Genomic DNA, 144,179 nt, shown 5'->3' with positions numbered 1-144,179 from the left:
CTAATTGTTGTCATACATGGTACTGACAAACCATTTATTATGTTGAAGAACAGTTTTACAGAACAAAAAGTCAAAAGACCCATTTGACAATTCCAAATACAATACCACAATTAATGATTGTATGTAAGTGTGATGTATCTTGTTACAGAATGTTTGGTTCATAATAACACAAGCTCCTTGTAAACAATAGCCATTTGTTATCTGAATGTGGCCTAATAACCCGAAAACTATTTCATATAAATAAAAATCAGCAGAACAAAAAACTGCCTAAGTGTTATTCAACCCTCAGCTGTCCTAATCATCATCATTTTATACCCATTGACGAGCAAGTCGCCGAAGTGGCATCAAATTGAAAGACTTGCACCCGGCGAACGGTCAACCCGACGGGAGGCCCTGGTCACATGACATTTATATTTTAATATGGAAATGTTCTATCAAGAAGGGATGGAAGATTCCATAAATAACCTGCATACATTAAGACCTAGAAGATTCATTTACAATTGACGAAAAAAATACATACTGATTTAAAGTTACATAATGTATTGGGAAACCAATCCCCCTTCTTGAAAAATCATATATTTATATGAAATAACTGTCTTTGGCAGTCTTGGCTGACAATTTACAAATCTCAGTCATAACACTGATGGCCGGCCGAAGTGGCCGTGCGGTTAAAGGCGCTGCAGTCTGGAACCGCAAGACCGCTACGGTCGCAGGTTCGAATCCTGCCTCGGGCATGGATGTTTGTGATGTCCTTAGGTTAGTTAGGTTTAACTAGTTCTAAGTTCTAGGGGACTAATGACCTCAGCAGTTGAGTCCCATAGCGCTCAGAGCCATAACACTGATGTAGTTTACAGATGCTTGAGTACATTACCCAGCATCTATGATCTCTTGTAAGTTGACTGATCCAGCAGAGTACAACCATACAGTGGGAAATGGATCCACCCACATCTCTCAGTTTCATCACACAGTCCAATGTACAAGTAACTTCCTGTGAAGCATTCACACCAAATCCTGAAACATTGTTTTGTGCACTAAATATACTGACAAATACCTCCTTCACATCACATGGTATATGCTCTCCCTATTTATATTGCAAAAACAATTATGTAGGATTTATGTCAGATAAGATTAATAAGTGTGCAACGAAAAAAATGAACTAACAAGATGGTACACACAGATATCCTAAGATACTATTCCTAATTTTTATAGTACAAATAATGAACATTGTCCCATTTGAAAATTTCAAAAGGATCTACTCATTTAGTCTCATGGCTTACATGTATCAAATTCTAAAGCACAAATCTATTACAAAACATAATTATATAGTGTATCATAGATTTTAACTCAGTCAATAGATAAGACAGAACTTTGGGAATCATATCATCTTACATACTGCAGTCATGAAAATGGAAAAAAAATAATAACAATAATAATAATAATTTTAGATACTTATGGATCATGTCTATACTCTTTCAGTTCAGTCATTTTGCATAATCCAAACAACTTCTTAGATTTAGGATACGCAAGCCTGTATGAATTTGGGTGTGGATTTTTGAGAATTTTGAATGGTCCAATATAAATATCGCAAAATTTCTTTATTCAGATGTCAACACTTTAGATTTCTTTTTTGCTTTAACCATTGGTAAATTATGCTGCCACAAAAGTCTTTGGTCACCTACCAAACAGCATCAAAAGACTGACAGATAGCCAACCAACATTTAAAAATAAATTAAAATAATTTCTAGATGGCAACTCCTTCTACTAATTGGCTGAATTTTTAGATATAAATTAAGGGAGGGGAAAAAAACCAACTTAAACATTAGTGTCATCCAATATTTTGTGTAATGTAATATCGTGTACAGACATCTTTTATTAACCTGACACGTTCCACATCATTAAAAAGTGTCATATTCATGATCTATGGAACAAGTATTAATCTAATCTAATTTAATCCAACACAAGATCTACTACTGAAACTTAGAAAATCTGCCTTTACCATCATGTCTCTGCTTTCTCCTATCCCCGTGTTTTTACATCATCTCCCTAACACACTCTTCCCTCTCTTGTGGTGATAGAATTTTACGTGGTGGAAGCTCAACATTCTCAGAAATAGGGTTAGCTAGTTTGCAATTAAACGTAATTTCAAATGGTGAAAAACCTGTTGAAGAATGTTGTAAGCTGCTCATAATATCCTCAAAGTCACTGATATAATTTATCCAACCGGTATGATTCTTACTACAATATGTTCTAAAGAGTCTTCCAATCTCTCTCATACATCTCCCTGCAGGGTTACTCGAAGAATGGTACAATGAGGTTAGAATATGCCTTATTTTTGCATGATCAACAAAATCTTTCCAAGCTTGTGATGTAAATTGAGAACCATTATCATGTAAAATTGTTTTAGGAAAATGAAAATATGTTTTTTTGAACTTAGAGATGATTTGCTTACTGCAAGCTTTCTTAAGAGGAAACTGCTTTATGAACTTCAAAAATACATCAACCACCACAAAAACGAAACAAAATCAATTCTTAGACTTAGGCAAAAGTCCATAAACATCCACAGACATGAGATCTAGGTTACTATTAGGCAGTACGTTTTGTGTGTGGCCTCTACTTGTTTGGTTACTTACCTTCACTCTTTGACATCTGTCACAGCTGACACTCTTCTTCTTGACTCTCCTTTCTATGTTATAAAAATAGATGTCTTCCTGAATCTTTTGTGTGCATTTGGTTGATCCACAATGACCAAAATTCTCATGTGTGTAAGTAATTAAAGTATCAACACATTGTTCTGACAAACATAGTTTCCAATCCCCTGAGTCAGTCTTATGTTCTGACAAACATAGTTTCCAATCCCCTGAGTCAGTCTTATGTCTCCTGAATAAAATACCCTTGTGTACTTTATAATGCTGTTCTGTCTCTTCTCCTCCTTGTTTATCCAGCATGCTTTCAACCAATATCCAATTCTTATCACGATTTTGATACCTGTGGAGGTCTTTGCAAATTTTCAACATCTCTTTTTCCTCTTTCACACCCCTCATGTACATTATTTTAAGCTCTTTCTCTCCTTCTCCAAAGCTGTTAGATGATTCGCTCCCTAAAGGTAGCCTAGACAAAGCATCAGCAACAACATTATCTGTGCCCTTAATGTATCTGATTTCATAATTGAACTGCTGTAAAAATAAGGCCCAACGAGTAATTCTGTTATGGTACAGCTTACACACCTGAAGATAACATAATGCTTTGTGATCAGTATAGATGATGACTTTGTGATCTAGTAGATAATTTTTAAACTTGTTGAATGCCCAGTGTAGACCCAAAAGTTCTTTCTCAGTTACAGTGTGTGTCTTTTCACATTTCTGCAATACTTTTCTAGCAAATGCAAGAGATCTGTGTTCAATAATGCCATCAACTTCAACCTCCTGAAATAAATGAGCATCCAAACCAACGTCACTGCTGTCTGTCATAATACAAAAAGGAAGAGACAAATCTGGTCTGAACAACATCTGAATTTGACACAACTGTCCTTTGATTGTTGTGAGAAGTAGGAAAATTAGAAATAGCATCAAGTTTCTCTATATCAGGTGCAATTCCTTTCTTTGATATAATGTGTCCTAAAACTTTAACTTCTTCCACACCAAATTTACACTTACCTATTTTCAAAGTCATACTTCTTGATCCTAACTTTGAAAACACATCTCTTAACAGATCCAAATGTTGTTTACAAGTCTTTTCAGTGACCAGAATGCCATCAACATATACTATTTATTTTAGACTCCCTTCACTTCCCAAGACAGAATCCAGAACTCTTATGAATTCAGCTACAGATACATTTAGCCCAAATGGCACCACACTTACCTCCATACAAAAATGCTGTATACTTTCTAGAATTAATTTCAAGTTGGATCTGTTGAAATCCAGAGGTCAAGTCCAAACTAGTCATGTATTTTACATAACTGAATTTGTGTAACAGCTCATCCATGTTCTCAGGATGGTCATTTTCTCTGATAAGATATTTATTAAGATGTCTAGAGTCCAGAACATTTCTCATTCCACCATTTCTCTTACTTACCACAACTAAAGGATTATTGTAAGCACTCCTGCTTCTCTCAATAACACCCCATGTTTCCATTTTCTGAGTTTCTTTCTATAGATCTTTCCTTTTTGAAAATAGTATATTATATGGCTTGAGAAAAAAGGTTGATGATCTCTAAAATAAAGCAAGCACTGATAGCCTTTCACTTTCCCTGGTTTTTCTCTAAACACATTTCCAAAATCCAATAACAAATTCCTAAGTTGTTCCTTTTGTAGGTCATTAAGAGTTGTAGCTTCCCTTACTTTAGAATCTACTACACTTTCAGAATCTTGATCCTCAGTCTCATCCAAATCTATATCATTATCAAATGCCTGGTACTCACTTTGGTTCACTATGTTTTGGAAATACTTACAACTTTTCCCACAGTTTAAAATACAGAAATTAGTTTTCACATAAGTATTACTTTTAGGTTCCAAAATAAACAATTATTTAGCACTCCATCCAAAACAAGCCTCAACTTTCACTGTCCAATCCATACCGAGAATTATATTTTCTTCCAGACTAGGGCTCACTAAGCATTCATGTTCAAAGGTTTTGTCTTCTATGCAAAATGTTAAAAGTACCTGAGATTTTACTAATTTGCTTTGCTTACCTGTAGCTCCTCTTATCTTTACACCTGCAATGGGCATTTCCACAAAATTCTTACTGTTCTTAATCTTGTCTCTAAATTGTTCAGATATACCACAAACTGGGCTGCCTGTATCAATCAAACAGTTCCCATCCCACTGATCAGTCTTTATCTTAATGTAAGAACACCCAGAATCTGAAACATCATCTCTGTTATTAGACACTTCATGTAAAAGATCACTTTCCATTTCATCAAATGCTACATCCACAGTTTCTTTACAGGGTTTTATCAACTTTACTGGTGTTATAGCACTACTTTGGTTACTCTTGTTGTAAGGTAAAGATTGAACAAAATGAATGGAATCCATAGCACAACTGACATCACTTATTACAGAAGGAACCCAAAATATATTACCTTCAAAATTACACTTCCTACTTAGATCTTCTTCCACTTCATTCCACCAATTTGGATACAAATTTTGACTAACCACAACTAACTTATTACAGAATGCACATTTATCTATGTCATCATCAATATGGTCCCAAACAAGTTTTGAAAAGTTTTAATGTTTTCCTCTAGGCTTACAGATAACTCACCTCTACTGTTGGATCATTACTCTGCATGACATTAATGAAAAACTGCTTTGGCTGGACTGCTATTCCATGACTCTCACTTAATCATCTCATACATCACTTACCTTATATGTATTGTCAATGTCATTCCTTACATGTATTGTCAATATCATTCGCAAATAACTCTGAAACTTCATTATTATTAAATTCCACAAATACCTGATACTCATCATCATCATATTATTCCAGAATTACTTCATCAACAACATCATTAACAACACAAGTCTCCATCAAAGTCATTTACCTCACCTACATACATCTGCAATAAGTTACCAGTCTCAGACTTACCAACCTCAGTTATTTCACAGCTCTTACTCACATCTCCATCAAAAATATCACCTAATTCAGATCCATTACAGTCATCACCTGATTTACATACATCAATAGCACTGTTTTCTGACTAAGAGATGAAATCATTAGTACATACTACCTCAAAATTCTCATTACTCTCACATTCTGGTTTACAATTAGCACCTAACTCATTATACTTAAACATAGTATCTCAAAACTTTTGATCAATACATATATGAGAAATCTGATACTCCTGTTCAATTTCATATCCCTGTGCCATACTATTACCACTGTTATTATTGTCAAATTGGAAGTGTAAATTGGGGGTCCTGTGCTTGTTGTGTTTCCTCATCCCAAAACTGTAGATCTTCATTGAGGTGGACTGCCATTTTCTGAGTAGTTACCTCTATGATTGCTTCTCTTATTTAATTGCCCATGGTTATCCCCATTACTCCTTTCCTGTTGATGTTCAAAATTTCCGTCTCTATTAACATTTTGATCGTGATTGAAGTTACCATTATCTCTGTTTCTGTAGTTATTTCCATTGTGGTTTCTATCATTTTGATTTTTATGTTACTCCTTTTCTGCTGATGTTCAAAATTTCTGTCTCTATTAACGTTTTGATCATGATAGAAGTTACCATTATCTCTGTTTCTGTAGTTATTCCCATTTTGATTTCTATCATTTTTATTATTATGGTACATACTTCTTTCTACTGCCCTATCCAGCCTGTCAAGATGTCATAAAAATTGTTCAAGACAATTGTCAGGTCCAGGTACTAAATCCCACTGCAATTGTTCTGGTAATCTCCTTTTAAGTGCATCAATAAATGTCATTTCATCAAATGGTTTATCAAGATGTGTTAATTTCTTAAGTTGGTTCTTACAAAACTCTATTCCTATAATCAGAACCATTCAGAAATTCACTTTTAATTCTTCCCTGTTCTGCTTCCAAACAAAATTTATTTAAAAAACTTTTTTTGAAACTTTGATATGTTTCCCACTGACTAAAATTTAAATTTACCCAAGATAGAGCTTTGCCTTCAAGACATCTTTTAACAAATTTAATTTTTTGATTGTCAGTCATACCTTACACAAACCTATCTTTACAATGGTGCAGAAAATCCACTGGATGTAAATAGTCTGATGGAAAACTTTTGATACAAATGTTGGACCAAGCAATACCATTGTTTGAATACAGATTTTTGTGAATGCAATTTTCCTGAATTGCTGAAATTTTTTTATCTAAAACATTTACATTAGTTTGCATATTATTTTCAACAATTAAAATTTTTTGATCTAAACTACTGAAGTTTTGTTCCATTGTTTTCCACCATGGCCTTCCGTTCAACTCTGACATCATTAATACTCTTTGACTGTCTGGCAGATTTGACAATGAACTCATTTTCCAAAACAATAAATTTATTTTCTAAGACATCAACTTTTTCATTCATACTTTTTAACCCTCCTAACAACCCACTTTTTAGCTCTGAAATCTGATTACTAAGTTAGTATATTTGATGTTGTACCGTATCCATTTTATTATTTTTTCAGTTTTCAGGTCATTTAATTGACCTTATGATGAAGTAAATTTTTTAGTTAACTGATCATTAAGTGCACTAAATTTTCTATTGATATCTGTCTTCATTTCCTCTACTTTTGCCAAAATCAATTGCAAAATATCAGTTTTTAGTGTTTCTTTGCTGACTATGCTTTCACTCGGTTCAAACAAGTACTGGCTAGGTTCTGCAGCTTGCACTTCTACATCACACCTGCCATCGTCTCTATTCATTTTATTAAGAAGCACATGAGTCCACAAGCAAATTAATTTCACAAGTAGTTTGTACGTATCTTTTCTTTTTGATGTCGCTCATCATAGCTGTAAAGTCCTCTTTTATTTGATCCAATCTGTCATTGTTGGTAGTACCTCGTCACTGTTGATACAGCTTTGTTGGGCAGTCCTCGGTCTTCTATCTTCACATGATCAGAAATTCATTTATATATAAACTGCAAATGACACAAATCACTGTCCCTTCTTCTGCAACAGACAAAACTTCATTATCAGTCAAGTGATCCTGGATGATGCCCACACTTGTAATCTTCCTCTCCCTCACATCATTTGTTGATTTTCACTCACTTCAAAATTAACTCTTTCAATAAGCTTCGAGAGGTGTAAGATTTACAATAACCTTTTTTACTTATCTTCTTTTCTCATAGTTGGCTTCAGTTCTTCATGTCTAGGGGTTGATTCTTGAGGCTGAAATTTTTGACATTGTAGGTTCCAAATGGCATGATAATGCTAAAGTAAGCCTGCTCCATAACTTCTGTTTCTGTAATATTTTTATTCAATCAAATTTTTCTATATCATACTGTCTTCACAATTTCCACTTCATTATCAAAATTTCCATTGTTATTGCCAAAAATAGAAATACATCCGATCACAACAGAAGCATGCCCACTACTACTTCACTCCGTGGCACCAACAATATTACAAAGATTCTACAAATTTTGTTGACAAATGACTTTCTATTAATTTCTATTATTATTTTATAAGCGAATCCAGAAAAGATTGTGCAATTAATACTAGGAATTTTAAATGTATTGAATATTTCGTAATTTTGAATGTTTCTGAAAAAAAGGCAATTTTGTAATTTTAGCTGTACATACAGAGTCAGTACATATTGACTGTAACAAAGAAAATAAAGTAATTTCTTTTTAGCCTGAAATATAATACATCATATACAAAATTATATGAAATTCGTTTAGTTAAACGACCGAAATAATGTCATAAAAGTATTTATGGTATTGATAACTTCTGTTGAAGAAGGGTAGTGTTAGAGAAGGGTGTCCCTTTACAGAGTGCAGAAAATATAGTACCAGATACAGATACCTCTAGGTGTGAATAACATAACAAGAACTGAAGGACCAGGAGTAATATCAGTATTAACTTCTTGACAGTAACTTATACAAATGATTAGGTAAGAAAGTTAGCATTAAGAACAGCACAGAATATAAGAACAGATGTATATTTTAAGGAAAAGTTACAAAAATGTGAATAAACACCAATGTTGGTAGAAAATAAATGTATTTGGAAAATGAGAGGGGGGACATTATTTTGAAAGTTACATAATAATAATGCACAGTGGAAGCTATGTATTCCAAAAACCATAGAGAATGAATTAATACAATTCACATATAAAGGATACAGACATTGTGGAATGCTCATATCTACTGAGCAAATTTTATTATTTTAAGGACTTAAGTCAAAAAATAAGAAAAATAATTAGAACTTGTGAGAGATGCCAATTAGTTAAAGACCATAGCAACGATATATCGTACAAGATGTATCCTATAATACTGAAAGATCTACATGATCATATGGCAGAAGATTTTTTTGGACAACTATTGATAGGAAGAGGAGAAGTAACATACACTCCTGGAAATTGAAATAAGAACACCGTGAATTCATTGTCCCAGGAAGAGGAAACTTTATTGACACATTCCTGGGGTCAGATACATCACATGATCACACTGACAGAACCACAGGCACACAGACACAGGCAACAGAGCATGCACAATGTCGGCACTAGTACAGTGTATATCCACCTTTCGCAGCAATGCAGGCTGCTATTCTCCCATGGAGACGATCGTAGAGATGCTGGATGTAGTCCTGTGGAACGGCTTGACATGCCATTTCCACCTGGCGCCTCAGTTGGACCAGCGTTCGTGCTGGACGTGCAGACCGCGTGAGACGACGCTTCATCCAGTCCCAAACATGCTCAATGGGGGACAGATCCAGAGATCTTGCTGGCCAGGGTAGTTGACTTACACCTTCTAGAGCACGTTGGGTGGCACGGGATACATGCGGACATGCATTGTCCTGTTGGAACAGCAAGTTCCCATGCCGGTCTAGGAATGGTAGAACGATGGGTTCGATGATGGTATGGATGTACCATGCACTATTCAGTGTCCCCTCGACGATCACCAGTGGTGTACGGCCAGTGTAGGAGATCGCTCCCTACACCATGATGCCGGGTGTTGGCCCTGTGTGCCTCGGTCGTATGCAGTCCTGATTGTGGCGCTCACCTGCACGGCGCCAAACACGCATACGACCATCATTGGCACCAAGGCAGAAGCGACTCTCATCGCTGAAGACGACACGTCTCCATTCATCCCTCCATTCACACCTGTCGCGACACCACTGGAGGCGGGCTGCACGTTGTTGGGGCGTGAGCGGAAGACGGCCTAACGGTGTGCGGGACCGTAGCCCAGCTTCATGGAGACGGTTGCGAATGGTCCTCGCCGATACCCCAGGAGCAACAGTGTCCCTAATTTGCTGGGAAGTGGCGGTGCGGTCCCCTACGGCACTGTGTAGGATCCTACGGTCTTGGCGTGCATCTGTGCGTCGCTGCGGCCCAGTCCCAGGTCGACGGGCACGTGCACCTTCCGCCGACCACTGGCGACAACATCGATGTACTGTGGAGACCTCACACCCCACGTGTTGAGCAATTCGGCGGTACGTCCACCCGGCCTCCCGCATGCCCACTATACGCCCTCGCTCAAAGTCCGTCAACTGCACATACGGTTCACGTCCACACTGTCGCGGCATGCTACCAGTGTTAAAGACTGCGATGGAGCTCCGTATGCCACGGCAAACTGGCTGACACTGATGGCGGCGGTGCACAAATGCTGCGCAGCTAGCGCCATTCGACGGCCAACACCGCGGTTCCTGGTGTGTCCGCTGTGCCGTGCGTGTGATCATTGCTTGTACAGCCCTCTCGCAGTGTCCGGAGCAAGTATGGTGGGTCTGACACAACGGTGTCATTGTGTTCTTTTTTCCATTTCCAGGAGTGTATATTTTTGCCTTAATGGAATGTTGGCCAAAATATGTAAAATTATATCCTATAAAGAACGCAACCATGGACACTCTAAGAAACATAGGACATTCAGTTTTCTCCAGCAGGTTGAATGGTTGTAGCTTATATTAGTAATTTCATCTGAACAGGGGAGGAGGGGGGGAAGCAGGAGGGAGGATAGGACAGAATGAAGTACAAGTTAATAAATTACAAAGTCACATACTAATATCAGTTAAGTTATTCAGAGCACTTATATAACACATAAATAATAACAAGTTGAGAACTAGGAGTGATAAGAGAAAAGAAGGAAGTAAGAAACTGATATTTTATATGGATTTTGGGTAAGATCACCATGCTGAAGAGAAATCTTCAATATTAGAAATGGTCATAGACTAGGTCATAGACTAGGCATATGATTGTAAACATGAAGGTGGGGTGTATCCAGATTTGTAGAGAGGTAGGAGGATGAGAGGGTAAGTTTACCTAGGAAAAAGGAAACCTATACTTAAGATCAGGTGGATCCAAGGAAAGACTTGAACCATCTTTTTAAAAGCATGTCATTAAAATAATGATCATAAACAAGTATAATGTGAAATTTGGAGAAAGAGAAACTGCCTCTTGTTTTGTTAACTTTAATTTTACAATACTAACTATCTTTCTGAAATACAAAGACTGAAATCTTGACATGATGAGGAAGCAACTGGGTCTTCAGCCATGGTGACTAATGTAAGGAAATTGTTGACCACTGTATGTATTAGTTTGATGTTGAAAGGGGTACACTGAATGTAGGTCACATGAGACCTCAATTTAAAAATGAAATTAATTTATGAATTGCTTATAAAATACGCCAAACTGTCTTTAGTTGAGTAAGCTATTCCACAGGACATTTTTCACCTTAGTGGGAGAATCTGTAGTGGTAACTGTTGCTATAAAGTATGCCAGCACATCTCACTTTCCTTTTTCTAGACCAATGAAAGACATGAGTGTGAAAAAGATGGCTTTAATTAGTAGAAGTGTAAAGAGCATCTACTTTGCCCAGATTTGATGAAACATACATGCAGATATGAGAAAGAAAAATGTGGACACACCACAGAAAGTGATAACAGGTGTGTAATTGGGACCAGCCAGTGAGAGGTCACTTGCACTTTGCAGTCACACTTCAGGGGGTGCCGTAGACTCTGAAGAAGAAAGGGGACTGATGACAATGGTCGAGCATCAAAGAAAAATGAATGTTATTACATAGACTCTAAGCTACACTATCTCAGGTTAAGTACAAACTTATGGTTTTGGTCAATAACTGAAGCGTCATGTATGACCACATTGTCTGAAAAGCTCTATTAATTATTATATGTTGCGAGTTGAGAATTTGGTGAGTTGTTTGAATGTAGAAGCTCTCTGACAGCCCTCGCCTCTCTGCTATCAGAAAAGAAGTCAGTGGTCAAATACATAGCACTGCATAGCAGAACCACAATATCGAGAGAAAACACTAGGGCAAGTGCAAAATTTGGAAAGGAGGCAACTGTTATTATAAGGAATGATGGCTTGGCATCTTGCAATATACCGACCACTTAAAATCAACCCACAACAAGAAAAACACCAAAACTAGGGGCTAGCTGTCCAGACAAATGGGAAATTGAGATCATGTATACATAGTTGAGTTATTTTCTGTTTATTAAATGACAAGTTATTTGCAGTTGTTAAGAGTAGCTTTCATGTAAATTAAATACTATAAATAATGGTTGAGAAGTGTATAATTTGTAAATGTGACGTTCTCAGTGACCTTTGCTGTGTTGGGGGAAATCAATTGGACTGTTAAATATGGTAACTTGAAACTGTCTATGTCTGACGGCATATTGTGAAGTTATGAATTGTTTTGGAGTCACTTGCTGGTGAATTTGCTAATGACCAAAATGTTAATTGGGTTACTAGTAGACTGCATAAATCTCTTCTGTTCAGGAACTGCTGACACTTGAGAAGTGGCTGCACCGAGTGATCAACAGTGTATCTTCCAAGGTAGGTGTTTATATGTCAGGTGGAATTGAACCGATCACATTCAATTCTAGAACAACTCTGTTGCAGAGGGAGACAATTAAGCCTTTGGGTCTCTTCAGATGTTGGGAGAGCTGAGACTGGGGTACTGCGTTTGATATCCCTCATTCTGTGAAAAGTATTCCAGCCAGTGATAATGGAGACAATGAGACTGACATGATTTAATACGTTCTGACAGCATGTTATATGAGAGATGAGATTGGGGTGATGCATTTGACACCCCTCATTCAGTGAAAAATATCCCAGTCAGTGATTATGGAGACAATGAAACTGACATTATTGAATACATTCTGACAGCATGTTAAACTTGGGGCAGGCTCTTCAGTGTGGAAGACAGCTGACAGTTCCAGCTGTTGAACTTTTTTACATAATAGCCCACTTAAGAACTGCAAGTAACTATTCATTTAAAAAACTGAAAATAGCTCCACTATATAAACATGAGCTGAATGAAGTTATGTATCTGCTTACATAAGGTAACTAGACAGGAGATACTGGGTAGGAATAGCCTTTCTGCAAATAGGAAAGCAAGTAGTATTCATGGTGGAGGCAGTTTCTTTCGCCAGTAGAATACTATACCTGCCGTAAAGGATGACCAAGAATCAGTTTCCCCTCTTGCCGTGTGAAACAGTATGCAGAGATTTACATGAACAGCAATTCATAAGGTGCACTGGTGATGATTGGTATAGCTTTGTGACTACACAATTTTTTTTTATCTATTCAACCTTTTTGGTCTTAGTTCATGAAGGAGGAACGTGTGGAATGAGTCTGGTTCCACATTATTTGCCAGAAATTCCCTCAATACTTTTTAGGGTATGCTGATCTCTATAATGACTGGAGCTAAGCTACTCACATATGCCATAGAATGTAGTCTCTGGGACATCACATTAGTTATATTCCAAGGAAAGTAGTCTCTTGGGTGAGTGAAGAACTCAAAGATGTACATTTATTTTATTTTATTTCAGAAATGGAAAGTAACACTACATTACTGTTTTACAATGCTAATTCTGACTAAATTAATGTAAAACAGTATATTTAAGTGTTTCTGTTACAATAGTCTTCAACGGAGTAGAAAGAGTTGTCTATGGCCAAGTTGTCTATATGGAATTTAATGTACATACTCTAATTGTTTGTGGTGCTAGTGTTATAACCAGTAAATAATCTTGATCATGTTGAGCTCCACAGCCGACACTAATGTCAATAATTAATGAAAACCACCTCAGCTGTCTATTACACACTTATTAGGTTATGACTGTCATCATTTGTTGAACATCTTCTGGTTACTAACTAGTGCTAAAGTTATGTCACAAATGGTCTGGTTGTCGAATGTAATGTGAAAGACCAAATCTAAAGACACTGATTATAAACATTCTGCTGGCTGCCTGGCAGAAGTATGGTAAGCACGCACTGCATACATTAAAAGTGTACCATACACAGCATGCTGTATCTGCCTGCCATACTTTTGCCAGGTGGTTGGCACAATGTTTATAATCAGTGTTTTTGGATTTGATCTTTAACATTACATACCGTACAACAACAGGACCATCTTGGCAACCTGAATGTGTTCGACAAACACAACCAGTTGTAATACAATAAATATGTAATAATACAGCTAAGATGATTTTCCTAACTTTTACTGTTATAATAAGTCTCTTAAGTACCAAAAGTTTTTGCAAAAAGAGATCAGCACAACAAAAAGACATTAATGAATTTGTGTATTTTGAGGTAATTTTCAAAATGTCCATTTTTTTTAAAGAGGTCTCTATAGGATGTTGTTGAATTAACACTGGATATAGGCTTTATAACAGGCCTACACTTTAGTACTCTAAAAATACTATCCATGTAACTTGAATTTCCCAAGAAAATAATTCCACAAGTTATTAGTGACTGGAAATACACTCCTGGAAATGGAAAAAAGAACACATTGACACCGGTGTGTCAGACCCACCATACTTCCTCCGGACACTGCGAGAGGGCTGTACAAGCAATGATCACACGCATGGCACAGCAGACACACCAGGAACCGCGGTGTTGGCCGTCGAATGGCGCTAGCTGCGCAGCATTTGTGCACCGCCGTCGTCAGTGTCAGCCAGTTTGTCGAGGCATACGGAGCTCCATCGCAGTCTTTAACACTGGTAGCATGCCGCGACAGCGTGGACGTGAACCATATGTGCAGTTGACGGACTTTGAGCGAGGGCGTATAGTGGGCATGCGGGAGGCCGGGTGGACGTACCGCCGAATTGCTCAACACGTGGGGCATGAGGTCTCCACAGTACATCAATGTTGTCGCCAGTGGTCGGCGGAAGGTGCACGTGCCCGTCGACCTGGGACCGGACCGCAGCGACGCACGGATGCACGCCAAGACCGTAGGATCCTACACAGTGCCGTAGGGGACCGCACCGCCACTTCCCAGCAAATTAGGGACACTGTTGCTCCTGGGGTATCGGCGAGGACCATTAGCAACCGTCTCCATGAAGCTGGGCTACGGTCCCGCACACCGTTAGGCCGTCTTCCGCTCACGCCCCAACATCGTGCAGCCCGCCTCCAGTGGTGTCGCGACAGGCGTGAATGGAGGGACGAATGGAGACGTGTCGTCTTCAGCGATGAGAGTCGCTTCTGCCTTGGTGCCAATGATGGTCGTATGCGTGTTTGGCGCCGTGCAGGTGAGCGCCACAATCAGGACTGCATATGACCGAGGCACACAGGGCCAACACCCGGCATCATGGTGTGGGGAGCGATCTCCTACACTGGCCGTACACCACTGGTGATCGTCGAGGGGACACTGAATAGTGCACGGTACATCCAAACCGTCATCGAACCCATCGTTCTACCATTCCTAGACCGGCAAGGGAACTTGCTGTTCCAACAGGACAATGCACGTCCGCATGTATCCCGTGCCACCCAACGTGCTCTAGAAGGTGTAAGTCAACTACCCTGGCCAGCAAGATCTCCGGATCTGTCCCCCATTGAGCATGTTTGGGACTGGATGAAGCGTCGTCTCACGCGGTCTGCACGTCCAGCACGAACGCTGGTCCAACTGAGGCGCCAGGTGGAAATGGCATGGCAAGCCGTTCCACAGGACTACATCCAGCATCTCTACGATCGTCTCCATGGGAGAATAGCAGCCTGCATTGCTGCGAAAGGTGGATATACACTGTACTAGTGCCGACATTGTGCATGCTCTGTTGCCCGTGTCTATGTGCCTGTGGTTCTGTCAGTGTGATCATGTGATGTATCTGACCCCAGGAATGTGTCAATAAAGTTTCCCCTTCCTGGGACAATGAGTTCACGGTGTTCTTATTTCAATTTCCAGGAGTGTATGTAGAATAAAATATTTTTTCTCCATTTTTTAAGTCATTTGTAGCAGTACATCAATAATCTATTTTGCAAACATAGCTGAATCAAGGCACTCCATTGCTTCATTAATTAAACACTAATCCATTTGGCACATCTGCCAATGCTTGAGAATTTTTCATTAGCTGCCCTATTAGTAATAGGACTGATACTACTTCTTATCTCTGTATTCATCTAAATTGCAAAATGTACAAAATTTTCATCTTCTGAAACTGCAAGTGGGTCATTTATGTATAACAGAAATAGCTGAGAATCCAAAATCAAAATTAGTCATGGATTTGTTTGCTTCAAATTATGAGTACCCATCATTGTGTATTTGGCATGGAGCTGATACAAATTGTTTTCTCTCATATAGGTACCGGTTTGATAAAAACTGTGAACCTCCGTGCCTACCATTCTGTAACATTCTAACTTTCACACTGGACCATCTTGGTTCACACTATCAAAAATGCAGCAAGTCACAAAATATTCACCAAGGCAGCAATTTCTGCTTTATTGATTCTAGTGTATCATCCCTCAAGGTAGCTATAGCCTGTTCAGTTGTCACCACTTTTTGAAATATAAACTGTTTGCTACCGAATACGTTTTCCTGTAATAAATGTGTATAGAGTTTAGTGCACATTATCTTCTTGAAAATTTTTGAAAATATTGGCAGCAAAGAGATGGATTTGAAATTCTCTGCTAATGTTTTGTCTCCTTTTCTCTGAAATGGCTTGACAGCAGTATGTTTAAGTCTCTCTTGGAAAATGTGTTGTTGTTGTTGTTGTTGTGGTCTTCAGTCCTGAGACTGGTTTGATGCAGCTCTCCATGCTACTCTATCCTGCGCAAGCTTCTTCATCTCCCAGTACTTACTGCAACCTACATCTTTCTGAATCTGCTTAGTGTATTCATCTCTTGGTCTCCCTCCACGATTTTTACCCTCCACGCTGCCCTCCAATACTAAATTGGTGATCCCTTGATGCCTCAGAACATGTCCTACCAACCGATCCCTTCTTCTGGTCAAGTTGTGCCACAAACTTCTCTTCTCCCCAATCCTATTCAATACTTCCTCATTAGTTATGTGGTCTACCCATCTAATCTTCAGCATTCTTCTGTAGCACCACATTTCGAAAGCTTCTATTCTCTTCTTGTCCAAACTATTTATCGTCCATGTTTCACTTCCATACATGGCTACACCCCATACAAATACTGTCAGAAATGACTTCCTGACACTTAAATCTATACTCGATGTTAACAAATTTCTCTTCTTCAGAAACACTTTCCTTGCCATTGCCAGTCTACATTTTATACCCTCTCTACTTTGACCATCATCAGTTATTTTGCTCCCCAAATAGTAAAACTCCTTTACTACTTTAAGTGTCTCATTTCCTAATCTAATTCCCTCAGCATCACCCGACTTAATTCGACTGCATTCCATTATCCTCACTTTGCTTTTGTTGATGTTCATCTTATATCCTCCTTTCAAGACACTGTCCATTCCATTCAACTGCTCTTCCAAGTCCTTTGCTGTCTCTGACAGAATTACAATGTCATCGACGAACCTCAAAGTTTTTATTTCTTCTCCATGGATTTTAATACCTACTCCAAATTTTTGTTTTGTTTCCTTTACTGCTTGCTCAATATACAGATTGAATAACATCGGGGAGAGGCTACAACCCTGTCTTACTCCCTTCCCAACCACTGCTTCCCTTTCATGTCCCTCGACTCTTATAACTGCCATCTGGTTTCTGTACAAATTGTAAATAGCCTTTCGCTCCCTGTATTTTACCCCTGCCACCTTTAGAATTTGAAAGAGAGTATTCCAGTCAACATTGTCAAAAGCTTTCTCTAAGTCTACAAATGCTAGAAATGTAGGTTTGCCTTTCCTTAATTTTTCTTCTAAGATAAGTCATAAGGTCAGTATTGCGTCACGTGTTCCAGTGTTTCTACGGAATCCAGACAGATCTTCCTCGATGTTGGCTTCTACTAGTTTTTCCATTCGTCTGTAAAGAATTCGTGTTAGTATTTCGCAGCTGTGACTTATTAAACTGATAGTTCGGTAATTTTCACATCTGTCAACACCTGCTTTCTTTGGGATTGGAATTATTATATTCTTCTTGAAGTCTGAGGGTATTTCGCCTGTTTCATACATCTTGCTCACCAGATGGTAGAGTTTTGTCAGGACTGGCTCTCCCAAGGTTATCAGTAGTTCTAGTGGAATGTTGTCTACTCCGGGGGCCTTGTTTCGACTCAGGTCTTTTAGTACTCTGTGAAACTCTTCACGCAGTATCGTATCTCCCACTTCATTTTCATCTACATCCTCTTCCATTTCCATAATATTGTCCTCAAGTACATCGCCCTTGTATAAACCCTCTATATACTCCTTCCACCTTTCTGCTTTCCCTTTTTTGCTTAGAACTGGGTTTCCATCTGAGCTCTTGATATTCATACAAGTCGTTCTCTTATCTCCAAAGGTCTCTTTGATTTTCCTGTAGGCAGTATCTATCTTACCCCTAGTGAGATAAGCCTCTACATCCTTACATTTGTCCTCTAGCCATCCCTGCTTAGCCATTTTGCACTTCCTGTTGATCTCATTTTTTGAGATGTTTGTATTCCTTTTTGCCTGCTTCATTTACTGCATTTTTATATTTTCTCCTTTCATCAATTAAATTCAATATTTCTTCTGTTACCCAAGGATTTCTACTAGCCCTCGTCTTTTTACCTACTTGATCCTCTGCTGCCTTCACTACTTCATCCCTCAAAGCTACCCATTCTTCTTCTACTGTATTTCTTTCCCCCATTCCTGTCAATTGTTCCCTTATGCTCTCCCTGAAACTCTGTACAACCTCTGGTCTAGTCAGTTTATCCAGGTCCCATCTCCTTAAATTCCCACCTTTTTGCAGTTTCTTCAGTTTTAATCTACAGGTCATAACCAATAGATTGTGGTCAGAGTCCACATCTGCCCCTGGAAATGCCTTACAGTTTAAAACCTGGTTCCTAAATCTCTGTCTTACCATTATATAATCTATCTGATACCTTTTAGTATCTCCAGGGTTCTTCCATGTGTACAACCTTCTTTCATGATTCTTAAACCAAGTGTTAGCTATGATTATGTTGTGCTCTGTGCAAGATTCTACCAGGCGGCTTCCTCTTTCATTTCTTAGCCCCAATCCATATTCACCTACTACGTTTCCTTCTCTCCCTTTTCCTACACTCGAATTCCAGTCACCCATGACTATTAAATTTTCGTCACCCTTCACTATCTGAATAATTTCTTTTATTTCATCATGCATTCCTTCAATTTCTTCGTCATCTGCAGAGCTAGTTGGCATATAAACTTGTACTACTGTAGTAGGTGTGGGTTTCGTATCTATCTTGGCCACAATAATGCGTTCACTATGCTGTTTGTAGTAGCTTACCCGCATTCCTATTTTCCTATTCATTATTAAACCTACTCCTGCTTTATCCCTACTTGATTTTGTGTTTATAACCCTGTAGTCACCTGACCAGAAGTCTTGTTCCTCCTGCCACTGAACTTCACTAATTCCCACTATATCTAACTTTAACCTATCCATTTCCCTTTTTAAATTTTCTAACCTACCTGCCCGATTAAGAGATCTGACATTCCATGCTCCGATCCGTAGAACACCAGTTTTCTTTCTGCTGATAACGACATCCTCTTGAGTAGTGCCCGCCCGGAGATCCGAATGGGGGACTATTTTACCTCCGGAATATTTTACCCAAGAGGACGCCATCGTCATTTAATCATACAGTAAAGCTGCATGCCCTCGGGAAAAATTACGGCTGTAGTTTCCCCTTGCTTTCAGCCGTTCGCAGTACCAGCACAGCAAGGCCGTTTTGGTTATTGTTGCAAGGCCAGATCAGTCAATCATCCAGACTGTTGCCCTTGCAACTACTGAAAAGGCTGCTGCCCCACTTCAGGAACCACACGTTTGTCTGGCCTCTCAACAGATACCTCTCCATTGTGGTTGCACCTACGGTACGGCTATCTGTACCGCTGAGGCAAGCAAGCCTCCCCACCAACGGCAAGGTCCATGGTTCATGGAAAATAACAGTACAAAAAGATTTGTTACACAATTAACTCAATATATTACTAAGTTAACATTTCTTTTGTCATAACCACTTGAACATTTATGTTTAAGAGTGTCAATAACATTGAAAACCTCCTTTGGATATGATGGAAGAAGTCAAATTTTGTTAGACTTGTTTTGGATGTCTTTTCACAGGCACTATAGGCTATAAAGTAGCTCTTCTTTTTTCCTGCCTCATTTTTTACTATCTTCCAAATACTATTTACTTTTTTGCTGGCTAAGATGATTTCTTCTTGAAAGTGTATACAATTTGAGGCCCTCATGACATTGCTTAGAATTTTATTGTACAATTTGTAACATAATTGAATGCTATCATCATTTGTGTCTGTCAATCGCTAGTACGAGACTTCCCTTAGTTTTAATAACAATGTGGAAAGAATTTAATGTGGTTAGATTTAATGTGGTAGGGGGTGAATGTGACAAAGAGTAGGTGGTGGTACGAGGATGTATGGGACAGGTCTTGCATTTACGTCTTATTACAGTGATATGGGCCATGAGGCAAGGGATAAGGAGCAGGGATAGAGCGGGATGGACAGATATTGCAAAGGTTCTGTGGATGGCAGAATACCATTGCAGGACGGGTGAAGAGGATATTTTTCATTTCAGGGTAAATGGGGGATGGTAGGCGACTGGAGAGACAATGCCCTCACACCAATGACTACAGGGATCTGTCTCCAAGTGTCAGTGCCTTTCTCCAGTATACAGCTAGCAAGCCATCAAATTTCCATATGCTTCCCATTTTAATGTGGGTAATGCTTTGTAAAATCCCATCTGTCAAACACATAAACAGAAAACAAACCTAAGTTTGACTAAGTGCCTGACAGAAGCAGTTGATCTAACTCCATGTTGACCTGATTCGCAGAGCTGTTCAAGTGGGACCAATCATATGTCTCAAAACAGGAACAAACTCCAAATTTGTGTGGCCCTTTGCTGAAGCTCCCCTTACCAGGTCACTCTAAACAGTGTAGCTATGGTCCCAGTCAATACTGTTACCTGCTGTGAGCCGTGCTCTCTCACAGCTATGCGTTTTCGTGAACTTTGCTGTCCATCTGTGTTTGGTTTCCCGCCCTTGTCGTGGTTACATTGTGGTTCTTCTTCCTTCTACGTGTGGCAGCAGTGATGTGTATCGATATATGCACCGTGTAGCATCTTTGGTTTGGTACATACAGTTTCCGGCAAGGGGGTCTGGAGTCACTGTGTGCAGTGCAGTTGGCTGGGGCCGCTGGCAGCCCCTGTGCAGGGTCAGAGCATGTGTGGACCTATCCAATCGCTATGAGCTTCATGGTTCACTGACCCAGGATGTCAAAGTTGAGTATTGGTTTCAACCACCCAAGCCACATCTATTCATGTTGTGGTGGTTCGCTTCAGTGGTTTGCTGTTGGGGAGGTTCTACTGTTGAGATTTAGCCGGCATGTGGTGCAATTAACTATTTTGGTCGACTACAATTTGAGTGCACCAGTGGAATTTTTGTCTTGTGGCCATTAGTGTTCTGGTTACTTTACCTGGGCACTGACGTAAATTCAGGCAGTGCTCTTCGAACGAAGTTAACTATTACCATGTTTCAAATTCAAGTGTACCAGCGGAATTTTCTGCCTAGTGGCCGTTAGTGTTCCAGTTACCTGCCCTGGCCACTAACATAATTTCAGCCAGCGTCCTTTCCTCACCTGTTGCCGCTGTCCAACATGGTGTGTAATTTTGACAGCTAATACATATTCCATTGTGGATTATCATGTTTGTAACACTGCTGGTTTGAGTTCTCATGTACTGATTGACAGGAAGCAAGTCGTTGTGTCGGTCAGTCCATGGCTGTCCCCTAGTTGGGTTCTGGCAGATCAAGTATAGTTGGACTCACCACCTGTCTCACCTAAGTGAACGAGGGCAGACCGACCTCCCTGGAGGCCTTCTGAGTGCCACCGGTGTTTTATTATCTGTTGTCAGCTATTTTAAATTTTAGGCTTATGGTTATTTGTTTCTTAAAATTTTGCAAAATTAATTTTTAAATTTATTTTTCAAGCTTAAACACTGTGGCCTTCTTAAAGATTATGGTAATATATTTTAAAATTTTGAAGTTTAATTGTGGCCCTCAGCCACTGGTATTGCACCTTGCATATGTTGCTTGTTTAAATTATTTTATTGCTATCTGAATTGGATTTTTGTCTTGTTGATTTTTAAGATTTCTTGTTGTTAAACATGCTGGCCTTCTGCCTTTAAAGGTCTATGGTAATATATTCTGAAGTTTTGAAATTTATTTGTGGCCCTCAGCCATTGGTATTGCACCTTGCATTTGCTGCTTCTTTAAATTATTTTATAGCTATCTTAATTGGATTTTTATCTTCCTGATTTTTAAGATTTCTTGTTGTTAAACATGCTGGCCTTCTGCCTTTAAGGGTCTATGGTAATATATTCTAAAATTTTGGAATTTAATTGTGGCCCTCAGCCATTTGTATTGCACTTTGCATATGTTGTTTTTGAACTATTTTATTGCTATCTTAATTGGATTTTTATGTTCTTAATATTTCTTGTTGGAGGCCTTCAGCTGTGAAAGAGTTGCATTCAGTAAAGATTCGGCTATGTGCCGCTTTGGTTGTAAAGGTTATTAAATTACAATAAATGACAATTAGAAGCAGAAACTAACCTCAACCCTTGACCCTTTCCACAATCTTATTACCTGTTCTGCCCAGTGGGTTTAGCGGGCGTATTATACTGTATCCACTATTACAACATGATCCTCCTTTCCAAAATCCTTGCACGAGGAACAGATACCCTGAACAAATGAGCTAGCACATTCTTATGGATTGAAAAAAATTGAGACCTACTACTTCTTTCCCAGTTCTTCCTGGAACAGCCAGCCTCTGAATTTCCACAACTACTACCTAACAGCAGGACTTCCTACTTTTTCTACTACTCAATACAATAACATTCCGCCCAATAAAATCATATACCACAACAGCTGCACTGCACCCCGGAACTAATTTTCCTATGACAACTCAAACACCTTGTGTTCCTGTTGTTTACAGACAAAACTGAACCTTGGCCAACTAATTGAAGTAAAGTGTTAACATTACAGTTATTCAGGTAAGTTATACAATACACATTGTTGGTATATTAATCAAGCCACAGGAGAAATAAAGCACAATTATATGGAAGTATATCAATCTCTGGCCAGTAAAAATTTAGGTCTAAAAATTTAGGTTGGAGCTGTGTAAGGGTAACACAAAATTTAAATGATATTTTGACAATTACAAGTTAGAAAAAGAAATTTTCAATTACACAGCTGAACAAGCCGATAATGTGTGTATAAAAAACAAAATATCTCTAATTATTTCTTTTAACATTTATCAAAAATGACTGCTCATTCACACAAAATCAAAGCCCTATCAGTCAGAGGTACCATGTCACCAACAGCTTTCTATCAATTGAAAGTTAAACTCTCTCTAATATGAACCAGTGGTGATGGTCTTCTGCCCCCATACCATTAATATACTAATACAGACAGAACATTCCTCATGTGTATCATTGAAACATACCCTATCAAAGATATTTTATTTACAACTTCAAGTTGATGTATATCCCTTGGAACACATCTCATGCATACGCCATATGACCTTTTTTGCTCTGTATCATCTCAAGGATCATTCCCTGCTGTTTGTCCCCATTAATTAAAATTACCCTGTACTCAAGAAATGTACAACAGCTTCCACTGTAATCTTAAATTCCATCTGCAGCATGCTCAGAAAATCAGTGATGAAACTCTTCTTGATTCCAGTAATGAGTTCATCATAGACATACAAAATAGTTATAACTTTATTATCATTAGAAATATGATAACATCAGCATGGAACAGTAATACTTTCAGATAATCCAAAATTGAGTAGCACACTTTTGAATCAATCATTTCAACACCTTGAAGATTGTTTTAAACCATAAAGGCTTTAAAAAGTTCACATATGCCGCAGATAAAGTCATAACAACATTCAGGTTGTTACATGTACATTTCCTTTTTCATCATACCATTTAGAAATGCCAATTTCACATCAAACATTCTTTATCAGCAGCACTGAACACTTCCCTAACTGTGTCATACTGAGGAACTGAACCAAATGTTTCACGCTGGTCAGTGTCGTCGCATTGACTATAATGCAAAATGACATATCGGGCTGGGCAATGGTAAGTTTCACCATTTACATCTTGTTTGACACAAAAAAAGCAGTGTTTAAAAATTGTCTTGTGCCATGTTGGTAATTCTGTCAAAGTACATGGAAAATTTTTTCCAACAATGCAATTTCACCTCTCACTGTTGATTCCCAACTAATGCATTCTGGTGACTTGATTACTTTAGAATAGTTGCTTGAGCCATTTACTTCTGCTAACATACATTCAATCACACACTAATGTTTACAAATTTCTTCCCTGTTTTGAAGCTCATCCTGTGCTCATCCACAGCCTTTCAGTTCAGATGTATCTTCCACTAAAGAAATTGTTGGTTCACTTCCATTTCCTAACTCATCTCTGATAAAGGCATCTGCCATAGAAGCTTTCTTATTTGATGTTAACCTCTTATCTTCACAGCGCTTTTTCACATTACATTTACTTGCAGAGTACATGAAGAGTGATTCATTAAAACCCTCTGGGCACACTGCAGTTAGTCCAATTTAGTGTCGGCGTCCCCTGTGGGTACAATACGAGGCCTTTTCAGAAAATTCTGGAACTTTGTCCACTCTACAGTTATCTTTTACTTATTGAGCATGGTTTCCTCCGAAATACTCTCCTCCACAATTAACACTCCACTCCCAATGCTGTTTCCACTTCTGCAAGTAGTCTTGATATGCCCTTTGCTGCATCATGCAAAGCACTGTCTGTGAATTTTCTTTATCTCATCTATCAGCACAAATCTTTGTCCTTTCAGCAGGGTTTTAAACTTTGGAAATAAAAAAAAAAAAGTCCACAGGGGCCAGGTCTGGAAGTTACAGAAGATGAGGCAGTACAGAGATTTCATTTTTTGTGCAATAGTCATGCACCAACAGGGAAGAATGAGCAGGTGTGTTAGCGTGATGCAAGACTCATGTTTGTCTCAACACATTTCAGGCCATTTTCTTCCCACATTTCCTCACAGGCAGGCAATGCATCAATTAACAGTTTGTCCCTGTGTTGTGAGTTCATGATGAACTAATCCTTCAAAATCAAAGAAAACTATTATTACAACTTTGACATTTGACCTGACCTGACAAGCTTTTCTGGTCTTAGAGAACCTTTCCCGATCCATTCTGAAGATTGGCCTTTGGTCTCAACACCACAACCACAGACCCATGACTCATCACAATTAAGGAACATCCGCAGCCTGTGGTCTCGCAGTCACATTCTCGCTTCCTGAGCACAGGGTCCTGGGTTCGATTCCTTGTGGGGTCAGGGATTTTCACCTGCCTTGAGATGACTGGGTGTTTGTGTTGTCCTCATCATTTCATCACCATTCATGAAAGTGGCAAGATTGGACTGAGCAAAGGTTGGGAATTTGTATGGGCACTGATAACCACACAGTGAGTGCCCCACAAACCAAACATCATCATCATCATCTTAAGAAATGTCTCGTTCTCATTTGTGTGATCCAAAAGCTCTTCACAGATTGTGAGGCAAAGGTCTTTCTGGTCTTGACTCACAAGCCGTGGGACAAAATTAGCAACAACATGATACATCCCAAGATGCTGTGTCAGGATTTCATGATATGATCCAACTGAAATGTTACATTCTTCTGCAATCTCTCAGATAGTCAGTCTTCAATTGGCTTGCACAATTTCATTGTCATTCCTGACATGAATAAGGTTAGTTGACATCATAGAGTGTCCTGAATGAGGGTCATCCTTAACTTCCGTCCAGTCATTTTTAAACCATATGAACACCAAGTACAGCTTCAGCATTCGTCACCATAGGCTTCCTACATCGTTTGGTGTGTCTCTGTGAAGGTTTTCTTGAATTTCATACAAAATTTAATGCAGACTCATTGCTCCTTAAACTTTGACATCTCAAAAGTCACAAACTGTTTGACACAACATTCTACTCAATACTACAATCAATAATAACTAACAGACATACAACAATGAAACTTATGGCAGTTACACATTAAACACAAGTGTGTGCAGCGATGCCAACCATATTTCAGTCTAACACAACATTGGTGTGAATGTACGAATGTTTCAGAATTTTTTTGAACAGACCTCGTATGTCAGGGCTGCAGTACATTCATAGATGCCACTCTTAATACTGTTTCCTGAAACAGTGTAAGTAGGCTTTCACAGGATATCTGACATCTATTTTCGAACATCTGCCAGTACACATTTGACAGTACACTTGAGCAATATTCTAGGATGTATTGCATGAGTGTTTTGTAAGCAATAACTTAGAGTGGTTGCATTTTCCTAGTATCCTAGCAGTGGACTGAAGTCAGCACCTGCTTTACCTACAACCGAGCCTATGAAATCATTCCATTTCATATCCCTAAACATTTGTTACACCCAGAGAGTTGTATCAGTTGATCCATACTAATTGTAACTCATTGTACCATTTTCCAGTGGCTTTGGTTTTATGGCACTATTCTCATAAATTTTGTAATCTCCTTCCGAACTAAGCAGTAAATTGCAAACTCTGAACTTCCACCCATTCCAGTTCTTGATGACACAATTTCTCCTGACCATAGAACCTTATGATTAACCAATTGTAGAAAATCATCAAGCATTTCAGACACACTATCAAACACACCAAGAGTGCTACAGAGAGGAAATGGTTTATCAATTTTTTTTCTTGTAACCACAAAACAACTCTCTCAGCTTACACAGAACCACATCTGCTGCTGTGTTCATAGTTTGTGATAAAACATGCAGCATTAAAGTGCTTCTAACAAGCTTATAGGATAAACAAGAATATATGAAATAAGACATGTTTGCAACAGCAACAAAGTAAATTAATTTTCTACAATAAAAGCAAAGAGCTTTCTCTCTCTCTCTCTCTCTCTCTCTCTCTGACACACCCGCCCACCCACACACACTTACACAACAAAGGTAATGGAATAAACACCTCAGAGTTCAAAGACATTATCCTGGCCAGTGTATGTGAAAAGCTGGTGATGAAAGGATTTTAGAGCTAATTATACAAGTGAGTATTTTGTTTCTTTTTCTCAATTCACTTCATTTTGTTGCTATGAATTTCAGACTGTTATCTGAAAACACTAGACAGGTCATAAATATTCTTTAATCGTGGTGACTTACGATGTTTTATATTATGTATGTAGTAGTAAATCACATTAACAGCAACCATTGCTAATATTAATGCAGGAACAAAATAGAACATTTCAAAAATAAGAATCAATTCAAAAAATAAATAAAACGATTAACTCAAGTTCCAAGTAAGTAATTTCCATCCTACATTACTAGATATGCTACTGGCAGTCTCAGAAGATCTTGAGGTTTGCCGGTTGGCTCAACTATACCTGTTTCTGAACCTATCGTTGCTATTTTATTCTACATCACACACAGCGGTATTTGTGTGCCTCGGCAATTCTTGAGACTGTGCATACCCGTGTGCGTGGCCATAGCATTCTTTCTTTTATTTTTATTTTTTTTTCATTTTTTTATTTTTTATATATACATACACAGATTCAAAGTTTCTCTTAATTAAATTTATATGTGCCTATCATAATCTATAACTGTGGAAATGTTTCTCGTGACCTGTTATTATTTTAATATTCAGAGTGCCCACTTGATCTCATAGACTGAAAGATAAGCAGTTGCCTTTTAGATACCTGATGTGCTATGATACTGACTTCAGTCCACAAGTTTTGGTCACTTTCAACTGTTTGCAGATAACAGTGTAATTGTCTAGAGTATCTCTGTTTGAAAAAAAGGGGTCACGGGCATCTGAGAATGACATAATCATCAGAACCTTCCTCTCCACACTCACAGACTGGTGTGTAACACCTCTCAATGCAGATGTTTGGGATATGGAGTATGTTAATATGTGCACCATACCTCAAGTAGGGGCAATATTCCAAAGTTTGAACCTGTTCCTGATGCTTAGGAATATGCTGTAAATGCACCTTGCAGTGCGCCTAGTGCCCCAGTCAGACTGCCACTCATCTAACTTCCAGGCTCATAAATGTCTTTTATCAGTAAATATGCATTCCTGTAATATCATGCATATGATAATATTGCTCACACCCTAACCAATACAGTGCTGACCTATGACATATCACGATATCCGTTGGACATATCCAGAGGATCACCAGTAAACCATCTACAGGTTTAGAGTGAAAGGCACCAGTTAGCTCCAGAAGTATGCTCCACTGAATTCGTCACAGTAGTCTTGTAGTGGCCTAGTCAAAGGTGATGCACCCAGATGCTGGCAGTGAAGCCCACAATAGCATTGAAGATAGCTTCGTGGTATGACTATAAATTACTGTTGTAATTTATAGTCAGCAGTGTCAGTTCGGGCAATATTATGCATAATTTTGGCCACTTTCTGAGTAAGAGATTTTACATGTTCTAGAAAGTTTCTTTTCTCTTCTAGAAGAATGCCTACATATCTGCAAACAGTGTGGGGTGTCATAGGTAATTTGGCAAGCTTTGTGTACAGATTTATGGCAAGAGAAAGTCTTCCCTTCAGAAGTATATATGTGGTTTTATGAACACCCATAGTCAATTTGTTGCCCTTGCACCAGTGCTGCATATGAGCATGCATATCATTTGCCTTTTCCTCAACTCTTGCACTGGAGTCTGCAGACACAACTACTACGATGTCATCTGCATATGCAACAACTCCTTCAGTATCATCTGTCCCATATAACAGATGTAATAGAGGCACAGTACTAAGATTCCAGAACAGTGGACCACTTATGGAGCTCTGAGGACAGCACTTGGTAACATTTTTGATTACCTTGCTCCATCCCACAAGCCACTGGATGCTATGTCCATTACAATAATCTACAAAATTATTATACAGAAATTTGTGGAGCCTGAGATCTCCAAGGCGTGCGAACACTGCCGGTCACCAAAGATTGTCGAATGCACCTGCGATGTCAATCGTGAGTGCGACTGCACATTTGTCGAATTTTCTACAATCTGAATTAACCGCATCATCTGTAGACTTCCCTTTTCTGAATTTGTATTGACACTGGTGTAGACCTGAGAGCCCCCTGTGCACCTGGAGAGCAGATGTTCCTTAACTTTGGCCAAGACTCTTAATAAATGAATAGGTCTATAGCTTTTCAGTAATGCCGGGCGTTTATCCTTTCCCTTTTAATCATTACTGCTCTAGTTGTTTTCCACATCACAGGGATCCTGTCTATTCACAATGCCTCACCTCATTTAATAATGCTATCAAATATGGCACTTTCGGTGGACCTACCATTCACATGACCTCAGGGTGGACGCCATCCAAACCAGGTGCCTTTCCAGTTTTGAGCTTGGAAACAGCGACAGCAACTTCTTCTTGAGCAAACAGAGTCACCGATATCTGATTGTCATATTCGTTATCTAATTCACTACTAAGTTGTGCACGTATTTCAGTATATGTGTGTGTGTTGTCATCAGGAAGTAGGGTGCTTAGCAGATATTCTGCTTGCTCCCTCCGTCCAATGGTTACTGAGCCATCCTCTTGATGAACTGTGGACATGACAGTAGGTCCCTTCACCTTTACAGTCAAATTTATATATTCTCCCCCATATGTCCAATTGTCATTCCCTTCATAGAAAATTCTCCCAGTGTTTTCTTTGCCATGGTGAATTTCGTACTTGTAATGTAAGTGGAAGACATTCTCTTATCGTGGCCAGTAACTATTACCACATTCACAAAAAAATGTGGAAACTTATTGTTTCTACAATATGGTGCTTGCAAACAGACTATACCTACACTCAGCTCTTAAATTAGTTTTCATATTTCAGTCACTGCCAATTTACTTCGAACAGCTTTTATCTGTGGTGTCTTTATCCTTTTACATGTTTCAAGTGTGATCAAATCACTTTGGAGAGGGGGTGCCAGGTCAAAGAAACGGCATCCATGCACTTTTACAAAATCCACGTATAAATGCTCAGTGTCTCATGAAAAACTGCCAAAGGAGGTCACACAATGGTTTATACTCTGTTGCCATATTATTTACTCTAAAAAGAATCCTGTCTAATGCCCCAGTGTAGAATACATAACAGATTTTCTTTTATGAACCCAACTCTGATAATGTATCTGAGAGCAACCTGCAGTACACGGGGACCTTCAAATGACTTAACTGGACATTAACTTCTAAATTATTACAGATTTTGCCTGTGTGCAATTGAAAGTCATTTTTGGTAGGGTTCAAAATGCTAGAAACATTTTTTGTGTTTGATAGAAGAACCTGCTTTTCACTGCACTTCACGTTTTGTGGTTTTGCACTCAGTATTATCACAGTCACCACACTCCACTTCACACGGAAATAAGAGAGGCTATGCAGATGACATTGAAGCTGCATAGACGTCTGCTGCTACTGCAGATGTGGTGTCGACACTATTGTTATCGTCAACATCTTCATCATACCCTCTGGCAGGACTTCCATGTAGACATAGTGTTGGGAAGCCTTCCGTTGCAGGCATTGATGCACAAGGAATGCCTCACATGTCAGCAACCTTTGCAGCTGGGTCGATGCAGATGTTCCCCACATGGTCTCTCCTCAAATGGAGTTCACAAACTTTACCCGATGTGGTTTTGAGTCTTCTTGTCTTGAGGACAGGTCTTCAACAAACTCTAAAAATCTGCTTTCGCTGCTACGAGACAATGTCTGTCACTGCTGTGAGACTGATTTATCCGAAGTCATCCTAATGTGGTACACTGTGTTGTGCACACGCATCTTGTTGCTGCCGCTTTCACCAGTTATCACCAAACTGTATGTATAGCTCATAGTCTGATTTTTTTTTTTCATCTTAGCATACCAGTGATTGCTTTTCCATTTTTTCTAATTTGTGCAGCATCGATATGTACCTTTATTCCTATCCAATACAAGAAACTGGCCCCAGTACGGCTTCTGCTACCTCCACTAGTGCAAAGCTCCATCAATAACTCTGCAAGAATCATAAATCTACCTCCATTTCACACTTTCTGTACGTCACTATTGGCGACATATTCAGTGCCACCATTTCACACTTTCTGTACGTTGCTATTGGCGACATATTCAGTGCCACGAGGTACATTTGTGAGATTGTGGCTGCAATTCTACCATCTCTGACAGGCAGTGCACCCCCTAAATCAGTGAGGTAGTAGTGTCCTGATCTCTGCTCTTTAACATGTACCATGTGTGACAGAATAAGCAAGCTTGACAAGTTACTCACCGTGCCGGTTTCCTCACTGTGCTCCCCTCCCTGCTGAAGGCATTCCTGTCGGTTTCCGTGCCTATTGCCGGCCACTGTCACTGTTTGGGTGCGTGTACGGTTTTGTGCATCTTGTTGCTCTGTTGCCTAACTGTTGGTGATACCAATGAATCTGTTCCTGTTGGCTGTTTCCAGAAGATCTGTTGTTGTTACTTGTTCCTCTATTTTGCAACAGCATTGAAACTTGCCTCTGTGGTGCATTAGATTGCTCTGTGAGCATGTGTGGTTGTTCAGTAATATCCACAACTGATCCTCCTGTATTGCAGTGTACTTTTGCTGTGCTGTGACCTTTGTCAAATGTTCGTGAATTCCTATGGGACCAAACTGCCAAGGTCATTGGTCCCTAGACCATTGGCACATTTGCTTTATGTGTACTGTCCAATGTTATGTAAAATTTGTCTATCAGTGTTACCAACATCTGGACATCGTAATTATCACAGGTCACTATTGCTGCTGCTGCTACAGGTCAGTTCAATGACACACAGGTTCCTGTTCTGATAAGAGGACTCTCCAGTGTGTGGGGCTTGGGCCATACAAATTTCAGTATGTCATATTTTAAATGAATATATTTTATATTCATATAAGAGGACAGAGTCTGGTTTACAGGCTTATCTGTTCCCTGTTTTAACAGATGATGAGATAAATGTGGTAAATTTTGTGAACTGTATCAAAAAAAAATTCAATCAAGAAAAATACTAAATAATGAGTCAGATCTTCTCACCAGTGTGAGAGTCGAACGTGTAGTACTGCTGATAGATACACATACACTGGTGTCCAAAATTAAAGTAACAAATGGAAATTTTTCTATGTTGGATTTATTTTGCCATGAAACAGTATAAACAGGTGATAGTAAAGGAGAAACAATGCAAAGAATAAAGAACATAATCAACTGCAACATGCGTAATGGTAAACAAAAATATTCTTCAATTTTTTTCCAACTTAACGGATTTGCACACACATTCTGACAACTGGTTAATGTGCTCAGTACAGGGTGTGACCACCACTGGCACCAATACAGGCTTGATAAGACATGGATGGAGGGGGTTGCATCAGAAAGAGCATGTCAAAGATGGTATATTGGTAAGCATTGTGCCAGCTTTTAACCAGAGATGATAAAAACAGTTGAGAAATACAGATAGATTATGGGCAAGAAAAATGAATGCTACAATAAAGTACAGAAAAATATAATCATAATATATATTTAATGAAAAGTATAATAAAAGAAAGAGGAAGGAATCTGATAACAAATATTAAGTCCAGGAGTGTGTCGGGATGCAAGGATGTTTTCGAGGGCAAGTGGCTGTCTCTGGAGGTCAGGAAAAGTAGTATCAGATGGTGTAGCAAGCATTCATGTCCCTTGAGTAGGTTCAGCAACTGGGTACTGGGTGTCACCAAGATAGGCAGTTATTCTACGCCCATTAACATGCTCAGACAGTTTAGTGGCAATCATACCTTTGTAAAACGCTGTTCAGTGGACTCAAGTTAGTCAATACACATAATTCGCAGTTTTTATAGTTGCTCTGCCTTTGATATAGTATGTTTTGCGAGTAGTGGGGCTAGAGCAGGTGGTAATGATTGGGCGCTTGAGCAGGGTTAACAGAGGGGATTATTGCATGAACATAAACCTTGGATAGGGATAATAATTTGAAAATGTCATCTAGTTTGAGTCAAATGTTATAGAGGCTAGAAAAGTGACAGTGGTCAGTCTGTGGAGGCTACCAAAGAGAGAGGACCTAGTTTCAGTGCTTGTCTTATGAAAATCATAGCCTTGATGGGGTAAAATTTTTAGTCATTTCAGGTTTGTGTAGTGCTAGGTGACAATGAGGGTGATTCTGATTTTTTTGAAGGCTGGAACTGTATTAGTCAGAGGATGAGAGGAGGATACTTCTCAGATTTGTTTATGAATAAAATCTGCAAGTAGTTGTGGCTGAAGAAAGCCTTGGAGAGATTGTCGGTGTAGGCGTTCGGTGATTTGGTGGTGGAGTACATATGTTCGCAGCGGTTGTTAGGCTGTAGAGAAGGGAGCATTTGGTGTGGAAAGTGTGGCTTCTGTCAGAGTGTAGATATTGATGTTTATTGGTTGGTTGTATATGGACTGAGGTTTGGATGTTCAGTGAAGGGGATTTGGAAAAGGACCAGGTAATTTCATGTTGGGAAAATGAGTTACTTGGTTGCAGGAAGCAGAAGAGTTCTTTTTCACGAAATTCATACATAATCCAGTTCCTAATACCAACAGTGCAAGAACCAACTTGCAAATGGAAAGGCGGAGAAAGCAAAGTACTGACCAATTCCTCATACGAGAGTTTCGTAGTTGATTCTTGGAATAGACTAAAGAAATGCATCCTGTATTTGTATGTTTGTCTGCAATGACTATAAATTTCTATGCTCATTCTTGCAAGTACTCAGTATCAATGTATATTATTTTCAAGTACTCAGGATCAGTGCAACTTATTTTAAGCATCAGATTTTTTTTCCAGTTAGATCTGAAGCAGATTTTCATTTGTGAGAGATGATAATCAGGCTCTTTGCGGTCCTTGTATAAAAGTGCATTTGTGATTTCCAGAGAGAATTTTCTAGTGACTGCTACATGGGTGCTCCAACTATGCAATTTATTAGTGTTTTCCATGTGGTCATCATCTGTTCAGGGTTCTTAAACTGTGTGGACATCAGATGAAGCTCACCAGTCTACATGTATTTGCTAGACATTGTCCATCAGTATTTGCCTTGTTGTGCGCTCATAAATTCCTGGTGATGTGTTTCTATTCACGTTGTCTGCCGGTTTCTGCACTGAAATCTTTAAGTTGGGTCTTAATGTGGTGCTAGAGGAACTTCAAGAGTTTTTGTTCAAGTTGTGGACAGAACTTCCTAGGTTTGTTAGGTCTAGTGTTCACTAGGGATGTGCATTCGCCAGCATAAAGGCCTTGTCTATGCAGTTAACTGCAAGAAGAGAGAGGCATTTTGAAGGTAATGTTAAATCTCTCACTGAGCATCGGACGCTTGTAACGTATCAGGAATGCACCACCCAACATACATAAATTACAATTTATGACTTTAATAGCGAATTTTGCTTTGTGTATGATATCCACTTGAATCAAAGTGATTGGAATCATGAAAATATGTTTCTGTGCTGTATGAGAATTCCAAAACTGCCACAAGTATCTGCAGTATCTTGAGTTTTCCTTTCTTGTTTAACATCTGTATGTTGAGGCTGCCACCAAATTTTGTTTTCTGTGGTTTTAGAAGTTCCAGTTCTTTCTTGTCCTGGTTCTCCAGAATCTAAATAATTAAGATGTGCCTTTGATTTTACAAATGAGGGGCCTGAATTAGTTGCTCTGTTGCTTGTGTTTCCACTGTGCTAAGTTCATGACTGATTTTAGATGGTGGGCATGAGCCTAGGATAATGACTCACTGGCAGTCAATCCACTGTCATCATATATTTGTTTGAAATCTACTCAACAAGTGGTGGCAGAACACACACACACACACGAGAAATAATTGGCAAGCTTTCAGAGTAAGTGGCTCCTTCTTCAGGCAGAAGGGTTGAAAGGGGAGGAAGAGGGGCGAAAAAAAAGCACTGAGAGGTTGGGAAAGTCACCCAGAATCGTGGATGAGGAGACACTGATTATTGGGGATTGCATCGGACAAGATCTCAGTTCTGGATGACTTTTCCAAAATCTACCCCTTTCCTAGACCTCTCCAGCCCTTTTCATTCACCACTCTTCCTCCTCAACCCTTCTGCCTGGAAAAGGAGCCACTGGCTCCGAAAGCTTGCCTGATTATTAACTTTCATTGGTATGTGTGTGTGTGTGTGTGTGTGTGTGTGTGTGTGTGTGTGTGTGTGTTTCCTGCTGCCGCTTGGTTAGTAGTTTTTGTATCTATCCAATTAAATTATTTTGTCAAATATTGATTGTTTTCATTGTTACATACACTTGAAAAGTTATGAGCCTTGTCAGATTAACAATTATGAAGCGTCCAAAACCTGTAATGTTTGCAGATGACACAAGCATACTAATCAAAGACCGGGTGAAACACAACTATATTGGACACAACTCAGACAATAGCTGAACTGGCCTAGATCAGGTTTACAGCAAACATTTTCTAAGTTAATTTACGTACATGAAGAATACGAGTGGATACAGTAATATTCCTAGTAAATCTCCATGTTTATGCTTTGATGCTCTAAGTTTTATTTTATTCCTGTGGCATAGTCGGTAAGTGTCAATCTATGGAATATGTTTACACAAGTAAGTCTCCATCTATGCACTAGTCATGCCATTAATGCATAGAATAGGACTGTCTATGGAGCCAGCATTCAGATATGCAGAACAGAATTTTTGTTGGCAGTTTACATTGCCTCTAATGTCACACGATTGTGGATGGCATAAGGCTCACCTATAAGAACTCTGCAGATTTTGAATGTCATTACATTGCCAGTATGTAGAAATCCCATTTGAGAGTGCCACATATTTTGTACAGGTCCTGAAAAACATCATTTTTGGAGCTATAGCATGCAGAAAATTAACAGTTTATCACAGTTTTTTTAGGGAAGAAATTCTTCAATTTTTATTTTGTGGTGTCACAGGTTTAAGCTTCATTCATCTTCACGGAAACTAGAACTAGTGCTGATGAGATGGAAAATGAGTATGTCCTACTAATATTTTAAATTTTTTAATGTGACTACTTTAAAACAAGCACAATAGTTTGGACATCTGTATAACCAGAGGTAGTGAATTGGATTGCCATCTTGCATCTTATTTGTTTCAGACAAAAACTGCTCAAATTATGTATAGTCTACAGATTGACTTGCACAACAGAATTTACAGAATCTGTCCCATAAATTCATGACCACACAGTCACATAAATTAGCCCTACTGTATTGAATTCCCTATTACACTGCCTCTCAATGTTTTTCAACACATAAAAAATACCTCTTACTAGAATACAACCACTGGGTGTTTCACAATTCTTGCTACACACTTCTAGGGAATGAAGAGGGAACTTAGTATAGTGGCTGTATAGAAAACTTAGTGGATAAAGTTTTGATAAGGAATCCATGTGTGACAATGTATCATTTGGATGTAAAATAAGTTTGAAGATAAGATCACTTTGAAATTTCCCATTTTACGACACACACACAGCAAAGACAATGAGTCCTGACCTGTGTCAGCTCTACAGGAGCTGCTCCACACTGCGACCACCTGCAAATTGCACAAGCTGTATCTGCAATGCATGCTTTTGTACACATGGTCCACAAACCTTGATGTGCATCCATGAAACACCAGTCACCCTTCCGAGTTATGAATGTACCAGTTCCTCTTACCAGAACTTCATCTGCTAACTCCCCTCTACAACACCTATAAGCCTGTGATACAAATTGCGAAACACCCTGTATAGTTACACATTTCCACTATTTACCTATGAAAAAAAACTTAAAAATGTAAATAGACCCTTTCCCCTAACAGCTGTTTCTTGGGGCTCCACAGGTGGGAACTCGGATTACAACATGTCCTCGGTTCTTGCACCCCCGTAGTCTTAATTTACGTTAGTTCCTTTGGTCTTAGCATTTCTTCTCAGTAATGTCCTTTCTTCACTCCTTTTTGACTTCCAATTTTTTTTTCTAACTTGTCTATTTTTCCCCAGTCTCAACCTCTAGCACATTTAACGCATTTAGCTTTCTGCTCTTATTTAAACTTGCACAATACTTTGTAAGTAATCTCTGACTTCAGAATGAGATTTTCACTCTGCGGCGGAGTGTGCGCTGATATGAAACATCTTGGCAGATTAAAACTGTGTGCCGGACCAAGACTCGAACCTTTGCAAAGGTCCCAAGTTCGAGTCTCAGTCCGGCACACAGTTTTAATCTGCCAAGAAGTTTCATATCAGTGCACACTCCGCCGCAGAGTGAAAATTTCATTCTGGAAACATCCCCCTGGCTGTGGCAAAGCCATGGCTCCACAATATCTTCTTCCAGGAGTGCTAGTTCTGCAAGTTTCGCAGGAGAGCTTCCGTGAAGTTTGAAAGGTAGAAGAGGAGGTATTGGCAGAAGTAAAGCTGTGAGCACGGGTTGTGAGTCATGCTTGGATAGCTCGGATGGTAGTGCACTTGGCCACTGGAAAGGAAAGGTCCCGAGTTCGAGTCTCAGTCTGACACACAGTCTTAATCTGTCACGAAGTTTCAATCTCTGTGCTGCTTCTTACCCTACCATACTCCTTTGAGCCCTAAGGTTTTCAAATCCTGTCTGGTGCAATTCCCAATAGTCTTCCCTCCTCATCACGTTCCATAAGTCTGCCCTGACCCAGAGTTCTGAGTGAACAGTTTGCCCCTTTTCCTAAACCTTGTTAGTCCTTTTCCTTCATCCTTCTTCCTTCCCCTTCAACCGTTCTGCACAAGAAGGAGACACTGGCTCTAAAAGCTTAATTTTGTTATATATTTTTCTCATGCCATCACTTGATGAGTAGACTCTTTATCTATCAGAAACTGATTATTTTTGTTGCGACATGAAGAGTATTAACATCTTCACAAACAAAGATGTTGAAAAAATCACAGTTATACCAACAAGATTGCTTTTGTTGTTTCATTTAGCCCCACTGAGAGTTTCATTTGCATCCTGTGCTGCAAGCCTATCAAAGTGACTACATTTTCCGTGCAAATAAGACAGAATAGGTACATGGGGTATTGGAAATATGATGTCTTATTTTCACAAATATAATTTTATAATTTTTATAATAAAAGATCTTGGAAACATGACTGGAAATACTGGTTAGGTAATTGGAATGATTTATGTAATACTGGTAACAAATGCATTAAAGGCCAAAAATTATTATTATTATTAATTTTTTTTTTTTTTTTTTTTTTTTTTTTGTTATTCACTTTATTGCAGCATTAAAACAACACCATCTTTTTTCAGTTCTTCTATTTACACGTAAATACACATAACAGCTGATCAACAAAAACTGATATTCTCTCTATTTACAGAAAACATACATAGGCAATATGCCTTTCTACATACTTTAAATATGTTCTATGAGATACTGCCTCTCACACAATATTTATTACTCATTTCAGTCACATGCAGTATTGTAATTAACACAAAGCACCACCAGTCAAGTTTAATAACCATGGAAGAAGGAAATAGTTTATAATCTGTGATCATGTTCCTGCTTACATACTATAATGTTAATCTGTCATACTATCAGTTCACAAATACTGAAACTTCATCAGCTCATTTATGTTAACAAGCCGAATAGTGAAATCTAACAGAATACGCTTACTCTGTACATAAAAGTCAAAACATTAAACATTCACCCTGTTCAGTAATTGTGCAATTTTTCTTCAGGCACTATAACTTCTACCCACTGCCAAAAATCAACAATTCAATCATAAGTAGCCAGTGTAAACACTGTACCATCTTTCCATTTTTCCAAATGAGGCTACAGTTTTATTTGCTTCACTCCTCTCAGCATAACACCAATTAACTCTTTACTAATGTTTCACAAAATTAAACATCATTCATTGGAGTTTCCTGGAACCATACAGCCAGAAAATAATGGCAGTGATAAAAAGTGGCAGTATATCTTACTTTAAAACAAGTATCTGATATTTTATGTTTTGGAGACATTTGCGAACCACAGAAATCAACACATCAACTAAAACGAACCAAGACTGCAGATAATATTATGAGGTTGAAGCAGTGGATGCTTAGTAGGGTAGAGAAGCACCAAACTCTTTCCCACAAAGTCTATCCAAACAGTTACAATAAAAAATTTAAACATTTCATGGAATGTACATTTGTTTTCCAGTGATCTAATTTTGATGCTTCCTAAATTACCATACAACAGTTAAGATGAGACAGCCAACAAGCTAATTTGGACCAGACAAATGGGTACTTCTCTCTCTTCCATGTAAACAATATGCTGCTAACTGTAACAATATATACTATACAAACAATAAATTTCAGCCACCGGAATGTATTTAAAGAGCATATCGCACTCATGGAACACGTGCTTCTCATCTTAGAAATAGCATGCAGCCTACAAAACTATTTAAAAATATTAGATATATACTAAACATCAATTTTTGGATCATCAATCAATAAGACACTAGACAGATGATTGCAACATCAAGAATATGTTGATCTTCACTTAGAACTCTTACGAGGGTCACTAGTTTTGTACCTCAACAACAAACATTTTTCAGTACATTAATATTGCTTCATTACATCAGTAACACATTTATTCTCAAAAATGCTCAGGGCGTAATTCGGGAACTTTATATTTCATAGTCACTTTCCACATATTTAAGTTTCAGTGTTAAGTCCAACACACCCAAATGAAACAATAAATAACAACAACACAAGCACCACACAAATGTGACATTGCAAACAATACCTGCTCAAATTCTGTCTTCTGCAGTACAAAAGGAAATTTAATAAATACATGACAAAATTTTAAACCACATGTTTAATAGCAAATCTTCATAATTAATTTTTTGGCAGTAAACATTAATTAATAAAAATGATACATAACTGCAATGATTATACAGCTCAATCTGATGAAATAGATTCATAGTGACATGGAAAGATAGCTTACATTTTGTAATACGGCAAGTACTTTTTTACAAAATAAATCATATACTTGTCAAATGGCTACTAATACTTTTTTTAATGAGACTGTCCTATGATAAACGCACATTCAAATTAAATTAATGTCACGCCAAAAAAACTTTGTACTTACCAGTGTGATAATCGGTTTACAATATTCATGCTAAATATATACACATATCTGCTATCTTATTAGCATTTGAATGGGCACATACTTGTCAACTTCCTCACATGATTGCAAATCTGATAAAGGTGAGGGAGTAGTGTGGTTGTCACTTATCATTTCTAGAAGTTCTTTTCCTCCATATGTTCTGTGACTATTTTACAGATAAGATACATTCAGAGTATAAGATTCAACCAAATTTAGCTTTCAGTGTAGACACATGTGTAGCTACACATAACTGTTCATAGATCTGGGCTCCAATCTTACTCTACGAAGCAGCTGACAATGTTTCAAATGCCATGTGCCACATGGAAATGTCACATGACAAATTTGTAAACTACAATCACCCATACATAAACAACAGAGAAACACATTTTAGTTTTTCTCTTGCTTGCATGAATAATCAATAACTAGTAGCAGCTGTGGTCATGATTTTCTGTTGTTATGAACTGACAGTAATCCAATGAAAAATAAAAGGCAACAGTTGATCCAGAGTTGTTGCATGACTAATTTAATATCCCAGAACATTTTTCTTTTAAATAGATCCTCTACAGACATTGAAACTGAATTGTCTGACAGCTTAAAATAAATCAGGAACATACCAAAGTCTTGCTAACTTCAACTTGGGACAAACGTTCTGTGAAGTTCTACATAATTACGACATATAACAACGTCCTAAGTGAAAGTATTTCTATATTCTCAAATGCAAGAACTACAAATATTTTTTCTCAAATAAAAAACACAGACATTACTCCTAACATGACAACTGCTGCATAAAAGAAAACCATCCAATCAAAATGGCAGCAAATACAAATCTCTCCAACAAAGGGGAATACTTTGATGTTAACTACAGAACAAGTATTTCAAAACAAATGACAATGAAAATGTTACCCTACACAAGTGTACAGAGGTCAGCTTATTATGTCAAGAGACACAGTGGTTCTAAGTGATCAACAATCACGAGCATGAATGCTTACTACAACAATCTTTAATGCCCCGACACCTTGCATAACCATTTATAACACTCACAAGCAATCTGACAGTTCTCAGTCAACCGTGCTCCAGTTCTTTCAGCTCTTTCTGAGCCAAAATTGTCTTAACAGAATGAACACAAAAACTGTGCAAAAGTTGTGCCACTGTTCATTGTGTATACTTAACTCCTTGCAAACATTCAGCACTGTTTAATTTTCTTCCTCGGTGCTAATGATGTTTCTCATGATATGATTGCATACTGAAGATTGTAGAAGCCCTGTTCCAGCACACACACTATATTTGGACGCACATGCGTGCCCGTGGCCCCCCCCCCCCCAACCCGCGCGCGCGCGCGTACACACACACGCACGCACACACACACACACACACACACACACACACACACACACACACGTATATTCATTATGTCCAGCACCTGTAGCCAGAATGGCCCACCTCCTTATAGTTTCTCAAAGCAGTAACCATCATTTCTGTGAAGAGTCACATCATTAACATGGGCACACTCAGTCTCACTTCTCTGTAACCTCCAATGTTACCCCACTCAAATCAACATCTGCTTCTTATGGCCACATGCAACAAGACTTGGGAAGATTCCACTACAGCACAAAGCTCCCTGCATAAAGTCCACCACCCTCTTCCAACACACAAAATACGAGTCTCTGCAGGGAACCAAAGTTTTGTATAGTATATCTGCACTGCAATCCCCATGCCTCTGGTAGACTTCCTCCTTAGATTGGATGTAATGTGAAGTAGCCACCAGTGTGTTGCATCGCGGCCAGTGGAGCTCACGAAGTTGTATGAGGGGGCGGCAGAGCACTCGCCTGGGACGGTGAGCTCACCACGACCACTGGCTTCACGAGTGCAGCAGCCGACAGGTACTGCGCATTAACGAGAGGCATAGGACCCACTGACTTCAACAAGGGAGCAGTCGTCATAACCTACAAATGAAAAGGCAAAATGACGTTAAGAAACTAATAGAATCTACAATAACAGGAAGAGCAATAACTCAATTGTGAAAACAGGAAAGGGAAACGTGTTGCAAAGCAACTAATGAACGTAAATGTGGACAAAGAATTTTAATAAATTCCAAAGAAAAATGTCTTTGTTGTGTATTGATACATTTTAGGGGTATAGTACATCTGAGGTACAAAGAATTAAGTCTTAAAGAGCTTGATATCTACGTCTGTAAAACGTAATACTTTTGTCTGCAAGGAGGGTGACTTTTTTCCCCAATTCAGTTTCAAATAGATCCTGCAGACTCTCAGTAAGTAACTCAATTAGATTGTAATTTAAAATCTAATTTCCAAAACACAATAATTGGAAAAAATAAGAGAAATTCAGTCTTTTTTGTGTGCAAACAATGCTATGTGGGAAAAAGTCTCTAAGCGCATATTGCTGTTCATTTCAAAAACACCACCATGTTAACTAAACTAGGACATCCTTTTGCAGCTGTTACAGTTTTTAATGTTGAAGGAAGGGTTTCCATTATGTTATGACACAAAGAAGGTAAAATTTGTCTTCATTCTTTATGAAGAGATGCTGTTGAACTTTTGGAACAATTTATCTGGCACACAATCTACTCTCTTCATCATTCCAAAGATATACAACACAGATGTCAGATCGGGGTGTGAAGGAAATCTCCCCCACTTTCCCTTTAAGCACAAAAAAAATCAAATATCCTTGGCGGGAAAGAGCATTCAGTCAGATACATAAAAAAGAAACTACTGTCGATGTGTGGAAAATATACTAATGTGCATGCATTCATTAAAAAAGTAATAGTCCAATTTTCTGCATCTTTGCCCTACAAGAGAAAGTGCTTCGTTAGCGAATGCGAATGTGAAAATTAGCGAATGCGAATGTGAAATAATCTGGGTTAAGTTAAGTATCAACAGTGGGTCAGATATGATAGTCGGATGCTTCTATAGACCACCTGCATCAGCAACCGTAGTAGTTGAGCGCCTCAGAGAGAACCTGCAGAACGTCGTGAAGAAGTTTCGTGATCATACTATTGTAATAGGGGGAGACTTCAATCTACCAGGTATAGAATGGGATAGTCACACAATCAGAACTGGAGCCAGGGACAGAGACTCTTGTGACATTATCCTGACTGCCTTGTCCGAGAATTACTTCGAGCAGATAGTTAGAGAACCAACTCGTGAAGCTAACGTTTTAGACCTCATAGCAACAAATAGACCGGAACTTTTCAACTCCGTGAATGTAGAAGAGGGTATCAGTGATCATAAGTCAGTGGTTGCATCAATGACTACAAGTGTAATAAGAAATGCTAAGAAAGGAAGGAAAATATATTTGCTTAACAAGAGTGATAGGGCACAAATCGCAGAATATCTGAGTGACCACCATCAAACGTTCATTTCTGAGGAAGAGGATGTGGAACAAAAATGGAAAAAATTCAGAAACATCGTCCAGTACGCCTTAGATAAGTTCGTACTGACTAAGGTCCAAAGCGAGGGGAAAGATCCACCGTGGTATAACAATCATGTACGAAAGGTACTACGGAAACAAAGAAAGCTTCATCATAGGTTTAAGAGTAGTCGAATCATAGCTGATAAGGAAAAGCTGAACGAAGCGAAAAAGAGCGTAAAGAGAGCAATGAGAGAAGCATTCAACGAATTCAAACATAAAACATTGGCAAACAATCTAAACAAGAACCCTAAAAAGTTTTGGTCATATGTAAAATCGGTAAGCAGATCTAAATCCCCTATTCAGTCACTCGTTGACCACGATGGCACCGAAACAGAGGACGACCGAAGAAAGGCAGAAATACTGAATTCAGTGTTCCGAAACTGTTTCACTGCGGAAAATCGTAACACGGTCCCTGACTTCAGCCGTCGCACGGACGCCAAAATGGAAAATATTGAAATAAACGATATCGGAATTGAAAAACAACTGCTATCACTTAGTAGCGGAAAAGCATCCGGACCAGACGAGATACCCTTAAGATTCTACAGTGATTATGCTAAAGAACTTGCCCCCTTTCTATCAGCAATTTATCGTAGATCGCTGGAAGAACGTAAAGTACCTAGCGACTGGAAGAAAGCGCAGGTCGTTCCCATTTTCAAGAAGGGTCATAAATCAGATGCGAATAATTATAGGCCTATTTCGCTTACGTCAATCTGTTGTAGAATAATGGAACATGTTTTGTGTTCTCGTATTATGACGTTCTTAGATAATACAAATCTCCTTCATCATAACCAACATGGATTCCGCAAACAGAGATCATGTGAAACTCAGCTCGCCCTATTTGCCCAAGAAATTCACAGTGCCGTAGACACTGGCGAGCAGATTGATGCCGTATTCCCGGACTTCAGGAAGGCATTTGATACGGTTCCGCACTTACGTTTAGTGAAAAAAATACGAGCTTACGGAATATCGGACCAGGTTTGTGATTGGATTCAGGATTTCCTAGAAGAAAGAACACAACATGTCATTCTTAACGGTTCAAAATCTGCAGATGTAGAGGTAATTTCGGGAGTACCGCAGGGAAGCGTGATAGGACCTTTATTGTTTACAATATACATAAATGACTTAGTTGACAACATCGGTAGCTCCGTGAGGCTATTTGCAGATGACACGGTTGTCTACAAGAAAGTAGCAACATCAGAAGACTCGTACGTACTCCAGGAGGACCTGCAGAGGATTAATGCATGGTGCGACAGCTGGCAGCTTTCCCTAAACGTAGATAAATGTAATATAATGCGCATACATAGGGGCAGAAATCCATTCCAGTACGATTATGCCATAGGTGGTAAATCATTGGAAGCGGTAACGACCGTAAAATACTTAGGAGTTATTATCCGGAGCGATCTGAAGTGGAATGATCACATAAAACAAATAGTGGGAAAAGCAGGCGCCAGGTTGAGATTCATAGGAAGAATTCTAAGAAAATGTGACTCATCGACGAAAGAAGTAGCTTACAAAACGCTTGTTCGTCCGATTCTTGAGTATTGCTCATCAGTATGGGACCCTTACCAGGTTGGATTAATAGAAGAGATAGACATGATCCAGCGAAAAGCAGCGCGATTCGTCATGGGGACATTTAGTCAGCGCGAGAGCGTTACGGAGATGCTGAACAAGCTCCAGTGGCGGACACTTCAAGAAAGGCGTTACGCAATACGGAGAGGTTTATTATCGAAATTACGAGAGAGCGCATTCTGGGAAGAGATGGGCAACATATTACTACCGCCCACATATATCTCGCGTAATGATCACAACGAAAAGATCCGAGAAATTAGAGCAAATACGGAGACTTACAAGCAGTCGTTCTTCCCACGCACAATTCGTGAATGGAACAGGGAAGGGGGGATCAGATAGTGGTACAATAAGTACCCTCCGCCACACACCGTAAGGTGGCTCGCGGAGTATAGATGTAGATGTAGATGTAGATGTTTCTAATCACCTCAAAAATTACGAGACACTGAACCTCATATCCCCTTGAACATTTTCCTTCCACACTACCACACACGTCCTATTGCAACTGCATTCCTTTTGGTATTGGTTAAAAAGCTTTGTGCTCAAAGCTCAACCATAAAAAGCCAACCACCATCACATCATCATCTTCAGCAAATTATGTTGTATGCTCAACACTTCTTTGCTGAACTCCAAATATGATCACCAGGTTATCACCAGAGTGGCCCATCATGTACCACGACATCACTCCAAAAAAATTTTCACTGTCCCACAAATTAAAGAATGCTTTGAATGTACAACTGTAACTTGTTTTAGACTGATACAGATGTGACCTGTTTAAACGCAAATCCGATATCCTCACTGACCCATTCTGACAGAAATATGTCAACAACACACACACTCTACTCACATTTATGTACCCCAAATCTGCAGATCAAGTTCTGATAGAGGGTGTTCAGAAGGGTGTCCAGAGATTTATTATCACACCGTGTACACCAAAGTCAAATCAGATCATCCACACGATGGAAAAAGATTAATGGGCAACAACGAAACGTTTTGTGAAATGTACATTTCACATACCTTCCCAGCCGCACCAATCGGCTGTGGAGTTGCAAGTATGTGGGCTACTTGCTGCGATCCCTGAGACACTACAGTGACAGGCGTGACGAGTGGCGTCAGCCCCGTGTGTGCAGGGTGGCTGCCGAGAGGGGCCACCACGTGGGTGATGCCTGCAGGCACCGACTTGGTCGCCAGCGTGACACCGGCATGATGGTGCGTAGTGTGCTGCGTGGCTGCGGCAGCGTGTTGCACTGGGTGATGGGGACCCAGCACACCATTTGGTAAGCTGATGCCTATGCAATAAAGTAAATAAAGCATAAGGCAAATTTACAAGGCTCATACATACTTCTTATTTAATTAAATGTAATACAATAAAAAGGCAAAACAATTTTGAACAAAGAAATGAGAACAAATGAAGGGGCGCACACACTATCACAAGAACCAAGAACGTTCGGATTTCTCCCCCCCCCCCCCCCCCCCCCCCCCCCGCCTCTCTCTCTCTCTCTCTCTTCTCACACACACACACACACACAATCAATCAATCCTCAGGTGAAGGAACCACAGATATTAGAAAATATGGCATATACTCCAGTATTTATTTAATTCATTGGGTCTTGAGAATCAGGACTCTTAAAATTTTAGAGATAAAACCTATGGCTCAAAGTTACTTTTAAACTGGTGTTAATATAAACCTGTTTCACTCTGCCACCTCTCACCTGTTTCTACTCCATTGTGTGTTCCACTTACATTCTATACACATCTTCCACTCAGTGTCTGGCCTCTGTTTATAATTTCATACTGTTTTAAGTTCCCCCCTCCTCCTCTCCTCTTTTCCATCCCCCACTCCCCCCTCCTCTCCTCTTTTCTATTAACTGTTTCCATTGTTTCCTTCCAGTATATATTACGCCAACTAAATTTCAAATGTTGGAAATGTTGTGGTTCATTAGTACACTTGGATCACTGGTTGTGTGGTATAGTCAATGCCCGCACCGTAGTGCCTGCAGCTGCGTGGCTGTGGTCTTTACGTCATACAGCCAACGGCCGGCACACCCCGCTTTTGCACAGCTCTGCACAGCTGTACAGCTCAGGCGCGGGCCTCACACACTGCCTCCGCACTGTCAAGGCAACCTCGGCCGGCGTCCTCCCGAGAGATAGTTACATGAGGCCACACTGCCAATCATAACAAGATTCGGTAAGCACTCGAGTATGGCGGGCATATTGCTCCGCCACTCGCCCTATATAGCCGCCAACACTGCCACGCCTGTCAGCCTCATGTTGGGCTACCTACGTGCTACTTTGACATTGCACCCTGGAACAACTCTACACTACCACTGTTTACTATACCGGACTTGGACTATCTGCAGTCCAGATGCTGCTCATGATCAAGCACCATGTTGTGTTGTTATTGTGGAACTGTTGGCAATAAACAGAATTTTGGAACTCACACCAATCGTTATTTGTTGTTTCTCCAATTACAGATACAACAGGTTGTATCTGGTATCTCTCTTGACACTGGATTCAGAGCAGTTTTTCACCATCCCTCCATCTGAAACTACTCCTGATCACACTCTTTGTCCTGAATGAGATACAGTTTTAAATGTTCTAAAAGTTAGAACTTTATTCTAAAGTTCTAAACAAAAGTTAGAATTTGAACATCACTTATTTACAATGTACCTGCCAGCCCAAATGTCATTGTTATCACTTCAGTAGTTGTCAGATGTGAAATCTGTTCCACATAATGCATATTATTTAGTAACAGCAAGTAATAATTTCAGTTTTGTTTTCTCAGTGGGAAACAAGATTTTTCCAGTTTAGTTCCATACCACAAAGCAGAATTAATGAAATGGATAAAGAAAAACTGTGAAGTAATACCTGTTAGTTTTGGGCAGCCTCCTCTTTTTTCAGTGTTACTTCTCCTTACAATAACATCAATTTATTTTTGCACTTCTGGTATTCCCTGACTATTCATACCCTACCCCTATGTTACCAGCACATGTTCTCTGATTTCCTGTCTGTTCTCTTCAAAAAGCTAATTACGAAAACATACTCTCGGACTCACATCGTCTAGCTCTCAACATCATCTCCTTTCTTACTTTTTCTAATTAGCCTTCACAAAAAGAAACATATCTTTGCTGAAGTTTAAATTCTTCCAAATTCTTGGTATAGTAATTATTTTCTATACATCCATTTGTTTGTTCTGGTAACCACAGCCATCTCACCGACTTTAAAGTGATTTGAACTTCCATTTTGTGGTAATTTTTGTATTTTATTATTGCTAATTAATATGACAAAATTATGTTACAAGCAGTATTATGTTCATGATTACGAAGTCTTTCGCGACAGAGTCCTTGCATAAAAAGTTCTCGGTTTACTTGCCACGTCAAATTTGGATAAAATCCCAAGCTTTCGATGACTACCCCGGCATCTTCGTCAGGGGTAAAACTGACTGTCGCGGACCGGTGAGGCCGCCGGTTTCACCGTGACGTCATCCAGCCAAAGCCATCCACTACTTATAAAAGCGGAAGCCTCACTGGTCTGCGACAGTCAGTTTTACCCCGACGAAGATGACGGAGGTAGTCATCAAAAGCTTGGGATTTTATCCAAATTTGACAGGGCAAGTAAACCGAGAACTTTTTATGCAGTATTATGTTCATGTTGGACTACGTTAAAAAAAAATAACATGGTGTTTGTAAAATTTCATCAGAGGAAATGTACTTGGGGCTACATGTCTGACAAAAGGAAAACTTTGTAACTACCACATCAGTCATTAACTATCATCTACTCCACGCAAAATCACATTCAACATTAATAAAAGCAATATCATCTTCATTTGAAAGTAACAACTCATTCCAGTAATTCCTGAAGTTAGAATCCTGTGTCTTACCTCCAGTAATTGTGGCCAGTGGTGGGTGCTTGCGAGTGCCGTTGGCTGGCAGTAGGTTCAGTTCTGCACCTCCAGGCAAGGCCACCATCTTGTTAGTGAGGTGTAACGTCGGCAGTGAGATCGCCGCACTAGTAGGGGACTCACGCAGCCGCTCCGTACTGACACCTAAATTGAGAAAAGTCTCTCAGTGTACAAACCATTAAGATGCCCAGAGAAGATGGTGTTCCAACAGAAGTGTTTAAAGCTGGAAAACAATAGAAATGAAGCTTACATAATTATTTACAGAATGTATCTTTAAATAAAAACTAGTAAAGTTAACAAGGGTGTCACAAAACTAGTTGAGGAGCTTGTAATTTGGGCAGCTGATGACAACTGGGTGGTCAGCTCAAGGAATAAAAAAGTAAGTAAAAAAGGCACGAGCACTTTTAATAAACTGAATAGAGTTTTCAAAATTGAGCTAATGGTGTGTCTGGAATAGGAAGTTTACAATAAATATATATTACCAATCTTGGCTCGTAGCAGTAAGACACGAATTTTTAATGCAAGAACCATTCAAAACCAGATGGTGTAATGGGTAGGTATACAACATACGAAAAGACAGATTATTAATTATCGTAAAGAAAACCAGTTAACTTGCAGACAGACGCAACTAAAAGACATATAACTCTGGCCAGAATGCAACTGTCTTGCTGGATGCAAGCGACAGTCTGGAGGGGCTGGGGAAGGGAAAAGGATAGTAGTGTGTGAGTGGGGAGAGAGACGAACACCTGATGGAGTGTGCAGGTACTAGAATGCCAATACGTGCAGCGTCAGAAAGTTGTGGGGAAGGGGAAGTGGAGAAAAAAGGAGCAAAAAAGGGAGATGAGTGGGGAAAGACAGGTGGATGTATTGGCAGAGGGTAGCAAATAACCAGGGTGTAAGGTGAGAATGGGGAGGAGATGACGGGACGGAGGGGACGGAAACTGTTAAGTGGAGGGTGTGGGGACAGTAGTTACAGTAGGCTGAGGCTGGGATAATTATGGGAGCAGAGAATGTGTTGTACGGATAACTCCCACCTGTGCCATTCAGAGAAGCTGGTGGTGGAGAGAAGGATCCAGATGGCTCGGGTAGTGAAGCACCCATTGAAATCAAGTGTGTTATGTTCAGCTGCATGTTGTGCCACAAGGTCTACTTTGCTCTTGGCCACAGTTCGGGTGTGGCCGTTCATCCTGGTGAACAGCTGGTTCGTAGTCGTACCAATATAAAGAGCTGTGCAATGATTGCAGCAGAGCTGGTAAATGACACGGCTGGTTTCACTGGTGGCCCAGCTTCTGATGGGACAGGACAATCCTGTGACAGGACTGGAACAGAAAGTGCTGGATGGGTGGATTGACCAGGTTTTGCACCTGGCTCTTCCACAGGGATATGATTGTTGTGGCACAGGCTTGGAATTGGGAGTGGTATAGGGATGGACCAGGATGTTGTGGAGATTTGACTGAATGTCACTTTAGGAGGGGTGGGAAGTATCTCAGGTAGGATGTCCTTCATTTCACAGCATGATGTTAGGTAATCAAAGCCCTGGCGAAAGATGTGGTTCAGTTGTTTCAGTCCCGTGTGGTACTGAGAATTGAAGGGGACACTCCTTTGTGGCCGGTTCTTGTGGAGGGGTGGATTGGGGGTGTGAGGGGGAAATAGCATGAGAGATCTGTCTTTGCACTCCCTACCAACTCTCCATCAGCGAAAACATTCCCGTACACTGTTGTTCACCTTTCCACCAAAACCGTCAGCTCCACAGAAATTTCAGTTCTATCCAAAGGCATTACCTTTATCCCCACATCCAATTTAAGCATGCGGACTTGACAAAGACCAACTCTCATTCTGCCAATCCCTACAATCAAAGCACTTCTTTGTCACTAATCCCTCCAACAAAAACCACCCTAATTCTGAGACTGCATCCAACCTCTTCCAGGTCATACCACCATACAACCATGACCCCCCCCCCCCCCCACATGCCCACACCTCCAACTTAGCCTCACCATCCCTCCCCAAATCCCTTCCTCGGAACACCAACCTTTCAATGTCAAAACAAATTCTGACCTAATCATCCTACCTGCAGACAAAGGTTCCACCACTGTTGTTATGAATCACAGTAACTACATGGCAGAAGGATTCTGCCAATTATCTGACTACTCCATATATAAACTCTGCCAGAGTGATTCCATCCCAAAAGTTCAGCAGGACCTCCAATTCCTGCTTAAAGCCCTAGGCCCTTCCCACAACATCTCCTCTGAATCCATTTCTCTCATCACCCTTATAGCACCCCACACACACCAACCTTCTACATGCTCCCCAAAATCCACAAACCCAACAATCTTGGACACCCCATTGTGGCTGGTTATTGTTCAATCACTGAAAGATTTCAGCCCTCATTGACCAACACCTCCAACCAATTGCCTGAATCTAGCCTCCCACATCAAAGAAACCTACTACTTCCTGCACCGTCTCTCCACCATCCCCACTCCTTTACCTCCTGGATCCCTACTCATCACAGTTGACACCACCTCCCTAATCACAAACGTCCCTACCCACTATCTCATTCCTCATACATCTTAATAACTTTATTCTAACCCAAAACTACTTCTCCTTTGAAGGGAAGGTATATAAACAAATCTGCAGAACAGTCATTGGCACATGCATGGCACCCTCCTATGCCAACCTGTTTATGGGCCATCTAGAGGAGATCACATAGCCTCTCAAACCACTAAACCCCTAGAGGGGTTCAGATTCACTGATGATATCATCATGATCTGGACTCAGGGCCAAAACACCCTATCTTCGTTCCTTCATAACCTCATTGCCTTCACTCCCATTTGTTTCACGTGGTCCTCCTCAACCCAACATGCCACCTTCCTAGCTATTGATCTCCTCCTCTTTGATGGCTCCATCTGCATCTCTGTCCATATTAAACTCAACAACCACTAACAGCCACCACCGCCAACAACCACCACCTGAATTTTGACAGCTGTCATCCCCTTCACACCAAAACATCCCTCCCGTACAGCCTGGAAAACCAGGGATGGGGTATCTGCAATGACAAAAACTCTCTTGCTCAGTGTGCTGAATTTCGCACCAAGCCCTTCAGAGACAGGCAAAAACAGATCTCTCATACCATTTCCCCTCACACCCCCAATCCTCTCCCTCTCCAAGAACTGGCTGCAAATGAGTGGCTCAGTACCACACAGGACTGGAATAACTGAACCACACCTTTCGCCAGGGCTTTGATTACCTATCATCATGCCACGAAATGAGGGAAATTCTAACCGAGATACTTCCCACCTCTCCTGAAGTGATGTTCCATCGCCCACCCAACCTCCACAACATCCTAATCCATCCCTATGCCACTCCCAATCCCAAACCCTTGCCACAAGGATCACATCCCTGTGGAAGAGTCAGGTGCAAAACCTACACAATCCACCTACCCAGCATTTCCTATTCCAGTCCTGTCACTGGTTGATCCTAGGCCAGGTTATCTGTGAAAACAGCCATGCCATTTACCAGCTCTGCTGCAATCACTGCACAGCTCTTTATATTGCTATGCCTACCAACAAGCTGTCCATCAGGATGAACAGAGATCACCAAACTGTGTCCAAGAGCAAAGCAGACCACCTTGAGGCACAACAAGCAGCTGAACATAACACACTTGATTTCAGTGGGTGCTTCGCTACCTAAACCATCTGGATCCTTCCCTCCATCACCAGCTGCTCTGAACTGCACACACATTCTCCACTCTCATAATCATCCCAGCCTCGACCTACTGTAACTACTGTCCCCACACCCTCCACCTAGTTTCCACCCCGTCCATCTTGTCATCTCCTCCCAATTCTCAGCTCCCACCTTGTTTTATTTGCCACCCTCTGCCAATGTAATGCATTCAGCCATCTTTCCCCACTCCTCCCCTTTTTTGCTCCTTTTTTCTCCACCTCCCTTCCCCACAACTTTCTGGCACTGGCCCTGTTGGCATTCTAGTCTCTGCACGCTCTACCAGACAGCGTTCATCTCTCTCCCCACCCACACACACACTACTATCCTTTCCCCATCCCCGCCCCCTTCACCTGCTGCTTGCATCCAATATGATAGTTGCATTCCAGCTTCCTCAGATGCTGCAGTTGGTGGTAATGCGTCCATGAGGTATGCTTGCCTGTGTGTATTAACAGTGTGTGTGTGTGTGTGTGTGTGTGTGTGTGTGTGTGTGTGTGTTTGTTTTACTGAGGAAAGCTGTGGCCGAGTTTTATGTAAGTGTCTTTTAATAGTGCTTGTCTGCAACTTAACGCATTTTCTTTATGGTAAGTAGCAATCTGTCTTTTTCTACATTGCTGATATTCCTGCATGGAGTTTCCATTGTTTGATTTTTGAGATATACAATGGAAAGTATTGAGAAGGGTGAAGGTTTGGTGCTGGAGTGATAAAAGTAATTATGACTGTAATGAAAACAAAATAGCGATAGACAAGACATATAGCCGGGTGAAGGGGTGATGGACAGGCCAGAAAACTTCTTTGCGGGATTCCAAGAGATGAGGAAGGACAGAGGTAAATACTTAACAGAAAGTGGGTTGACAACCTCAGAAATTATGCACGAGTACCAAGTAGCACATATTTGATGCATGGACAAGTCTACAGGAGGATTTTGTATGAGGTCTGTTCAAAAAATTATAGGACATTTGTAATTTTGCGCCAATGGTGTGTTGGAGTGAGATGCAGTTGGCATTCTTGCATGCACCTTTGTTTAATGTGTAATTGCCAAACGTTTCATATGTCAGTTATTGTTCAGTGGTGTATTGAGTAGAACGTTGTGTTGCATCTGCATTAAATTTTGCGTGAAATTCAAGGAAACCTTCACAGAGACTCACAAAATTATGCAGAAAGTCTACGGTGATGAGTGCGTAACCCATACTCAGTGTTACAAATGGTTTGCACAGTTTAAAAATGTCCAGACAGAAGTTAAAGATGACCCTCTTTCGAAAGGCCCTTTGAAATCTACCAATAATGCCCACGTCAGGAAAGTCAATGAAATAGTGCAGGCCAATTGGAGACTGATAGACAGAGATATTTCAGAAGAATGTAACATTTCAGTTAGAACACATCACGAAATCCTGACACAGCATCTTGGAATGCATCGTATTGCCGCAAAATTCATCCCACGGCTCACAGGTCGGCACCAGAAAGACCCTTGCCTCGCAATCTGTGAAGGGCTTTTGGATCACGCAAATGAGAACGAGGTGCTTCTTAAGAGAATCATAACTGGTGATGAGACGTGCGTCTAAGGTTATGATATTGAGATCAAGGTTCAGTCTTCACAATGGAGCAGAAAACGTTCTCCAAGACCAAGAAAAGTGCATTAGCTCAGGTCAAATATCAAAGCCATGCTATCGGTTTTCTTTGACTTTGAAGAATTAGTTCATCACGAATTCGTGCCAAAAGGAGAAACTGTTAACTGATGGCACTATCGGGATGTGTGAAGGGATCGACCTGAAATGTAGTGAGACACCTCACAGCTCTCGCGTCTCAATATTGCACCAGCGCGTTCATTCCTTTAGGTGCATGACTGTTGCACAAAAAACGAAATCATTGTGCTGCCTCATCCTCAATACTCTCCAGACCTGACCCCTGCAGACTTTTTTTTATTTCCAAAGTTCAAAGCCCCACTGGAAGGACAATGATCTGCAACGATAGACGAGATGAAAGAAAATTCACAGACAGTGCTTTGCGCGATGCAGCAAGAGGCATACTGAGACTGCGTCTGAAAGTGGAAACGGCACTGGGAGCAGTGTATCAATTGTGGAAGAGACTATTTCGAAGAAGACAATGCACAATAAGTAAAAGGCAAGCACAGAAAAATTCAGTGGACAATGGTCCAAAATTTTCCGAAAAGACCTCGTATGCTAGTAAATATATCAAATGTCTGATGACAACAACTTTCATTTGAAAACAGTATGTTATCTGTAATAAGTGTTCTGAAGGACACCTAGATTCACGGCCTTCAAATACTTGGAAATTAATTCCTGCAAATGTGACTTTATCGAGCTCTGCCCGAAGTATAACATGTATAACGTGCCTGTATGATGGTGTGACGAAGATTGCGGGTGGTGCACGGTGAGCGACAGCGGCTGCGGCTCGGCTGGCAGCACACGCAGGCCTGATGACGCCAGCAGCTGGATGGCAGGGCTCACCAGGGCCGCCGCGAGGCCCGGTGCTGCACTCACCATCTGTACAGCCCAAACGTTCGTGTTGCTGCAGAGTCACGTGTCTTACAGTATATCAGAAAAATCTCATCATAAACGTGCTTCATTCGAATCTTTTTCTACACATATAATAAAAAAATTAAATCAGCCACGTTTGAAATTGACTTAAATAATCTGGATTGCGGTTTGGAAGGCCGATTTGAGCAAATACTTTGAAAATTACAGCTTTTTAACAGTGGATGCTGCAACTGGCTGATCTGTCGTAAGTTCCAACTTTGTCAATCATTCATATTATTTATTTTGTAACATATTATAAATAACTAATTTATTCTTGCTCATAATTCGTCTTATTGCTTTATGGTCTGAGATACTCAGGCATATGGAGAGCAACATAATACCTACAAAACCACCAGGACGTATTTTTGTTGCACATACTCAGCAGTCACGTGTTGGATGTTTTTTATTTTTCCCTCTGAGGGGTGAGAGCTGACGTCTTCATCTTCCCTCATCCACACAACAGGGGAGGGTGGTGGTTTCCCTCTGCCTGGGGTCTGAACGATCCACTCGTCCTTCCCAACCTTCCGAAATCTATCCCTCTTTTCTAACATTTCCAAACGCTACAAACAGTTCTCTCTATCTTTCTATTTGTCTACTGACAGTATTGGAATGCTATTGGAAGGTAAGTATGATCTGACCATTCTGTACTCTTGTAATTTTATAGTTTTCTAAAGACAGTTCTTCTTCTGATGTAAGGAATAACCTATTTATACCATCCACTCTCCTTGTCTCCTGATAAATTACAAATACATTAGTGATTTCCAAACCAAACATGTGAAAGAAGATATTTCATCGATCCCACGAAATCCTATCTCTTGAAAGGGTAATAAGTAGTCATTTCATTTAATCCTATTTCACTGGCATTGAAGACTATATCTCAAAGCTGAGGAATGCTTTTAGATGCTGCAGCAAAAGCTACATAAAGAGAGCTGTTGTCAACTACAAGCAGTACAGAATCAAAGAGGCAGCCAAACCAAGTATCCTCCTATGTGCAATTAAAACTGTTCCCGAATGAGGATACCTAGTGAATCAGCAGCTACAGAATTTTATATACTGCACTATCCACACTTGTGTGACATCTCTAACCGTTACCACCTGAGTGCTTCCCAGACTTAAAGCACAATGTGTTGTTACAAAATAGTTTAAAATGAAAATAGGGTGTGAAATGGAGAAATGCACAATTCGGAAAACGAGGAGACTGCCAAGAATTATGATGCTTTAATTCAAAGAGCATATCTAAACACAGCAATGTGAATGATACATCTTATTATTTCCGGTGATTATTTGAGATGGAGCAAAACATGTTGACGTACTGGAAAGAAAGTTTCACTAGCAGTAGGAATAATTTTTGTAAAGAACTAAATGGCAATGCCTTGCATCAGAAAAGTACGCTATGTAAATGTAAAGTACTACACAATGCATTGCCTGCAAATATAATGATTATTAAAACCATTAGATATATATTTTTAAAAACGTTTCTACAACACCGAGGAATACATACATTATTCTCACGGATATATGTGAGATTTAAACTTAGGAAAAGGACAGGCTGCTACTCATGGATGACCCACTAGAGTTGCAGACAGGCACAACCAAAAGACTGTTACACTTTATAGCACGGCCGGCCAAACGCTGCACAGTGTGCAGACATGCGGAAGTGATGCACATGTGCGCACGTGTGCGACAGCGAGCGACAGCGACATCTGTTATTAGACATGTGTCCTAAATGAATGGCGGCGGCTCCTCTTCCCTGGTGACCGTAACTTTAACAGAGAAGTACTGAGAAATGGCAGGTACTGTGAAAAAGCAAAGAACGGAAGATCTATGTTCTCAGTCGTTTTGATCAAGCATCAGTGATGAAAATCTCCCCGCAACTGCTTGCGTTTGTCAATGAGCCGTGCTTTTGTGCCCGATATTAGCTATATCATTTCTCATGACCAGTGATAAACATGTTTGGATTTATTCCTTTCATAATTAAAAATTATTGTTTACTAACTGTGCACTATTGCCTCATTCTGCTCCATGTTTCATTATTATAAGGAAAATTGGTCATTAAACCGATTGTTGTATACTTACATTTAGGTTCTTTTTTTTAAAAAAAAATGTGTGAAGGGCTACGCTCAGCTGAAGTCGATAAAACATAACATTCATCTAATTGTCGGTTATTGTGCAGATTTCAGATGGAACTGATGAAAGATATAGCAATAATGGTACAGGTCATCATTGAGAGATCTGCGGTTGTCATTCTGTTCAGAGGTCAGTGAGACAGAAATTATGTGGGTATAACTCAGGGCACCGAGAATTAGTTATAGGAAACCTTGCATTAGTTTAATGTTATTTGAAATCATGACTAAGGTTCGTTGGAAGTCGCTAAGTGCTCTCTTTCTTAAATACTAGATCAAAAACACTAAGCGTATTTACGTGCCGTCAGTCAAGCTGCCTTAATAAAAACCCACGGTTGTTAACTGTATTACTTGTCTTACTGGGTTAAACTGTTAACATAAAAGTAGACGTCTCAATGAGTAGACTGTGACAGTATTTTAAATGTTTAATACGCGAAATACCTTCCCATGGTTGGCATGCAAGCTGTGGAAAGAGCACTAGAATGCGCCGGTACAGAGTATCTCAGCAAGTGGATAAAGCGACATCTGTGCGTAGAAACATGTACTACATGAACACTGACGGCTTCGGCGTGCACGCTGTGACCCGGAAGTTGCACATGTGCAGGAGCACCGCACGCGTGCAGAATTCCTGGCCGGCCCTGCTTTATAGCTTTGTACCAAAGCCTTCTTCAGGTAGGAGTGGGGGTGGGGGTCCACCACCCATACATAGTCACACAAGCAAGTACCTCATATACACATGACCACTACCACCGCAATTCCTGTCACAGTTGCCAGTGGTAGTGGCCACGTGTGTATGAGGTGTGCTTGCTTGTGTGAATGTGTTTGTGTTCCCTCTGCTGAAGAAGGGTTTGGCTGAAAGCTATAATGTCAGAGCTGCCAGTGGTTAGTGGTCATGTGTGTATCGGGTTTGCCTGCTTGTCCGAATATGCGTGTTTTTTTCTTTACTCGTAATGGTGAGTAGCAATTTATCCTTTTCCAAATACTGTTGATATTGCACTCTGGAGTTTCCATTGTTTATTATTTAAATTTTTTGTTCATAAATAAAACAAATTTCTTTACCAATGATTATATCTAAATTCTGTCTATTTTATATCTCTTTAGAAGTGACTTGTCTATCTACACCCCTAGAGAAAGACAAGTCACTGTTTAATGTTGTTACCACAACTTTTGAACAGTTCTGTGTTCATTTACTTCAAATTTTTACATGACACTCTAATGAGCATTCAGACAGTTATAACTATACATATTTTAGTTATATAATACAATAATTCATATGTAATATATCGAAGGGGAAATGCTGAAACCAAAAACCGCAAAATATTTGCACAAAACACTAATAAACATTCAGACGGCCCTAGGATATATATATCTTTCTCAATGACAGTTTATAGATTCTCTATTAAATCCAACTGCAAGAAAGAAAATACTGTGCTGTGAAAATGTGTTGTTTCATTTTCTTTCTCACAGTCAGTTGCAACTACAATAACAGGTCAAGTCAACCATTAACACAAATTGTTTAGCACATATATATTTTTTCTCTCTACATACAATTTCAGACAAAAATAATATACACAATAATTTTCTGTTTTGTATTCTTCCTTGTCATTGGTTTCACAGAAAATAGGAAAGTTGTATTTATGCTTACCAGCTTATCATTAGAGTACTACAACAGAATCTTAATCATTCAGAACTTTGAAATCCTACCACTTTGCAGATTAAAACTATTCTAAATACTATCATCAAGGCTACTATCCTCACAGATTCAGCAGCTGAAGGGATCTCTCACAAACTCCACACACCAATGATCCCAAACGATTTACGCACTCATTTTAAGCAACTTCAATTCTTAATCGAGATGTCATTTGCAATTACAATAAAAAAACAAGGTCGGAGAGAGTAAGGGACACGAGGGCAATAGGGGAAAGGAAATATGTGTGTGTGTGTGTGTGTGTGTGTGTGTGTGTGTGTGTGTGTGTGTGTGTGTGTGTGTGAGAGAGAGAGAGAGAGAGAGAGAGAGAGAGAGAGAGAGAGAGAGAGAGAGAGAGGTGGGGGAGGGGAGAGGTAGTTTAGGATGTATATGTAAGTCTCATACATATTTAGCAACTGCGATGCATTGCTGACTTCGCAAGTTACCATAGAAAACGAACAAAGAATAAATAAATATTATTATTATACAGCACAGGAGTAACTCTGTCGCATTTAAGACAGTGAGCTTTTACACCTCGAGCACAATTTCAGCACCTGTAAACTGGTACTCACATGTGCAGACACAGGCAGCTGCAGATGGTGCGTGGGCGGTGGGGGTGGCAGTGCATGCTGGTGCGGAGGAGTCGCCACCGCAGCGGTGGGCCGCGGGCTCTGCTGCCGCGTCGAGGTACTCGCGTCCTCGGTAGCGTGCTGCTGCGGAGAGCCTGGAGTGGCCGTGCTCGAGAGTGAGGAGGTGCTGCTGTACATGGGGCCAGTTCTCTGCAGGGTCTCCTCCCCGTCACTCAGATCTGCACCGGCTGCAACAGATTGAAAAAACCTGCTATATGAGTTTGCTTGTGTCAGATCTAACCAGCAGTAGCTGGTTTCTAGGGTCAGTGTCAAATAATATTCACAAGTTATGGCAGACGCAACATATTACGTACACACATAAATTAACTGTATTTTTGTTCTGTATGTTGGTATTATGTTTGATGCGGGTTTATTTATCGATTCTCTTTTTTTATTTGTAATTCACTGTTGCTATTTGAGTTTACATATTATGATTTTGTCATATGGGGATTGTGAGTGGAGCTCTGGAGCCTAAAAAATGGAGTACCAAGTGGAGAACTTGGAACATTTCCCACATATTCTCCTGTTTGAGTTAAATAGAGGAGTGACAGCAGTGGTGGCAGCCAGAAACTTAATGCACCATGTATGGGGATAATGCCTTTGGACGGAGCACAGCAAGAAAATGGTACTCTCATTTTAAGGAGTCATTAGCGACTCTCCACGTTCAGGAAGAGTTTCAAGATTTTATGAAGATTGTTTAAATGCATCAATCCACAACAGTATACTCGATAAATAGCAAATGTGATAAACTGTGATCTTTCCACCATTGTGTGCCATTTACAAGCAATGGGGAACGTTCAAAATCAAATGTATGGGTATCGCATGCCGTAAACCAAAATCACTAAAATCATTACGTGGCCATATGTGCATCTCTCCTTCCTCATCATCAATTGGCTTGTGGATAGCACCGACCATTCCTTACGAAATGAAATGTCGTGCAGCAGACCGGTCACCTGGTGCAAGTCTTTTGAGTTGACGCCACTTGGGCAACTTGCATGTCGATGGGGATGAGGCAATGATGAAGACGACACAACACTCAATGATGAAGACGACACAACACTCAGTCCCTTAGCAGAGAAAATCTCCAACCCAGCCGCGAATTGAACCCGGGCCCCTTTGCGCGGCATTTTGTCGTGCCGACCACTCGGCTATCGGCGCGGCCACCATTCCTTATGCTGTCTTGTTACTGCTGATGAGAAATGGTGCCTTTATGCTAGCATAAGGAAAAGAAAGTAATGGTTGAGCCCGAACAAAGCAGCAGCTCCCTATACAAAGAAGTGCGCGCATCCACAAAAGATAATGTTTTGCATCTGAAGGAACAGCAACAGTGTAGTGTACTACAAATTCTTCCCCGTGGTGTAACCGTCATTGCTGACATTTACTACCAACGACTGAGACATCTTGAAGATATAGTCCAAGAACGGTGAGCAGGAAGACTGCACAAAGTGACGCTAATCCATGATAAGGCCAGCCGATATTTTGTTAGACTGACAGAAAAGACTACACAGGACTTGGGCTGGGAAGTCATTCTGTACCCACCTTATTCACGTGATCTTGTGCCCTCAGATTTTCACCTTTTCCACTCTGAATCAAACAACCTTCAACAAACTTCCTTTACAGATTACAACGTGTTCCGAACACTAGTTGACGAGTTGTAAGTAGTGAAGGAGAATATTTTATTGTTGACTAAAGTCTCTGTTACATGTATCTCTTGCATTTACTAAACTTATTGAAAAATGCTACAAACATATTCACTAATTTAATATACACATTCAATCAATTAACTTCTGCTCCAGGTATGCTTACTTCATTGTGAGTTAGATCACTACTATTATGATAAATCAGCACTATTTTGAAATATCTGTGTTGCAAATGTAGACTTCTCTCTGAATCAATTTACAAAACTAGCTGATGAATTGTTCCACTGCGAAATTATTCTTAAAAGTAATGGATGACACATTGTCACCAACAATTCTGCAAATTGTTCAATTTTTTAAAAATATGTACAACTGTCTCAGCTGCAACAAGTCACAATGGATAACTAGTTTCAATCACATTTAATGACCATCTTGAGATCTACAAATAAAATGAAATAAAACATCAAATAATAATTATTTCTGCAGATAACATACATTGAAATTATTTAAACTTTAAAGACTCTTAAAAATTTACCTGAATAAGCAGATGATATAGAATGACAGTACTTAAAATTTAAGATTTTTAAAATTCTATCTAATTAATCTCAAGTAGTGAGAAGTCAAAATTATTAAGGGCATGGTCATAACTCTAACATAAAAGGAACAGCACCACACCAAATTTTTGACAACACTCTGTGGCATCAAGAATTTTACTATACCCACTTTGCGTCATACGAATCAGTGCATTGTGAATGATAGGTAAGGGAGGGAAGGAAGTGGAAGGGCCAAAGAAAAGCACTGATACTGTTCAGTATTCTAATGTAATACTGGTATTGTCTACAAGATACAAGGAGTAATTTAGGTAATTCAGCTAACACTGATACACAACAAATGTCAAAATTAATAATTAAATTATTAATGTAAAAAAGTATTTAGCACATGTAGTTTTTGGCAGTGTGTGTCTGAGGTGCGTTTACTGCATGTGTACATTGAGTTCACTCTGCCTGAAACCATGACTCAGGCACACTGCCAATAAATGTGGCGAGCTGCTGAAGTTGTCTTCTGTTAAATGGAGCTGTAGCAAAGCTGGAGAGCTCAGTACATCGTCAAAATTCTTTAAATAAAATGAATTGAGTAGTTTATGTGGTTCTTTCACACAATGTCTATTTATTTCAAGTTCCTCCAAAAGTTCAAAAACATCCATATTTACATGCTAACTGAATACAGTGAAGAGCACCCGATACAAAAGGGCAACAACTTCAGAAAATTGGGTTAAGAAGATGTTTCGATAGAAGCAAAACTATCAGATTTCGACTAAAACATGATACAAAGACAGCAAGTTGTAAATTTTGTGTGTCCGGTGTGTATAAGATTAAATACAGTGATTTTCAAGAGTGGTATATATGTGTCAAACTGGTAGAACTTTAGAGACCCAATTTAAAGAACACTTATCACTGCGAAATCCTAAGATGTTATTTGAAAAGCATCTAAATGACACTAAACATCTGGTTGGACCAATAGACATACATCTTAAACTTTAACACATGGTGCCTAAGCGAATCCCTCGGGTGAAAATTGCATGCACTAAATGTTTTAATTCAATTATGAATTTAGCAACATGTTTTACGTATCAATGTTAGCTGCATTATCTAAATTGCTCTTTGGTTCTAAATTACTTGTGTTGTATCTTTTAGACAATATCTGTATTACATTCCAAAGTTGCACAGCACTAGTTCTCTTCTTTGGCCCTTCCCCTCTCCTTCCTCCCTTGCCTATCATCCATGATGCATGGGTCTGTACAATGCATGCGCGTCTGTATAGATGCAATGTGGGTTTAGTTAAATCCTTGATGCCACAGAAATGTGGTGTAGTGCTGTTCCTTTTGTGTTACAACCTATGGCTATGTTGTTGTTGTTGTTCTGAGAACTCATGGTTAATCAGGATAATTTTAAGAGTTCTAAATTCTAAGAATTTTTGCAGTTTAAATAATGTCAATGTATGTTATCTACATAAATAGTTATTTATTAAGGTTTTAATTCATTTAACTTTTATATCTGAGTACGATCTTAAATGTGACTGAAAATATTTATCGAGTGTGACTACTTGAAGCTGAGACTTGTAATAAATATTTTAAAGATTCTTAAGTGCTGTGCCTTTCAAATGTACATGGAATACTGTAGGCCTATTTGCTGAATTTTTTATACAAATTGTTCATTCAATTTCCTTTAAACCCCTTGTGCCCACTGCAGCACTTCATATTATAAAGAAATTTATGAATTTCATTAGGTAAGTTGATGCTTTTAACTTTAGGTCAATCTAATTGCAGCTGAATGTTTCGTGCCACGTGTGTTTTGTCTCTGTTATTTGAATGGCAACTTCAGCAGTATATTTTAAAAGTTCCTGATGTCATCAGATACATTTCTCGTGCAGTGGTTGTGATGATGAATGGCATATTGGTACAAACTTCAAATTTTCATAACTGTCATCAACTGTGCCAGTCTTTGTAACTGTTAATTCACAATGTTACTTTTAATAAACATTTTCCACATATAATACATTATCTGACCACAAGTCTCCGGGTAGCACTATTTAGTGCAGATGTAACCCCCGGCTGTCTCGAGGCGCAAACTCGTCAGTAGGAGAGGTGGAGAGTATTGCACTGTCAGTAGAGAAGCAGTAACAGTAGAATGGGTGAGTCGGTAGAGCTCGGTGACTTCGAATGTGGACCAGTCACCAGATGTCACTAGAGTCACAGATTCGTCACGGACATTTCGACCTTTCCAAAGCTGCCCGAGTCAGCCGTTGCTGACGTGACAGTGAACTGGAAATGCAAAGGAGCAACTTAGCTAAACCGAGACCAGTAATCAGTCTCGAGTTATCCAGCTAGTGCAATGACTGTGTGTAGAGAGTTAAAAACAATAGGGTATAATGGCTGAGCAGCTCCTCGTGGCCCACACATTTCTGTAGTCAGTGCAAAGCAACATTTGAAGTAGTGTAAAGAGAGAGGCCACTGGACAAACAACTGGAAACCAGTGATTAGGAGTGACGAATCACACTATACTCTTGTAGCAATATGATCGAAGGGTTCGGATTTGACGAATCCTTGGAGGACATTACCCTGCCGCCGACAGTGAAGCACGGAAGACGTGGTGTTAGGGTACAGGGGTGTTGTTCACTGTTAGGGTGTTAAGAAAACACTAAATGCAGGATACGAACACATTTTTGTGTACTGTGTACAGTAGAGGAACAATTCAGAGACGCCGATTGCTTCTATCAGAATGACAATGCACCCTGCCGTAAGGCAGCACCTGTGAGGCAAGGTTCGTGAACAGTGCCATCGCCGAAAGGGACCTGCCTGCTCGACCCCCGGCCTGAACCAGATGGAACACATTTGGAATGAGTTAGAGTGTCAACTTTGTTCAACACCTCCACCTGCTCTTGAGGGAAAATGGGCTGCCATTGCTCCACAGACATTCTGACACTTCACTGCAAGTGTCCCCAGCAGATCTGAGGCCACGATAAAGGCGAAGGATGGACACACCCCGTATTAATGTCCTTCGATAGGGGCCCAGATACTTTTCATAGACAGTGTACCGTTCAGAATTTTGTGCTCTGTCGAAAGGTAACTTTGTCAGTATGTCGTATGATGAAAGCCAAAACAGTGGTCCATATTCTACAGTGACGATGTACACATAAAAACTGACATCAGCCACAGAAGCCTACACTCCTAGGTGCACGACATCAGTGTCAGGTAATATGCGTGCTATAGCAACAAGACGAGATCCTGTCTGGTAAACCTCCCGTGACTTGTAGGTTCTCTGTAACTTTATTGACCTCCCCCATTTGCTAGACCTCGGCATTTCTTTTCCTCACCTCTCTTCCTTCCTCTTCAACCCTTCTGCCAAAAGAAGGAGCCAATGGCTGCAAAAGCTTGTACTTTCTGTAACCTTTGTGTGTGTTTTCTCTCGCTGCCACTTGGTACGTACATTTTTTTTTATCCATCCAATTATATTTTCAAAAATTTATTATTTTCCTTGGTACACAATGTTAGTGATGTTGATATTAAATTTTGTTTCGAAAACTGGTCAAAATATCGAATCTTTGTCTAATAACAGTAACATTTCAAAAATAGTGAACTTAAAATACAAACAAAATTGCAAATCTCAATAAAAGTTGCCTAGTAGTAAGATTTAACTACTTAAAGATTACTAGACCAGTTTCAATTTTGGAAAGTTTAATTTTATCGGCAACACGTAAGTTTTACATTCAACCGACCTGAGGCTGTGGAAGCAGTGTGCGACACAGTATCACGTGGTGGTCTCACTGGATCGTTGTCGACAGGAACGGTCTCGGGCAGCAAGGCGTTGAAGTCTATATGGTCCCATTGTGCCGACAGCTCTTTCTTCAGGTTGGCGAGCCTCTGCTGAGCGGCTATCTTCTCTCTGGCGAGTCGCTCCATCTCGTGCTCGAACTCGCGTTCCTTCCGTCGCATTACCTGACCGAGAGAAATAAAGTACCACCTTGAAACAGTGAAAGCGTATCTATTTTTTTTTTTTAATAATGACAGAACTGTAGAAACAGTCTGTGTAGTACAAAGACACCTGCAACAAATTCATGAAAGGGTCTAATGGGTAATGGAACAAATGAACAGTATGCCTACCTGTGCAACCTTTAAATCAAAGCTACTGAACCAATTGTGACAGATTTCTATAGTATTCCATTTCAAACTAAAATGCTGGGACAAAGTCTCCAAAAACTGTCATAAGCAATACATGTGTTTCTTTTTAAGACACATTTGAATACACAACCTTTACAAAGTGGTTGTGTGGAGCGAAAAAAAAAAGAAAAAGGGGCATAAATCAGATCCAAGTGGAACCAATATCTTTTCACTTCTTTCTTAGCCATCAGCTTCTTAGCTGAGAACCAGACCAGGAGCGTGACATAGCAGTGCCACAAAAATGGACGAAAGAGAACTAATGCATGTTGGTGCAGCTCCCATTCTAATAAAATCCAAATGATAAAAACAAAAAATGAGAAGAACAGAAACTGAGCTTTGGAAAGCATTGTATTTTAACTGCTTGCGAAAATATTCTAGGTGCCCAACTTTCCAAGAGCTTTCCCAGAACGTCGTAAAATTATTCGAGTATCACATAAATGATAATGCCCCAAGAATTGCTATGGAAGAAATCGAGAGAGACACTGAAACCGATTACAACCAGACTTGTTTCTTATTACACATGACTGAAACGGGAACTTGGCGTACATCTTTTGAAGTGCACTTCTCGTTTATACACCTCATAAAAACAGACGTATGGTGGAAGAACAATGCGAATTCATTAAGTTTTAAATAAGATTCAAATGTTGACATTAAACTTTAAAAAATCGTTACTATTTTGTCTTATTATCCTAAAAGCTCAATAGGTTCGATCAACATTAGAACACTGGTAGTATATATTATTGCAGCATAGTGTCTTCCTAAGACGACTGTTTCAGTAACAATGTGTTGGATACTTTTCTTCATTGTTCATCTGACTGTTCCTCATTATATTGGGTTGTAGATCATCAGGATACTGTAGTGCAAGTCAGGAGAAGCAGAGCTGTGCATGGAAGTTTGCACTGATGGATTCACATCTAAGTGAGTTCGTACAGGAATCAACTAGTGTAGACTTCTTCTTTGTACAGAATGTTGCTTCAACTTTTGAGAACATATTGCAGCACATAATTTCACGTAAATGTCATGAGATGAGTCTTTACGGTCAAAGAAACATACCGGTACAGTTCGTACACATTAAACATTTTTCAGTCTTTGCAGGCAGTACTGATAGCCCCATGAGAATTACTTGCACTACCTGCCATTCGTACATATTTCGCCACTATTTCAGAGTACTGCAGCACAAATCGTCATAAAATGTAGGCAACGCAATACTCATACATCTTACAGGATGTTTGTAGTAAGCGGGAAGAGAGCTAGTTTCTCTGCTTCCCACGGTATTCTCTGGAAGGACTAAAGAAAACGAAAAACAACAGTATTTTGCACCACGCCTATCTAATACTTAGTTATGCTTATAGAGATGTGAACCCACAATTTCTATGGCTATGGTGCGCTGGTGCAGCAAGCAGCCTGTCCACCTTTGCCTGGAAGGATGTACTACCAAATTTTAAAATCCTTGCACCCTGTAACATCACACAGCCTGCAGTTGCCTGATCTGGAAATGTTACAACAATTACGGTCTTGAACAATACAGTGGTCTTCAACATCATAGTGCTTTAACAGACATTGTCTGCTGGAACTCGAAATATTCTTGTTTCCCACCGAACTGAGCAACGCGGGATTCTGCGCTGCTGTCTCCTCTTAATCAGTATCTGTATCTGATGAATGCGCAAGGTTTTTGTACAGCTATGGACGAGTGTGGAATGAAGTCTACTCCAAATCACAATATCTCAGTGCTCAATTTCTAACATAATTTTAGGTGCCGGGACGCATCTCTTCAGCGATACAACCCACCCCCTCCCCAGCCATAATGCACAAGTCTCGATTTTTGAAAACTTGTGATAAAACTTACAACAAGCAATCAAAACAATACAACCACAAGAGTTAATATAATCAGCAGGTAGGCCTACTATCGTTGGTTTCCGTAGCAATGTCACTTTGCTCCGAATTCTGTTCGATGCACAGTCAGTTGTCTTCGTGATTACGACGTCATGTTTTCTACTGCAGTGGACATCGTTCAACCGCTGCCAGCAGTAACTTTCTGTAGCTTTGTAGCTGTTCGATGAATTTGTACCCAGTATTAATTAGTGGATAAGTTAGCATTTGGCATGAATGACAGTGGAGATATTTCTGGCCTATTGGGGTGTCGTACAATTCTGGCTTCCCGAAGAGTTTGGAAAAAAAAACGCGTCGTGACGTCACACACTGAGTTAGATGTTTACTAAAGGCTTTAAACGTCATTTGTCTTCTACTCAAAAGTTGTACTACATATGAATGGATTTAATTTCATATTCGTTACAGCCGCGCGGGATTAGCCGAGCGGTCTACGCGCTACAGTCATGGACTGTGCGGCTGGTCCCGGCGGAGGTTCGAGTCCTCCCTCGGGCATGGGTGTGTATGTTTGACCTTAGGATAATTTAGGCTAAGTAGTGTGTAAGCTTAGGGACTGATGACCTAAGCAGTTAAGTCCCATAAGATTTCACACACATTTGGACATTTTTCATATTCGTTACAAGAAGTAAGTAAAACATTTGAACACAGAAGATCCTGTAGTACGTCTCGGCGGCAAATTATATTTACGTTGTCACATGATACACGTGTACTATTTTAAATCTACGGTGACGACTTTTTCCAGTAAGTTAAAAAATTGCCTGGGAGGTGTCAAATTAAGTCCAGCATAATCTTTCAGTAATGTCTTCGCGTGTGCGGAGTCAGAGGGAGGGGGAAGTTGGTGTCATGAAGTCACCGGCGCTCTCCCCACCCCCCTCCACTAACCAAAAAAACTTTATATTTTTTACATGTGCTAACTTCCAGACTTCTTGAAGAACTTTCGGAGAATAAAGATGCATGAAACCAAGAGTCCTGAAAATGACATGAAATTGTAGGAAATTACAAGTCCCCCCCCCCCCCCCCAAGTTTTTGCCTACGTACCGGGGTTTGCATCTTGACGTCTGTGGAGAACATTTAAGCGACATAAAGGCGCACATCAAATGTTGACCGTAGCTGCAGCTCACAACACTATTCTATCTTACGCAAACCTCTCCGCTCCTGCGTAACTACAGTGCAACCTGCTTACTGAATTCGAGCCTTGGGTCACCGCCAATATTTCCCTCCATTATCTAATAGATGATTGCTTGAAGCCTCATAAAGTATCCACCCAATCTATCGCTTCTTAAGTTACGTCATACATTTCGTTTTCCCCCAACTCAACTGTCTCTTCATTAGTTACGCGTTCTACCTAACCAACAATGTAAGCATTCTTTTGCAGCACCACACTTCAGAAGTTTCATTTCTCTTCTTGTCGGAATTGGTTATCATCCACGTTTCATTTCTGTATACGGCTACACTCCACACAAATACTTTTTTGAAACATTTTCTAACACTTAAATGCATATTCAATGTTATCATATACCTATTTTTCAGATCCGCTTTTCTATCGTCCGAAAGTATATTTTGCAGCTCAAACAGCAACTTTTGGCGTCTCTTTTCCACCTGCTTAATTCCACTACATTTCATCATCCTTGTTTTACTTTTTCTGGGGTTCACGCTGTAACCTCTTCTCAAGACCTACCAATTCCATGCAACTGATCTTACAATTCTTTTGCCGTCTCACAGAGAAAGTTGAGTAATTATTTGTTGGTTTGTTTGCAGTCGAGGTACACCTACACAGCAGATTAATGTGCTAACCGCTACGCTATGTTCTAATCGCAACGATTCATTCAGAGGCTTCAAAAATTCGACTTCACGCAATGTAGTGTGAATCTTTTCTAATATAAGCCACTCTCAGTAGTGTTTGCTCAGTGCTGATTACGAAACGTGTGTATTTCATTGGCATCTGTGTGTGTGTGTGTGTGTGTGTGTATGTGTGTGTGTGTGTGTGTTGTGTGGTTATCACGTGTGATGAAATACGAAAAAACGGGCCAGACCCGGGATCAAGAAAGAAAGCCGGACAATAAATTGGAAGTGGAATGGCTAAGGCCTTTTCCACACATACCCGGTTCCATTCGGCTCGGTTCTTTTTCGGTCACTGGCAAGGGTGAAACGGTGCTTCGGGTTCTACTACGTACCTAATAGAAACAGTAGAGCACCGAAAACTCCCTCGACACGAACAGGTTTCATGAGGTTTCTATAAGATGCGAACTCGTGTGCAGGAAACAGAATACAATCAAGACCTTCACACATGGACGATTCAGTTTCTGTTTCAACCTGATTTCGAGTGGATCGCTTTAAAAATTCTCTCTTATTATTATTTTTTTAAAGTCGTTGTCGCAGTTTTTCTGATAATATCATCAGTTTACCAAATGTTGATGTGGATCGGATGATTTCTGCAGTGCAATCCAAACCACTGATGTGGGACAAAACTTGCGAAAATTTTAAGGATTAATTTAAGACGGAAGCGTGGAAAGACGTTTTACCAGTGACTTTGATGCATTTGGCCGCACGAAGAAAAATCGAATTGGGTAAGAATTGAAAAAGTGATTTTTGTCGATTAAGAGAGACAGTACATTAGGAGAACTGGTAAACTTGCCGCGATTTTGAGAGAATTTTAAGAGGAATGATGTGAAAATTATGAAAATAATCAATAGCATTTATTTAAATACATAAATAATTACAACACAATACACGGTTGATTATATTCCTTCACGAATGTATCTTCGCGTTGAAGACGGCCCTTTTAGCTTCACGTGTAATTCGTCGAATGATTTCGTTGAAATCCTGAAGTAATTAAAAAAAATTTTGCTCGTGCTCTTGTAGCTTCAGGGAAATCGTGTAGAATGCTCCAAATTTCTGCCGTAAAGTGATGAGAGGGTGCTCCCTATGAATTCTAGTATCCCTCCTTCGTGCCGGCCGAAGTGGCCGTGCGGTTAAAGGCGCTGCAGTCTGGAACCGCAGGACCGCTACGGTCGCAGGTTCGAATCCTGCCTCGGGCATGGATGTGTGTGATGTCCTTAGGTTAGTTAGGTTTAACTAGTTCTAAGTTCTAGGGGACTAATGACCTCAGCAGTTGAGTTCCATAGTGCTCAGAGCCATTTTGAACCTCCTTCGTTTATTTATTTATTCTTCTATAGAGAAACAACTTGACCTCTCTCCATGATCACTACTGACCTGAGTACGGAAGAAAACACAAAACCGAAGACGAACCGTATGAGAACCGTGTATGTGTGAAAGGCATTAGTTTGCAACCGAAAACAAACCGAAACCGAATGGAACCGCATAAGTGTGAAACACGTCTAACGGCTGAGGCATTGTGGCAACGTCGAACGATCTGGGCGAGGCGTTAAGCGCCCCGACTGGAGGAAGCCGGCTCAACTAGCGCGTGATTTTAATTTTCCGAGGTGACAGCTGGAGCAGGCCGGCCACGGGCCGCTGCGGTGCCCGGGTGCGCTACTGGCAGTCCAGGCCAGCGCGGCTGGCGCCGCCAAAATCAATGCAGCGCAGCCAAGGGCGGTCGCTGCCCCGCCGCCGCCGCCGGCTGGACACGGCTCGCCAGACTGCAACGTACCACTCTTCCAGCGCGGGCCGTCTCGGCTTGGCTCGGTCCTCCTCTTAAGTACCCGGTACGACGCGACAATTACCGAGTACGGCGGTGTGACATTTTTCGTTCGGCACAGTCGAAGTGTTACCGCTGTTTACCATTCGCCATTTGTTCGTGGTACGGAGGACGTTCGCAGGTCGCAATCTGCACAAAAAGAGGCACTCTAGCGATCGATCGACAGAAGTCTAAAAATGAGTGGGAATGACAGAAGAGAGGATGAGAATTCTGTGTACATATTATGCAGTAATATAAACGACAGGTACCGCAGATGTGCTGTGAAACGACATTATTATACCGTGCAGAAACCATTTAAGGATTTAGTTGGCAGTGAAAGAGCAAAAAATTACAAAGATCGACAGACGGGATTCGTCGTCCGTATTATAACGAGCACTTCGACCGAAATTTGCAGGCACGGAGCACGCGAACAAAATTGGCGGTACGAATAGTAAAACTTCTGACATCGCACGCATAACTTCGCTGTCAGTTGTGACAGCTTTCGATGGAACTGAACGAAGCGTATGGAGACTTTACATATTACTGCAAAGTACGTCGGTTAAGTCAATCGGCATTCCTGGAACGACTTTTCTATTTAAAATTCGCTATTGTTGAATTTATGAAGAAGAAAGGAATGTAGGGATGAAAATCAGAACATCTGGAGTGGATTGCACTCCTCGCTTTTTAAGTGGACTTGACTGCACGCTGCCTACAGCAAGGAACTGCAAGGAGAAAAATAACTGATTTCTGATTTGATGGTGACGCATTTTAAAAGAAAATCGCGTTTCTGAAAGGACATATCCTCACACACACAGTCCAGTTCCCTACGCTAACTGCCGTTAAAGAAAACGCGAGGTCTGAAGAATTCATTGTGGCCTTGAAAGAATAACAAGGATACCTTTCTAAATGTCAGTCTTGCATATGTTCTCGAGCTGCGAGACCGTTTGCCGTTTCAACTGAACACGGCCCTGTGCATGTGCAGATGTAACTGATTAACGTGTAAGGAAATTCCCTTTTTAAGGAGAAATCCTTTTAGCGTTAAAACTGTCCAGGATGTCTACATTGCTTTCAGCAGGCAGTGTTTCCACGTCTCCATAACGAGGTTGCAAAAGTACTTTTATATTTCCACCGAATATTTGTGTGATAGACTTTTTTTTCGATTATGAAACTAAGTTACGATTATGTGGCAACTTGACTGCAAAAATTTGTGAAATTGTCCGTGTGTCTCCGCATGGCGACAGTTTGTACCAGATAAAAATGCCCAAAAATAATTAAATAATTCTGAAAATTGTTCTTTTTTGTCTATGTGGAAGAGCGTGCGACTGCACTGCATGCGCAGTCTCCCGGCCTCACGCTCAGACAGTGGGGGGAAACGGGGCAGCCACGCTGAGCGCTACGACACTCGTGCCAGGACAACGTCCGCCACCCCTGCCTAAAGCCGACTTTCCACAGGCACGGATTTCTTGCACGTGCATACCTCCCAATACTAGTAGCAAAATCTACTTAAATGTGGGAACACCCAACTTGCACACGGTCGTGCCAACTTGCGTTCAAGTTACGAAAGTTGAAAGCCGTTCTACTTTCTTGCACAATGTCGTTCGCCCTCTCCGTCGCCTACGAGATTTAGCAACTGCCAACAAGTGGATCTGCTCGTTTTTATTTACGTCAAAAGTTAGCGTCATGTCAGAATAATAGGCTTAGCTCTCAACAAAGTAAATAAATACTTTCTAAAGTGGCAAATTCTTTTCGAACAATGCAACTCTTCATAATCGCGTATTTGTAATTGAATAATATCATCCGAAGTGATGAAATGGATCAAAAAGTATTGTAACTGAGAGTGTGACCTTGCTGAGGTTCACTATAGAACTATAAGGGTACTTTTATTTCAATACAGTTATGATAATTTTTTGCTTTACTCACTGAGCGGAAATATCATGGTGAAAAGGAAATTTGTTTGTGGCTTTAGAGATTCCTGGTTCGCAAGATCTCCAGACAAATCTGGTAAATGAAATGTCGTGTGGCTAAGGCCTCCCGTCGGGTAGACCGTTCGCCTGGTGCAGGTCTTTCGATTTGACGCCACGTCGGCGACCTGCGCGTCGATGGGGATGAAATGATGATGATGATGAGGACAACACAACACCCAGACCCTGGGCAGAGAATCGAACCCGGGGCCTTAGGATTGACATTCCGTCACGCTGACCACTCAGCTACCGGGGCCGGACGTATAATCTGGTTATAACTACTCTTAAATGCCTGAAAACTGGAGTTACACTAGGACTTACAATGGGACACTATTGGCTGCAGGTTCAAGGAATTTTATTTGAGTTAAGCTCCTATTACGGTGACATTAAAGTCTTCAGGCCAAAGTTATGTACGCGGGTGGTTCATTTGTTGCGAGTTGTCATCACTTATGGCGGTCGTCATCGACAGATTCTACATGCGCTATATAATTTGCGCTTTCTTCAAGCGCAAAGCACGTGTATGAGTCTATCGCATCTGTCGTTCGGAATCGGCAACAACGCAATCCCCGTCCACGCCTCGACCTGCGCGTACCGCCACCGTCCGTGAATCGGACTATACCTGCTGTAACTCCGCCTGGCCAGCGAATAGTAATAGGGTGTACGCAAAGACAATGAAAGGCAACCGACAACGAAGATCTAACTTCCGATAATGAACTAAAGCGTTATTTTGATTTAAACTGCACGTAAGTAAAATCAGTTAAGTCGCTATTAATGTTTTTCGCGTTGTCCTCCCATAGCCTTCGCTTAACCACAGGAGCGCTAAGTCGGCGTTTTCCTCCGTGCTGGCACGCACGACTGGCCGAAGTATATGGGAGACGGCACGGCCGAGAGCGTGAGTCACGGAAGAGTGGGGCGTGCGGCTGTGGTGGGGGGCCACGGTGCGCGCTCAACAGGTCGGGGAGGGCAGGGGAGGGTCCGCGTGATGTGGCAACGGCGCGCCACGTGCTCGGCCAGCACGTGCGCCTACATGCAAGGCGGCGCGGCGCGGCGTTGCCAGCGGCGTGCGCACGTGACCGCAGCGGCGGGGCAGACGCGGAAGTTGCGCGCTCGGCTGACCTCGCCGCCGCTCGACTCCGCGCGCTCGCGCACTCTGGCCCGATTAGTGCTTTCTTTCACCCTAAGCTGTATCATACGATTTTGTAACATGCTTTTCATCGTGGTGTCTGTTAATCCTATGCTATACCATAAACAACCAATAATCAGAAATAGAAACAAAATTGCTGGATAATTTCAAGAATAAATTAACACTTTGATGTTAACTTTCAGTTCCCTAGAGATCACACTGCATGCGTTATACATGTAATGTTTCTTGGTATCTTATCATACGCAGAAACTTTAATGCAAACTTCGCTCGTTCGCTTTGCAGGAACGTTCGAAATTTGCGTCGCCCGCGAAAGGAATAAGCATTTCAACAACACAAATATTACAGCCTGCGAGGAACGCTGCTGACCGTTCTGTTACAAATATTTGACACTGCGACAGTCGAGTCTTATTTTTTCCTGTCTTCCCTTTCAAGTGATTTCTCGAATCGAAGAGCTGTCAATATGAACAAAACTTTCTTGTTGTACTGCGGAAAATGTTACGTTCGCTTCCACCCACAGAGAAAAGTTTATCGACGGATTCGTTGTTAGATTAGGAGATTGCTGCGAAGCCTATAAAACCTTTCAGCTCAAGAACATCAAATATCACGTACGAAAGATGTGACGGTACTTTTTTTTAACTATTTCATTGTTTGATCTTTGTAGAATCTCGTCTAAATTGTCTTGAGTGAAAAGCGTACCCCATACGCGCTCAGCATTTGAATGTTCTAGGTACCATCATCATCATCTTCTGTTTTGAATTCGTATCACCATCACTTTCTACTCCGTAACCTGAATAAATATTACCGCTGTCCAGAACTTCTAAATACATTTCAAAGTTGGTTCATTTACTCTCAGAACTGATTGAGAGTAACCAGCCTGTTCAGTGTCTTTTGAATGATGAGATGGCCCTGGCAGAGGCTCCATATTATGCAAATAAATTATGATACAGTGTCAGTAGTACACATAATGTATTACATCATAATTAAAGCAACAAACGCGAAATGCTGATAAAGACGTGTGACTGGTATCGTATGTCCCAGACGACCCGGCGACTCTACTATGGATATACGGAAGGTCAAACATTGCGAACGGCACTTCACATCCAACTGAAAGGTACACCGGGGGAAAACGTGAAACGACACTGCAAGGGAAGTTCAACAGCCGTCTCACACAAGCATGATACCACGACGGTTAATGTAATCCCAGATTTATGCGGTGTTACGAAGCGGGCGACAATTGCGATCTGCCACACACTTCTTGTAACTTGTTCTTATATGCTTTGTATCCCTGCGCACTATGTTTATTTTACGAAATGCGTGAGTGTAACAGTTAAATTCCTTAGGGAAGTGATACGACTACTATGATTCTCCAAACGAACTCTGTTCTGCGCACTAACTGGGAACATAATTATGATCGTAGTCACTATGAACAGCTGCTGCTACCGGTAACATACTGCGCTTGCGGGTACCCCCGAAGCGACGACATCCTCCCCTTCTACACTCAACTAATAATCATTTTAACAGAATCTTCCGTCGGTTCTTGATAGAACAACATTATAATACATGAAAAGCACCAGTTTGCTTTTGTTCTACAATAGAACGAAAGCAAACTGGTGCTTTTCATTTATAATAATCACTTTGCTATTCTGGTCCAGGTAAAATGGTCTTTCAAATGTGACTTGTCTCCGCTGTGCCAGTCGTGTCACCTGTTTGTGGAGGAAATACGGACGGTTTAATTTCGGTTAAGCGCAAATATTATATGTGTGTGTGTGTGTGCCACATCTTAGCGCAGTAGACCCGTGTCTAATGTATAAATTATGTTACGGGGGTGTAATAGGATGACGGAGAGGGTTGGAGGTTGGTCGCGAGAGGGAATGCGCGCTTCCCAACTTAGCAAGCTTGCAAAGTCACTCTACCCCACTACATCTTAAGTAGTAACTACAGGGTGTTTCACAAAGTTATATCGACCATTCTGCAGCGCGCCTACGAATCTACGGTGATGTAGTTTACAGACGCGCCCGCGGTGTTTACTTCCAAAATGCGTTAACACTAGATGGAATGCAAATATGAGCTACTAATAATACTAACGCAAGAAACGTACGTGGGCAGAATCCATATAAAGCTCTACACACTATTCTATACTGTTAGTGAGGAAATTATTTTGTATGTATGACAGCTATATGACAGCTATAGCGCTCTCCTGCGGAAGAAAACTTCACCCACCACGAACGCTGGTCGCTTTCCCCCTTACCTCAGCAGCATTTCCTGTCCAGTTTTGTTGTGTGAGTAGACAAAATAACTTCACTGAGCTCTTGTTTATATAGTGCAGTTATTTTCAGTTTATTAAGACAGTAGTTATTTGCACTCGTTAAGTGAGATATTATATAAGACTATATACGAAAGCTCAACAGCTGTAGCTGTCAACGGTCAACCCCCTCGAAGAGCCTGCCTTAAGTGTAATATGCTGTAAATATGTATTCGACAATATCAATTTCACTTTTCCAACTACTGATGGCTGGAATACTTTTCACAGCACGAGAGGTACCAAATGCAGCTCTCCCACCATACGAAGAGGCCTAGAGCCTTAAATATGCTCCCTCTGCAACGGGTCCCATACTGATTCCATCAGCCGTAACCAAAACCACCTTACAAGCCGTACTGTGGATAGGTAGTAAGCTCCGCTCTACAAGCGCCAGCAATCGCCGAATGGAAGAGATTTATGCAGTCAAGCGAGCTGAGCTTGTGGCACGGGAAATTACTTTCCCAAAGGAACGCTACAACTGCCACACAGGGTGACTAGTAGTGTAGAACAGCATGCAGAGATTTAACCACGTGGGTTACGATTATCGGTAACTCATACTCGTATCACAGTTACCGCACTCGGTGGAAAATAAACACCCCGGGTGTCTGTGCACTGGCTCGCTAGTGGCCCACAACGCGCGCGGCGGAAGAGTCGGTATAAGTTTGTGAAACATCCTGTGGTTGCTTCTTGTGAGCACAGAGAGTGAGGAGTCGCTTGCACGCTCTCCTGTTTGCAGACCTGCGTGGTTGGGAAGCGCAGGACCACCACCGGGCGACCTGCCTTCCATCACACGACCACTCTAACCCACTCTCCTCAACCTATTACACCACCGTAACACAATTTACTCCTTTGATACGGCTCTACTGCAATGGATTGTTCTTAACAGACTTCATTTTAAATAAAACAATTTTACACCATTAAAATATTATTTTTAATAATTAGCGTGTTTTCCATCCCCTGCGACACTGAAATCATTGGTCCTAGAGAAAAAAACGAATAGGACCGTTCTTGTAGGAAATTTAATGTAATTTTATTTTGAACTGAGGACCATAATCGCTAGAAGCCGCGGAATGTATTCGCAGTTGCGAATGTGGGCAAACATCGGCTGAGGATGACGAGAATTTGTGCCGGGCCGGGACTCGAGCGCGAATTCCCGCTTATCAGGAGCGGTCGCCTTACCATTAGGCTATCCCAGTACCATTCGCGGCCTGGCCCAGGCATGCTTGGCGACATACGTGCTCGGACTGCCTCATGGTAATGCGAGCGCTCGTGATAATCGGGGAATTCGTGTTCCGGTCCCGGTCCTGCACAAATTTTCATTTCGTCATTCCATTACACAGGTGACGGTTGCCCATATTCGCAACTGCGAACACATTTCATGTAAGACATTGCCACATCGGTCACCTGATCTGACCCCACTTGACTCCTTCTCGCGGAGTCATTTTAAAAGTCTCGTGTACGAGACACAATGCCTCGCGTGCGGTAAATAAAATGGAAAACAGACTGTCGCTACGGTCCTGATGTCAGTCGATATTGCATTTAGTGTTAAGAATCGGAGTGTGCAGGGACTGCTAGCGAGGAATGAATGACCAGCGTAGCACTAGCCTTTCACATTACAAATTCTTTGTAAAGAAAACAGGATTGTACATTAGGGATAAACGGAATGAGGCAGCGCTGTTTTCAACCGACTGTCCTCGTATTCAGAAGGATGGAAGTTCCAATCTTCGTCGGGCCATCCTGATTTAGCTAGTCGACGGTTTCCCTAAATTACTTCTATATGGCCACGTCCGATTACCTGTCCCATCCTCGCCAAACTACACCTGTAATAGCGTCAATGCCTGTGTATATGATGTACTGATGTTACTTTGTTGTTATTAAATTCTAATACCGTGACTTGTCTAATGTCCTTGTAGAAGTGATGCAGAGATGAATAAAACTGTTACTGCTACTACTACTATTACTACTATCCGGCTGAAACGTCACTCTCGCGGCAACACGTCGAACGACCAATTAAGAAAAACAAATATTCTCAAGTAGCAGAAATATGACGGATCTCCCGACATTTCTGGTAGTCAGTAGATACGTGAAAAATTCAGACGGTGGAAAAAAAAAATGGTTCAAATGGCTCTGAGCACTATGGGACTTAACATCTGAGGTCATCAGTCCCCTATAACTTAGAACTACTTAAACCTAACTAACCTAAGGACATCACACACATCCATGCCCGAGGCAGGATTCGAACCTGCGACCGTAGCAGTTCCGCGGTTCCGAACTGAAGCGCCTAGAACCGCTCGGCCACCAGCGGCCGGCACGGTGGAAAACCCGTGTAACTTCTAGATTACCAAAAACCTGGGTGCAGATGAGCGGACAGGTTGAAATAAGCTCGGCAATAAGGCATCGAACATGAAGACGCTTCCACCGCAGTGCCTGGTGGATCTGCCCACGCACAAGATATAATTTGAAGCGAGCAGTGAGCTCAGGACAGACAGTAAATAAATATTCGAGCCTGTCCCCTCCCTGGCGGCATATAGGCCAGATGCGGCGGGCAGCTGTGGACAGGTGCCCTGCCTTGGAGTTTGCGTGGAGGCTAAATGCGCGAGGGACGGCGACAGGCCAGAAAGCCGAAGGCGGCCAAGAGCAGCGCCGCGTGCCAAGGTGGCGCGCCGCAACTGGTTCAAGGAACGGCGGCAGAGGCGGGCACGCAGCGCCGCCTCGCCTGCACGCGTCGCTCCACGCACGCTACAGCACCTTCTGCACGAGCGCCCGTCACGTTTTATTCCTGTACCCAGTCTCGCCTGCGACAAGCGGTCGTTTTCGTTTACACGCGGCCACCAAAACTGCACGTTTCGTGAGATCTGTGATCTGTGCTGTTTGATACACGTAAGAAGTCAGGTAGTCTGGGACCGCCACTTTTACAAATAAATCGAAATATGAAAACGGAATTAAGGAACTTGTAATGACAAGAGCAAAATTTATAATGGATAAAGATCGTATGGTGAATTCTACACACTGCTGAGGACTAAAAGGAACATTAACATTTATTTGCCGGAGAAAATTTATACGTACAAACACATCAAACAATATACAGAAGTGGTTAAGTAGTGAATTTTTACTTTAAATTTTGTATGTTTTCTAAGGTGGGCATCACACTTGATTTGTATAGACTGTATTATCTGATACCCAGCACAGTTTTCGAAAAGACATTATGTTCGAACTGTATGTTCACCATGACACAACTAGTAGAATTCAATTTACAAGCATCTCATGCCTTCATTGACGACGGAAAGGTGTTTCATAAAGTAATTCGAAACAAACTGTCGGAAATTTTAAGAAATAGACGAATCCCATCCCATCTTAAAAGACCTGTACTGGGTTTATACATCAATAACAAAATACGTATAAAATAGCGAGCAAAACACATAATACGTCTCAAATAAAGCAAGGCGTTAGACAAGGGTATCTGTCCTCTCCCTCCCACTCCTTTTAACATAACTATCAACAATGTAACCAAAACTTGATTACGGACAATAAAACATTTTAGGATGTTACTACACTTCTTTACGCCGAAAGTGACTTAAACGAAGCTATCTTAAATTTATGTAAAATAGCCAGAAAATATAATCTGAACATCTCCATCACAAAGACAAAATTAACGGCATTTTACACCATCACCCCATGCGAGCTACGACTGTAATACAGTCACTTAATACATTTAAATACTTACGGTGCAGTATTATACACAAGGCAAACAATGAAATACAAAAAAGTTATTCCCATTCAACTGTCTCTTTGAAACTTTGCATGGAACATTGGGAAAGAAGTCCACAGAGATACTTTACTAAAGTCATATAACGTCATGCCTACAGCAGAACTGCTCTATTGACGCGAAAACTGCATGAAGAAGAGAGATGAAAAGAGAAAGAAGCATGTGTAATGAAATTGCTTAGATATGTGGCTGGATATGCTTTGATGGATAAAAAGAGAAATTATTACATCGTAGCAAAACTAAACATGCGAAATATAACTGACATTATCATTTAACAGTATCAGTTAAGATGGAAAGAACATAAAGACCGTATGCCAGATGTAAGAATCACTAAAATCATAAAACAATACAAACCAACAGACAACAGATCTTTGCGAAGACAATGAAGAGATGACTCGACCAATTTTGAAGAAGACGGAACGGACCATAAGTCCCAATCCCTGATGTAGACGATGACGAGGATGTTTTCTAAGTGCCAAATAACGTCAAAAATCATTGTTCTCGTTCAATACATCTGACTTTTTCACTGTTGGAAACAATTTCACTAAAAACGTTTATCTATTTACGTTCTTATTTATACACGGTGCGGGCTCTCTGTTTATCAGGGTATTGTAAAACCTAAATATCTTTTCGCTTTTAGATGTCTCGTCTATGTATGGGTAAATACTAGTAGGAAAAATATTAGGCTCTGGTGCACCCTTTGCTCTGTCTCATAAACACAAAACGAATAACAAAATAAGTATTAAGGACAGTCCAAAGCACAAAATCCATTATTATAATTGGAGTCAGCTCGGCGTGAGCATACTCAGGATTTCATAACGCCACGCTGGACACCATTGATTAATCTCTGACGCCAGCGACTCACTCAAGACGTGGATGGTAGCTGATTTACACAATAGCACGTGACGGGCACTCACCACGAGTAGTCAATTTTGAGCACAAATTCGTTCGTGTTAAACGGACTCAAGGCGATGATGTACACATAGCAGTCGTTGCTGCGGTAACAGTCTGACAATTCTATGAGTCTGAATACTTCAACGACGTGAATTTCGTTAAAGGCCTAGGAACGGTCCGACAATACTAATACGACCAAGTATCGGCACCTTCGTTTCGACGCCTATAATATCGATACCAAGTATCCCATTATTCCTCAGTCTGACGAGAAGTACTGACATCGGAAGTAGTCAATGGCGCAGGGGAAAATAATAACCATTCACTGCTATGAGAACTAAAATACACTATTCAGAAATATAACAAACATACCAGATTACATAAGCATCTACCTTTCAAATGTAATTAAGTTACATGTACATAAAGGAATGTGTCAATAACTTAATACATTTTCAAGAACCTTTCCCTCTTTTGAATTAATAAATCACTGAGAATCCGACGATCAAATTTTTATTTATAGTTATTGTAGCGATTACACGGCAGTTCATATAAATTCTCGCCAAGTCGAGGACGCGAAACACAGATAGGACGGAGCAAAAGTGAATACAGTACGTTCTTCTACACTACAGCTGACGAGTGTTCGGAATATTTACCCTCCATTGCTTACTGCCGTTTTTCATTCTGTACTCTGTTCATGCAGTCATAGCTCAAGTCCCATATATTGCATCGTATTTTAAATAAGACAGTTTATGTTTAAAAAAGTTTATTTTAAACTAGCGTTTTTGCCTTATAGGAAACCTTGTACTAACGCTTTTTAAAAACGGCACGTAAGTGTGCATAAAATTTAAGTCAATCCCTATACTTTAGTTTTGATTTAGATATTTGTCCTTTGCTGCTTAAGTTTGTATCTAATTTTATAGTCGAATTGTTTCTAGCAAACACAACTTAATTTCCACATTTTGCCTTTCACTATGGATTATAAGTTACTGGGGGAAGAGACATCGACCATTGCCGTCCATTGTTATGTATTGATGGATTGACGAACAATATTATTAGTAAACTCAGGCTTTTTGTAGATGCAATCTGTCAGATGCCGATAATATTTCATGTAAAGATTGGCAATAAGCTTCAAAAGTCCAGACAGGTGAAACAGTAGAGTTCACAAAACGTAAAAACATGGTATCACATGACCAGACTGATAACACGAATACCTGCTTGTAACAGCCGGTATGGTAATTATATCGTTTGCTTTCATGGGTCAGAGTTGAATTGTAGGTAAAGCAGGTGACAAACCTAGGTTCATAAGTAGTATCTACGAGAACGCACTCTGTGAAAGAGATTGCTTAGAAAACACTCGTGCGACCTGTTGACTGTGTATCAAAGATGGGCACAGATATGTCTGACACAAGGGGAATCTTTGCTGAAACACCTGAACGGGCATACGCTTGAAGATAGACGCCAACCATTCTGCGAAACTCTACGTACGAAGCTTCAAAAACAATTGGAGACTTGGAAAGCACAAGAGTCTGCTACGTATTGCTGCACACAGGCCTTTAAATAGTCATAGTTACCGCGCTCCACATGCGAATAGCCCCAGCACGGGAGCAATGGGAAGCCCCTGCGCCACGCACTGTGCAGTAGTTCGGATATAGTAGCAGTCTTCAGTCCAAAGGCTGGTCTCATGTAGCCCTCCATGCTAATCTATCCTGTGCAAGCCTTTTCGTCTCCGAATAACTGTTTCATTCTACATTTCAACCTGTATACTTTACCTCCCCCCCCCCCCACCCCAACCCACACACTCTTCCTTCTGTTACCAAAATGACTATCCCTTGTTGTGTCATGACGTGTCCTACCAACCGTCGCTTCTGTTACTCTTTCTTTTTTCCCCAATTCCATTCAGTACCTCCTTATCTGTTATCCGATATAAAACCTTCCATTCTCTTCTTGTCTGAATCGCTTGCTACCACTTTTAGTTTCCTATTTCCTAATCACATTCCTTCTGCATCGCCTGATTTAATTCGGTTACATACCATTACTCTTGCTTTACTTTTGTTCATCCTATAATCTATATCTATAATCTCTTTCCATTTCGTTCAACTGATCTTCCAGGTCATTTGCCCTCTCTTTCATAATTAATATGTTTTCGGCAAACCTAGAAGTTTTTATTTCTTCTCCTCTAAATTTTGATACCCTTTCCAAATTTCTCCTTGGTTTCCTTTACTGCTTCTCAACTCTGGCTTCCCTTCCCTCTCCTGTTCTACTCTCGCAACAGCGGTCTGGTTTATGCACACGCTGTAAATAACCTTTCGCGACCTGTACTTTATCCCTGCTGTCTTTAGAATTTCGAAGAATGTCAACATTGTCCAAAGTTTTCTCTTGAAGTACAAATGTTATAAACGTATGCCCACCCCGAAGAAAATGAGCTATAAACATAGTTTGAATACGTAAAATACTTTTCTGGTAGATAAAATCTTAGTAGTGCATACAGGAGTAATCGATAGCTGGGATACAGACGGTATCTACAGAATTTTAGATATTGGTTTTGATGCCAAATATCGCATCGAATCTAGTATACCTGCAAAAAATTCAAGAACCTTTCATGAAGACGTGCAGCATCCAACAAGGTAAACAGCCGCTCTACTTCATTCACTCGGGTTGCAATGAGACGAGTGCGGCGAGATTGGAAGGCGCTGGGGTACTTTGGTGATAAGACTCGCAGTGATATTTATATCTGAGCGCTGTTGTCGGAGCATCTCTCTTCTTTCCTGCTAATACACTCCGGCTAATTCTAACACACTAACATTTTAAGGCGAATAAACAGAAGATACCCTCCTTTTTTCCCTCAAATTAAGGCCTATGTTTGAGACTGGTAGGCTATTCTTGGCCAGGAATACCCTTTTTGTCAGTGCTGGTCTGATTTTGATGTCCTCCTTGCTCCATTCGTCATTGGCTATTTTGCTCCCTAGGCAGTAGAATTCTTTAACTTCATCTGCTTCGCGACCATCAATCCTGATGTTAAGTTTCTCGCTGTTCTCATTTCTGCTACTTCTCATTACTTTCGTCTGTCTTCTGTTTACTCTCAATCCGGTACTCATAACTGTTTATTCCATTCAGCAGATCATGTAATTTTTCTTCACTTTCACTGAAGTTAACAATGTCATCAGCGAATCGTATTATTGATATTCTTTCACCTTGAATTTTAATCATACTTCTGAACCTTTCTTTTGTTTCCATCATCTTTTGTTAGATTGAACAGAAGGGGCGAAAGACTATCCCTGTCGTACACCCTTTTTAATCCGAGCACTTCGTTCTTGATCGTCCACTCTTCTTATTCCCTCTTGGCTCTCGAACATATTGTATATTACCCCCTTCTCTCCCTACAGCCTACCCCTATTTTTCTCCAAATTTCGTACATCTTGCCCCATTTTATGTTGAACGCTTTTTCCAGGTCGATAAATCCTATGAACGTATCTTCACATATCTTTAGTCTTGCTTCCAATATCAGCCACAACGTCAGAATTGCATCTCTGGTGCCTTTAGTTTCCTAAAGCCAGACTGATCGTCATCTAAAACATCCTCAATTTTCTTTCCCATTCTTATGTATATTATGCTTGTCAGCAACTTGGATGCATGAGCTGTTAGGCTGATGGTGCGTTAATTCCTTCTTGTCAGCTCTTGCAGTCCTCGGAATTGTGTAGATGACATTTTTCTGAAAGTCAGATGGTATGTCGCCAGCCTCATACATTCTACACACCAATGTGAATAGTCGTTTTGTTGCCACTTCCACCAATGATCTTAGACATTCTGATGGAACGTTACAGCATCAGACTTCAAGCCAATAATCAGAGACGCGCGGCTAGAATCGCAACAGGACAGTACAACCCTTACGAAAGTGCAAGAGTCGCTCGGGGAACTGAGATACAGTAGAGGAAGAGGACGTTGTTCTCGTGAGACTCTGTTGGGGTGTTTTCGGAGAGCCGGAATTCGTGAAGACTGTGTATTCTGCTCTCTCCACCGCTTATCTCGCGCTGATGTCGAAGGCGAGGTGAGGGCACGCCCCGATGCCTGCACCCAGTGCTCTCGGCCATGCAATGTTCAACGCCTTGCGGAGTATACATGTAGCTGTACAGACGCTGAAACAAATAACACTTTTAAAAAAAGGCGCAGTTTCGAAGCTAATGTAATTCGTAACGTACCTTCTCGTGATTAGGATATTTATGTATTTTTCAGTTAGATTGTTGCGAGTTTCGTCGGTTCGCTGCCTGAGAAGATATCTTGCACGCCAACATGACCAGGTAATGGGCGCCAAACAGTCAGAACTTTAATTATAATTGTTTCTAACTATAAATAATTTTTGATTTAGATCATGTTAGGGGAAATGTCTCACACATTGTCCGTAATTGTGCCATTATTAAAAAGGAGTTAACTTCTTGTTTCGCTGAACGAATGAGTCTTCCGGGAATATACGAGGTGGTACGAAATAGTATGGTATTAAACAGCAAATTTTGAGAGAGCGAAATGCGTCAGTCGGTTCTTGTACACGATCCCGCCAAGGTCTGGCTCTGAGCACTATGGGACTTGACATCTATGGTCATCAGTCCCCTAGAACTTAGAACTACTTAAACCTAACTAACCTAAGGACAGCACACAACACCCAGTCATCACGAGGCAGAGAAAATCCCTGACCCCGCCGGGAATCGAACCCGGGAACCCGGGCGCGGGAAGCGAGAACGCTACCGCACGACCACGAGCTGCGGACCGCCAAGGTCTTCGTGTCAGCTAGGAGCGCAATACTTTTCCATTTACGGTTTGGTTGCGATTATTGATAACGTATCAGAAATGTATTCACAATAAGTGCACTGCGACGGCATCCCGCTTCTCCATTAATTAACTGTAGCTATCCGCTATTCTATAAGAAGCCACACTGTAGCACGATAGCGTTACAGGCTGAATGCTTGCTCACGAAGTCGGCTCATGGCCACGCGCACCCCTGTCAGCTTACCTTCCTCAGCGAACAGGATTTGCTCGGTGTGCCTGTATGCCTCCGAGGCCACTGCCCAAGGGCGAAGCTTCTACTTCTAAACAGCAGTATTGGGGGCTAGGCGTGAGGGGGACGTAGCCAGTGGACTAACTCACTGAAAAGTGCTGAGAGAGAGACAAAGAGAGAGAGTTGTGTGTCGTAAAAATTAACATCTGCACGACTAAATCTGCCGCAGTTTTTACGAAACTTATTTCCGGAACAGGTAAGCTCAGTAACGAGGATGTAGGTAACAAATGGAGAAAACTCCGGCCTGGTACTTCCTGATAGATGAAAACTGTCTGATGAAGCAGGATTTAGTACTCAGACATAAAGAAACTAACATTGTGTTGCATTTCTGGACCGAAAGTCCATTTTGATACCGGTTCACTAAAAATAGCTCTATATTTAGAAGTGAAGGTTGAGCAAAGTTTTTGCAGCCGTCAGAAACAAAAGATTCTGATAACTTCTTTGTGTCGAATTAAGAGGGTGTAATCGTAAAACACAGTTAACCGTTAATGTCAACTAGGGTAAGGGTTGGGGTTGGGTTGGGTTGTTTGGGGGGGGAGGAGACCAGACAGCGAGGTCATCGGTCTCATCGGATTAGGGAAGGACGCGGAAGGAACTCGGCCGTGCCCTTTGAAAGGAACCATCCCGGCATTTGCCTGGAGCGATTTAGGGAAATCACGGAAAACCTAAATCAGGATGGCCGGACGCGAACTAGGATAAGGGACGAAATTACGAAACACGTACAATACATGGTTGATCAAAAAAAAAAGCAGCGATGGCTGCTGTAGCAGAACCGGACGTCCTCGCAAAAATTTTCTGCGTTACCTACGTGCTTCATAATAAGTAGCTAGTCTACATTTACGTCTACAGGCGGTTCAGAAATTACCGTTACGGACTTTTAGGACATTAGAGGCTAGTGAGTTCATGATATTTTGAATTGAAACTCATGTCCGGAAACATAAAAACATATTGGTAACGCGACCTTTTTTACACGAAATTGGTTAGGCGTGATCCAGTACATCATTTGTTTTGTAATTCCACTCATTAACAGTCCAAGAAATTTCTCGTCTACTCGTTGACGGGTTCTCTCCTACATGACGCGGTGGGAGGCCTCTTCCAATTAGGGTGTGCGGCGTCTCGTAGCACCAGTCACGGTGAAGGTACCCTTTGCCAAAGCCGGTGCGTAACTGTGGAGAGAAGGGTATTCGGTGGAGTCGGACATTGTGGAAAACTCTCTTGCTAAAGGCGTCGACATGCTCTTCCATTGCTGTGAGCTTCCCCATTCATAAGGATCATGTCGGTGTATTCTGCAAACGTGTACTCAACCGCGTTGCTGTAAGACGTGCACACATATTAACGAGGCTCGAAACAGGTCACAGAGGTAGGACAGATATCAAATGACATCAGCCGCTCCGACGTAACCCCCCCCCCCCCTCCCCCTACCATAACTACACTGCTGCATACCTATCTGGCAAACATGTTTTCAAACGGCTGTGGCACGGAAACGGTACGTTTCTCTACATGGGTTCCTGTTCAAAATGTTACGTACCCACTGCCCTCTATAAAAGTCCTAGAAGCTTGTAACAAAAATTTCCGAACACCCTGTAAACTCTGCAAGTCGCTTTATGGAGTGTGAGCCACTCTCATTTCAGCCCTAGTCACGAATGGTCGGCGGGAAGAGCACTGTTAGTAACCTCCGTCCCTGCTACAGTCTCTCTAATTTTATCTTAAAAATGGTTCAAATGGCTCTAAGCACTATGGGACTTAACATCTGAGGTCATCAGTCCCCTAGACCTAACTAACTTCAGGCCATCACACACATCCATGCCCGAGGCAGGATTCGAACCTGCGACCGTAGCAGCAGCGCGGTTCCGGATTGAACCGCCTAGAACCGCTCGGTCACAGCGGCCGGCAATTTTATCTTCATGAACTTATTCCGATACATAAATTCGTAGCTGACTCGTCTAGGAAAGTACGCTCTCGGAAGTTTAATTGTAAGCCACACTAATATTCAATGGACTGTCTGGTACGTCTGCCATTGGACTTTTCAGAGCCAAATCAGAACCGTTTACTGAAGAACAATACGTATAAGACTAGCATTGGGGATTACTTACAATCCCGACTAGATTTCGAATTGCTTAAGATTCTTTGCAAGACGACAAAGACAATGGTAATTTTATCGGCATACTGTACGCCACGTGAAGGAGTGTCAGAAATGCTACGCAGCTAACGGTGCCCACACGACAACGGGACGCTTAACGGAATGCGCCTAGCGCAGCAGCGGCTCCGTGTCGTCGCACGCTCGTTTCTAGACGCACAGTTGGCATTTTCTCCGCGCCACCTCATTAGTCTGCAGCTATCTACTGTCGCAGCGCACCCACTAGAGGGAAAAGAACGGAACGTGCCGCTTCAAAACCCTTAACTGCAGCACACACAGCAGATCTGGTGAGAGGTCTCCGACACGACGGCGTCCAGCCTTCTCGCCCCGCGGGGCCTCGGCGTAACGCCGGCACCGATGGTGAAACCCGGTGGCCGCTGCAACATTAGCTCTGCACAACACCGGCGCCGCTGCTGAAAGGAAATAGCAGCTGGAGGAGACGCGGCGAGGGCTGCGCGCATGCGCACGCGCGCGCGAGCGCACTGTGCCACGTGCCGGCCCCGGCGCCCTACTTTTGTTACCGCGGAGGGGAAGGGCCGCTCACGTGGCTGCGCGGTTCCAGCCGCCTCTCGCTGCACCGCGTGCTCTGACCGTTTTAAATCAATAAAACCTCGCTTATTGTACGACACTCAAACATGTAACGTGTCGGGGTACACACGTTACCGAAATGTCACAGAGATAAAACAGTCTTTGGATTTGAAAATTACGTCATCCAAGTCGTCTCAGTTTATTTTTGCTACGCACTATTCAAGTTATCTGCCGGAGCCGCCAAAAACACACCCCAGCTCTTCACTGGGTTTAAAAAACATAGCGAAACGACCAGAAGCTGCTGTGATATGTATCTACTTATCAAGCTTGACCCAATTGGTTGTCGATCAAAAAATACGTATCACAGCAGCTGCCTTTCTGTACTCGGTATTAGCTTACTGTCAGAGAGCAAGACGTCGCTACATAATCGGAGGCCCACGCTATTTACACACAGGTCGGCGGTAGCTGTAGGCAGCCATGTTGGCAGAAAGTCGTAGCTTCAGCTGCCGCAGTCTGCCGGTCCGACAACTGTTTCACGCCGCGGCCTTGGCCGGCCTGTGACGTCATCGCGAACGTGGCGGTCATACGGGGGACAGCGCCTCGCAAAAAGCGGCTTCTCTTCTCACTTCCCCTCCCAGCATACGGCTAAATTAGTCAGACACGGTCTGCAGCAGATCGCACGCTGGGGATACGCCAGTCAACAAGGAGAAATGGAATCCGAAGGAAAATTCCGTGAACTCTGCTTGCGTTGGCCACAGGCAGAAATTAAAGCTGTACACCAATCTGGAAGTTTCGTCAGCAACTGAATAGACTTATCATTACAACTATCGGAGTACGCATAACATACAGGCGCAAAACTTCACGTATTTTAATCTGGTTCTGTGTTTAGGGACTAAACGTGTGTGTCCTGAAGGAAGCTTCTAGGCTTCTAGAAGTGCAGCCCAAATAATAAGAACTCAGGACAGAAAGGACTAATCCGTGAAATATTTTCCGAAATTCAGAAAAGCTTTGCAGACAAGCAAAAGTGAGCTGCAAAGGCGAGGCAAGAAAGAGCGCTCTTGGCGGAAGTGAAACAGTTCACGAAAAGTAATTACACCTCAGTTCGCTCCGTGAAAAGGGGGGGGGGGGGGGGACAGCAAGTATCTCTCGTGCACAAATTAGCTCCAGCAGACTCAACGAGATGGCATAGCGCTTAAAGCGGACACACACGTATTCGGGAACGACGATGAGCGTGTACTAAGGGATTACGAATGAAGTGGGCAATATACCCAGCTTTCATAGTGCTCGGAGTTTTGCTAGTGTCACTGCCGACAACACTCTCTCGTATCCGAAAATCTCTTAAAAACAGGCCAAAACTTTGTGCAGGTTGTTACTCCTTGAGAAATTTCTGACCATATCCTCAAGAAGGCAAGGATGAAACATGATTCTTTTTAAGAAGGTAGTAACAGAGTTGGTCCTAAGCTTTACGTTTCGTGGCAGGACCTACACACGGATGTTCGTTCGCTTCTAGCTAGTGTAATATACTGTATGTCGCGTTGTGTTCAGTTTGCTTCCCAGAGGGCTCGGCACGCAGAAAGTGGTAGGGCGAAGCAGCAGTAGTTAACGCACGTATGCAGCCCAAGGCCAACTCTCATACACAGCGAAAAACCACGCAAAGTGATGAGCACGGAGCGCAAGATTCCCCAGCGGCCTACTGTACTGCGCAGATATGGAAACACCTACAGTGGCAATATCCGCGTCCTCACTACGCCTCGAGCATTTAAGTAAATTTAAAGTAGTACAGAGATAAATGTTTGATCATCACTATTCGTATACAAATTGTCTTTCTCATTTTACCTTCTGCTTTCGACTTTTCGGTCTACCTTGATCCATAGCACGTGGCCTCTTTGGATTTCTGGAAAAATTTCCTGTTTTGTGCCATTTACACACACACACACACACACACACACACACACACACACACACACACACACACACACACAAAACCGACGGTTAATGTCCCTTCTACGGCGAGTGCATAGAGACAGTGCAAAAGTTTGGATCATCCTTTTCGGAAGTATTTTGAAACCAGCCGCTTTTAGCCATTTTTGGGACCTCGAAAAAACCGAAACCTGGATGGCCGGACCGCGATTTGAACAGTCGTTCATTCTCTGGTATTCAGCGTCTTACCGTTGCGCCACCTCGCTCGGCTTTCGACGTGAGGGCTACCCTGATAGAGTAAACGAACAGGAGCTCTCTCTGAAGTGAAAATTGAAAGAATACTGGTACGTGTGCGTGCAAACTCAAGGGATGAACGAGTGTTATGTTTTACCCTAACACTTGTCAAAGGAACCGAATCGCATTAGGAATATGCGTGGCTGTGAGTGTGTGTAAGTGCTTAACGTGCAGTTGTTAATAGCCTTGAAATAAAAAAAAAGGCCAAAATCGTGGATTTGAGGAAAATGAGATAAGCGTATAATAAAGAGTTAATGATCATAATTGCGCTATTAATGTGTTTTATTTGAAAGTCAAGCACGGAATGGATCTAGTTTCCAAAGGAAATTATAAACATTGAGTTGTAATAGTATGAAAAACTTAATGAAAGCGGAAATGAATGGAAAGCTGTAAGTGCCACATCAAAAAGAGAGTAAAAGTTCATTCTGTTTTTGTAAAACCGTAATTGCAGTTTCTTGGTGTTCCGTACTCGTACACGGATATCATCCGAGACGTCCGCTTCATTTAAGCTTCTCCTGGTCTTAACTACATGATGCGTTTTTTTGTCTAACCGTACTGTCCACTGTACTTTGCATACATTTAGATTTGCTGTGTTTATAGCATAATCTGCTATTTTCTCGAAATACGACAAGTCACGTGCATGCATGTTACTGACGAGAAATGACTATTTGTCTCGATTACTGTATCACGTCCTCTACATCTTCTGCAACAATGTATTTGGTAACTCAAGAGTGTACGTTAGCGATCAGTAACTGGGACTTACTTCCTATGATGTGACCTTTTGCAGCAATACATTTATTACCCGTTCCTGGCTACTCTTTCGCTCAATTTCAGCTTTTTCCGCATTATGCCACAGTACCTCGTCCTTTAATTCGCCGTTTCTTTCCGATCAAACTGTTACAAACATTTGCCACCTCCACCATCTTATCCACCACTGAGGAGTAATCGCGCGGAACACACAACCTTACATAGGTTAACAGCAGTGGCTAGTAAGCCATATACCATCTGCCGATTGGATATGGTACTACGTCTTCATCTATAACAGTTTGATTTGAGCCTTTCATACGATACGGGGCTCGGCACGTAGAGCTGTCACACAAAATTTCAAAATTCCTTATTTCGGCACTGGACTCGCATTCGGGAGGACGACGGTCAATCCCGCGTCCAGCCATTCTGATTTAGGTTTTCCGTGATTTCCCTAAATCGCTCCATGCAAATGCCGGGACGGTTCCTTTGAAAGGGCACGGCCGACTTCCTTCCCCATTCTTCCCTAATCCGATGAGACCGATGACCTCGCTGTTTGGTCTCTTCCCCCAAACAACCCAACGCTTATTTCGGCACTTTGAGCCTTTTTTATTTCAAGTCTTCAATTTTTATTTTTCAACTACGCGTTTCGCCTTATGTAGGCATCTTCAGGTTGATCTTAATTTGATATTTCTTAGGCCGGCCGAAGTGGCCGTGCGGCTAAAGGCGCTGCAGTCTGGAACCGCAAGACCGCTACGGTCGCAGGTTCGAATCCTGCCTCGGGCATGGATGTTTGTGATGTCCTTAGGTTAGTTAGGTTTAACTAGTTCTAAGTTCTAGGGGACTAATGACCTCAGCAGTTGAGTCCCATAGTGCACAGAGCCATTTTTTTGATATTTCTTAGAACGATCCTTTATACAGTGTAGCGTTGAGTTTAACGAAGGCGATGTTGGCCTGATGTATTGACGATGCCATTTGGCTACACTGTCTAAAGGATCGTTCTAAGAAATATCAAATTAAGATCAACTTGAAGATGCCTAAATAAGGCGAAACGCGTAGTTGAAAAGTCAATAACTAAAATTGCAACCAAGACTGTTTTTAACCAAGACTGTTAAGCACTGCCACATATGGATTGGAAGTATTTCTAAGTCTTCAATTGTCGGTTCGTAGTTCACAGACAAGTTTCCGCTTGTAAATTGAAGGATTCGGTATTCTACGATTTACCTTGCGCTCTTTCCACTATTTTCAAAATCACTCCCTTTTAATTTTATTGAAGCATCATGATACGTGTTTCGGAATAACGATACAGCCTCCCAAGAACTCTAAATAAACTAGAGTAGTTTTTTCCGAGTAAATATAAAATGGCACGATCGTGACTGTTTTGGCCTCTGGCGTGTCTGCTGCTTGCTTTAGAACTGTTTGACGCCGAGGCGTGAAGGCAGAGGCGGCGGCGCATGCGCAGAGGCGAGCGGCCGCGTCCGGGTGTAACGTAACGGTACCGTGGCGGGGACGACGCCGGCCCACGCCTCCGGCGAATGCAGTTCATTTCACAACAGTACAACTGCGGCAGCCCCGCTAAAATACCGCACGACGCATAGGGCACACGCTTAGTTATCACTGTTGTTGCACTCGGTAATAAGGCACGGTTCCTGTGAAAGTAATTGTTCAGTGCCTGAAGCATAGGTGTATCGAATTTATTATGCAAATATTAGAGCCATATAACACACAAACAATCGCGGTGGAATTACATAGTTCTTTCAAAACACGAATAACAAAATAAGGCGTTTGCATTACCTGGACGGAAATTGCAGTCTTGTTGCGTTATTGCATTTTTAGAATTTTACTTCTCTTTGGCATCGATCTAGTTAGTGTTTGTAGTTCTTGCAGTGAAACTGTCTCCCATTCTTCTCGTATCGCTCTTTTCAGCTCACATAGCATCTCAAATGTCCTTCCATTGCGTAAACACGCCTTGCAGATATTCCCTCAAGATTTTCCACTGGGTTCAAAATCGGGCTACGCGCAGGTCAGAGTTGTAGCAGAAACATGTGCAAATGCCTTCTCTTGATGAAACATTAAACTTTAGCGCCTAAGGATCTCATACATTGTAATGAATTCTGTCTCTAGGCTCTCAGTGTACACGTCTTGTGTTCAGCCAAGCAATGTGTGACCTACCTTTAGTGCATAAGGCTGCCCAAATCAAAGCACTTCATCCACCAAAATTTCTACTCATTCTTACTTGCTGCTCTCTTCTCACATCGTGCTAATAATACTGAAATCCATCCGAATTAAAGTTTTTCTCATCACTGAAGATCACATAATCCCATTCTGAAGTTTATGACATGTCTCTCAACAAACTCCAATGTAGCCTACTTATGAAAATTCCTTGCAGATTAAAACTGTGTGCCGGACCGAGACTCGAACTCGGTAGAGCACTTTCCCGCGAAAGGCTAACGTCCCGAGTTAGCCTCTCGATCCGGCAAACAGTTTTAATCTGCCAGGAAGTTTCATATCAGCGCACACTCCGCTGCAGAGTGAAATTTCGTTCTAGACTGCTTATGTTTGGGTGTTAGAGCACGCTTCTGCAGTAGTTTCTTGAATGCAAGACATTTGTAATGTGAAAGAATTTGTCATATACGTCTGGCAGTTACTAGCAAATGTAAATCAGCAATATGTTGACAAAAATAACGGGTTGTGGTCCTCGCTTTGGCGTTTCGACACCTCAGATAATTTTCTACTTTACTCATATTTTTCGTTCCCTGCATATCGTGCGCTGCATCGTACTACATTATCAACCATGTACTTGAACGTTTCAACTTTTTAGCAGTTTAACGATTAGATGGTCACGAAAATGTTCCACAATCTCGTGTGGATGTTCTCTGTTCCAAATACGCACATTGTCACTGTTCATCTTGACACGAAACATGGCTTCGTCGCTAAGAAACAACTTCAGTAAAAAAAAAAAAAAAAAAAAAAAAAAACTGGCTTCGTCCAGCAGCCGCTGCAGGACATTGCAGAAGCCAGAACTAAACTCACAGCCCCGAGTAGTCAGCGCAAGCAACAGCTGCAGCCGGCAAGATTTTACGTTTGCGCGGAATGCTCCGGACAACTGACTGCGGCACGTCCAGTCTCTGCTCGCACGTGTCGTCCTGCTGACGAATGATTCCCGCACACGCTCCACGGTCCCGACCAGCCTGTTTCACGTAAAGGAGACAGTCTCACGGAATGTGCCGCCCAAGGACTGTTTTCCCTCGCATTTGGTACGAAATCGTTGATAAATAGTCACAAATGCCTCAAGAACACTAAATTACCGCATCATTCCATTATACGCCACGTTCTGACACGCCTGCCCCCTAACCGTGCGCTCTTTAACAACACGACGGTGTGTATTACGAATCATAAATTGGAGTGGGTCTGTGCCCACTCACGTTCTGTATGCTTTGTAATTTTCGGGCAATCGTCTTCTGAAACGCCGAAGCCACGTATGAATAACCCCGTATACAGCCAAGCCCCGTTACCGCAGCCGCCATCTAACGCCCCATACACACTGTCAGTGGAAACATGTTTGTGTGTCCCCGACTTTCTCGGAGGACGTACTCTGTCGACACTGGTGGCAAACATTACTCGCACAGTGTCGGCATCGCCTGCAGCTTTATGTCAAGTAACGAGAACGATATGTTGGTACGTAGTGATGCGCTATTAACAGTACAAGATTCAAGCAAACCAAGAGGGAGGTGAATATGGAACGGTTTCTGTAACTTCTCTAGCATGTCATCTTCCGATTCTGAAATTCTAACGAATATGAGATTTTGTAATACTAACTAACTAGTATGGCAAGACCAATTGTTTCACACAAAGCCAAATTTCAGGAAAGCAATTACAGTGAACCTCAGACTTCCTGTTACTCTTCGTTGTCTGGTATCGGGTAATTCATTCGGAAACTTGCCTATTTATTTCAAATTTCGAAGAAAACAATATCTGAAAACAGTACCAGAAGGCCTATCATTAGTTCAGAGCGTGAAACATTCAAGTACCTGAATGAAATATATTCATTGTGGCGCTTTTCTCTGAAATTTGTCTATGTGCAAGAGAGAGCACTGCCTCCATGTTTAATCACTCGGAAATGTGCGAGTGATGGAGGTGTGCTCGTCGATGCCCCAGCCACATACATACGAACGATTACACATTTTTGGGGAAGTTATCTTCCGCTTCACAATGGAGCTCGTTTACTTTATGTTTGGTGACAGTCATCTGCAATGTCTTTAAGCCTAACGTTCCACGCGCACTCCTCTGACTCACTCTGTTTTCATTTTCTATCCAAACGATCACCACTACGAGTGTTTCGGCGAAAGCAGAACTGGAAATAAAAAGAACGAGCCGCAGTGACTGGCTAGGAGGGGTGTTTCCTCTGGTCGACACCGACACCGCCGCGGGTAGCTCTTTCTGTATTTCCAACATGGGGCTCCCAGTAGCAGGCGACAACATTGCTGTGACAGTGTTGAAAATTCAGACTACGAGGCTAAAAACGAAACGTACCGTTCTTTCGAATCACCTCACCGCCTCTTTGTCCGCCTGCTTAGCTGAGTGGTAACCTGCATGCCTCCCATGCACCGGGCCCGGGTCCGATTCCTGGGTGGGATGGAGATTTTCTCCACCCGTGGACTGGGTATTGTGTTGTCCTCATCGTCTTCTCATCATCATCGACGCGCAAGTCGCCCAATGTGACTTGCCGCAAGGAGGCCGAACCCCGATGGGACCTCCCCGCCAAGAATGCCGTACGATCATTTCATTTCATGCCGCCTCTTTGACGGAGGAAGCCTCGCGTAAGGAGGCGGTCCCCGCCACGACCTTCTGTAACCAAGACTGGCGTTCCCAATCGACGCGTGGCGGAAACGTGCAAGCGGTGATCTGCTGTTTTCAGCCGACCGGAGTGGCCGTGCGGTTCTAGGCGCTACAGTCTGGAACCGAGCGACCGCTACGGTCGCAGGTTCGAATCCTGCCTCGGGCATGGATGTGTGTGATGTCCTTACGTTAGTTAGGTTTAATTAGTTCTAAGTTCTAGGCGACTGATGACCTCAGAAGTTAAGTCGCATAGTGCTCAGAGCCATTTGAACCATTTTGCAGTTTTCAGTAATTTTAGCAGGCGAACCGCGATGTGATTTACGCCTCTTTCACAGTGGAGGCCGCCCATCTGAATGAGGTGCCACTCGCCGAAGCCTTGGAGCATAAAGCACGCGTAGTGGCTCAACTCTCAGCACTCTGTTGGTAGAACTAGTCAATTATAAACGGTTCCCACAGAGACGAAAATGTGTTTGCTGCAATTGCTGTCATTAATAAGAAACGCAAAATATCAAAACCAAGTACTGGTGCCACAGAACAGTGAACCTTGTTTATCGGGTCTTCATTAAACCGGATCTCAGGATAGTCTTTCTTCTAGCCTTTAATTTACTGAAACTATAAAGTATTCGTAATGACACAGTTTCAGAGACATTACTGGTCTCACGCACATATGATTTTTATGTATGTAGACCGAAGCGGCGAGTGAAGTTTTGTACCGAGGACGGGAATCGAACACGGGCCTCCTGCTCACTAGGCAGGTCGCTAGCCACAGAGTCCAGCGGGACGACGCCCAGCGCACGTCTCTGGATTCTCGCCATCAACGAAGCCGACTCCTCCGAATGCAACTCATTTTCACTGGTTTAGGGGCTAAGGCACCTTCCTAGTAAACACGAGACCCGGGTTCGATTCGCAGCCTCGGTGAAAATTTTCACTCGTGGCTTCAGTATATATACCCAAAATCATATAACGCATTTGACACTCGAGAAGTAATAGTGTCAAGAATCGACAACGACAATCTAATTTAAAATCAGTCACCCGTCATTCAAGAAACCTACCATGTTACCAAATTAACACCGACGACACAAAAGAAAGAATCACGTTAGCTGCAAGTGGGTACTGATTTGAATCGACGGGAAAGTTGAACATTTGCGCCAGGCTAGGACTCGAGCCTGGGTGTCCTGACCACTGCACCATCCGGACACATTCGCCGTCGCAACTGCACGGACTACCCCAGCACGCCTCCCCTCAGACCTAAATTCTCAACTTATCAACACACTCCTAGAGTAGTGCCTCTCGCCAATTATCCTCACTACTCGCGGCATTTCGCCGATTCCCATAAGAGTTCGAGCGTGGTACGCATCCACACTGAAGTTATCTGACGACAACACAGTTTTCCAGTCATCTAGGGTCCAACCGATATGGTCACGAGCCCAGGAGACGCGCTGCAGTCGACGTCGTGCTGTTAGCAAAGGCACAGCTCATTAACGCCAAATCTGGCAGCAATGTCCTAACAAATACGTGCGTCGTACGTCCCACATTGATTTCTGCGGTTATTCCAGGCAGCGTTGCGTGTCTGTTAGCACTGACAGCTCTACGTAAACGGCGCTGCTCTCGGTCGTTAAGTGAAGGCCGCTGGCCACTGCTTTGTCCATTGTGAGAGATAATTCCTCAAATCTGGTATTCTCGACACACTCTTGACGCTGTGGATCTCGGAATATTGAATTCGCAGACGATTTGCGAAATGGAATATCCCATGCGTCTAGATACAACTACCATTCCACGATTAAAGTCTTAATTCCTGTCGTGCGGCCACAATCACGTCGCAAACCGTTTCATATGAATCACCTGGGTACAAAATGGCACCTCCGCCATTGCACTGCCCTTACAGAAAAATAAATTGTTTGTTGTAAAAGGCGGAAATTTTCTCCATATTTCTTTTCAAAAGTTTGCAGATGAGGTCTGCACGGCAAATAAGGCCTGGGGGGAGGGGGAAATAAATGAGGAGTATACGGCAAATGAAGACGACATACTCTCGCTGCACACTCCGTGAAGAGGATGCAAAATGCGGAATATCACTGTGCCTAATGCGTAATTAGCGAAACCTCGGCGATCGCGTACGTGCAATAGACAGTAGGGCGCCGGTATTGACGAATCGTTTGGTACGGGAGTGTCAGGTGTGCGCAGGCGGAGGCGGAGGCGGCTGCGAGCTGCGTGGCACGGCGCGCGACCTTGCGCGACCTTGGCTGCCAGCTGGGCCGCGCGCATGCGCACTCGCGCACTGCCGTATCGCATGGCTGCGTAGCGCCGGGATCGGCCCACCGGCTGGCAGCTGCAGACAGGCACGACGAGACAACAAGGCCAGCCGCGAGGCCTGGTCACGAATGTTCCACTCAAATCTATACAAAGGGTACGAGCGGCATTTAGTGTAAAGAAAATTCTGTCCTTATGAAACTAAAAGCGATTGTTGCTATCCATTCTCTGCCTGCCAGTAGGAGATAAGACCCGGAGATCCACGGTCTCGATTAATTTCTCTGCAACTTTCATTACGGGAAGATCGTCAAATGCAGCGACAAGCCTAACAATCGCTGCGAACATTAAAATTGTTGTCAAACGTTAGTTTACGAAACAGCCAACACTAATTTTAAAGACAGCGTCACACAGCGTTATACCAAATGGTGGATCTTCGCCCGAGTCGCGGTCCGGTACAATATCGACACGACACTACACACACACACATACACCACCTACTACTGGCCACTTACGATATGAAGAACAGCCGTGACTCAGGTACATAGTAGCATCTCACATGGTCCTCCGACACAAGAGGTCTCTGCTGTCCTACCTTTATGAAAGCTACATCCCTGCGCGGGGGGACGAAACGAGGTGACGTGCAGCAAACTGAGACGATTGCAAGGAGGCACCTCCGGGAGCCACGCTGGCGGCAGCTTCACCGAGCACATGGCGCATAGAACCATCCGCTACTATACAGCCGTCCTGGATAGACAGGAAAGGGGAAACGTCGGTGAGTGCTTCTCTGCCACTTTGTGCTGCGTTAGATCTGACACGGCGAGTTCTCCGCAGACGCTGCTGGGCGCAGAGACACGAGAAGAGCTGCAGAAGATCGCCTGCACCTGCTTGTGAACCGCGGCTGTTCGGCAGCACTCTGCCGGCGAGAGCAATGTCACACCGCGCTGCATCTCATCTCGAGGCCAGGAACGGCGCAGCTTCCGGTTGCCTTCTTTACGTCCGAAGAGCTCCGTTACGGGCAAACACAATAGCCTTCAAGTGTCGCTGATGTGACCTGCAGTCTGCAGAATTGTTTGATGCAGCTATTCGAGCTAATCAATGCTGTACAAGTCTAGTCATATCTACATACCCACTGAAACCTATAATCACTTAAGCTGCAGGCAAGCCGTCGGTTCATCTGCAATTTTTACCCTCGGCACTTCCCTGTAAAGCGAAATAAACCATTCCTTGATGGCTCAGGAAGAGCCAGAACAACCCGGCCCTTTTTCGCCTTAAATTCTAGTAATAAATCGTTTTGTATTCGACAAATAAAAACCTTACGATACTGTCAAAGTGGATACTTTCGTTCAAATACTACCGAGCTATCGATGTAATTTCAAATACTAGATCCGACAGCAAATATCACGTCTTATATCCGAACTTCCCTGCTTCAGGGGTTCCTGTATCGAATGACCAGGTGGATGGTGTCTCGTTGGTAACAGATAGCATTTCTTGCAGTGGACAAATCTCCGTCACAGATATGTATACCATTCAGAAGGGATATTGTGGTGGAACTGAGGTATTTCGTGCAATGCAGCTAAAACTGGGTATTGGGGCTATCTTTTAGTAAAAGAACTGTATAGCGGAGACTATTCATCACGTAGTGGAGATTTTAAGTAGTTCAAGCGTTTCCAAGATGGCCTTGAAGACGTTGAAGATGACTCACTTCCAGGACGCCCTTCAACATCGAAAACGGATGAAAATATCGAAAATGTACGTATTCTGATTCGATCTGACCGCCGGTTGAGTATTCAATCGATTGCTGAAACTGTAGGAATTGACAAAAATGCGAAAGGCGAATGTTCCATAACGAATTTAACATGAGAAAAGTATGTGGTGCTGAAAATTGTCACGGACGAACAAAAAGAAGCTCGTGAAAATGTTTGTAATGACGCGTCGAACACTACTGAAAATCATCCCAGTATCTCGGAAAGAGTGATAACATGTCACGAATCTTGGTCTTTCACTTATGATCGAGAAACTCAGCACCAGGCCGTGCAATTTCGCCGAGACAAAAAAATGCTCGAATGAGCAAATCAAGCTTCAAAGCGATGATGATTGTTTTTAATATATATATATATCTGCTAGGTGAACACCGGGCTGGTCCCCAAGTTCCGCCTCAGTTACCCGTCGCAGACATTTGAAACACGTCTGCACCATTTCACGATTTACACTAGACGCAGACATTTGGGGTACACTGACTCCTTCCTGGGGGGTACGGGGTGGCGGCAGGAAAGGCATCAGGCCATCCCTAACATTAACGTTGCCAAATCCGTTGTAACCACGCCGACCCTGCGATCGCTGCGGGACAAAGAATGTATATATTCGTGGAATAGTTGTATCTTCACATGGTTCCTGAAGGTCAAATTATTAATCAACATTACTACAATGAGGTTCTTGCTCAACTCCTTGAGAAAATGAGAGAAAAACGGCTCGAATTATGGAAGAACAAGTCACGGCTTGTACATCAAGGACGCGGCGTCTCCTGCTGCAGTGTCTGTTAAGAGGTTTCTAGCCTGTGTTAGACCACTCACCTTATTTGCCCGAGCTAGCACCATCACACTTATATTTTCCCCGAGTTCAAATCCGCATTACAAAGAACAAGATTTCAGTCCGTTGGAAAAAGTGGCACCCGTCACCAAGGAGCTCACAGAGTTTCCAGTGCTATTTTCACCAATGGAAAACAGGCATACAGGGTTGGGGGGATAGTGCAGGGGGGGGGGGTATGTTGAGGAGGGGAAAATAACTAAATACACTGCTCCAAAAAAATCGGTACACCTGAAATGACGACGTCGAGTTTGATCCGGTAACAGCGTATTCCATCTAGGGGTTAGTAGATATACTGGTAATGGTTTCAGCATCGTCAACCAACAGATAGCGTAGTTGCATAGATATCAGTGGGCCATCTGTATCTACTTTCTAATAGGGAATGCTCACAGCCAGAAAGCTCAGCGTTGTGCTGAGGTGTGAAGCAAGCAGACGATCACGCCACGGAGATGCATTCGTGCTTTCAACAACCAACTGAGCGAGTCTGTACAGGGTTAATTTGTGGCCTTCCGAGTGACGGGATGGTCCTTTCGGGGAAGTGCCACACAAGGTGGGCGTGCTGCGTCAGTTGTGCAACGATGGCGGTATCGGCGGCCACGTGAACATTCTATACCCGTAGACGGGGTTCTGGACGTCCACGCAGCACAGACGTCTCGTAAGGGCGGGCATCAGTGACAGATGGTACAGCTACAACAGCACAGGTAAGACGGCTTCTGTAGCAATGGGCCTACGTGCACGCACACCTGCAGTCCGCAGTCCGTCTTCTGCTCACGCCACAGCATCGACGTGCACGCGACTGCTGCTGTCGGAGGATCACTTGGAATGTCGCGCCGTTGTCTTCAGCGATGAAAGCACATTCTGCCTGCACGCAAGTGATGGTCGTTTGCGCGTACAACGTAGACTATCTCGTGGGGTGCGTTCGTCCGAGACACACCGGCCCTAGGCCTGGAGAGTACGCTAACCAGTGCTCGGTACGTCCATAATGTTGGCCCCGTTCTCTTGCAATGTGATGTGTTGCTCCTACAGCATAATGCTCGCCCACAAACTGCTCGTGGAACTCAACGCACTCTGTCAGACGTGTAGCAACTTTCCTGGCCGTCCAGTTGAGTACGTGTTGGATATGACGGGACGAGAAGTGACTCTTGTGACTCGTTAACCGACAACTCTTACAGAACTACGTGAACAGGCCGAGCAAGCGAGGCATAACGTATCCCAGGACAGTATTCGCTATCAGTACGATCGACAGGATACCAGTCAGCGCCTCCATTGCCCGTCGTGGAAGCTAAACCACGTACTTTTATGAGGGTTGCAGCATGGGTCGATACCTGATACCTCAGAACCGATTATGGTATTGATCTGCAAATGTAATCTTTTCAGGTTCTCGACACGCACTGTTGCAACAATAAATTCGAGTGAATTGGAGACCTTCAAAAGAGTGTGCTAACTTCCTTTCCGGTAGTGTTTGTATGCAGTAGTCCCGGTATTTTACAAGTACAGCTTGTTTAGCCGCGACGCGCACCCCTGCGGCCCCCGCGCACTCACCTGGATGTAGCGCAGCGCGCTGTGCAGGATGCTCAGGTTGGACGTCTTCTTCTCGTCCGGCGAGGGCGGCAGCTGCTTCTTCAGCAGCTCGAAGCACTCCTTGAGATGGGCGCGCCGGTTCTTCTCCAGCTTGTTGTGCACTTCCCGCGTCCCCATCCTGCGCATTCAAAATACGCTCCTGTCAGTCGCCGACAAATTGCTGCCGCCATGGCTCAAACTAAACCTAAACACCAGTTTTAAGCAGCGCTTTTGCGCTGTTGCTTTATGCTCGCGTGGAGAATGAGTATCGGTACGTCTGTTGGGATGCAGAGGTTTAGACAGGAAACTCGGATTCGTGAGGGCGGGCGGTCCAGATCGTTTCTGAGCATTCACATTTAAGGCTTTCCATGTTGTGCTTAAATCAGTTTTAAAGCAACATCAACATATACAGGATGTTCGGAAATTCCCGTTGCAAACTTCTTGGACCTGTAGAGGGGAGTAAGTAAACAATATTTTGAACCTACGTCCGAAAACGTACCGTTTCCGTGCTACAGCCGTTTGAAAACATGTTCGCTAGGGAGGTGGACAAAACTGATCATGTTTCCTTTTTGTTTCTTTCGTTACTAATGAGTAGAATTGTACAACGAGTGATGTACCGGGTCACGTCTAGTAAATTATTTGTAGAAGTTAGCAACATGTTTTCAATTGGTTGTAGCACAGAAACATGGGCTCCAATGCAAAATACTAACCACTGAGTTGCCTCTACTAGTCGTAACGGAAATTTCCAAACACCCTATATACTTCGCAAGTCATCTTGTGCTGTGTGGCGGGAGGAGGGAGACGATCTTTGAGTACAATTGTCATCTCCCCTTTCCCGTTACAGTCGCGAATAGACCGCATGAAGAACAATTGTTAGTAGCCTCTGTCTGAGCTCGAATCTGTATAATTTTACCTTCCGCGAGATACACGTAGGAGGAGACAATATACTGATTAAGTAATGGGAACGTGCGCTTTCGGACTGTCAACAGTGACCCACATTGCTACCTACAACGCATGTCTTGCTGTGTCTGCCTCTCCGTGACCCTTTCGCGCTTCAGGCAAATGCCGAGATGGTTAGTTTGAAATGCAGACGGCCGTTTTCCTTCCGTAGCCCGAGCTTGTGTCCGTTTCTAAGGGTATAGTCACAAAACCCCAATGCTCAGTCTTCCTACTGTCTTGTAACCGAAGTTCTTTATACACGGGGTGGATATAAAGTAATGGCAATACTGTCGTAATACGGAGGATGTGCGTCACATGGCATACCCGCTATCTGTAACTGACAGCAGGTCAGCTGAAGTAGTGCAATGGGTGGCGACGTTGTGTTTGAGTCAGCTGCTATGTATACTATGTGACAGTGCAGGTAATCGATTCAAGCGCCCTAACAGTATGTTTAGGAAACACGAGCAACGTGCGTAGAACAAGACTGAAGTGGCACGTGGTCTTAATGGCCGCGCGGTTTGAGGCGCCATGTCACGGATTTCGCGGCCCCTCCCGCCGGAAGTTCGACTCCTCCCTCGAGTGTGTGTGTGCGTCACACACACATTTGGCACGTGGTCGGAGCGCAAACAATGTTTCCTCCTGACACTGCACCCCATCATCCTTCATGACAATTCATGATGCCACACAGCGAGCTACGTTAGGACCTCCTGCGTACGTGAGAGTGGGGGATACTGCAACATCCGTCGTATTCACTCGATACGAGTCCTTACGATTACCATCACGAAGGAAGCTCTTCGCAGCCCGCGCTACAGCACAACAGAAGATATCATCGGCACTGTAGGGCGGTCTTTACGACATATCGACGGAGGTAGACGCGCTGTACGACGCCTTCGACAAGTGCGGGCCGGCCGGTGTGGCCGAGCGGTTCTAGGTGCTTCAGTCTGGAACCGCGCCTAGAACCGCTACGGTCGCAGGTTCGAATCCTTCCTCGGACATGGATGTGTGTGATGTCCTTAGGTTAGCTAGGTTTAAGTAGTTCTAAGTTCTAGGGGACTGATGACCTCAGATGTTAAGTCCCATAGTGCTCACAGCCATTTGAACCATAATCATTTCCGGTCAATGATGGCTTCAGTTGGAAGAGAGGACCCAGTCCATTCCATGTAAACACAGCCCACACCCTTACGGAGCCACCAGCAGCACAGTGACTTGTTGACAACTTGGGGCTGTGGCTTCGTGGGATCTGTATCACACTCGAACCCTACCGTCAGCTCTTATCAACTGAAATCGGAACTCATCTGACCAGGCCACGATTTTCCAACCGTCTGGGGTCGAACCGATACGGTCACGAGTCCAGGACAGGCGCTGCAGGCGATGTCGTGCTTTTAGCAAAGGCACTCGCCTCGGTCGTTTGCTGCCATGGCCCACTGAGGCCAGATTTCGCCGACTTGCCCTAACGGATACGTTTGTCATACGACCCACATTGATTCCTGCGATAATTTCACGCAGTTACTTGTCTGTTAGCACTGATAACGCTACGCAAACGCCGCTGCCCACGGCCGTTGAGTGAAGAGCGTCGGCCACTGCACTTTCCGTGGTGTGCGGTAATGCCTGAAATTTGGTACTCTCGGCACACTGTGAATCTCGGAAAATTGAATTCCCTAGCGATTTCCGAAATGGAATGTTCCATGCGTCTGGCTCCAGCAATCAATCCGCATTCAAAGTTCCCGTCGTGTGGCCATAATTCCGTCGAAAACTTGAGTAGAAATGACAGCTTCGCCAATGCACTGCCCTTTTATACCTTGTGTACGCATGTCGCTATCCGATGACTTCTGTCACTTGAATGTATATACGTGGGCTACGCCAATACTGCTACGTGTGTCAGTCTTTTCCCTCGTGCACTTTAAATGTTAGACAACTTGCAGCAAAAGCGCATACGATGCACACAGGTTTGTGTGCTAGGCGCGCCTCCGTGTGGGCAGCGGAGGCCCGCGAGTGCCGCGTTATGCAACGCGCACGACGTGGCCGCGCCGCAGGCGGCCTGCGCACAATCGTTCCCTTCGCAAATAGCAGCGCGCCCGACACCTGCCAGCCAGGCGTCTTCCGCACAACACGGTGACCCGGACAAAGGTTTCTCAACAAAACTACTCCTCCTCATTCTGGTTCGTGATCATACTGTATAACAACGATATTATCTTCAAACAATGCGTCCCCTTCACGGGATGAGCAACTGAAAATTCTCCCTAGCGAATGCTGGCACCATCATCGTGCGTAGGTCAAGTACTACGGTTCCTCCTGATGATGGAGTACTGCTTATAAAGTGTACGGTATCTGCGTAATTGGGCTTTTGTGCCAGTGGAAGCCTGCAAGAGCCCCAAAGACAAATATGTGATATTTAGTCTACCTATGCTATACTTGTGACGTACGGCACTGTTTGCTGGGAGATCCTGGGACAGGTTCAGCAGCCAAAACTAAAAATGTTCTCTTCACCGGAGCACCACGGTCCCTTTCCTCAAGAAGTGCCTAATGTTGTGTCTTCTCTTTGTCAGTTCAGCGTAGTTGACTAATCGAGGAAGGTATAGCATAGCGATGTTTTATAAATGACGAGAGATGGGAGAGTGTGAAAGCCGGTGCAGGCACATAGCCTGATCCTCTCGAATGCCACTAAGTGGTGTTCCGGCCACTTCCGACGGACGGATCTCTACCAACAGTGTCACATGCCTTCATTCCATGAGACACTGCGGAGACTTTTGGAATTTAATCCAGGACACTGGCGCTAAATCTGGTGGTCCCAATTCTAGACTACCATCTTATCCGCCCCTAGATCGCCAAATACTAACGACGAAGATTTCTTCCTCCAGTAGGATTCGAACCGGGTGCCTCAGAGTCGAGCACCACCAGACAGGTTGCGTAAGCGACCTCGGTTACGAAACGGATGCTATGGTCTCTCCAAATTTGCTGCTGCAACTTGTGATATTCACGATGAAGTCAAATCAACAATTTTTTATAGTTTCAGATAATCTTCTACTAAGATCTTTAAGACAACTTAATTGCTCGTACAGAGGAGACGAAGATTGACTCCACTAACAGAGTAATGATATCTGCGAAGTTTGACTGATGAAGCGAATTCTGGGGCTGATGAGCACAAGGAGAGTGAAGTTAGTGGGAAAACAAAAAATACACGCTATAATGAGAGAACATCTGATTACAAACATTGTGAGAAGTAGCGAATAATGTGGGCTGTCATACTGGAACGTTACTTGAATAAGTTAACAACCAAAGCTGTACCAGTGAGAAAGAAAACGAGTCCACTCTGCAAGGCAAGACTGTGTTTGCGGATCATATGGAAAACGATCTAATCCAACTGGTCGATACACGAGACTGAAGTCGTAGACGCACCGTGTGATGGAAATATTACAACGATGCGATGCGATCTATTAGTTCGCGTACTACAGAAAAATCAGCTGTGACTTCAGTTAGGGCTACGCTGCAGCAAACACAGTATAGCGTTGCGTTAATTTTGTTAACGGTAGGAAAGACCATCGTCGTCAGGCCGCATCGTTGTCAGCTTCGCGACACAGCCATCAACACTCTACGACATGTTACGTCCGCGTCCTGTGGGTTGAGAACAGTCAAGGAAGAAGGCGATGGCCGTGCTGATCTCGCGCGCTTTGACGCCCTGGTGCACTCTTTTTGTGTTGCGCAGGAGTGCTACTGTCGCCTCGCGCTCTAAGAAAACCAGCTTTCACAAACTGTGCGTTTCCTGTTCACGGACGTCAAGGATAATGCGTACATACACGCTGATCTCTTCTTTCGCAAACAGTAGGTACTTTGAGACAGCCTTTTATCAAAACAGCAAAAGAAAGACACTATCACATGTGGGAAACATTAGTAAAGGAAACAAACCAAGGACTGACTTTTAATGGTAGTACACACATCCCGTTCGATAATTTTCTCTGATTGTTTTATCTTCGTGCTTCTTGAGTCGTCGTCGGTCAGAGAAGGGTGTGCATTGTCATTGTTTTTCGAATCCTCAGCCGAAGGGTTCTCGGGTGCATTGTTGCAACTGACTAAACGTGTCTGCGTTTTTCAAGCTGCTCTGAAGAAAGCGAGACATGGACTTTTGAAGTGACTAGAATTCAAAAACTAAAACTGATGGCTCCTCGGCGACTAGGTTGCAAATTACGAGGAGTGACAGGAACACTAAGAAATGAAACAGGGAACAGGCTGGAGTGAGGAGCATAATTATGACTGCGATGAAAATGAAGAAGAGGTGGGAGTAACATGTAGCCAAGTGGATGGTCAGTACAGGGTCAAAGGAAGCTCCTTGGTGGGGTCAAAGAAGTAAGAGGCATACACACGGCCAAGCAGAACGTGGGTAGGTGATACTAGAAACTATGCTTAACAGCTAGGTACTATATCGCTGAAGATAGCAACGTATGGAAAAGACTTTTATCCGGGAATAGAAGTCAAACAGTCACTGACTGTCATCGTTTATTAAATGTTACACATTCCTTAAATAGTGATAATAATGATTCCTATTGCAAAACAATTTAGAGTTGCCGGTAACCCAGAATCGAAAACTTTTTACTTACACCTTTTAGAGAGTTTGATTCAACAACCCAGGGGTACGCCGCCTGTCCGTTGCAGTTTGCCTTGAAAATGGCGGGGTGTTCTCCCGCCGAAATATCGGCGGTCGCTGAAAGTGTTACCTGGCTGAATTCCCGGAAGATATTTGAAAGTTGTATACGCCAGGAGAAACTCAGGTCTCTCAACCCAGGGGTAATTATCCCTTGGAGGGAACTACTCATGTGGCTGCAACTTCAAGTTAAGTATTGTCGTCCTGGTCTCCAGTCGAACCACGGTTGGTATACATACTCACCGAGGCAGTTATCGTCCTCCTGCTCGCCTGAAATTTTCGTAGCCAGGGGAGCTTCTATTTATTGGTTGGTTGACATCGATGGCCGACTGAAGGGCGCCAGTGCTCTGCGATTCTTCCACGGCCACTTTCCGTATCCGTAACTTGACCAGTGAGGGTGGTAAACTGACATTGATTGCAGGGCCAGAAACACTGCTATCCCTGGCCAACAAGTCGACCTCGTCATCGAAAACCAGTCCTACATAAGCTGGCCCCGCAGAGAGGAGATCCTCATACCTCTCGTTTATTCTGAAATGATTTTCGGATGAGATTTCAGTAGCCTGTCATACGCTAATATTATCTAAGCAGGTTCTGCAATGTGGGACATCGTGAAATATTTCCGCTTCAGCCGCTATAGTTTCATGATGTACCGATACGTGGCAGCGCTATACGTACCCTTCAAAATGGCGTCCGTAAATGAGGTGCGTTCCGAGCAGTTGGCGAAAAACTGGAGCATTGCAAATATTCACAGGTGCTTGCACAATGTCTACATAGACCTGGCAGTGATCAAAAGCACGATGAGTGGTTGGGCGAGGCGTCTGTCATCATCGCAACAAGGTCGCGAAAATCTGTGCCGGACGGCCGCACACAGCTGTGACTCCTGCAATATTATCCTCAGAAATTTCAAGAAACGACTTCAGCGTGTTACTTCGTCCCAGAAATGCAAAAGCAAGGCCTTAACTCTGCGCACGTCAGAGGAGCTCACAAAACTTCATTTCACTGTTCTTTCTGATCCACCTGACAACCCGGATCCCCCACCTTACGCTATCCATCTGTTTGGCGCAATAAAACATGCACTCCGCCGGAAGCAGTACGTGGATGAAAGGAAGTTACTGATGCCGCAAGACGTTTGCACCGACTTCGACCAGTAGAGTGGTACCACGCGGGCATACAGACTCTGACTCTCCAAGTAAGGTGGCGTAAGGCCGTCGCACTGGAAAAAATGTGTTGCATTGCTTATTTGTGCTTGAGGAGAAGCACCGCTCGATATCGAGTGTTGGATCGCGCCAACACGACCGCAAGGTACGTGTTGGGCGCCGCGCGCGAGACGGCAGAACGAGTGCGCTCGCTTCGCCTCGATGGCAGCGGTACCGGCGGGCCGAATGTCGCAAGCGCGGCCTCGCTTTCTTGTGCACCAGCCGCGCTTCATCAAGGTTCCACTCACAGACTTGGACAGTTACGTGTCATTATAGGACAACGTAGCATATGATCCGATTCTACTTCGACTTGTATTCTTCAGTTAAACTTCTCCGGTGCTTGTGTAATTCCGGTGCTCAGCTCACCGACGTTGTACGTAACTTCGTATTGTTGTTGTCAATAAATAACTGTAGATATTTGACCGAGAAAGCCACGCGTATACAATGAGGCGACAAAAGTCACGGGACATTGTTTTGCAATGTGTTGTGCAGCAACTCGACGTGGCATATATTCATCATGTCACTGAAACATCTCTCCAGAAATATTGAGCCATGCTGTCTCTATAGCCGTCCATAATTGCGAAAGTGTTGCCGGTACAGGGTTTTTTGGACGCACTGACCTCTCGATTATGTCCCATAAATGTCCGATGCGATTCGTGTCGGGCGATCTGGCTGGGCAAATCATTCGCTCGAATTATCCAGAATGTTCTTCAGACCAATCGCGCGCACGGTCACATAGTGAATTGCCATCCACAAAATTTCCATCCTTGTTTGGGAACATGATGCTCACCAACGGTTGCAAATGGTCTTCAATTAGCCGAAGATAACCATTTTCAGTGAATGCATGTAATTATGGAGCCACCACCAGCTTGCACAGAGCCTTGTTGACAACCTCTCGTCAACTGAAATCGGGACTCATCCGACCAGGCCACAGATGTCTAGAATATAATCGATACGATCACGATCCCGGGAGAGGCGCTGTAGGCGATGTAGTGCTATGAGCCAAAGTCGTCTGCTACCACAGCCCATTACCGCCAAATTTCGCCGCGTTGTCTTAACGGATACGTTCATCGTGCTTCCCACATTGATTTCAGCGGTTATTTCATGCAGTGTTGACTGGTTACTATCCCTGACACCTCTAAGGAAATGCCGCCGTTAAGTGAAGGCCGTCGGCCACTGCTTTGTCCGTGGCGAGAGGTAACCTCTGAAGTGTGGTATTCTCGGCACATTCTTCACACTGTCGATCTCCAAATATTGAATTCCGTAACGATTTCCGTAATAGAATGTATAATCACGCCGGAAACGTTTTCACATGAATCACCCGAGTACAAATGACAGCTCTGTCAATGCACTACCCTTTTACACTTGTGTACGCGATAGTACCGCCATCTATATATGTGCATATCGCTATCCCACGACTTCTGTCACCTCAGTGAACACACGAACAAAGTAAAGGTCGACAGAAGCATACAAACTTGAATGATTGAGCCGACGGTAGAAATACACTACTGGCCATTAAAATTGCTACACCACGAAGATGACGTGCAACAGACGCGAAATTTAACCGACAGGAAGAAGATACTGTGATACGCAAATGATTAGCTTTTCAGAGCATTCACACAAGGTTGGCGCCTGTGGCGACACCTACAACGTGGTGACATGAGGTAAGTTTCCAACCGATTTCTCATACACAAACAGCAGATGACCGGCGTTGCCTGGTGAAACGTTGCTCTGATGTCTCGTGTAAGGAGAAAAAATGCATACCATCACGTTTCCGACTTTGATAAAGGTCCGATTGCAGCCTATCGCGATTGCGGTTCATCGTATCGCGACATTGCTGCTCGCGTTGGTCGAGATCCAATGACTGTTAGCAGAATATGGAATCGGTGGATTCAGGAGGGTAATACGGAACGCCGTGCTGGATCTCAACGGCCTCGTATCACTAGCAGTCGAGATGACAGTCATCTTATCCGCATGACTGCAACGGATCGTGCAGCCACGTCTCGATCCCTGAGTCAACAGATGGGGACGTTTGCAAGACAATAACCATCTGCACGAACAGTTCGACGACGTTTGCAGCAGCATGAACTATCAGCTCGGAGACCATGTCTGTGGTTACCCTTGACGCTGCATCACAGACAGGAGCGCCTGCGATGGTGTACTCAACGACGAACCTGGGTGCACCAATGGGAAAACGTATTTTTTTTTTTTTTTTGATGAATCCAGGTTCTGTTTACAGCATCATCATGATCGCATCCGTGTTTGGCGACATCGTGGTGAACGCACGTTGGAAGCGAGTATTCGTCATCGCCATACTGGTGTATCACCCGGCGTGATGGTATCGGGTGCCACTGGTTACAAGTGTCGGTCACCTCTTGTTCGCATTGACGGCACTTTGAACATTGGACGTTACATTTCAGATGTGTTACGACCCGTAGCTCTACCCTTCATTCGATCCCTGCGAAACCCTACATTTGAGCAGGATAATGCACGACCGCATGTTGCAGGGGCCATTCCGGATACAGAAAATGTTCGACTGCTGCCCTGGCTAGCACGTTCTCCAAATCTGTCAGCAACTGAAGACGTCTGGTCAATGGTGGCCGAGCAACTGGCTAGTCATAATACGCCAGACACTACTCTTGATGAACTGTGGTATCGTGTTGAAGCTGCACGGGCAGCTGTACCTGTACACGCCATCCAAGTCTGTTTGACTTAATGCCCAGGCGTATCAAGGCCGTTATTACGGCCAGAGGTGGTTGTTCTGGGTACTGATTTCTCAGGATCTATGCACCCAAATTGCGTGAAAATGTAATCACATGTCAGTTCTAGTTTAATATATGTGTCCAGTGAATACCCGTTGATCATCTGCATTTCTTCTTGGTGTAGCAATTTTAATGGCCAGTAGTGTATGTAACAGTGAATACCGAGGTTTTCCAACCGATATCTAAATGAAATTGCACATGGAACTATGAAGCTATCTGAGTGAGTGAGTGAATGTAATGCTTCCATTAGTAGAAGGGAAAGACATAGTGTTTCGAAATAGGCGTTATGAGAGGAAGGCGGTCTCATTTCTCGTGGTAGGGTGGATCATCTAATATTAGGCTGCCGAATATTGTGACAAATAAGTGCTCCCGTCAGGTAGCGACGCAGCGACGCAGGCTGCGTGCGCGCGGGTGCGGGTGGGTGGGGGGCCGTGGGGCAGGTCGGCGGCTATTTCGGGAGGCCCGCCCTGCCGCGCTGCGATGCGCGGGGCGACCTTTGCCGCCTGTCATATCGACCGGCAGCGGCCCGCGGCGCGGCGCGCCTCTCAGCTGTCGCCCCCGCCGCCCACGCCCACACTGGCCGCTACGCCCCGTCCGACGCAACTCGCGCGTCCCCAGTGCGCAACAGCACAGTTTCTGCCAACGGAGGCGGCGACCTGTATGCTACAGGTTGTAACATTGTCGTTCCCTTCCGTTCGAGTCTACCTAAACCGTCGTGTGCCACGTAGCGGCCACGGATGGAAGCAAAGGATTTTAGCGGCAGAAGGAGACAGGCGCCGAGCGAGGCTGCCTCCCGGCCGCTGCAGGGTCATTTTTTGCTGCAGATTAAAACAGCGGCTTAAGACTATCCGACGCCTTTGGCCGCTAGAACGAGCGTCCAACTGTTCGCAATCGCAGTGATTGAGATCGCAGCTACCCAACTATCGCGGTAACAGGCCGGCGATATTACCTGCCGCTTCCGTCAGGGTCAAATCACACCAACAGTCGACCAGTATTGTAGCTGAATTGAAGAAAGATACAGGTGATTTTCATACAGAACTCCTTATTTTCACTGCAAATCTCCGTGACGAGGAGAAACTCCCTAAATTCCTGAAATACCTATTCGCGCGAACATCCAATTTACCGCAGAACTGGAAAAGGACGGATGCCCAGCTTTCTACCTTTGTCAGATATCTCGACGGCACCCTGGGACACGGTGTCTTTCGCTAGCCTACACATACAGATCTGTACCTGTCACCAAGGTGCGAAGACCCACGGTGTCCCGAATACGCTTATACACAGGCACATACGACTGCTGACAAGGACCAGCTACGTCAGTGGTCGCCAAACTGCGGCGCGCGGGCCGCATGCGGCTCGAATCAAGTATTCTTGCGGCCCGCGGTTCTCGGCTGCACTTTATAACAATATGCATCTAACAACTAACAGCCGAGAGTAGATTTCGTGCTGCTGGTTCATTCGGCTGTGAGCTGAGTAAAGTTGGCCGCTCACCACAGAGTAGAGGGGTAAGCAGCACAGCTGCCACGGAGGTAGAGGGTGAGAGAGAGGGAATGTTCTGTCAGCACTTCCAGTTCTGAAAACTCACGGGCGTGCGTGAACGTAGTACCAAGCAGCAGCTACTTTCGGCATCAAGTAACATGAAGCCCTGGTTAACATTACAGAGACGATCATCTCGGCGCCGACTTTTAACGATACTACGGGGTTGGTGGCCAACATAACGCGCCCCTACTGTAGTTGGTCTATCGGGGGCTCATTATTAACTAATAACAAGATCGGTACATAGGCGGCCCGTTGTAAGACCTAGACTCTGGGGATTCAAGTATAGCATGTGCGGCATTGTTAAGAACGGGACGGAGCATCGTGGCGGAAGTTTCAAACTGAAAATATTTAATTTATCATAACATTAGATACATAAAATTTTATGGACTTTTTTTTCCGATCGTGTAACACATGCTCACTTCTTGGGCCTCCGTGATAGTTGCTTCGAGCTGCATGAGACCCACGGGGTGGACACCCCCCACCCCCATGCCGCCACTGAAACAAACGCACGCACACTTCCCTCGACTGATGCCGCAGGATTTATCGTATCAGCTGATCCCTGCAGTAGTCGTGCAACAATTTATTTATTTATTTTACATGTGGAACTATGCTCCGCAAGCCTACTTGCGCGGTGTGGCGGAGGGTACTTAGTGTTCCCGAATTCGATTCAATACCTCCTGCAGCTAATGTTGAGGATTGTTGTGCAGCACAGGACTGCTGGTGGGCGCAGGCAGCGCTGCCACAGCGGTCGGTGACACTGCGTCACCGCTTGCGCACTTCCCGCGGACCACCGGAAGCGCCCCTCGGCCCGATAACGCCACAGCTACGGCTGACGCGTCGCATTCCTGCTGCCCACGTCGCCCCACACTTGGCACTCCTTCTTTCCACTTACCTACCAGTTCCTCATACGCAACCAACTTTGGTACACCGTAATCGATACGTATTTTGAGCCACTACATTTTTTCCCCGACAGTGCACAGACTCCTCGGGTGCACCTTTATTTTTCGAAATCGTGTCGCGTTGAACGCGAGGGGTTTCATTTCCTCTTTAGTCGGATCCCACGAGTTTCGAAATAAATTTTATTTGTGGCTTCTGCAGCTATGTCTCAAATGAACTCGAGCAATATATGTATATTTGATCACTTACTTATTTCCAGATATCCCGAGACTCTGACCTACTGTACTTGCTGACGTAATGTATCACTACAACCATAATTTTCAGGAAGTTATTCATATTTTTGAAATAAATAAATGAAATAAAAATCGCGAAAACAAACAACATGAGCCACATAAAATACGGAAGCGTCGAATACAAATTTAAGTGGCTGGAAGTCTTTTCTGAAAGTATTTGTCATGAGTGAAATATTGATGTAGGACGTGAAACTAAGTCGACAAACAGCACACACAAGAAGACAACAGAAACTCTAGAAATGCAGTGCTGCGGATGAATTCTGAAGATTTGATGAATGGATCGAATAACTAATGAGGATGTGCTAAATAAACAGGTGTAAAAATAAGTTTATGGCACAACCTCACTAAAAGAAGAGATCGGTTGATGGGCCACTTCCTGAGGCATCAAGGAATGGTTTAACAGCACCTTCTCTCAGCTTGTCGTTTATCACTCAAATTTTAAAGTCTCAACTGAAAACGGAACGTGCAAAATCGTATGACACGTCTGGCACAGTTAAGGAAGTATTATCCAGCTGCAAATATTTTTCTGACCAGTGCTCAATGAGTTTATTTAAAATAAGATCTTCTTATTACCAAGAAATTCACCCCTTCCTATTATGAGTGCTACTCCTTTCAAATTTTAATTTTTGAGTTCATTTCTTGCTATTTTCAGCTTATGTGTTTTGGAGAAGAAGGCTTAATCAGGACGGCAAAAAAAAAAAAAGAATTGCGCCGTTACGCCTAGTAGCAATTAGATTTTTCGACTGAGCCCCATTAGGGAGACTGCATACAGCCATAAAAAAAAACACACACGACGTACGCAGGGAAGCGATGCTGTTTGCGCAGAAGTAGCCGGTAATACACGAGAAAAAGACGAGGTGGCAGGGTCGGCGGGAGTTACGTGACAGCTTCCAGCGGCTTCTGGAAGGTGGAAGCGCTACAACTGGTGACGCAAGCGGCTGCGCTGTGGTGCTTCGCAGGCCAGGAGGAACATTCGAGGCCAGCGGCCACATACGGCACTCAAACAGACACAGTTTACCAGTCGGCAGGGGAGACAGAGCGTGCAGTACGTTATTCGAGAAACAAGCAGTTCGCGAAGTCAAAGCTCGGCCATTCTGTCCATCCGTACAAAGTTTAGGCCGCTATAGCTGAGCTTTCAAGTACACGTTGTATGGGTACAGACTTCGATACCACTGCGATGCATGGAACATTCGCTTGCCCACCCCCGGTGCAACCACGCTCACAGGCTAGAGAGTCTTTGCCGCCTGCGAATAGCCACGTAGGCAGTCAGTATGGGCTGACTCGTAAAGTGAACGAGTACGGATCGGGCTGTGCAAACACTGGCACAAAGTACTTACTCTGCGATTAGTACTGTGCAATATGGAATAGTGTACTTTTCTTTGCGGTGAATGAGTGAAACCAAATTGGGTAACGGCTAATACAGATGAAAATGTGAATAGTGTGCGTATTCGTGTGCTCTGAGTGGACCTTTTCCGGATAAAAAGTTTAATTTGAAGACCTCTTTTCATCACAGTATGCTTAGTGAGTCAGTTATATCGAAGAGTAGCACTGGCACCGGAAGGTGTCAAATGGACCTGCGGTTAAGGAAGCTGTAACTGAGATGCACGTCGGTAATGCTGTCTACAGATAGTCCGATACCGAATCAGTACGACAGCAACCAACAGGTAAAAATCTTCTTCAGACGGCGAACAATTGAGGGGGTTCCGGCAACAAAGTTCCGAGCCATGTTTTTCGACAAATGAAACTGTGTCATTTTCTACAATGAGTTATACTGACGACCAAGACGTCAAGTGGTTCTGCAAGAATCTCACGAGATTCTTTTCTAGCCCGAATGCTTTACGTATCTTCCGTATCGGCAAGTCAATGTAGAGCAACACGACAAATCTGATAAAGATCGCTTCTAGAAAGAATCTGGACTTTTCTACGGAAAACAATGATGAAGACACAGACGCTAGTTCTCACTCTGAATACTTACCTCGTTCTGAGGACGAATTAACATCAGAATGTGAAACTCAGGTATGTGTTGCTTGGCATTATATTGTTCTCATAGCTCATCACGTGTATTTGCTGGTTGGACAAAGTGTGGATGTCTGTTCACGACACATGTTTCTGGTACTCTTTATGAAATGATTACATTATACATTACTTCACACCAATCAGGTCCTTTAATTTTATGTTATATACATCAAAATACGCCAAAAGTAAAATTGTTGCTTGGCATTTTCTTGACTTAAGATTTGAAATCTATACTCCTGAAAAATTTAACAGGTATTCTGAATAGTATAAACATCTGAAGTAACAGACTGCTATTATGAAGTGTTTACAACAATATTCCCTTTTGTTAGGATGACAGTAACACTATTTCAGGGAAAAAAACAGCATCACATGAGAGAATGCCATTCAGTAGTCTTCCAAAACAAAGATCAACAAAGAGGGTGCAATTCACGAAGTAGGTCCATAGGAATAAAAAAAAAAAAAAAAAAAGAAGAAGAAACGAAGATCGTGAATATACATCTACTGAAGGTAATCCTGTACCTGCAGCAACAATAGGAGAAATGTGTAAGTGTCCGTTGGATAAAGGAGGGCCGCGTGGGATCAGCCGAGCGGTCTGAAGCGCTGCAGTCATGGACTGTGCGGCTCGTCCCGGCGGAGGTTCGAGTCCTCCCTCGGGTATAGGTGTGTGTGTGTTCGTCCTTAGGATAATTTAGGTTATGTAGTGTATAAGCTTAGGGACTGATGCCCTTAGCAGTTAAGTCCCATAAGATTTCACACACATTTTTTTGATAAAGGAGGAATAAAAAATGTGTTCACCTGGGTTTTGGGACTTGGGAGATTTTGATAAGCAAAATGCCCAACTTTTTCGTAGTATAGAAGCATGTTCTGTAAAACGGAGATACAAGAAAAATTCTCCAGAAAATTGTTACAAAAACAATACTTTCATTTTTAGAGTGGAGACTAATGGAAAGCCAGTGAGAGTTTGTATAAAATCATTTATGAGCATTCATGGCCTACAAAATCACAGAGGCCGTATCAACAATATAATATCGAGGGTAAAAATTTAAGATGGGACAGATCCTTCTGATAAACGAGGTAAACATGTCAATAGGCCTAATGCTTATACTAGCGATGCGGTGAATGGTGTACATTCTCACACTACGCCCATTCTCAAGTACTGCTCTCATTACAGTAGGTCACAAAATCCTGAAAGAGTCTAGGCCGCGATATGAATATCACACAGCTGTATGAAAATTACCGTCAATACTGCAAGGACGCAGTATCTCAAAGTAAGTATAGAAAAATATTCGGTGAAGAATATAATATAGGTTTTAAATTCCCAGCAAGAGATACATCCAAAACATATGACTCCCTCCAGGTAAAGACAGAAAACGGGACAGAAAAAGAGAAGTCTGCTACACGCATAAAAAAGGAATTGCACTTGCGCTATGCTGAATCTTTGAAGTCCAAACTAAACGAATTTTCAGGGTTGCCCAAGCATGAGCCTAATACACATGTCTTATCCATAGATTTCCAGCAAACGTTGCCCACTCCCAAGCTCACTTCCTCTGTTGCCTTCTACTCCAGATGATTATGTTCGGTTTGTGGGCGCTCAACTGCGTGGTTATCAGCGACCGTACAAATTCCCAATCATTACTCAGTCCAATCTCGCCACTTTCATGAATGATGATTATGATGAGGACAACACAAACACCCAGTCTTCGGGTTGAGAAAATCCCCATCCCGGCCGGGAATCGAACCCGGGACCCCTTCTACTCCAGAAAACTGTGGACATATAAAGTTGGAATACATGATTGTGGCCAGAATATTGGACATATGGGATGAAGTATTGCAGGCCGAGGTAGTGATGAGATTGGTAACTGTATCCTCAAATATTTGAAAACAACATCCATCTCTGCAAAAAAAGAAAAAGAAAACTTATTTTTTTCTGACAACTGTGGGGATCAGAATAAGAACTGGAATATAATGGCAGTTTGGAGTTATCTGATCCACACAAAGCGGTTTGAAGAAATTGACCATTATTTCCTTATTCCTGGACACACTTACTTGCCCTCTGATAGAGACTTTGCTAAAATTGAAAAATATCAGAGGGAACAACCGAACGTATACCCTCCATCACACTGGAGAGAACTAATTGCTTCTTGTGGTCGTAAACACAGGTTCAGTATCTTAAGTATGGAAATCGTTGATTTCTCTGACATAATAGGACTGAAAATGGGCTGCTTAATGATGATGATAATGACGATCTGCTCAATACTAATAGAAAATAAAGTGTTATTAGTGTTCAGCTTAAATTATTAGAGGCTGTATGCTTCAGATTTGAAAAACCAACTTATGGATTATGAAACTGAAAAACAGAATGAATATGGAAGTATCTACAAGGAATAAAGGGGACACAAGTACCATGGCTCTAAGACCGAAATACAATGGACCTGTTGAAATTAAGAAAATCAAACTGAATGATGTAATGTAGCTAATGGATTATGTTCTACCAATCTACCACGACTTTTATCGCACTTGCTGCCTGCTGCTGTTAGTGATGAAGATAATGGAGAAAAGGTGTAGAAGTATTTTAGATCATTGTTAATCTATTTTTGAAATGCGACATTGACTGATAAGAATGAAGCAAATAGACATTTGTTTGTACGCACTTATAATGTCAATAAAAATATTTGTCTAATGTAGGTTACGTTTTTTGTTCAACTTTGGGCCAAGGAACATACCATCTTATTTTAAAATATTAATTTGTATATAATGTAGTTTGAAATATTTGTATTATGTCTCATAAAACAATATAAAATATACCACAGAAATATATTACATGTGTTCAACCAAAATTTAATAATTCACGTGATTTGAGGATTTGCTCAAACATTAATATGGCTTTATCTCGAAAGCATATAAATGTGGTTTAGCACTTTCTTGCTGGGACCCTCTGAATTTATCGCCGAACTACCGGGCAGCTTCCAAGGTTTCGACTAACACGAACACTAAGTTCACATAGTTTAGTGTGCTTTACGGGCGCCAGGAGAGCAATATTCGACCGCCTTGCGGACCAGCTATATGAGACGGCTGGTGTTACAGCACCTGGTTATAATGTACCAGCATTTCACATTTGCTGTGGTGTCACCGCCAGACACCACACTTGCTAGGTGGTAGCCTTTTAAATCGGCCGCGGTCCGGTAGTATACGTCGGACCCGCGTGTCGCCACTGTCAGTGATAGCAGACCGAGCGCCACCACACGGCAGGTCTAGAGAGACGTACTAGCACTCGTTCCAGTTGTACAGCCGACTTTGCTAGCGATGCTACACTGACGAAGACTCTCTCATTTGCCGAGAAGATAGTTAGCATAGCCTTCAGCTAAGTCAATTGCTACGACCTAGCAAGGCGCCGTATTCAATTGATATTTATTATATGAAGCATGTATCATTAAGAGCGATGTTCTACAATTATGGATTAAAGTTAAGTATTCCAGAAGCTACGTACTTTTCTTCATAGCATTCATTACGTATCCTGTTTCAGACCTCACGCCAGCCTGCGTGAGTTTAAGCGTGCCTTTCGGCTTCGTCTCATTGTGTCTAGGCTGTCTTGTCTAGACACAACATTTGCAATGGCTTATCTCGCGGTTACATTAACCTGTGGTCTTGCGATGTTAATCAGATACATATGTTACCTAGGAAAATGCATAGCCGACGTTTCATTACTCTATGTTAATTATTTTTTGGTGTTGGGGCGTTTTTTCCGTCAATGTGTATGGTGCAGTTGTCCGTCCTTTACTACCACTACAGGTTTCAGTTAATGACCGTTATCACAGCATTACAGTTGGTAAAGTATTTACCTATCATGCCAAATCATATGATATGCCAATGTTATTACCACACCACAATGGAACGCAAACATCAAAAGAACAAACAGGTATCCCAAGTCGAGAAGTGGCGTGCTGATGTGAAAGTGCAGTCCTAAAATGAATACTGATACCGGTTAGTTCTTTCGATGTTCCGCAGTTCTGATGGGGCTGTACTTAAAACACTGGCACATTAATATGACGAGACACCATCGATAAATAGTGTACAACATTGTGTTGTGATAACGGCTGTTAACTGGAACCGGCAATGATAGTAAAGGACGTACAGATAACTGCGTTTCACGTAATCAGTGAAACGATTTCGGAAGGACGCGGTAAGGAAATGAATAGGGCAAGCCGCGAGTACTCACGTCCGCTTGTGGAAGTCCTTGGCATCTTCGGCGTTGGCCGCCGCCTCCATCGGTGAGAGGCCGCCATTGACGACGACTCCGGGCACGGTGGCGGCGGCGGAGGTGTGCGCCGGGGGCGGTGTGAGGGTGGCCGGCGCCGGCGCCGCGGGGGCGGGGACGGGCGCGGGGGCGGGCGCGGGCACCACCACCGATACCGAGGCGGCGGCGGCAGCAGGCACGGGGGCGGCGGCGTGGGGTGGCGGCGCCAGCTGCAAGTGGTGCACGTGCGTGGGCGGCAGCTGGTGCACGAGAGGCGCGGCCGCCGCGGGCAGCGGGGGCGGCGGGGGCAGCGGCACGATCGTGCGCACGGCCGCCACAGCTGGCGGCGGTGGCGGGGGCGGCGGTGGGGGCGGAGGGGGCGGCGTGGGCGGCGCAGGGCTCGTGGACGCGGCCGGCACGTCCGCGGCGGCTGTGCTGCTCGGCTCCTCCTCTGCAACAGAACGCTTTCCGTCAAAAACTCACTTCCCTCTGCTCCATCCACAAGACATATAATTCGAGCTGGATTTCCAAAAAAAATTTACGTGCTTGTGATAGATGTCTCTCTTTATTTTTAATTTTCCTCACACACTAATTTCTCCTTATCCGTGTACGTGTCGTGGTGGAAAGAATGCTACATACAGTAAAATTTGCCATGTATCCTCCGTCCCACCGCTTCTTCAGTTACGTGAACAGGCAAGGTTTCTACGCTGTGGTGACAAAAGTCACGGATTACGTGCTAATATCGCGCTGGACCTCCTTTTAAAAGCCCGGCGTAGTGCAGCACCTCGACATGGCACGGACTCGAGGCCTCTATAGCTGTCCGTAAATGCGAAAGTGTTACCGGCGAAGGATTTCGTTCACGAACTGACCTCACGATTACGTCTCAAAAATGTTCGATGGGATTCATGACGGCTGATCTGGGTGGCCAAATCATTCACTGGAACTGTTCAGAATATTTTTCAAACCAAACGCGAACAATTGTGGCCTGCTGGCATGGAACTTTGTCTTCCACAAAAATTCCATCGTTGTTTGGGAACGTGAAGTCCGTGAATGGTTGCAAATGGACTCCAAGTATCCGAACATCACAAGGACCCAGGCCACTCCATGTAAACACAGCCCACACCATTAGGAGTCACCATCAGCTCGCACAGTGCCTTGATCCATGACGGTGAGCTCTGTGCCACACTGGAACCCTACCATCAGCTCTCACCAACTAATCTGACCAGGCCACGGGTTTCCAGTTGCCTAGGTTCCAACCGACATGTTCACGAGCCCAGGAGGGGCACTGCAGCTGATGTATTGTTAGCAAAGGCACGTGCGACGGTCGTCATATCCCATTAGCTCCAAATTTCACTGCACTGTCCAAATGGATACGTCTTCGTCCTACGTTCCCCATTGATTTCTACGGTTATTTCTCGCAATGATGCTTTGTCTGTTAGCACTGACAAGTCTACGTAAACGCTGCTACTCTCGGCCGTTAAGGCTGTTGGTTCCTGCGTTTTCCTGAAATTTGGTATTCTCGGCACGCTCTTGGCACTGTGGATTCTCCAACGATTTCCCAAATGGAATGTTACGTGCTTCTAGCTCCAACTACCATTTCGCGTTAATTTCCGTCGTGTGGCCATAACCTGGTCGGAAAGCTTTTCACGTGTCTCACCTGACTACAAATGACAGCTCCGAAAATGCACTGCCCTTTTATCCGTTGTGTACGCGATACTACCGCCACCTCTGTATGTGTATATCGTTATCGCATAACTTCTGTGTACGTCACCATTCAGAATGAGTAAAACAATAACTGCAAATATTCTACACTGATTCAAGGAGTGCACCTTCTGGGGGACGTAAATCCACATTTGCGAAACTGCTCATCACGCCACCATACGGTGCGTGGTGGAGGATAACTTATACCACTATTAGTATTCCCTTTTCCGATCTATTCGCAAATGGAGCGACGGAAAAAGGATTGTCTCTATGCTTCCGTAAGAGCCTGGTTTGTCTCATTTTGTCTTCGCCGTCCTTACATGAGAACTTTGGTGGCATCTGGATACTTCTGCAGTCTGTCGCAAATGCAGTTTATCTAAACTTTCTCAATAGTGTTTTGCGAAAAGAAAGTCTTTCATAAAAAGTCTTTCCTGCGTAATTTTCTGTGCAAGCAGCACTCTTATATGCTGTAAGTATGAACAGGTCGTGTAGTTGTATATTTGAAACTGGGTGGTATGTATCAAGTTATTCACGCAGAAAGAAGCACACGATTTCAACTGAAAAATATTCCTTCCGCAGCACGGTAAAAAAGAGGAACTTTGCTGCAAAATATGTGTCCTTTGGCGCACTGTCACTCATCGAAAGTCTTGTTTCCCTGAATCATTTATTGAAGGTGAATGTGAGTGTGGTAAAACAGTCTCCCATCACAGTTTGTTATTGTTAGACAACAGCCACCTTCCACGGTGGGCTCTGAGCACTATGTGACTGAGGTCATCAGTCCCCTAGAACTTAGGACTACTTAAACCTAACTAACATAAGGACATCACACACATCCATGCCCGAGGCAGGATTCGAACCTGCGGCCGTAGGAGTCGCGTGATTCCGAACTGAAGCGCCCAGAACCGCTCGGCCATCAAGGGCCGGCACGTTCCACGGTGATTCGACCGTTGTATGTCTATGCAAACAAAGGCGATCCCTTAATTTTCACTACCAATTTCAATTATGTCTACATAAACATAACATGGCACTTGCCACTGTCGTGCAACAGCCCTTATCTGATAGTTGGTAGTTTGAGATAGCACAGAATAATGCCTCTAGTCCCTCATGAGCATGGAACAGATATCAGACCAGCAGAAAAGAAACTACCGAAAAATTCGGCGTCAGATTTAAACGAGACGTAGAGGTAAGGAATTCTACTAACTTGAGAGAAAATTACATGTCCTATTATCCTATTCCTTCTTGTAAGTATTTTCCGCCTATTCTCCATTCCCTATCTCATCAATCTTATTTTCAGCATCGTCCTGCATAGCCACATCGCGAACGCTTCTTCTTTATTCCGATTTTCACAAGGTCCACGATCGACTTTCATAGAACACTTTGCTGTACGCTAGACGTACACTATCAGAAATTCGTTCCGATAATTGAGGTCTGATAAGTGTGACTTGTTGTCCTGAGGAATGCTGTCTCTAAATGTGCCAATCTGCGTCTAAAGACATCTCGATTTCACCCGCCGTTCTTTAATTTCCTTCCAATTCAGAAGGATTCCCTCACTTCACCTACTATGTGGTGTTTAATGTTGATCCTAAGTTTGCGCTGCAAATATATCCTTGATATTGTCGTATTTCGTTGGTCTATTTTTAAATTCTACCTGTGCTCAGTACACCGTTCATTCCACTGAACAAATGCTGTTCCTCACTTTCACAAAGGACAGCAATGACATATCACGCCGTATGGCCTGTACAAAACCTACGTATACAGTGTTTAGAGGTAATAAAAAGACAAAAATGTCGCAGTTGCGGCATTTCTCCGCTAGGGGCCCACGAAGGTTTTGACGCTGGCGATGTTCAGAGACGGTGTTCCGACTCCGCTGCTGACGTCCTACTGACTTCTTGTGAGGAGAAGATGAAGCGTTCCGTGTACGAGACAGACAGACGCTCCAGAAAATTAGTTGCACACTCGGCTCGAGATGCAGCCATTATTCACGAAGCACCTGGTTGTTTTGGGCGTGTCAGGCAATCATTAGCACGCTGACGCCAGTTCTGCATTAATGCAACCGAACGACATTTTCAGCAACTTGTCTAAAACAATACTCGTCACGCGGCAGTTTGAACACAGTTCCTAATCTCCACTTGCATCAAACTCTCCGCGGACCCCTAGCGGAGAAGTGCTTCTTTTCTTCTGCTCTAAACACTCTAAATTTTGTATGTACAGTAGAACCCTTCCAATCGACCTCGCATGGTCGGATTTGCCATTTAGTTCGACCATCCGATTTCATGTGCTTGTTTGGACTTGTCAGTAGCTCACCGTCTGCGATATGGATACGCAGGCAGTTGACCGATGACAGGCACAACAGTTCGATCAGTTTTAGTGCGACGTTCAAAGGGTTCAAATGGCTCTGAGCACTGTGGGACTTAACATCTGTGGTCATCAGTCCCCTAGAACTTAGAACTACTTAAACCTAACTAACCTAAGGAAATCACACACATCCATGCCCGAGGCAGGATTCCAACCTGCGACCGTAGCGGTCACGCGGTTCCAGACTGAAGCGCCTAGAACCGCACGGCCACACCGGCCGGCTTAGGGCGGCGTAATTGTTTCTAAGTCGATCAGTAAGTGTTATTGTGCACACTCATGTTTTATAAATAGTGACATTGTTCCTCTTGTATATTAAAGTGTATAAAACTAAATTATGGCATCAACTTAACACAAATATGTGACGCTGTCCTTAGCGGAGAAAGTGAATGTACATGTGAGGTTAGACAAAAGCCGGTATTTTCTAAACATTGCGAGGTAGGGGCTGGTGTAACAACTGTTACAGACTACAGCAAATTAGGAAAATTGTGGAAAGTAAGAAAGAACTGAAAATATACAATGTACAAGAAGAATTCTTAAAGATAAATTCTACACAGTGCTTTATGGGTGTGATTTGTGCAGGAGAGGAGAGAAAGCACTACACCATCTGGGCCAATTATAAAGGAAAAGGCACTGATTTTGTATGAAGAACTCGATGGAGTCAACGAAAATAAAAAAATTTACAGCGTGTGAAAGCTAGCCATACGGGCGGGAAAAAACAGCATGACATTCGAAATGTAATTAATTCCAGTGAGAAGCTGTCTGGTGGCGAAACAGCTGCCAATGAATTTCTTTCTGAATTTGAAAACTTAGTTACAGAGCTTACGCTGTTCCCTGATCAAGTGTATAACATTCACGAGTTTGTCTTAAACTACCAAATGCTCGCTACAAGAACTTTTGGTGCACAAAATGAGTCAGTACTGTAATAAGGCTTCTACAGGCGTTAAACTTTCATTCACACTAACAATTTCGTACCGTACAATACAGACGCACTACTGTGCATTACACCTTCGAGTAAGTTTTTTTAGGGCGTCGAAGTTTTCTTTTGTTTCTGTTACTGTTTTAATATGCAAAATTATTTCAGACACTATCGCCAGTTGAAAATTAAAGTTGTACCGTACTGTATTGTGATGTTACGGGTCAATAAAGGTGTTCCTCTGATAATCCGAGATGTTTTGCTCCCGACCCTTCGTGGGGTCTACTGTGCGCAGTTCTTTTTCCCCCACCCTGCGCTGCTGGCAGTGAAGAGTCGTGCCGACTGACGGCTGCAGGGTGTCGGCTGACAGGAAGCGGCGCCAGCGACCGCAGGCAGCGCGGCGCACGTTGCGCTGGTCAGGACACGCGCCGCCCCACATCTCACAAAGCAAGTGTGCGGCGACAGACAGCTCGACGGCCTATCCCGTTTCGTTGCCTATCGGTTAATAGCACTGTATTTTAGGGAATTTAAGGAAGGGAAGGAAATCTGTTATTCTCTCGGTCATCAATCCTAATGTTTCTATGATCCAGTTCCCCATTTCTGTCGCTTTTCAAATTTGTTGACCGGTAAGTCCCGGACGTGAACTGAAAGCAAGCGGTACGAAAAATAGTGCGTTGTGAGTGTAATTTTGTAAATATGTTGTCAGTTTCTGACGAGCAATGCTTAAGTAACGCAGTGGACTTTCAAATGTGACATGGAGAATGTTTCGTAAATGCAGTAAATTGAAGTTTCCTGTAAAATCGTGTATATTTTTTTAAATACCAGTGTTTCTTTGTTATACGTCTAGTCTCGTGTCCGCAGTATTCGGATAATATAGAACTTGGTGTATACTCGTATCTAGGCCTCTCCCTAAAACTAAAGTTTTCAGCAACGACTCGTGTAATAAGTGACCAACAATTCTATCTTCTTTGCCAGTTGTTTCCTCCCTCTTTCACTGGTATCTTACCCGATCAACATATCTGGTTCTTCTATAGGCCGCTGTGACGCAGCATCTCAATGGTTTCTCGTTTCATTTATGCCTTCCTTATTATCCACATATCGCACCCCAACAAGTGCTCTTCGCGATTTTTTGTTGTTTCAAGGTTCACAATCTTGGATGTTATCAAGTGTCTTCTTTCCCATAAAATCCTTTCGCCATTTGAAATCTTTGCTATTATATCTTCCTTGCATGACAGTGGGAATGAGTAAGATGGCGCAGAAGGCGACATGATGTGCAAGGTGTTCAACCTCTTTTTCTGGAGAAGTCGAAATCCAAATAAATGAAGGGACAGGCGACATAAGAATTTTTAGTCTATTAATACCTTGCCAATTATAAGACTGTTTCCAGGTAGCTTTTGTATCGGAAGTTATTCTCAGGTACTTCAGTAAATTAACAGGTTGGATGGGTTTTGTATGGTGAGGTGGGCGTTGGGGATACGAAATTGGCCGGCAGTTCGTTCTACGATTATTACATGCGGGATTCATTAGGCACTTCAGATTAATCAGGTTGTGAAGCTGCTTTCCTCATAGAACCAGCATGAATTCACAAAAAACACGTACGAAAAACAGCTTGCTTTATCGTACCACGATAGCTTGTAAACAGGTAACTTCCTCTTCATATATTACCGATTGCGTTCCACAATGTCATGTCAACTTATAACCAACATATAACAATACGAAGTACCTCGGCAGATAACCGATTGATTCCATTAATAGTACTCAACAGGTTTTACCGGCACATTACTAAACCCTCGTAAAATTTACGATTGCAGTTGACACCAATTCGTGGGTCGCGCCAATCTGGTACTGTCAATATAGGGTGCAACACTGGACATTTTGTAATTATTTTGTATGTGGGAGATGCTATAACTGTAACTTGTGCATAAACTATAAATTATGACTTACTTTGAATAAAATATGGAGTAGTAAAATTTACGATTGTTTAGTAACAATCCAATTATTTCCCCAATTTAGTGTTCCAGGGTTAACGGACAAACCAAAGCAACATCGGCTGTACCTCAATAAAACTTAACAGGACGTCAATTGAACTTATCAGGCAGTTCTGTATTTTCTTCATTTTATTGAAGAGAAGCACATTTTACTTTTATTAAATGAGAAGGGGAACATAAATTCTGAAATATTTGCCGCAAAATCGAGCTCTTTGGTAACAGCACTATATGCTGTACAGCTGTGCAATTTGTGAAATTTTACAAACACCTTCTCTCTTTTAGTGGCAAAGCCTTTCGTACACAATCAGTGGCTAGTGGCAAAACATCAGTTGATTCTGTTCACATGAGTAGCAATGTACATTTACTTATATCATGTCTCCAAAAGCGTTGGAGTACAACATTCTTCCATCAGCGATCAATTCGGACTTTTGCAGAATGAGCGCGATGTAAATCGGCGTAATAAACATACTTCGCAAGTATAAATTCGCGTGGTAAGATTTATATACGAAGGTACTGACACCTTAACTTCGCCGTATTGAAGAAATCGAACAGACGGCGACACAACCAATACTCGGGCTAGCATAATCGAATGGATACAGTATTAGCAGATAAACAACAGTGAAGTTTATTAAACCGCTATTCACTGTTATTTCCGTCTTCTAAAAGTTGTTTCCTGTAAACTTGGTGTGTGTGTGTGTGTGTGTGTGTGTGTGTGTGTGTGTGTGTGTGTGTGAATGATGTCCACGAACATCTCGCCATCTACAGGATGCAAAAACAAAACACGGACAAGCTTTAGGGACAGGGGAAAAAAGTCTAGTAAATACGGGCTCTAAAGAGCAATAAGGAGTTGTTCTCTTTGCGGCTATGAAAAACATCTCTTCGACTGCAAGGACTTTGCTTTCCATATTTTTGGGAGGAGGTAGTATGGACCAAAACAAGAAACAAATGTGCAGTAAACATGGCGTCTAAAGAACATACTTTAAGAGCTATGAACACTTGTTAATCTTCGCTAGCGTGAAATAAATCTCTTCTCCTGAAGAAGTGCCCATAGCTGTTAAGGTATGCATAGAATCCATTTTTACCGGACTTTTTTTCTTCTTTTGGCCTATACTGCCTCCTGCCAATATATGGAAAGCTAAGAGCTTGAAGTAGAAATGTATTTTATTGTTGTTGTTGTGGTCTTCAGTCCTGAGAGTGATTTGATGCAGCTCTCCATGCTACTCTATCCTGTGCAAGCTTCATCTTCCAGTACTTACTGCAACCTACATCCTTCTGAATCTGCTTAGTGTATTCATCTCTTGGTCTCCCTCTACGGTTTTTACCCCCTCCACGCTGCCCTCCAATGCTTAATTTGTGATCTCTTGATGTCTCAGAACATGTCCTACCAATCGCGTCCTTCTTCTTGTCAAGTTGTGCCACAAACTCCTCTTCTCCCTAATTCTATTCAATATCTCCTCATTAATTATGTGATCAGCCCATCTAATCTTCAGCATTCTTCTGTAGCACCACATTTCGAAAGCATTTCATAGTATCGAAAATTAACAAGTGCTCTTAGCTCGCTAAGACAAGCATTTTAGAGTCGTTTTTCACTAGACTTCTTTTCTTGTTTTGATGTAAGGAACCTGTCCCTAAGGCTTGTCTGTGCTTTATTTATTTTTATTATTATTTTTTTACAGCCTGTATATTGCTCAAGGCACCTAACTGTGTCTGGGGTAGAGTATCTGGTGTACCACGGTCACTCTCTTACACCCGCCCCCCCCCCCCCTCCCTCCACCCCACGACCCTTTTTCCCCCCCAATCTTCCTTTTCCAAACACGAATGGTGTGTGAGAAGATCTATCGTCCTCCAGCCTCCGAGTCAGTCTATCGTCGTCCAGCCTCCGAGTCAGTCCGAATCTGTCTAATTTTACCTACATGGTCTTTTAGTGAGGAGCAGCAATATGTTGGTTGGCTCTTCCTGTGGCGAGGGCTCTCGGGATTTTACCAGTAAACCAACCGTGATGCGCAACGCCTCTACTGTCCTCTCTGCCCACTGAAGTTGTAGAGTATCTATGTGAGGCTTTAGCGCCTACTGAACGAACCCGTTTTTTGTGTTTTCACACACTCTTGCGCCCCAATTTTCTTTGTCAGTCCTAACTGGTAAGGTTCCAGGTTGAGTACTGTTCAACTACCAGTCATAGAAGGAAAGTTTTGTAAGCTAAATGGTTCAAATGGCTCTGAGCACTATGGGACTTAACTTCTGTGGTCATCAGTCCCCTAGAACTTAGAACTACTTAAACCTAACTAACCTAAGGACATCACACACATACATGCCCGAGGCAGGATTGGAACCTGCGACCGTAGCGGTCGCGCAGTTCCACACTGTAGTGCCTAGAACCGCTCGGCCTCACGGCCGGCCTTTTGTAAGCTACATCCTTCCTGAGTGGACTACGCTACCTGTGGATTCTACCAATGAACCTGACAGTCATTTGCTTACCTACGAGTAGTATTATGTGGCCATTCCATATTAAATCGCTTCGACGGCTTAATTCCTGATGCAATGATCAGCCAGAACATTATGACCACCTACATAGTAGCCGGTATGTCCGCCTTTGGTACGAATAACAGCGAGGACGCGTCGTTCCACGAACGCACTGAGACCTTGGTAGGTCGCTGGAGGGAGTTGGGACCACATCTGCAGACACAGATCACCAAATTCCCGTAAATTCCGGAAAAGGGGTCGATGAGCTCTGACGGCAGGTTCAGTCATATCCCAGATGTCTTCGATCGAGTTCAGATCTGGCAAGTTGAGGGGGGGGGGGGGAGGGGGGGAGCAACTCGCCACTGTGTTCTTCTAACCACTCCGTCACACTCCTGTCCCCTTGGCGCACTATTTTGTTGAAAAACAACCACTGCTGTCACAATCGTCATGAAGGGGAGTACTTGGTCTGCAGCGTACGATACACCTTGGCCGTCATGGTAGATTACACGAGCTCCACTGGACCAATGGATGCCCACGTGAATCTTCTCCAGGCCGTAATAGAGCCACCGCCAGCTTGCCTCCGTCCCGCAATACACTGTGTGTTGAGACACTCTGAACTCCGAACTCTGCCCAGCATCAAAGTCTGATGTAAATTAGGATACAGTTCGCCGCCCTGTTTTACCAGTCTGCGGAACCCCACGACTTCTGGAAGTGGCTGCACCTCGGATTCGCCACGTGCTCAAAACACTCACCGAAGCACTCCTCGAACACCCGACAAGTCGTGCAGTCTCCGAAAATACCTATGCCGAGCCTCTGGGCCGTCGCAATCTGCCCTCGGTTAGACTCAGATCGCGCGCCTCTCCCCATTCTACACACGGACTACACGCTCGCTGATATTACATGCACCGTACGTGTGTCTGACTAGCAGTCATTCCTCACCAGGTGACGCTACTATCGCTTGGACAGGTTTATATCGATCGTAGTTCGGTTGTCTTAATGTTCTGGCTGATCAGTGTATTTAATGGCTCGAGAGCAGTATAATGAAATAATGTGTTTTCCGTGTGCCCATACGTTGACAGCCTACTGCAGTCGGTGCACTGCGCTCGGCTACACGTATGTGGCGCCGCGACCCGTCTGGCGCGGAGCAGCACGTGCTGGCCGCCTGGGCCTTGGCGCTGTTGCCCAACGCGACGGAAATACTCGCTGCTGCTGCTTGCCGCCCACGTGTTTACCGTCGCGGCACGTCGGGTCCCCCCTGTCACCTCCACTCTCCCAGCAAGCACTGACAGCTGCAATACTGCATGTTGCAACGCGACACAACTCCTTTTACACTGGTTTTGACGTAGGACAGTATGCGTTGGATATGTAGCTGTTTCTCACACTCGCAACAACAGATGATACTGGACAACTGCCACCGACACATTGCATTAACCACGTTTACATTATGTGCCGAAGACGAAAATTGTTTTTCAGAAACCGGTTTCCGTAGTCGTGTTTACATTTTACATCTTAATCGATTCTGACATGCCGATCAAATATCTGTTTCACATGAATTGTGTTGGCCAAAATACAAAAGCCCTGTGTCTTATAAACAACATAAATACTATTTATTTGTTTATTGGATATACAGAATACAGAGTAGTAAATCGCTGCTTCATTGGTTCACGAGCGTCGCGTCGGATGATGATGTGAAAGTTGCACAAATATTTCAACGATACAGCTGCTCATGACTTCAGGGGTTTACTGACGTGTTGCTGTAGTGATTCGTCAATATATACGCTGACACGCTACGAAAGCGCAGGCGCCAAGGGGTGGGGCCGTAACGTCATCGTAGAGAGCACAGCGGCATCCAGTGTCCCCTGCCGTAGAAACGGGCCATGGTCTTTGCATGCGCGGCCGCAAATGGCAGCCCAGTGCGCCCTGGCAGAACGCTGGCGCCCATTTTAAGTGAGTGATTCTCCGTCTGTGTTGACTCGGATTCTCTCGTCTGCGGCCGATGATGCCTTAGTACCGACAGTGCTGGTTCCCATGCCTTGCTCAGTTGAAATCCCTTGTCTCTGTCAGTCAAGTCTTTACTTATACAGATTGCGACTGTTTCTTTAGTAATGGAGTCCCAGTACGTGGGGCCTATCTGTCTTTCCGTGATTCATGCTCTGTCCCTTGTCAAGACAGTGTTCAGCCACATGAGACTTTTCTGACCGACCAGTCTGGTGTGACGACTATGTTCAGCGCATCTATCATTAACAGTGCGACGCGTCTTGCCAATGTATGATTTCCCACAGTGGCACAGGGTTTTATATAGCTCTATTCCTGATCTGCTTAGACTTAGATTGTCTTTAACGCAACCCAACCAAGTTTGCAATCGCGCTGGAGGGCGGAAGACACGTTTTATTAATGAAGCAGCAATTTCGTCGGGAAAATCTCAAACAGCACATCTAGTAAATCACTATTACGAAAAACAACATACCGAGTATTCAGTAGGCCAATAGTTCATAGATAGTGCCTTAAATGTTTATCATAAACTTCGATACAAAACTCAGCTCGTGTCAATAGGTTTCCGGGAACTCTTTGCCATTCATTTGGTGTGATTTCCGCTATCACACTGCGAACGCTTTTTTCAGCTCTTTGATTGCCCGTGGACTGTTACCGTAGCCTTTAGTCTTTAAATTACTTCACAAATAAAAATCACAGGTAGACAGATCGAGCGATCTGAGAGGCCATAAACCTGCGAAAACTGTACGTTCCTCTCCCAAGCCTTCATTGACGTATGTCATTGAAAACCGTGATATAAGCGCAGTATCGCCATACTGCTGCAAAAACGCATACTCTCGTTCTTCCTGAGTTAGCTGCGCTATGAATGGTTCGAAAAATTCCATTACATACACTTGACAGTTCAGGGTTTTGTTCAAGAACATGGGGCCTATAATCAGTTGGCCTGAAACTGCGCACCGCGCCGCTACTTTCAAATCACGCGCAGGCGCCTCAGAGCGTTCCCTGCCATTGTCTGTTGCCCAATGGCGTGTGTTTTGAGAGTTCACGTGCCTGCTACGTAAAACCGTGCTTCGTCTGAGATGATCTAAAGATCTGGATTCAGATAATAATTTCACACGAATCATTGGAGTCCAAACGGCAGCTCCGTCAATTATACCTTGTGTTCGCGGTACTGTAAATGTGCGTATCGCTATTGTTCAAATAGCTCTGAGCACTACGGGACTTAACATCTGAGGTCATCAGTCCCCTAGAACTTTGAACTACTTACACCTAACTAACCTAAGGACATCACACACATCCATACCCGAGGTCGCGCGGTTCCAGACTGAAGCGCCTAGAACCGCTCGGCCACACCGGCCGGCCATATCGCTATCCCATCACTTATGCCACCTCAGTGTATCTGCAGCACTTCACCGAGAACTGTACCCTTCTTTCCTTCATACTAGCAATGGTGATTCTGAAGGATAAATACGTCGAATATCGTGCAGCCCAATTTCTAACTTTTAGCTCAAGATTCTTTCTGCAGGCAAATGCATTTAATTCAGCTTCCACTGTAAGTTGATAATTTTCGTATCTCCTCCAAAATAGGTACGGTTGGAAGGAACGAACAAAGAATGAGAATGACTGCAGAAAGCTGTGTCGAAAGCAAACGAATGTTAGTGCAATCATTACCACGTTAAATCCGGACGGTCGGGCTGTCACTGGTATTGGCCCTCTAAATTTCTGTGTAAACCAGCATCGCACTCCGTGTCCCTTCTCCTGCAGTCGCCGAAGAGGCAGCAGGGAAAGCAGGGTCCTTGGGCGGACACCCGGGCCGCGCTGCTTGCGCCAAACGCGCCGGGCCACGTCACGACCACCGCGGACTCACAATAGCCGGCAGCTGCGAGGGCACACCGCCAGCACACACGCTGTCGCCCTTCCCCAAAACACCTGCTCTACGCTGAAGTGATAGCAATATGCACATTTACAGAGGGCGGAAGCATCGCGTATTTGAGGTATACGAGGGCGGTGCATCGACGGAGCTGTCATTTGCACCCAGGTGATTCGAGTGAAAACGCTTTGGCCGCACGACTGGAATTAACAGACTTTGGACGCGGAATGGTAGTTGGAGCTAGACACCTGGGACATTATACTTCGGAAATCGTTAGGGAATTCTATATAACGAGACCCACAGTGTCAAGACTGCACCGAGAATACCAAATTTCAGGAATTACCTCTCACCACAGACAGCGCAATGGCCGACAGCCTTCACTTAACGACCGAGAGCGGCGGTGTTAGCGTCGAGTTGTCAGTGCTAACAGACGACCAACACTGCGTGAAATAACCCCAAATGTGTGGGCTGTGTTTACATTGAACGGAGTGGGTCGTGGTTATGCTCGGCTACTTCGTGATCCATTTGCAGCCATTCGTCGACTTGATACTCCCGAACAACGATGGAATTTTTATGGATGACAATGCGGCATGTCACCGGCTACGATTACACGCGATTTGTTTGGAGAGCATTCTGGACGATTGGAGCGAAAGATTTGGCCACCCAGACCGCCCGACATGAACCCCACCGAACGTTTATACGACACAACGGAGACGTCAATCCGTGTACAAAATCCTGCACCGGGAACACTTTCATCTACATTACATCTACATAAATACTCTGCAGCAACCGTCCGGCGCGTGGACGAGGTACTCCGTACCACTACTAGTCATTTCCTTTCCTGTTGCACTCGCAAACAAAATAAGAGAAAAAAGACTGTCTATATGCCTCCGTATGAGCCCTAATTTCTCGAGTCTTATATTCGTGGCCCTTATGCGCAACGTAAGCTTGAGGCAGAATAATAGTTCAGCAATAATATTCAAATGGCGGTTCTCTAAATTCTCTCAATAGTATTTCTCGAAAAGGACGTCGCCTTTCCTCCAGGGATTCCCAGTTGAGTTCCCCAAGCATCTCCGTAACACTGACGAATTGTTCGAATCTACCGGCAACAAATCTAGCAGTCCGCCTCTAAATTGCTTCGATGTCTTCCTTTACTCCGATCTGGTACGGATCCCAAAGACTCGAGCAGTGCTCAACAATTTGTCGCACCAGCGCCCTATGTGCAGTCTCCTTTTGCAGGAGAATCATTTCTTCCTGTAATTCTCCCAATAAACCAAACTCGACTATTCGCCTTCCCCACCACGTTTCTCACATGCTCGGTTGCATTTCATATCGCTTTGCAACGTTACGCCCAAATGTTTAAACGATCTGACTGAGTCAAGCAGGACACTAGTAATACTGTAACCGAACATTATACGTTTTTCCTCCTACTCATCCGCATTTTAACTTTTCCATATTTAGAGCTAGAAATTTTGTCCATGTCGTCTTGTATTTTCCTACAGTCACTCAGCTTCCACACCTTACCGTACACCACAGCATCATCAGCAAACAACAGAATTATGCTACCTGCCGTGCGCGCCAAGTCATTTATGTGCTCATACATAGAGAACAACAGCGGTCCTATAGCAATTACGGACAGCTATAGATGAAGCATGGCTCAATACTCTCTCTCTCACACACACACACACACACACACACACACACACACACACACAGACATACAGAGAGAGAGAGAGAGAGAGAGACAGAACTACTGCATTTTTAAGACCACTAAAACTTGATAGGATTTTGGAATTTAGTATGTTCTATATGAGAACCTGTGACCAGTATTACTGCATGTTGAATGACCGGATAGCTCTGACATACAGGATAGTAGTTGCTGAGCCTATCAGAATCCCGTGTGGATACGTCAGCCCGCAGAGTGGAGAGCTTGCAGCTGTAACATCGTCCTGACTGGTTGTTAAGAGACAGTGAACAGGACGTGAGTATACGAACTGACGATGCGTGGCTTCGTCTCGTAAAATGGGTAAATGCTTCATTCTGAAAATGGGAACCGTGTAGTCGCGCTTCTAGAGAAGAACGCTGCAGTATCGCAAACTATTTCGAGTAATCCCTTTAGAGGGTACGAGAAATCAACACTGTATACGTGTTTTCCGCTGCGTTTTCCTTTTGGCTTACACTTCTTTTATTCTTCAAGAATGTTTTCCCTTATCAGTGTTCACTTTGTTCCGGTTCTTCATGCTTTCCCTGTCCTTAAAGCCTGAGTTTTTTGTTGCTTCTTTAAAAAGTGCTGTTTTTTATTGTGTCCCTGTTCACCCCACATAGACCTCTCTTCCAACTTCTCTCAACCATGTGATTTCGGAATTGTAATTGTTTATTAAGTCGAAGATTTGTTTAGTTATTCTGTCATCATCTATCCTGTATATGTGTCCATATGATTTTAATCTGCTTTTTATCATTACATCTGTTAACTGTTCAATTCCACATATAATTTTGTATTATATCTTAAATACATATTCTGAATCACAGTTGCTTTACAGTCCTATTACTTTTCATAGTCAGTTTAAGAGTTTTCACAACATGAAATATTTCTGGTCTGATCATTGTTTCGTAATGTTTAAGTTTTGTGTTACCGGATAAAGATTTGTTTTTAGTATAGATGTTTCTCGTTTTTGAAAGAAATGTATTCTGGTCTCTACTGCTGTCTCTCCCTTTATACTGTTTGATATTCACTCTCCTAGACATTTAAAACAGTCTACTGTAGATATTCTGTTGTTATTTATTTTAAACGTGTTTTTTCAAATGATATTTGCACAATTACTATTGCTGCTTGACGTTGGACCTCTGTGATTTGTTCTTGTGCACTTTCAAATGAGTCTGTATCGAGATGTCATCTGCAGACGCTAGACAATCTACAGTGATATTTCGCTGTCTTCCTATTTGTATACCCTTCCTGCAGTCTGTCGCCACTGTCTGTAATGTATACTTAAAAACTGGGAGCGACATCGCCTTGTACGCTCCGAATTTTACCTTCGGTGTTGTGTTTGGTAATGTTGCTTCAGTTATTTCTGTTGGTTTGTTATCTAGTTCAAACTCACTGAAAATGTTGAGTAATTTATTTCTATCTATAGAATCGTACGCCTTTTTACAATGTACAAATATTTCAACACTTGTAATTTTCCTGATTTCTGAGATATGCTTTACGTTTATGATATGCTCCTCCGAAAAGCACCTTCATACTCCCGTAACTGTGGTTCACCTTTGCTAAGAAGAACCTTCGGCAGTACGTTATAGGACACTGCGAAGAGGCAGGTTCCTCTATAATAGTTACGATCTGTTTTGATCCCATTTTTACGTAGGAGATGCCTTATTATAGTGAAGCAGTTTACTGCATGTGTTTACTATGCACACTGGGTACTAATTACAACAACTTGCTGTGTACGATGAACGATCGCGACTGGACGCAAAGGAAGACTGAGGCGGCACAATCCGTGCAGGTGAGCGCGTCTACATTTCCATCGTCAAGGTTGAAGACGTGTGTAAGCCCTACCCACAGATCGGGACAATCTAACTATGGCGGCGGACCACAATTTATGCAGACAGTCACTGATGAAACAACGGTGAAACGTACTCTACTGTAGCCACAAGTCACTCATTTATTTGTAACTATATACGATGCAGCAGCAGTACCTCGTTTCACTTACTACTTCCTGTTTCACACTGGCACATATACAACCCGTAAGGCACTCAGTTTTAGCATGTACGAAGCAAACCGCGAAGATTCATTGAAATTTCTCACTTTGGTAAGATTCCTTTTATATCTTTGTCTTTCTACCATTAATTAATGTGTGTAAAAACTAGTAACATCCCTTTCAGAGGAAAACAGAAATAATACAAGTAAAAAATACGCCTTAGATATGTTCATTATCTCACATAAACTCTTAACTGCCAAACACACGCTCAAGTTTATTCTACTGAGCACGACTACGAAGGTGTTAAAATGGCAAATTGAACAACAAGATATTTGCTCAGCGGAATAGCTTACCACACAACGGTGACCACACGCTCAGGCGAGTCTGCCGACAACATTACAAGCTTAATGGTCAGACACGTAAGTCGGCCGATAAGATACACTGCTTACGTGAGGCCACCCGTCAACAGGCGTTCTATGCAAATGTGGGGAGAGTGCTTGACTGCATATTGTCGAGTATGTACAGTCTTCTGCAGACACTGGCCTCAAATGATGACTGTGATTTGAACGATTCGCTGTCCATTCCACTGATTGCCCCGATGGCTGTCGCGTAAAACTGATATGATGGAAAGAGGCTCGCAACTTCCCACTCGAGTATTTATACCTAGTTGCCAACTGTAACAAATTCTCCACGGGAGGTCACAGTGCTGGAGAACAGCTGCTCATGATCGGCAGTGGCTCGAAAGAGACGGACTGTTCCCTGTCAATGCTGTACACGTCGAGGTTACTTCTCAAAAGCATCTAAAGCGTTGCGACGGAACATCGATTACAATTTTCACTTCGATTCTTTACATATCGTCTTCGGTTCTTTTTTTATATGTTGCTTTGACATCGGACATCTGGCGCAGCGTCGGGTCGGTCACCCGCGGCTAGAGTGCGTGGGTTCTATTATAGGGATGGTCATACATAGATATCGAGCATAAGCAACGAAAGTCAGACTGACTTGTCACCAGCCACTCGTTCTTGTTGGAAAGTATGACAGGTACAATGAAAAAAACTGAATTATTAGATCTCCAAAAATCTGAAATAATTTTAGGAACTTGTTCTCAAAGTCGTATCTTCGGTCCGGTTCTGGATGCAGATACAGGGGAATGGAGGATCAGATACAACCAAGAGCTTGAGGAACTATACCAGCAGCCCAACATAGCAGGAGCTGTCAAAGCCAAACGAATGCAGTGGGCCGGCCATGTGGCCCGGATGGAGGATCACAGATGGCCTCGGAAGCTCCTGGATTTCACACCTACAGGAAAGAGACCGCCAGGGAGACCCAAGAAGCGTTGGAGGGATGGACTCCATGAAGATTTAAAACAAATGTCAATAGATGTGGACGAATGGCGGATAGCAGCAATGGACAGAATACAGTGGAGGAGGAAACTTGTAGATGCGTGCGGTCCACTGGGCCTGATCACGTAGTAGTAGTAGTAGTAGTTCTCAAAGTCGAATCTAGAACATTCATGCAATACCCTTATAGATTAAACTGACGGAAATTATGTAACTTGCCCAAAGGCATTCATTACTGACATATTCTACCCGTGGATGAAATAGTAAGAACCGCTCGTATGTGTACATGAAATATAAACGCTGCCACGCACGTTAACAGTGATATAGCAAAAGGGAAGGAGACAAAGATCGATTATCCGTCCACGTTGATATTATCGCAGAGCGTCGATGTAGGTCCCCGCCCCCCTCTCTCGCTGTGTGTGTGTGTGTGTGTGTGTGTGTGTGTGTGTGTGTGTGAGAGAGAGAGAGAGAGAGAGAGAGAGAGAGAGAGAGAGAGAGAGAGAAAGATAGAGCGAGAAGGCACGCGCCATCACACACGCCGCACACGCCTCCTGCTTCATGATAAGCATTACACATTATCAGCTGTTCTCATCTGTGGACTGGCAACACCATTAACATCAGCTATTTGTGCGTTATCGCGGTTCGTAATTCGTCGTCCGGACAACTAAAACTGCAGACACAGCTTTGGAGTGCGAGTGACATCTACATCCATACACCGCTTATCTGCCCTCCGTTATCGTGGAAATGCCTACACGCTTTTGAGACACGTAAGTAACCAAAATATATTCCTCAACAACAGTGGCTTCACCGTCGTAATGCCCAGTCGGTGACTGCTGACGCTGTAACAGAAAGGAACTAGGAGACACTGGAATGGACCAGGGACCCGGAGCTCTTAAAATACACATGTGAACAGCATATACGAAATTATTTTCATTATTTCCGAGGTAATTGTTAGCGGACTCATTTTTGATTGGCAGGAAACATCCGCAAGACAGATGTGCGTATGTGATTTAAGTTCTTGATCCAAACAAAACTTGTATGTAATGCGTGTAACAGCGGTGTACAGGCCAGAAAAAAATGGCACACTCGAGATGTAATCGACGTGTGGTGTACCCAGGCAGCTTTTGTTCAAATGTACGTGAATTCCTAAGGGACCAAACTGCTTAGGTCATCAGTCCCTAGACTTACACACTACTTAAACTAACTTAGACTAGCTTATGCTAAGAACAACACACACACCCATGCCCATGGGAGGACTGGAACCTCCGGCGGGAGGGGGCGCGCAGTCCGTGACATGAAGCCTCAAACCGCGCGGTCACTCCGCGCGGCAGGCAATCTTTGTTATTCTGTCATTTTGTCTGCGCCGATGGGCAAAATTAATATTGTAGACATTTCAGCTTGGCATTATGTTTCTCATTTGTCCTAAACACAGGAAGTTGTGCGGTATTTGAGAGAACAGCCTAGTATTTCGGACGGGGGAGGGGGTGGTACAAACCCACTTCGAATTATTCAGGTTTAAAGGTCGTCACAGGAATTCCAGATCGGATGCTTCAACACCCTCCAGCTTTTTCCGAACTATTACAGTATTCCATTTATAATATTTGAGAAAACGACGACGCGTTAACTTGACGTGGCTGCCTCCTCAACACACTCTTGGCGTTGTGAATGCCAGAAGACAAACCTGCTGCAGTGGCGAGTGACCTTCGAGAGCGGACGCGCGCCCGGAGTGTCTCGAGGTTATCACGAAGCGGCGATAAGGGAGTCCGCCAACAAAAACACAAGTCTCCATAGGCGCGCCGTTGCTACTGGCTCTGAGCACTTATAGTTGTATTAAAATAACGCCGTGACTGACGTCTGAGCGAGTCGAGTGACGGGCCGGCAGATCTCTGTCGGGTGCGACGCGCTCGCCGGGTTGCCTAGTTTGCGCGAGCACGGTCACTAAGCTGTTTTATTCGCGCTGTAAGCCGGCGTGCAGCGCTGTGGCAACTCGCGGGCAGGCGCTGCAGCTCGACTCGCGCCATTTAAACAGTAACTGCGCAACACGTGCGCGCGCGCTGCCTTGCGTAACGCCGACACAGCGGGAAACACACGCAGCCGCCTACGCTCGTGTCGGTCCCCCCTCCACCTCGCTCCTCTCCGTCCCGCCCAAACACACAGGCCGGTAACTGTCACCCAGAGTGTAGTTTCCGCTACGTGGTAAAGCTTACCGTGTTCGAAGTGAAACATGACTACTCAACTCGTCGTACAGAAACCGCGAACTCTCAAGCTAATTGGCTCAAATGGTTCTGAGCACTATGGGATTTAACTTCTGTGGTCATCAGTCCCCTAGAACTACTTAAACCTAACGAACCTAAGGACATCACACACATCCATGCCCGAGGCAGGATTCAAACCTGCGACCGTAGCAGTCGCGCGGTTCCAGACTGTAGCGCCTAGAACCGCTAGACCACCGCGGCCGGCTCTCAAGCTCATTGCTAAGGCAATAGTATACACAGGCAGGCTATAGTGACGTACTGAGAGCAAGTGTAACGTTTGTAGCCCTCCCCATACATGTTGCGATTACTAAGTTTTAAAAGCACTGACTAGTTTTTATTTTTCTTCTTTTTTTGCCTTTTTGCTTTTCTTCTGTTACGCGGATTGAGACAACGTCAATGGAAGCTGATGGTCGGATGCCTTTCCTGACGCCACCACTTACCCGGGATGCGGTGTGTCTACCCCATTTGCCTGCCTTTAGGGTAGATCTACCCGGTGGTCCAGAAGTCCTCGTAACCCTCTTATTACGCACGCTGATAGCTACGTTTCTTCTTACATACTGTCGGAATCCATGTTCACTGTACATGTTTTCACGGTCAAGTTGGTTCGGGGAGTTTGCAATTTTTTAAAATTTGATTTACCGTAAAGTTTATCATAAAAATGGAGTATGGATTTATAAATAGATATGTATTTTAAATAAATCTCATTGTTTATTTTAGCTAGGCAAATATTAATCCGGAACAAAAGCATGCCATGGGAAAGTGAATGGATAGATTACACGTCTTGAAGTGTGTCACGTACAAAGTTTAAACGTTACTTTCGAAATATCTTCCGGATAAAAGTAGTTGCAACTGATGCTCTCTGTACTTTGTTTTATATTTCAACACTCTTTCTTCACTTCACCACAAACAAAGAGGCGCCACAAAAAAGGACTTGTAGGCGGCCACACGTTCCGGCAAGGGGCTCACGCCAACAATGCCATACGATTTTATTTTTTTTTTAATTACACTCCTACAATACGGCTTACTGAAATGTTGTGGGGAGTGCTACTAGTTGCGGGCAGGACAATTTTTGACAAGATGCGGAGTTGGACAGGGGGCGAGTGTCAGGTCGTTTTGAGGCTGGAGCAGCGCTTGGTGGCCAGCCGTGCCGCTGCCGCCGCCAGCTTTCCGGTCCGCTGATCGCCACGTGTACCGCGTACGCGGCGCGGCTGGCCAGCCTCAGCGGAATATTCCACTCCAGTTTTGCGAGAGGAGCAAACACTATTTTACCTTCGGCGCCACTGAGCGAGTTATCTGCAGCGCCGATGATCTATACACGCAGAGGCGGCCACTGTGGCCGAGCGGTTCTAGGCGCTTCAGTCTGGAACCGCGCGACCGCTGCGGTTGCAGATCCGAATCATGCCTCGGGCATGGATGTGTGTGATGTCCTTAGGTTAGATAGGTTTAAGTAGTTGTAAGTTCTAGGGGACTAATGACCACAGCCCGCATCTCGTGGTCGTGCGGTAGCGTTCTCGCTTCCCACGCCCGGGTTCCCGGGTTCGATTCCTGGCGGGGTCAGGGATTTTCTCTGCCTCGTGATGGCTGGGTGTTGTGTGATGTCCTTAGGTTAGTTAGGTT

General features: G+C 43.0%; 1 protein-coding gene across 1 annotated transcript; it reads right to left on the bottom strand.

Moving 5' to 3' along the window:
* Positions 1 to 38,171: 38,171 nt before the first annotated feature.
* Positions 38,172 to 122,126, bottom strand: LOC124545014 (max-binding protein MNT-like). Its single transcript, XM_047123791.1, has 8 exons — positions 121,979 to 122,126; positions 103,470 to 103,626; positions 65,562 to 65,781; positions 59,593 to 59,837; positions 55,027 to 55,177; positions 48,936 to 49,100; positions 46,073 to 46,344; positions 38,172 to 42,003 (listed from the first exon to the last, which is right to left on the bottom strand). The coding sequence occupies exons 1-8, from the start codon at positions 122,026 to 122,028 to the stop codon at positions 41,851 to 41,853; spliced, it is 1,413 nt and encodes a 470-aa protein (XP_046979747.1). The 5' UTR covers positions 122,029 to 122,126; the 3' UTR covers positions 38,172 to 41,850.
* Between the last annotated feature and the right edge of the window lie 22,053 nt (positions 122,127 to 144,179).

Source organism: Schistocerca americana, chromosome 8 (genome assembly GCF_021461395.2).
Source record: "Schistocerca americana isolate TAMUIC-IGC-003095 chromosome 8, iqSchAmer2.1, whole genome shotgun sequence".
Classification (NCBI taxonomy): domain Eukaryota; kingdom Metazoa; phylum Arthropoda; class Insecta; order Orthoptera; family Acrididae; genus Schistocerca; species Schistocerca americana.
This window is presented reverse-complemented; position numbering and strand designations above follow the sequence as displayed.

Bases quoted from the DNA above. Each gene is read 5' to 3' on its own strand.
- LOC124545014 (XM_047123791.1), bottom strand. From the start codon at position 122,028: ATGGAGGCGGCGGCCAACGCCGAAGATGCCAAGGACTTCCACAAGCGG. The intron at 103,627-121,978 runs GTGAGTACTCGC...TTGAATGCGCAG, and splicing joins AAGGACTTCCACAAGCGGAC to GATGGGGACGCGGGAAGTGC. The intron at 55,178-59,592 runs GTGAGTACCAGT...TGGGCTGTACAG, and splicing joins AGCTGCCTGTGTCTGCACAT to ATGGTGAGTGCAGCACCGGG.